Genomic DNA, 144,179 nt, shown 5'->3' with positions numbered 1-144,179 from the left:
TCAGACAAGCATGTAATAGTCAAGTGTTCCCCAATAAAACACTGCTGCCAAATCAGCACTTTTTAAATTGGCATTAGAAAATGAAGGAGATAACACTCAGTTAACTATTAGGCCTGATTGTTTACATACACAGCGCAATGAGGGCGAGGACATGGGGTTTCCCGGTGATCATGACATAATAAGCTTGTTTTCTTCAGTTAACAAAATTATAATTTCTTAATCACTACTCGCTTCAGGAACTGGATATAATGCCTGAATGCGTTGATGTGATCTCAGCTAATTACTTTCTGATCACAGCAATTAATTGTTTTATACATTGAGAGTACAAAATAATTATTTTATAATAATGAGAAACCTGATCCACAACTACCTGCAAGTCCTCAAGTTATGCATTTTGGCATTAAGTCTTGGCTTTGCAGCAAAATGTTAAGTGATTTAATACCATATTTCAAATTTGAAAGCGCTGACTGACACTACTAGCCCAGATTTGACTAAATTTGAATGGAAGTTATAACAATACATACATTAGTTTGAAGAGGTTGCTATGGTCAAATGTCACTACTACAAAGTACTGTTTGACAGAACTAACTTGGCAAATGTTCCTACAGGAAGTGTATACAACAAGACAGAGAGTAGCACACGCTATACTGTTTGTGATGTTAATAATGTTCATCCTTTATGATGTGGGGCACAAAGGAACTATGCACATTGTTTGGCTCCAAATAAATAGATTATTTCTCTTTTTCTCTTCTTTTCAAGGCAATATTTTTGGCTAGCCTAAGGAAGATCTTGTAGATCAAAAGATTGCCTTGAAAAGAAAAGATAATCTCTTCAGAGCCTAAAAATGGGCAGACCTAATTTTTGTAAGTATTTATTTTTATGTGTGCACACTTGTTCCCTCGTCCATAACTTAAGTGAGTCAGAGGTCACTTGGAGGCAGTAGGACAAGCTGTCAACATTTACATAATAGCACCATAAAGTTGATATGGCAACGCGACATTAGCATTTAGTCGGAATCGTGTTTTTCGGTGACCTGACAAATTGCTCCCTTCAGCTCTGTTTTGGCCTCCACCGACTCCTGAGGGACCAATCTGTCTCTTTAGCTGGTAAATGCTCCTCAATGTTCAGCAGCTAGTCACTAAATGGGTGAGTCTGCAGGCAGTGTATAGTCTTGCTGAAAACAGCTGTTTAAAACCAAAAACAATGATCTGAAAGATGCCACAACGCTCTGCAGAGTTGAGGGGGAACTGCAGATCTGCGGGTTCGTCAGTACCAGTGACTCCTTTTGCACATAGTCATTTGATCCATTATTAATATAAAAATGTTAGTTAGTACAGCTTTAAGCTAAATTTTCTTCCCAGTACAGTCTAGTGCAACTCTCCAAACAGCAACCAATAAAATACCATTGGGTTGCTTTAACACCTTTCTTAGTGTCAATATAGATTATATTAGCCTAATGAGACCACTTTGATTAAAATATTGATGTGGATACAGCAGTTTAAGGGATGAGGTGTCCCAGTGTATCCTGAGGGCAGAGAGCCCTGTCATAATGCTGGAGCACAACTCTGCACAGCCAGAGTTTAGCAGGATTTTATCTTCTCTTAACTCCTCTGACATTTACCCTCATTTCGCAAGTTTGCAGACAAACTCCATGAGGGCCTGTATTGTGCTGTTTGTTAAAATGTCCTATTTTCCTTGTCTGCCTTTGTGACTTCTCTGAGTGGGTGGATATGAGTGTGATGGAGCAAGAAGTTGCAGTGGCTGCCATGGGCAAAGAGACACAGGACAGAGTTTATCCCCCAGGAATAAATAGACTGCATATTATATCTGCAGAACAACTGACTGCCCTGCTTGCCCCACTCAATCTCAACAAGTTATAAGTCTCTGATCAGACATCCATCACTAAGTGCACTTGATTCTCAGACAAGTATTCTCCCTATGAGCACTTCAAAAATGACAAAGTATTCATCTAAATGTTGTAGCAACTTACAGTGATAGAGAGCTGCCCTATTAATAGAAATTCTGTTTACAGAGCAGACTCTTGTGTCTTCTTTAATACAGTAACCATACAGTAACAGTAAAGATGTGTCTCAACAACACCAAGAGTTGGATGGACAAAAACAAACTCTTCAATCCAACGATTTAACCAGGGAAGAGTCTACAGCTATGTTAGCAGCTCTGTGAGGCTTTTACACAGCAGTGTTTCAAGCTAGATGCTAACATCAACATATTAACATGCTAACATCGACAACGCTACCACGTCGACGTATCATAAGACTTGGATGCCGGACTCAAAGAGGTGCGCAGATAAAAGGAAAATGTAAACATCATGAAAAGTGGACATCTTCATTTGCTGAGGAATGTCTTCTGATGTCCACTCAGCGTCTTCTGATATCCACTCAGCTATACCTTTTGATGAGATGGTTTTTGTAAAAAAAGAAAAACTGCCACTGAATCTGGGCCAAACTCTTGGTAAACAAGCGCATATAGTGACCAGAGCTTCGCTTTCATTCTTCAAAGAGAAATTGTGGAGGCATGTCAAGGGCAGCAAAAGTGTCAGTGCTGATTTGAAGTCTCTGCCACAGCAGAGTCAGAGGCGGGAAGTGTTTGGGAGGAGTGTGCAGGGGGATGCCAGTTTGATAAAAAGAGTTGTGTGGGGAGGCCCCCAAATCCCTTTTATACCAGCAGCTCACAAGATAAAGTAGCACACAAGCTGGGGGGGGTGGGGGGGCTGTGGAGATCAAAGCGAGATGGAAATCTAAACAGAAATCCATGCAAGCTTATGAAAAAGACAAATACTGCAGAGAGACATCACCCTTTTTTTCCCGAAGCAGCTGAGTCAGTTTATATGATCTTGCTTGTCGTGGGGAAGACTGTGCCACTGCGTGACAACTGGAGCACAAAGGATTTCAAGCTGCCATAGACATGTGGACAAACACAGCTGCTGTGTTTCCCTGCTATGACTGGGTGAGCTGGATGCACTTGTGTGCATTGCAGCTCTGCATTTGTGTAACTGAGCGGAGAAGGTGGAAGAGCCAATAAAGCTCTTATGACAGGTCTACAGTAAATATAGTTCTGACAGGTTTCCTGCTCATGTGGATCCAATTCTCCCTGTGCAGCCGTGCACAGCCATTAGTTTTCCTTATCGCTCTCCTTGCCACAGTTTTCAATTAAAAGGACGTGCTGGAGGTATCACAGTGTACACATGTGTGTGTTTGTGTGTTGAGGGCAAGGTCAGAGATAGACAGCAGCTGTCAGCTCAAATGACTACCTTGAGTGTCTTCATTTGCCTGTTCACCCGTTCACACTCACTCAGTCACTCACTCACTGATGGCCACAGCTCCTCTGTGGCCATCAGTGAGGGATGGGCAGAGGGGTTGGCGGGTGTTGGGGCCATCAGGCATGCAGTGCACCACTCCGTTGGCCCTCTGGGTGCCCTACGAGGGACACTTGCTCTTTTCTGACCTATCGCAAGAGTAAATGTTAAATGAGGGGCAGCAGACGGTGCTTCTCATTGACATTCCTGTTGGTTTTTGAATGGAAATGTGGTAAAAAAAGACTGCACCCATGGGTGCTGTCCTATAGCCAGGGATGAGTGCGTCGTTCCTGGCAGACGAGTCAGATGTCGCCCATGTTGCCAAAGTCCCTCACAGCCAAAATGTAACACATGACTGGAAAAAAACAAAAATGTTAATCTGTGATTCTGTATTTAAGCCAGTGGAAGGACAGCAGCCAACAGGGATGGCAGCTCCAGTCCTTTTTATATCCAGACTGTCAGTTATGATATGATTATTTAACAAACACAGTACACATCAATACTAACCATTCTCCAACTTATTTGTCTTGAATGCAGCTTTATCAGGGCATTGGGTCACACATTTGATCCATATTTAGATTCCCATATCTACTAAATAATAATTGCCTCAAGAGCTAATTACTATGCATTTATGTTCTATTTGCAAGGCTTCATGTGAGCTTGGCAACGTTAATTTGAAATCGATTGATACATGTTTTGCAAGTATTTGGAGGACACCATGGCTGCAACCAAATGGACGCAAAGGTCAGGGAAACCATTGAATGCTGCATAGATCACCCACCTATAGTCGACACCACAGTTCCAACAAAATAGAAAGCCCCTGTAAAATCCCATCGTGGCCTCAGAGCATCAGCCCGGATCCCGGCGGCGATGGCAGCCTCGTACTCCCGCAGGAAGGAGTTGAGGTCCTGCAGGCTGATGTTGAAGGTCTCACTGAAGTTGAGGAGCGTCCCGTTCCAGAGGCTGTGAGCCCGCAGCTCCGAGGGCCTCTCTATGGCCGAGAAGACCGCAGCGCCGCACAGCAGATACAGTATGATGAGGACGGCGAGCAGCGCGAAGCGGCCGTTGTCCTCGTTGAGGTGCAGGGAGCGGCAGCCTTGCAGTCGCTGGCCAGGCATCATCCAAATTTCAGCACCACGCGCGCGTCGGACAGCGACAAGCTCCACATCGGAGACGGCATTCACTCGTCTGCGGGTGTCCTCTGGAAGTCACTGCCCTGCACTCTGACTGCACTTCTATAGGCAACATTTCCTTCACTTAGCCCACCACGTTGCCCCATTGTAGTTGTGAAGTGATTTACTGTGTAGCTGAAAGGCAGGAAAACGCTCCACTTGTGGATGGGAGTCTTGAGATCCACAAAAGAGTTCACAAGCGCGTTGTTTCATGGTGGATACATTTTCTCTTACAATGCAGTTGGTTGTGAAGTGGACTGCAGCTTAAATCCAACCGGACGCGCTGAACGCTTTCTTTTCAAATGCAAGCAGCAGTAGTAATCATCTGGGTCCCCTGCACCAAAATGTTCCTCTACAAAAAAAAAATAATAAGAAGAAAAAGACCACGATGGCGCTCGAAATCCCGCAAGTTACAGATTTATGTGCCGCAGGAAAAGCCCCTTAACGCTCCCAAATAAAGTAATCTATCCTCAGGCTTGCTTGCTCTGGAGAAGTGTGGAGCCGCAGCTTTCATGCGGACGGTACAGTGGCACATTACACCCTATCAGTGCATATGGTGAGATCACTCTTCGCTACAAACTACATCCCACCGCTGCAGAAGGAGGATCACAAATTAAACGAGACATTACGTTGTTCAGTTGGCTGAGTGAAGAGAGTATCCCCGTGCGTCCTAATTAAGGGGGACCTGAAATAACAGAGGATTTACATTTACATTTCCACTTGAGTGCAGCCGTGTTGTGCCATGCGCACTGAGGATACTCCACTCACAAACAAACTGTTACTCGCATTCTGCACCGTGGGCACTAATGCAGAAACAAAGGGTGCACTCCTGAAACTAAGCAGTTTTAAAAGTTTAGAAAAACTGCAACCCGAAGCCAAAGACAGTGGAAATTACTCCATTATAGAAAAACACCGCAATTATCAATTTATACCATATGTTGGAATTATATTTGAATTAATTTTATATTTGACTGTCACTGCAGTAAAGGTGAAGAAGTAACGTTGTAGCTTGCAAGCTGAAAACCCTAAAGATAATTCATTTACAGGGATATACAACAGTTGAGAAGTTAACCAGATAATATTAAGTTGAAAAATGTCTAAAATGAATTGATTATTAAACTAGTTTCACATTGCTCTCCAATCATATGTTAAGTGATCATATTTAAAGGTCCCGCATGATTTTTATTTTCAGGTTCATATTTGTATTTTGGGTTTCTACAAGAACATGTATAGCCTACATGCTTTAATGTTTAAAAAAACAAAATGTTCTCATACTGTGTCTGAATTTAACTGTATTCACTTCTGGCTGAAATACCACTCTGGCTGTTGTCTCTTTAAGCTCCCCTCCCAAAAAAGCCTGGTCCGCTTTGATTGGTCCGTGATTCCAGGTCTTCCATATCCACATAGCTGGAGAGCCCCTGTTTTAGACGTACACGCACACTAATGCATAACAAATTGAGTTATTGACTCTTTTGACAAAACAGCATTTTCACCTTAGAGAACACTGGACTTGCTGGTCTGCTGCTCCATCGGTTAGTTTGTTTGTGTTTGTAACGAAGAGGACTTTGTTCCCTGGAGCTTGAGCTTGGGTTGGAGTAATATTGCACAATGCACTTTAACCAGGATACATGCACTTGAATAATTGCACAGGCACTTTTGTAAAGCAGTTGCACTTTATTGGATTTGCACAGTTTACAAATTGCATATTTGCACACTTGAATATAGTTTCATATGTATTGATTGTTGATATACAGTATTTATTGTCCTTTCAAATCTTATTTGCTTCATGATGTGGAGAGTGCTTGCCAGGTTACTGAAGATAAAACAATAAAGACTCCTCTGTGACACTCGACAATCCTGCCTGGGTATTCTTTCACTGTACTGTCCAGCCGTAATTGTGGTCTTGCTAACGGTGTTATTGCGTGACTTTGGTAAATGCTAGCTGCGAGTGTAGGCTAACAGCTACGTTCCATAGCAACCGTCTCTGTATGTACAGCCTAGTGAGGCTTATTTTATAGTCAACATTTAAAGTGGAATGTGTCTATTACTTTCATATTGCCAAACTTGATCACCACTTTTCATTGGACTAAACAACAACCCGTAGCTATGATATGACAACGTACCATGGTCTGTCATGAGCTATTGATTTATCAGATAACATGTTTGCATTGCAAGACATCATATATTCAAATTTAAGATTATTTAAAGACTTTTAAGACCTAAAATGAATAAATTACAATGAAAACGGGGGTTCTGGGACTCGCACATGTGTACATCTAAAACGGGTTGTCCACATCTGTACTCGCGGCATCTCGGATCACCGGCGATCAATCACAACCGGGTTTACTGTCCTTAAGAGGCTGTAGGTTGTTTTTTTTAAGTGAAGATGTTGTAATCATATGAAACTAGACACTTATTCTAGCTTGTTGGGAAGGGGGTTAAATAATGATCCAGTGTTACTCAACATAAGCATACAGTTTCTATTCTTTTTTAATTTTTACAATATTGGACCTTTGAAAGCTCAATCTGCAAAGTAAATGTACCTGAAAAGTATGATATTTCTCTCTGAAATGTAGGAGAGTATGAGTGTAACCTACAAGTAGAAGGAAATGATCAAACTACCTCAAAATTGTACTTAGGTGCAGTACTTGAAAACGTGTTACTGTCCACCACTAGATTTAATAAGAAAAAACCTGGGCACAGCAAAACTATCTGTCTGCAACATTTATATGTGCCTGTTGCACATGTGGTACTCCAGATACATTCAGCCGGAGACAGACATGATCTCACCCTGCTGTCAGTGTTTCACTTGATTTAAACTAATAACAACCCACTGTGCATGCTTTTAAGACCCAAGCAAATACTCGCTGGTGAGATGGATAGTTTTGCAATGCACTCATAGTAGTGCGCCTGTGCCAAAATGCACACAAAAAAGAGAACAGGACCCATTGTGTTGCTGCTCACATTTGCAACAGGTCAATATTTCCTATTGATAGTCTTTAGAACTATTAGGACATGCTTGAGTGAATTTTACAAGGCACAGAAGGCTTAAATCACCGTTCAGGGAAAAAAAAAACCCAATACCCCTTTGGGTTGTTGGAGACACAGTTGAGTTTCTAACAAAATCTATTTCGACCTGGAGCTGTTGATCCATGAAAAATACCTATAAAACATTGACTGGTGCTTTAAAAGACATCCTTTCCTCTGTCTGACTTTTTGGTGGAGATGAACTGTCGCTGTAGAGCTCAGAATAGGATTTTGAGCTGATATACAATAGACTGTCTGAACATAATAGCGGGCCTTTAGAAGAGAAGACATGAGAGTCCAAAATTGTGGTTTGAATCCACATCACTGTGACAGGCACTAGTTATTTGTCTAATGAGAATGAGAAGACAGTAGTAGGGTTGCACAAAGTGGCTATATTGATTATGCTTTCTAATCTAGCTAATTGGCTTACAAATATCAAGGCAGAATGCATAATAAGGGCCATCTCGGTACAGTCGTCTCAGCTGCCCACAGTCTGTCCTTGCCAATTCTAATCATGACCTCAAAATGAAAGAAAGCACTGGACAGAGATGTAAGAAGACATCAATAAAACCTTGTATCTCTGGCCTTGACAGGAAGCCTGTTCATTTACTGAACTGTAGCGTGTTCTCTTTGTGTTTGAAAATATGTGTATACACCGTGTCTGAATGTACAGAAATACATAAGCAATGTCCAGCCTATCAGATGCAACATACATTGGTGGCAACATGTGGACAATACTTCTCCGTGGAAATAAAGTGAAATACAATATGTTCCCTTTTTCAGTCATTTATATTCTCCGCCTACTAATTTCTTCTCAGGGTCGTGGAGGGCGGCTGACTATCCCAGCATGCACTGGGTGGAAGACAGGGAAGTCATTACAGGCTTTCAGACATCTAGTACAGCTCAGACATTCATTCATACCTCCGGGCAATTTAGAGTTTCCAGTCCACCTGACTGGGGGAGGAAACCAGCACAGCTGAAGCAGAAACTGATCCTGGGTCTATTTGTTTTCAGGCAACAATAATATAAACCACTTAGACACTATATCCAGTGTTTTTAAACACAAGTATATCACAGTACAGTAATGTAATTGTAAAAGTATAACAGTGTGTTTGACAGCTATTTTAAATCCTCCTGTGAAGAATCCATAACCCATTTACACTGTTCACCTATATTCATGATGAGCATTTTAAAGAGTATATCATTGTTTGATAGCACACTTTAACATAGCAGTAATCATATCATATATGTAATCATATATGATAAGTTATTGCAGTGCAACTACAAAGTGTTTTATAACTGTTAATACACATGAAGAAATCCTACACAGGTGTGTTTACATCATGTGTTATATTATAATGGAGGAGTTATATTTATTGACATAAATGCGCACCGCTACAATATGGTGACTTACAATGTGTCATAACATCTTTATTAACTGTTTATAAACTACTTATAAATGCAAAATAGTGAAAAACGTTTTAAAAAATGAAGCCAACGGGTCAAAGATCTTTCAAGAGCTCTCATATTGTGCTCATTTTGAGGTCCATACTTGTTTACATGCTTTAATATTCAAAACACATTATTTTTCTAAACTCTCTGTCTAAATACAGTATACATGAATCCACGCTCTGTTTTGGCTCCTGTCTCTTTAAGCATCCCTCTGAAAAAGCCCAGTCTGCTCTGATTAGTCAGCGTTTCCTTCAGCATTCGCTCTCTTGACGTCTCTGCACCGTAATTACAGCCTGGGAATGACAGTTACAACACTTTCTAACTATGTATAGTGTAGTTGTGACATCACAACCGTACATAAGTCCTGTCAGCTGGTCTAAGGGCACAATTTCTGAATATTGGCTTTGTGTTTCTCTGTGGATTGAGCCTTTTTATACATTCACAGTATTTATATACTGTAGCACCTCTACCTGCTTTTTAATACAAAAGACGTGCATTTCTTTTTATTTCTTTTACAAAATAAGGCCTTTAAAGTTTTTTTTAAAGTGTGTTTTGACACTTGTAGCCACTGTTGCCAAATAGTAACAATTGAAGGACAATGGTTTGTGTGAAAAGTAGAGGGGAGTCATTCATTAACTGAATCAATAAAGTCTGTTACACAGCAATATCTAGCAATATCTGAGTTTTCTAACATTTGCTATAAGCCATCATAAGCTATTGGTCATAACAGACCAAGTGACGCAGAGGCAGGAAAACTCCTGGGTGTATTAAATTAAGCATGGGTGTGTTTTATACAAAGTCATGTTGCAATAGGCTAAGTGTTAAATGGTAAAAGCACCCCCAGCCAAAGGTCGCCAAAAACCTTAACAGGCCTCCTGCAGGAGATACAGAGGACATGTGGGCACAATAGAGGAGAGACAATCCTTCAGAGTGCAGCAGCGGGGCCTCCTGCAGTGAATAAAGATGAGGAGACAAGGGAGGACACACATCCGTTTACAGTGAGAAATGAATTGGCCGATGGAGTGAAGGAGGGATTTCGTATCACCCTGCTGCGCAAGATCCCAATGATGGAGAACATACGGTGAAATCAATCACCCTGTCATCTTTAAAAACACGTCGCACACTGCGCTTTAATGGGTAGATGTGATCTGATGTGGCCCACATGCTGTAGCGTGTAAGGTTGACGTGACAGGTGAAAAAAGCAGGCACGGTAGTGTTGCAAGGGCCGAGGACGTATTGATTTAGCTCTGGCTTGACAAGACCAATTTGCCAAACGCGGTCCTCTGAGATTTGAGAGGAACCCCTCCGAAACATCATTTGTTGTTGGCACTTAAGAGGGATTGACTAGCAACAACTGCAAACCATGTCAAAGGTCAGTGAGGTTAAATTAGTGTCCATTATAATTTTGCTTTACAGAACTTATTCAAATCAAGAAAAGAAGTCGAACAAATAAAACAATTAAAAAACCAGCCAAGAAGGTAGAAGTCCCATCTTCAGCCACTAGCTCTGTCCATAGTGCTGATCTCATTATATGCTGAATTGTGGTGGTTCTTCAGCGTGTCTGCAGCTTTAAAAGTACTTTGTGAATAAGAAGTTTGAATTTATCTTTATGATAAAAAAAATAGTTTAGCATAGTTTAAGCTGCATATTTGTCACTCTCCCCCGTAATATCTGACAAGAGCACTGACATAAGTGCAAGTCAATCAATACGCCTGCCCCACAAGTTTAATACACTTCTTTTGTGCTTGTGTGATTTTGCGTGTGTGTATGTGAAAACCATTTCCCTGCACCCGTCCCGCCAGGGAGGATTTGCCATCAAGAATCCAATTAGATTTAAATTCCAACAACAATAGCTCTCCTGGAGGGAGCATTATTCGGGGGGAGGTAAGTTTAAGGGGATTTATTCAGTTGTGCAACCTGCATTTAATTTTTATCAAAGAAATAGATCCACTTGGCCACTCGGCTTCTCAGCAGATTGATGTGAACCCTGTCCAACAATGTGTGATTTTCTCCTCTACAGGTTTCTTGCTGCCTACACGCCTTTATGAAAATATAAAGCTGTTTTGGCTGATAACTCAGTGGAAAGATAATCAATTTTTGTTATCTTTAGATGAGAGGAATAACATCACATTTATTTACAAAATTACAAAATGCTAAAAAAAAAAAAAAGTAAGAAGTTTTGCTTGTGTTCTGCTTTCCTGTTAAGAAATGGCTGGGGTTTTGTTTGTCTCACCTTTTCCTGGCCCTGCTACTCTTCAAACTACTTTACTTCTTTATGTAACACATTCATTTTAGCCATTCTCCAAAGTGAGACAATGTTTCTGTATGTCCTCTAAATCTCAGCCTTTTGAGAGGATCCTCTTGTGTAGAGCATTTTTCTCTTGGTTAAAACAGTCCTGTCAAAACCACAGTAAGAGCTCTAGATTCTTGTAGTTCGCTGCACTCATCGTACCTTTAAAATCCCCTCACCTTTTCAAAAGCTTGCCGCTCTCAAGGGCAGGCCGTTCGAGGTGTGGAATTACAAACTAACATATCATAACTTTCCGACAGGCAAAATGGTACAAGGAGAAAAGGAGAAGAAAAGCAGAATTTTAAGTGTCCCAGGGGTATTTCAGCCCGCACATTGCCAGATATTTTACCGCCATAACCTTTAAACACATTTGAGAATGGAAAGCTAATAGGCCGAAAGAGTGTCTGATAGTGGTTAAGCCTGTTTTGGATGCTTAACATCCTGAAACATGGTCATGTAAGCAATTACTGGCTATAACAGCTTATCATTGTGGGATATGGGAAAAAAAATCTTCTGGCTTGTTTGTATTTCTTTAAACCAATCACAATCGTCTTGGGTGGAGCTAAGCAGATGTTGCTCTTGTAAAACAGATAGCGGAAGGATGTCAGGCTTTATCCCAGCACTGCACATCCAGTGAGCCAGAGTAACTGCTCTAATGCTAATGCTAATGTTTTTTATATTCAAAATATATGCATTGTCATGTTTATGAATGAGATCAAAATAATCAGAATAAGTGAATGTCTAACAGCATGAGACATCGCAGTGTTTTTCTTTTCACTCTCTCTCTTTATTCCTTAAAGACGACAAAACACAGAAGTCAGACTTGCAAAAAACTGATGATGTACTGAGGGTCTGTTAATGATTGTGGATAGGCTGATTGGGCAGCTTCACATCCCGACAGGCTGCATCTCTGTTTGCTGCAAGTCCCTTGAAGCAGCAAATGTCACGGTCTGGTAGTTTTGCTGTAAACCCAGAGCTCTGGGCTGATATCCAGTATCTCAGAAAAAGCGACACTTGTGTTTATTTAACTACAAATGCCTGTTCTCGACATCCATCCATTAGAAATGAGTTATGGATACAGCAAAAACACCCATTTTATTAATAATCATGATGCACCGCCCCCAACAGAAAGAAAAGAAACAATTGATCCCATGATAATATATAGATTACAGTTCCTTTAAACCTGAATCATGTTTGGCCCGTTGAGACTTTAAACTGAACAGTGAAGGAATTCTGACTCTCCCTGTGACTCATTCATCATGGTGACAGACAGTCTATACGTTCTCCTTCTCCATAGGCTCTATCGCCCTTTTCCACCACTTGACACCAACTTTTTTAATTTAGATGTGCAGAGATGATAGCATTGCAGCACGATACACATGAGATAAGCTACACTGTGTCACAAACCTGCATATAAACACACACACACACACACACACACACACACACACACACACACACACACACACACACACACACACACACACACACACACACACACACACACACCGACACACACAGCACTACGCAGAAATGTTATATTACACTGGAGACAATTTGATAGAGTGATGTTTGCAGTCACTGCCCTGACAATTCAGACTCAAAGCTACTAATCAGCTAATAAAAAGAAAGTGTTTATTTTATTTCATATAAGGGACATTTATCATGGATTACTCCATATGGATTTTCAGTGCTACATTTTCAGTGCAGAGACTGAGAGCAGAAAAAGTCATGTCGCAGTATATAAGAAGTGATTAAATAAGGTGTGCCGCATTCCTAGCAAGCATCTTAGTCAGCGGATTGTGAAAGCTCGATGTAGCCCCACAGTGCTGTTTATAGAAAAAAGGTTTTGAAGCCTCTCTTTCAGACAGTGGGATGATTTTATTACACTACACACACTAAGTGTTGATGTTATAGATCCAGCCTCCTATAGGTTGTGGCCTAGTGATGTGTGAATATTTCCTGCCCACACATATCAAAATAAATGTTTCTTCCACAGTTCCTGAGCCAGGAAATAAATTCCAGAATGATTGTGTTATCATATACTGTAATGGCATGAACCAGATCACTGCTCATACAGAAAATACTGACCCAGCTCTCATGGAGTTCATGTTGATGCTGCTGAAATTGTGCTTGAATGCCAAAACTGATCATAAGAAATGAAACATAAAGCACATTATTGCTCTTCTGGTCTGTTTTAACTTCAACCTGCTTCCTCTATGGCTATACTGTGACTGCTGGATTAAACTAGTGCTCATAGCAATGTGATATATAGGATGCTTTAGTGATATGATTATTTCTAAAGTTTATTCCCATATCATAGGAAAAACTAGAAGGAACTTTTTAGAAAATAAATCAATTAATTTTGTGTGCAAAATGTGACCAAAATAACGTTTTGCTTATAGGGTCATCATCAGCACAACTTCCATATTAGGAGAGCCTCCTCTAGTATATTTCCTACTGTTTCTCTTGGCTATGCATCTGGCTATGCACCAGGATTTAAGAGCACATTTCGCAATTGTTTACCATCACCTTTTATCCATTTACAAAGCAGGAAATAGTTTTAACAAAACCATATCGATGCCCTTAATTAAAATGGAGAAGAAAGTAGAATAGTCACCCCGCTGTTCATTTACAGTTTTTTTTATTGCTTTGACACAGTAGTCGACTCAAAATCCACATTTTTCAAAACTGTTAACGCAAAAGCCTAAACAGTGGCACCCATGGTCAAAATGACTAATTTTGCCTGCAAAAGGCTCTACCTCCACCAAAACATTTAAAATATGGACCAAAAGCAAATTTTGCCCTCAAACAACACAACTTGCACACAAGTGCATAAGCGCTTCCAATCAGTCATTAGACAAGGGGCATCAAAATACAAAATTCAGCTCTCAATGTGAATCAGTGCTGCATTACTGGTCAGCAGCTTACATATCAGTGCCAATTTGCTTTCTTGCAAAAAATAGATCCAGAATCATATACAATGATTTTTCAAATTTGATTGAATGCAGTATTCATTCTTTTTTTTGAGATTGTGGCTAAGAAATGAAATATTCCAACGGAAACCACATATATAGTATGAAAGAAAAAATACAGTAAAATAAAAATTTAAATAAAAATAAAAATTCTGTACAATAAAGAAAAAAATCTCTTCTAGTCAATTCTCTCTTGACGAATGGGCCAAATGGCCTCATCTACATCACACTCAATATTTCTCTTGTGATGCACCTAGGGAAAAATCTTCTTGCATGCCTGATCCAGCCTTGGCATGCATCTGCATCTATATCTTGGGCAGCAGTGGTCATTGCATCGATCAAGGGCATCTGGTCATAGGGGCGATGATCGTAAACCTTCCATCTCCATGCACTGAAGAATTCCTCTACAGGATTTAAAAATGGAGAGTATGGAGGAAGCCTGCAGACTGATTGCAAATTGAAAAGTTGTGTGAAGCAGTGTCAAACAGGTGCTTCAGTGATTTCATACTAGTCAAGAAGTTTCTAAGAGATGGGAACATATATTTCCTGTTTGGTTACCACAGCTAAAGCAGTGGAGTTTGGACTGCTTGAATGACATCTGCGTTAACTGAATTGCAAAAGGGTGCGGGAAGTGTGTCAAAACAATGACAATGGGTTAACTCATTTGCAAGAGGTGTCTTTTTCTCTGCTGAGAGAGTGATGATGAAGAATGAGAGGTTACCAGTTTCTTCAACCAAGTCAAAGCAATAAAAAAAAAAAACTGTAATCAGAAACCAGGCATTTCTTTTGTTAAATACACTGACTTTGTTTCATAAATACTTGAAAAATTGATCTGGTAGTGGTGAAGAGCTGTTAATAGGGTTTACTCTTCCAAAATCTATACTTAGAAATTGTATTGTCAAACGTGGCTTTAGAGCAAATTGAGACCATATTAGATATACCTAAATATACAGCCTAGTTTATTAGTGACTTTGTCTGTTTTTTGGCATTCATCCTGCATGCAATTCACTTTAAGAGCATACTCCTGTAGCCACACCATGTGTTTTCCTGCAGGTAGGGTGAGTAAAGACGTAATCATGATGATACAGACGCCAGAATACGACCAGAAATGCACAGATGTCATCTGATGTAAACACAGAACGAACAGGAAATTTATGTTTGCTCCGAGGCAGAAGGTTGACATTATGGCATAGTTGACTGATGCAGCATCTGCGCCTATAGGACATGATCAGATTACTGCCTCTTTCTTCTCTAATGGCTTCTCCGTGTCAGCCCCACCTCCAGGAGCTCAGAGGGGGAGGAATCAAAGATATCACTAGGGTTGCTTTTATCCTCCACAAAGCCACAAAGCAGCATTCTATTTCCAGTGGCATGGTGATGACAGGGCAGTTAGATCTCCCCCTTTTGCCAGGAACCCAAAAGAAGCTTCCCTCTGCCTGTGCATTCAGAGACCAGACCTGCAGCTGTTGTCCCCCTCTCTCTTGGATTTATCCAACACTATTCAAGGTTTCGCCGTGATAATGGTGGCCTCAGTAACAACGCACTGGAGACATTTTAATAGGCTAGAGTGATGTTTGTCTGATCACTGTCAGCAACAGATGAGACTCTATCTGGGGTGCCAGATGCCTTGTGGTATTACAAAGACATAAAAGTGTATCTAATTAGACACATTCATATCAGTACATAGGCTAATTGGAACTCACTTGATGGGATTCATAAGATAAGTGACAAGTTTTAGCTCATCGTTTATTCTGCAACACTGCTTCTTCCCGTCTGATATCCACACACAGCAGTGTCCTATTATGTCTCCATAATAATGTTGTAAAACAGTCTGGGTCGTAGCCAGGATTTGAGTCCTGAGTCCATGCCCCCACAACGCACAGGCCCCCTGCATGCTCAATATGTTCAGGGTAAAAGCAGTAGCAGTCAGAAATTTCCAGTGAATGCAGCAGAGTTGAAATCCAATAGTAATGTTGGATTAAATTCACGCATGTGCCTGTGAACCCCTCGAGCATTCGAAGGTAATTTCATTCTGTTGCAAGAATGGCGGTCTCTGCCACTGGCAATAAAAATATAATGTATAAAGAGGCAATTACAGGGTGAATTCAGGTTTACTGGAACGTCAGGTAAATTGGAACAGCATAAGAAAACAGCATTGTACCTCTGCCGTGAAAAGTGTAAGTCATTAGGGGCTAAAGGGAAGGGCTTAGACTAATGAAACTGTGTGTCCCACATTACAGTCTGGTTTAACATATGTACAGTGCTGGGATAAAGCTGGAAATTCGGCACAGCTCTCAAGCGCTGGATGTCATGCAACTTCCACTATCTTTTTTGTGCAATAACTAAATCCATTACTTAAGTGCAATAATTTAATCTTACTACTCCTTTCTGTCATATACAGTCATACATAATTTATTTCATACATTTCCTCTACACTCAACTTATCTGATTTCTTCTTCCATGAATTTTATTTTACCTGTGTTCTACCTCTACCTCATATATATTTGACTAAGAGTTTATTGTTTTTTAATTTATTTTTTATACTTTCTGTATTTATTTAGCTAAGAGTTTATTGGTACCTTTATTATACCTCCCTTGTGTTTTTGTAAGCTGCTGGAAATTCAATTTCCTTGCAGTCATCCCAAAGGGATCAATAAAGAGAAGTCTAAGTCTAAGTCTAAGTCTAAGTCTAAGTCTATCTATTTTGCAAGTGCACCGTCGCTGCATCCGTGGCGATCGCTGCCCAAGACGATTGCTACTGGTTTAAAGAAATACAAACAAGGCAGAGCGGGGTTTTTTGTATTTTTTCTCTTATACCAGAATAACTATTCAGTGCAGCCAGACACGACTCTAGCACTGACAGCACCGTCTCAGCACCGTGGAGACAGGTTTGACAAAGTGAGACTACAAATTAAAAACATGATGTGCCAATTAACAAAACATGTCACTGAATAATAAACAACAAAATGGTGAGCCACACTTGCTTCTCCACACTGCTGGGACTAGATATCTAGTGGGAAAATATTTATTTTTGGTAACCTAAAGGTAGTGAGTTTTTTCTCAGTCCAGAGATACTGAAATCATCCTATAAATACCAAACAGGAGTTTATCTTAAATATAGAATGTAAACTTTAGCTGGGTCCTCAAACCTCCAAATTACTAGAAAAAGTACTGACGGCGTTACCCTTTACTGCAAATTATTAGAAGTAAGCACTAAAGAGATTTGTAGAAAAGACTGGGAGGAATATGTTGTTTATGCACCATGTTGTTGATGCCATCTGGAAATACCAGTGGCCCTGACCACAGAGACGAACGGAAATCCAATTGCTCAATAATAATAATGGGACCAGTACAGCCGTCCGGAAAGATATCCATATTAAATAAAACATGCTCATCCAGGTGTAACCTCCTCCCCTCAAGATGCTGAATCTTTAAACAGTGGGGCTGAGGTCCTTGTAATGAATCATTCTAATCAGACAAACGCGGCCGTCCCCGAGTGAAATCGCACAGAAGGCGAAACAGTTTCCAGTGCATGTTTCATCATATTATTTTTTATTTATTTATTCAATATATGTCATACTTGTACGGAAGCAAAACAAACAGCAGCAGTGAAATCAATACGTCCAAAGAGCAAGATTAATCTTTTCTCTCTTCCCACAGCAATTATAAAGAAACTTATATAAGAGAGTGTGTATTTCTGAGTGAACCCCCGACCGTGGGGAGTGTCTTGTAATAGCTTGTATTTCTGAGGAAGACTGCAATTTAACTGCTTGACATTCAATTTTAGGACTAGTATTCATGACCACGAGAGACTGCTTGTTCCCTATGAACCTACTTACACATGAGGTGAAAAAATGTGTGGAAAGTTATAGGGTGGGAAAACCCCATAACTTACCTAACACGTGAAACATGCAAGGGTGTTTCTTTGGCATGTTTATCACATTCTTCAAAGATCCCACATATCTTTTTATTAACCTGCGCTGGCAGAAAATAACATTTAGATATATGTTGGTGTAGTCACTGTTCATGGAAAAATAAATTGAACTGCATAAATAAACAAGCCACTGTTCTTTAATTCCTCCAAGGTAGTCCTGAAAAGTCATTAGAATGTGAGTACCCATCACACTGAAGGCATTCATTTGCCTTGATGTAATACTTGAACAAGATAATCTGTCATGTGTCAGTGAATTCCCCACTCACATGGTCAATGGCTCATCTAAAGAATGGTTCAAGCCTAGGAAGATGGCCACCATAATGACATCCAATCATTACCTTTTTGTGTCTTTTGCTGTGTTGTCACTCTGCAAGTCATTAAAGGGAGACAGTGCATAATTTGCTCAACAGTAGCCAATGTAGATAAAAGTGACGACATGGGATAATACTCAACTTAGTCTAGTGGAGAAGAATCATAAAGTCAGCAAACCAACTCAGTGCAAAGTATTGATGATGTCTTACAAAAACTTATGCGCAACAATTTTTATGAAATCTTACAAAATATGATGTTTTAATAACATTCTGTGTTTTGGGACCCATCCCCTAACCAAACACAACTCCTAATGAGGATACATCATTTCTACAATAACGATTGGTGCATTACTTTTTGTAGGTATATCTATGAACAGTGAATGAAGACAGCCTGCCTAGTGACGTCGGTCACAACGACAGATCCAAATCCTTAGTGTGTTCTGCTCTCAACTCCCTAATTAGCTCACCGGTATTTATATCTACCCTTTAGCCACGCAGTAGTCCTCCAGAATCTCTATGTTGCCATCCTGACTTCCTGATTATGCCCCTTTGGACATTACTGCCTGTTCGGACTAACTAATCGTTTTAAACAGTAAGGCTAGTTCTGACTATTTACAACTTGGGTTCATTGATATCCACAGAAGTCCCACAGGGTCAAGATAAGAGCTGCCAGATCAGACAGGCTGTGAACAAGATAACCACTGTTCTTTGTCCAAAAAGTTAGGAGTTTGTTGAAAGAAATATTTAAATCTCAATTAGGACTTTTAGCTGGTTAAATAAAGGGAAATAAATTGAAGAATGCAGTTGCAGTTAAAAAAAAAAAAAAGAAAACCCTGGTATTTTGCTTGTTGAGCAACTGTAGCACTGTCTTACTGGGATATAGATAGAACAGACCCATTGTTAATGTTATTAGGAACACCTGTGCTTTTCCTATAATAACCGGTCAAAATGTCAGTTGCTGCACTGTCATGGCTTATTGGCTGAGTAATGTGGGTGTGATGTGATGCAGGAGTAGCGCCATCTAGTGGACTCATTATACATTAAACCACACCACAACATGCAGCAACCAAACAAATACCATAGAGATCATTGTTTCACACCCCTTATACTGTAGATCCCCATAGCAAATTACACCCCTCAACACACAAAATGTCAGTTTCAGTCACTGTTCAAAAAACTTCCAATGTCCTTTTGATTTTTCTTTGACTTTGTAGTGCTAACTTTGATCACTGCATCACCAATTCAACCAGCTAACAGCTAACTAAATGCTCATTAAAAGGCTGCATGAAAAGATTTGCAGATCCTTATGTACTGCTGTTTTGGACAGGGCATGAACCAGAGATGATGGCTGTGCAATGTTTTCTCCCATGCCAGTGACAAAGACACGTGCCCAGGAGCTGCTTCTGAAACAGGCTGTTCAAGCTGGCAAGGCCTCACTGTGACAGGAGGTACGGGCACAAAATAACCAGATGATGACACCATGGGAGGTGGGACAGGGGGCAAGAGACGGTCAGAGTGCCTGCCTTTAACATCAATCAGTGTCCAAAATAGCTCTTACATCAACACATTTTCTTCTTGGTGTTTTGAACTCACACACACACACACACACACACACACACACACACACACACACACACACACACACACACACACACACACACACACACACACACACACACACACACACACACACACACACACACACACACACACACACACACACACACACACACACTGCCGTGTGGATGGATGGTAATCTTGATGCCTAACTTGCATCGCTCCCCCGTTGCCATGACAAAAGTGATGGATTCAGCTGCCCAGCGAGTGACGAGTCAGCTGGATGGCTGTGAAAACTGCTTAAATAAAGCTCATGGATCATCAAACATCAATCTAAAAAAACATGAGCAAGTCAATTTCTAAATTGTGTCGGCCCCTTTTACTTTGGCTGTTTTTAAGGAAACTGTAGACATGTCAGCTGATTTTTGGTAGTAGGGATACCAATGATAATAATTCAGATCGTGGATTTTACAACTATTAAGCTCTTTATTGCCTGCTTAAACCCCAGAGGAAGGCAGTGGTTTCCTATAATGTTCTGCTTATGATATATATAAATGATGTGGAGACATTAAAAAAGCAGCAGAGAATGAGAGGCCTCTGATGACCACCTAAGATAAAGAAGTCAGCCTGGTTTGCATTGAGGTGAGGTTTTTGGAGAGGAAGGAGGTGAGAAAAAGCGATGACAAGCAGCGTCACGTCAGGAAGTGTATCAATATTTAATCAGTTTGGCTCATTCTCTCAGGAAGGAGCCTCCAGAGAGACAATTAGGTGTAAAGCATCCAGGAGATACGGCATGAGGCAAGATTTGGGCCTATGCCTCTACTCCGGCTGCTGGTAATGGTGGAAAAAAAACAACAAGCTGTGTACACGTGACATCTATTTAGTTTTAAGGTCCTACTGGAGATATGTGTTTGATTGGGCATCAATCATTTCCACAAGGGATATATAGCTTTCTTCTTATTGATTTGGTGTCTGAAGCCATATTGTGTTGCCGGTTGTGAATTTAAGGCGAACAGTACTCTCCAGGAGTTCATATGTTGGCCCTGAGTCTTAAGTGAATGTGATGGGTGCTCTCTCTCTCTCTCTCTCTCTCTCTCTCTCTCTCTCTCTCTCTCTCTCTCTCTCTCTCTCTCTCTCTCTCTATCTCTCTCTCTCTCTGTCTGTCTCTCTCTCTCTCTCTCTCTCTCTCTCTCATACTGTCACTACTATATTTCAGAGGGAAATATTAAACCTTTCTCTCCATTTATAAGAAAGCTTTATTTACTAATTACTTTCCATATTAAGACTTTCCATAAAAAACACAATGAACTTATAAAACACAGTACATTGTTAAAAATGATAGAAATGGTTCCCTTCATTACAAAAAAACGCATATTCTAGTTTAGTTTATATAACTGTTCAAGATCCAAAGACGCCAAACTATCCAATATTTCATAAATTCATACATAGTGAATTATGAAACTAAGTTGCTATCCAAAACAAAACTGGTATACAGAAGCAGAGATGTAGTAGAAGATTTGACTTATGCCGCAGGGTTACTTTCGCATGGTATAGGAGAGCTCCATCACTCTGCCATTAACCACCCATCGTTCATTCTCACTCTTCCAGGCACCCATCATACATCAAAAACCCTGCTGTGTCACAAGCATTAGAGCCAGAATGGTGGAAAAATGCAAATAACATCTTTCTTTTAGCCTTCTTTTAAATGGATTTGAGGCCCAGAATGGCATGGTTTGGATTCTTTCTCCACCAGACAACACAGTCTGACTGAGAAACGTTTTTATTTCAGATATTTGCACATGGACAGATCCCAAAGGAAGGGAAATATCACATATCTAAACCATGACTCACTCACAGTGTGATCTTTTCTCTCAAATTTTGTCTGTTACATTTTCACTGTATTACCCAGGGACATCATGACTCAGATGAAGAGCAAACATACACGCATATTTTTTCAAAATATCACCAAAATAAAATGTGTGTATTACACCAGAGTGCTGGGAGTCCACCACAATTTACTACATAAGCAACAAACAAGACCATATTGATCTGTTTGTGGTGTGTGTGTGTGTGTGTGTGTGTGTGTGTGTGTGTGTGTGTGTGTGTGTGTGTGTGTGTGTGTGTGTGTGTGTGTGAATCAAACAAATTATGATTTACAATATTTGTAAATGTGGCTTAGTAAGGGATTATGTAAAACAAATGCCCAAGTTGAGCACAGAGGATACATATTTGTGTTGGCTCTCACATAATGGGTTGTTGAAAATAAACGAGCTGCTAAATTGGCAACACGGTGTAACACTGCAGCTTTTCCCTATGATGTTCCTTTTAGAGATGCTGCCAAATAAAAGAGAGAAAGCTGTGAAGTTTTGAAAACTTGACAGAAACCTTATGTAAGTCGAGTAGTTTTGCTTCGACCTGGCCTGAAGGAAAAAATCTTAGTAAAACGCATAAACAGTGCCCTCATCTGTTCAAGCAGTGTCCCTGTAGTACCTCCTAATATTTTATCTGTATTTATTTTGTCTGTACTCTTATACACTTTTTTCGAAGTCTTGCACTTGTCTTGGTCTTGTTCCTCATCGCACTTGAACTTGGACTCGGCTATTGAGAACTGGATACGTTTTTTTCCGGGCTTCTGATTCATTTCAGTTTTACTGAACGTTTCCTCTATGCATTGATTACTTTGATGTTACTTTGCTCAGTATTGTTTATAGATCCATCCTATCACCCTAATCAATACATTAGCATTGGAAAAACATTGTTGCCTATGAGGGTCTTGAATAAAACTCAGTTTGCTCTGGACTTGGTCTTGAGTCGGACCCTCCTGGACCTGGTCTTGGACTTGACTTGGCTACAGCCCTGATAGTTGGTGCATGAGAGTGTTTTAAAGTTTAAAGACTTGCAGGTCGGTATAAAACAAATCCAGTGAAGATGATTAAAGGGATAAGAAAGAGAGAGAATAAACACATGAAATGTATGTTTTCATGGCCATCACAATAGCATCAGGTAAAAATGAACGTAATAGAATTAGTTTTCAATACACCATCATACAGAACTGGATCTTTCTCATGCCACTGCATTGAAAACTCTATTTCAGCTAAACATACGCAAGTCTACATGTGTAGCCTTCTTTAAAAGAAAGTAATAAAAACATAACTTTATTTTCATATCTAATATTCCCATGACCAGTAAAGTCGACTTGTAGCCTATTCTAAGTTCCCCCATATAAAGTTCTGTATTATAAAAGGTTCAATAACATATTTCTGATAAAGGCATGCTCTCGATATTGACGTGCAACAATATTTTTCAGGCTCACTTCTGATATCAAGCATCTCAAGGAGCTGCTTTGCCTTCTGTAAGTAAACTATGGGATTCCGACATCATTTCCAAAGTCAAATTCAAGCACTTTTCAAGCATTTCAAGGTGCATTTTCATGCTTTCCTGGCACCTTAAAGCTGTGGTAAACTGCATATTTGTATACACAATACTCAGTATTCAGTATACTTATCAATGCACTTGTTCATCAAAATAAGTGATAAACAACCAACATGATGTTTTGAGGCAGCTTTCGACTGAAGGATGACAAATGAAAGTAAAACTAACAGAAATATAACCACCAACTATTTTGATAATCTATTAATCATCAAAAATATCTGAAAATGCTGTTGCCGTCATTCAGATCTTCTTTTCTCTGTGTCGTATCATTTATGCCATCCCATACAGATTTAGACTCAGACTTAGACTTATCTTGATTGATCCCTTTGGGCTGACTCCCGCAGGGGTATTGAATTTCCAGCAGCTTACAAACAGTTGTGTAGAAAAAAATTATAAATATGTATATAAATACAGTACAAGATAAACACAAATAAATACATTAAATAGCTTGATATAGAAATATGGAAAGTAAACAATAAACTCATAGATAAATAAAGAAAGTAAACACTAGACAGTAAAACAATGAAATCTTATCTTAATATACCCAATTTCCTCCAGCCAGACTATTTTTTAAATTTTTTTATTTACTACAGTGGGGGAAAAAACTTGGCTCCTATTGGGGCCCTTATAAACATTAAAATAATTAATTTACTGATTGGATTGATATGTGACACATTGTGCCATCGTGTGGTCGGGTTCTTAAGGTCAGTTTTGTGGTCAAATGATACATCACTTACTGAAAGGGAATGTGATATTGGAGCACGAAAAAAATAAATCACAACGACTGAAAGAACAGCGGGATCTACTAAAGAAAATTCTTAAATTGACAGGATTTTTCAAGGTTGCAGGCTCTGCTTCTGTTGGCCCAAACAAGCAGCAGCCTCTGGGCCCATGACCACCTTAACCCACCACTGCATGAGGGACAAATGAGTTCTTGAGTCTGTTGGTCCTTCACTTGGAAAGGAGAAGCCTTCCACTGAACAGGCTCCTCTGTTTGCTGATGTTATGCTTGGAATGTAGTAGAGCAGTTTCAAGCACTTTATTCAAAATCCAAGCACTTTTCAAGGACTTCCAGCACCCGTACGAACCCAGAAACTACCAGCGTGCTGCAGATACCGTATATATGACATTCAGCAGCAATGGTAATACCCATAGACATATATACATGTTTATATGTCTGAGCCTGAAAAATCACAGGAGTACGTGTCCTCTCCAAGAGTGGCGCTGTAGCGTGTGTACTGGCCCTTTAACTCTGACGTTTCAGTTTTCCTCCACGTTGGCCGCACATGCGCAGAGAGCGCGGTCACCTGCTGGATATCAGAAGCGAACAAGGAAGTCTCGTCCTGAGGAGGACTGGATGTCAGGCTAAACTAAATTAATTTTCACTGCACAGTAATCGTCTGCCCGCCAGGCCTTAGCCACGTCGGCGTGACAAGATGTTTAAAAAACTTAAGCAGCGGATAAACGAGGAGCAGTCCCCGCAGAGGAATGCGCAGTCACCACAGCAGCAGGCCCAGGTCGGTTGTTGTGTTGCTGGGAGCTAACTAAAGCTATCTGTTTACATTGCTGAGCTGTCAGCTAAGGACGATAGCTGACATATCTCCTTGAAATCGCCTAATGCTGTCTACTTTTGTTTACATGTTCTCTCAGTTGGCCCTGTTGTTTTCTTCTCAACGTTAGCACAATGCTAAGTCAGTTAACCTAGTTTCTGCGAGTAAGAGTAAGGTGCGTTCAAGAAAGCTTGTAACTACTATATCTCGCCGTACCAGGTATAAAAAAACAGCATCGAACCGTGAATATGACACTATCCATGAATCTTATAATCGAAACCGAGACGGTTTGGGCGTGTCTGTCTGATGTTGCTGGCATTTTCTGTAAGTGGGTGTCAGCTGGCAGCTTTAATAAATCCTGTCTGTGACGAACGCTCCATTACAAACCCAGCTTCAAAGCTGCTTCATCTCGGGGTTAACGGTAGTGTGCAGTGTGCTGATTGGGTTCACGATCCTGCTGGTCAGGTTCAACCTGTCCTTATTTACCACTGCAGTCTGTCAATGTTTTGCATATGTTGACTTTACTTTATATTATGCAAATGTTCAGGTTCATACATGTGTTTTGGAGTTCAACTAGAGTATCTTTACATGCTTTAATGTTCAAAAACATGATTTTTTCTTCTCTTTCATAAGTTCTGTCAGAATAAACCTGTATTATGTCTAAAACAGGTGTCTCAAACTGATCCAGTAAAGGGCCCCTCTGGCTGCAGTTTTAGCAAGAACACACCTGACTAGACTTATTCAACCAACTTCAAAGTTTGATTTGTTGGATCAGGTGTGTTCTTGCTTGGTTGGAATGAAAACCTGCAGCCACAGCTGCCCTTTCCTGCAGCAGTTTGAGACACCTGGTCTAAAACACAACGCTTTAACGCCTGTCTCTTTAAGCCCCCGCAAAAGTCCAGTCTGCTCTGATTGGTTAGCATTACTTGGACCTTTGCAATTGAACCCCTCGGCATCTCTGCAGTGTCATTGCAGACAAGGAATCACTATAACCAATCTTTTGTGATTGTGTCAATTTGCTTTTGATGTAAAAAAATAAAAATAAAATAAAATAAAATCTATCTATCCAGTTATAATGTATATATCCTTAAAGCGACTTGGCCCTTGTGTGGAGCAACTTCGGTTTGTTACTTAGTGATTGTTTGTGTTTGCTGTTCATCACACCCGTTGTCTTGCTGTAAAACCAAAAACTGATTGGAATCAAAGGTGAAGATTGACAAACAGTGGGGTGTAATGACTAGAAAAGTTAGATTAGATTGTATGTCAGGGAACAAAAAGACTTAACAAGAGCATTGTTTGTGTTTAACTTAGAGAGAGGGATGCTGTGTTTTTGATGCAACCGCTATTTTCTGTATTTTAACAGATGGGCAGTGGAGACCGGCGCAGCAGTCACACACCCCCGTTGCATCATGATGGGTCGCCCGTCCCCAGTGACAGAGAGGTGAGCGTGGGGTCAGCCTCTGATAGATATATGTGTAATACCTCAAACTGCAGCCTGCGGAAGTGTCATGTTCTCTCCCCAGCTTATATCCTAATTTTCAATATAGAGTAATGTTTCTGTCAGTCATGTGTTTTGTTACGCTTAATGTCCCCTCAATAACAAACCAGTCCCTTTTTTGACTGCTGTGCCAAGTAAAAGCAAATCAGTGACCGAGTAGTGCTTTCAGTTTTCAAAGAGAGGAGGCTACACATTTTCAATACCCATCATCTACTCAAATAATCTTGTACCAGGTGGATCATAATTTGTCAATATGATAAAAGATGAATATTACTACTCTTATTCCCTAAGTATGTTTCCTGAATCGAAGCTCTTTGAATTATTTCATGCAACAGATGGCAGTCTGTCACCACAGGGTCCGTCTGATCTTAAGAGAACACACGATCCAGGATGATAGTGTGATAACTGATGTTGTTTATTATCATTTACGGGTATGATCTGTTAAGTTTATCCTCCATTTAACCGTCAAGTCGATATTTAGATAAAATTCAACGCATTTGCTTATCTTTAAGAGCACTTGGCCAATTATTTGAATGTGGTCTTTTGTCAAAAAGCTTTATAACATAAATTGAATCTCATACATACATACATACATACATACAATAGCTAATGACACAACATCAGTATTTTTCCTTTTAAAAGATATGCTCATTTAGAGACATTAGTGGTGGAGAGCAGACCATATTTCATCATGAGTATGAATAATTGATGCATCCTCCTCTCAGTGGTTTTCTTTCTCTGATGATTTGTTGCAATGTTTCCCCTCAGTGGATATGGGCAAGTTTAGGCAAGATGCCTTTGATTCATTAAACACAGGTAGACCATCAAAAGACGTACTGACCATGACTTTAAGACTGATGATGATGATGCAACACCTGGCCAATACGTCTATCTTTGAGGTTAGGTATGGATGTTTACGGTTTTGGCTGTTTGATCTTTAGATTTAACGAAGATGGGCTCAATTACTCATTCATTACGAGTTTTCTACATTTCAACACTGCAGACTCCAAAACTGGAATAATGAGAGTGCCCCTTTTGCTCAGGTTTTTAGTCCTCTACTTTCTAACTTATCCTTTTGGAGGCACATATGTGTTGTAGTAACTCGGGCCCATGTGCACTCAACGTAGAAGCTTCTGATCATTGCAGCATCTTTTTTTTCCACCTCACAAATCTTTTAACACTTTGACATCTCTGAAAGTGTTTATTTGCTAATTGGCGGCGGTTTTAGCCAATTTTTTGACAACATTGTAATTTTAAGACTACATGCAGAGATGTCAAACTGTCATTCATAACATTAATGCGTGTTGATTGAGTGTTTCACTTTCCCACTTTACTTATTTTTCTTCCTATTCTGTGTAGTCTCTCTCTCTCTCTCTCTCTCTCTCTCTCTCTCTCTCTCTCTCTCTCTCTCTCTCTCTCTCTCTCTCTCTCTCTCTCTCTCTTCTCTTTCTCTCTCTTTCTCTCTCTCTCTCTCTCTCTCTCTCTCTCTCTCTCTCTCTCTCTCTCTCTCTCTCTCTCTCTCTCTCTCTTTCTCTCCATCCATCTCAGCCTCTCGTGACCAGCCTTGTTTGGGCAGTCTGGCTAGACACCCCCTTCAACGCTATTTCACACTCATGGTGTTGTTTTTCTCATTGCTCTCTGTGTTCCTCTCCTTTCCCCCACCTTTCGTCCCGTTACTGCACTGACGGGGTCAGATGCTGGCCGGGATGATAGCAGAGCCCGCTTTTCTCTCTGAGTATACTATCTTTGCTCTGGACCATTCAAAACGACCCCAAACGGCCCAGGTAGCCAGTGTGGTGAGTTTGTCCTCACTTCCTGTCTCTTCCTCCTCATCTTTCTCCTCCTCCTCCTCCTGCTCTTGCCCTGTTCCTTCCTCCCGTTTCCGTGCCTTTGGGGAATCGGTAGAGTACTGTGGCCCAAGTAGGGACAGCTTGTTCCCTGCTCTCTGTCTCCTGTTTCCTTTGGATTTAGATACAAGAAGGCATCTCATTTGTAGGCTAACCTGCATCTAATGGGAGTTATGGTTTACACTGGGATAGAAGCTTGTGTGCTTTCCGCCGTATGTTGTTTTTTATTGTCCTACCTTTCAGTTCTTCTTCTGTCACAGAATTGAATATTGTCTTTAGGTATCCTTTAGTTGTTTGCCCTACAGACCCTCAACACCCTGTTATGTTGCCTGATGGCCTTTGTCCCTTCTCCCCACTAGTCTGTTTATTTGGAGAGTTGCCATTTTCATTTCACAAACATGGGCAAGGCTCTTTTAGCAGTTAAAACTTATAATTGTTTGTAACTTTTCCAAATAAACAAACAGACCAGAGCACTTTTTGTAGATGCGCCCGTGGAGCTAAAAAACTAGATGATGTGTGTTCATATGTGGAGGCAGTAAAAACAGTAGAGGAAAACGATATGTGAAATGCACACCGTAAAATCATTTTGCTAACATTTTGTATCTCTGTTTAAATGTCTAAGATAAATGTGATGTTATGTGAAATGTTTGTCTGATTAAAAATGGATATTTGTGTTTTGACTATTACCTAACTACATGTTTAAAGGGAGTTTATTCTTGTAATGTACATCTATTTCAAAACTCTACTTTCAAATGCTGATTTAGGTGGTTTATATTTAGCACTGTTATTTCTGTCCAATGATATGAGTATTTTATATTAGCATTATAAAATTTATTCTGATTATGAGCAACTTCTGTTGGGGACAGTGGTAACAACCTCACCAGAAAGTGCATACCTGTTTAAATGGGTAAACTAATGTTTGAGTCTTTTAAATCTTTATTGTATCTAGGCTAAGTATACTAAAAGGTTAGCTTAGCAGTTTTTCCTCTGTTGTTCCTTTGTTGTACTTTGTCAGTAATAGACTTTAGAGATCAGTTAATTATTGCCCTACAGTCTAGAGAACTTTAATATGTTGCGGCTACATTGTCGTTTCTCACCACAAATATCTTAAACCCAGCCATTCTATCTTTGTAACTTTCCATTTACATCTCATTCAGATGTGATCAAAATGTCCTCACAAAATAATAATTGCTCAGTCCAGTGACTGTAGTCCCATCAAACTATCTCATCGTTGGTGTTTGCATTTTATTTCGAGGGGAACAAACTTGTTTTGCCAGCTGCGTTTGTCGTTTGACGAGAGCTGTATCCAAGGAATCTTTCTGTCTCTTGGAATTATGTTTGTGTGGTATCAGATCATAGGTCGAAGTCTTATTTCTACTGTGAGTGACATTTTGGACTTTGAATCAAGTCAGTCATTTGTTTTCTGTGAGAATTGGAAATTGGAAGTGTTTCGATGTGCAGTTAAGAAACACAGTAGAGGCATTCAAGTCTTGGTTTGTGACAAGCATCTGTATGGGATGTCACCCATGGTAAAGTAGTAAAATAAGGCATTAAGTATTGTATATAGGTTTTTTAAATGCTGTCCTTTATTCCAGTCAGAATGAAGTCAGCAATAAAGTATTGGCTTGTTTAAAAAATGAATAAATAAATATCAATATAAGTTTACCCTTCTAGATAGATGGCATCACTGAATGAAACAACTGTCCCTATACACAGCAAAACGTAAACCCATGTAATCATTTGGTTTCAAACCTCACCATCCCCCATTTAAAAACTGAAGAAAACTGCAATGACCATTCCTGCATAGTAAGCTAAAATAGATCCTTGAAGTGACCACCATCTCATTAATTATTTTCCCATAAAAGAGAACAGAACATAAATGTTGAATGGTTTGCACTGTAATCAAGAGGAAGGAGTAGCCTGGAGCTGAACAAGGGAGGAGAACCTGCTTCTAACAAGTCAACTAAACCAACTAAGCTGCTTAATGTTCGCTTACTTCAATATGACTCTCTTGTGCTCTTTTAATACAGCTGCACACGGCACTGCAAAGCATCTTTAATTCAAATACCAGCTCTCTGTTTCGACTTTTAACTGTTTGTTCTGACCTCATGGCTGTTTTGTAGTCTAGTTTTAACCCTTTTTCTTTAAATTGTACAGTAGAGATGCCTTCTTTTATGTATTTAACCCCTCTGTTTTTTCCAAGTTGCATGAGGGTACCCATTGCCCCTGCATTGCTCCCAGCAATACTAATATTGCTCCCTCCAGAGTAATCAGGGAGAGCCACGATGGGTGTGGATGACTAACTGATCCAGGTCCACTGGCACACGTTTCCTTTTGCTCATAATGTCTTTTTACCTGCAGAGCACCCCTAAAGGGCCGACAAGATCTCCCAGAGGTAGCATCAATGGGGATGGAAGTGCTTCTCCTCATGTGCGTTTATTCTCCTACCTCCTCTTTGATCTTGGTAAATGCTGTAATGCTGCTGCCCAGCTTTTTTATGCAAATGTGTTAATCCTCCCAACAGAGAGAGGAGACGCAGTCATTTGCCCAGAAATTGCAGTTAAAAGTTCCCTCAATGGAGTCGTTGATTCGTGGTGGTGCCAGTCGGGCAGAAAACTTGTTCCGCTCTCCCTCTAAAGAAAATCTGGTCCGAAGCTCATCGCGGGACTCCCTGACAGCTTTGGGAGAAAATGAGGGCGCTCCTACATATGATCCCTCTTCAGATATTGAGAGTGAGGCAGAGGAGCCCCCAGGAAGCGCAGAGACCCTTTCTAAAGAGCAGTTGTTGCACCGACTGCTTCGAGTAGAGAGGAGCCTGGGGACGTACAGGGGGAAGTACTCAGAGGTGAGAGTCACACAGAGATTGGGTCCCAGAAAATACAAATGTGTGTGAGTTGAGTGTATCGACATAGAAGTGTATAATCATAGTTACTTGACGTATCCTCGTTCATGATTTTCTCCTTCATTCTTTCCGTTTCTTCCCTTTTGACTTATCTCATCTTAAACATACAGCTGGTTACTGCGTACCGTACAGTGCAACGAGATAAAGAAAAAACACAGGTAATTTCTTCTAACTGCCTGCTATATTTTTTTAAGGGTTTCCTCAACAGATGTAGAAAATATGTAGAATCCTGAACTAATAATTTTTGGTCTCCTTGCCCTTAGGTCATCCTCAGTCAGAGTCAAGACAAAGCTCTCCGCAGGATAGGGGAGCTGCGGGAGGTATGGTGGTGTTGAATGAATGTTGTCTTGTCTCTCTAGTATCTGTCTTCCTTTTTGATTAAATATTTACACGTTAGTGAACATATTGAATGATCTCTAGGAGCTTCAAATGGACCAACAGGCCAAGAAACACCTACAGGATGAGTTTGATGCCGCGCTGGAAGAGAAAGACCAGATGATCACTGTACTCCAAACACAGGTGAGTGTTTGTGGATATGTTTTTTTTTCACGTGAGGTAAAGTTTGCAGTTTAAGATTTACAAACAAGTAAAGAATGCCTCAAAGAAGGGCAGAATTTTAGTTGTACAATACTTAAAAAAGGTCAAATTTGACTTTGAAAAAGTAAAACAACCATAATTACAAAACTATTTTGATTTGTGTGTGGAATCAAACCAATGATACAATTTTTGATTGTCACTGGATCAACAAATGGTCATGTGCTCATAAACAGTAGACATGATTAGACTTTTTTCTCCTTCTAACAGGTTGCTCTGTTGAAGAAACGAGCCAAGGGGGTCTCTGGTGGCGCAGTGCCACCTGAGGGTGACGTCCCTCAATCAGAAGGTGCAGATTCAGACTTAACCTCTTTCACACAGAGTCCTTTGAAGGAGAAAGGAGGAGAGCCTGAAATCACTGAGGGTAAACAAAGTCTTCATGTGCGGTTGTGTTTTGGTCAAAGCGAAAAATAAATAAAAGAAAAAGTTAATGTATGAGAAGGATTTCTATTAAGGTGTAATGTTTAACCAGTGCATTTTATTTTCTGGGCAGGAGAGGGCAACAGTGATCCTACCAAACTCATGGAGGCTTTGCAGAAGAGAGTGACGAGACAGGAAAACCTGCTGCAGAAGTGCAAAGAAGTGATGCGAACACACAAGGAGCGCAGCGCCCAGCTGGGCAGTGAGAATGAAACTTTGCAGGAGCAACTGCAGGAGAGACTGCAGGAGCTGGAGAAGATGAAGGTGGCTAACTCGTGTTTAACGGCAATGATACTGGAGTGTCAACCATGGCCATTCTTTAATAACAGGCCATTTTTCCATCAAACTGGTTGATACTGTTGTAGATAATATCAGCTTGACAGCCACTCACTAGATACTGATGTAGCGGTAAACTGTAATCATGAAGAGGTTTGATTAAAATGAGGCTGGGCTGAGTTCCTGCAAATGACTGAACAGTGTGTTTAGGGTAATTAATTTTATGCTGCAAAATGCCCGCTCCGGTCTTCACGGTCTACTGATAATGCAACTCAATCATCTCAGCGACAAAATTCTCTGGCAGAGCTCCAGGACAAAGGGTTCATGTCATGTCAGCGTGACACGACATGAACCGCTGTTTTTCACCGATTTCCAAACATTATGCTTCATCGGTATGATCGGCTTGTTTAGCTTGTCCACAGTCGTTTTGATGTTTCACAGCTTCCGATAACAAACGCGTGTTGATACAAAGACACTGTGATAATAGACAGCGTGTCATTTTTTGCCCATAACTTTTGTGTTGAATCTACAGTCTGTTTTGGGAATAGGGCCTTTCCTGTGTCAGGAAAAGCATAGGTTAACAGGCGTTTAGCCCTCTTAAGCAGCTTGAAGGCATCCTGGAACTGCCGGGCTGCACTGTGCTCATCCCCTGCTACAGACAAACATCCCATAAAACAAACCATCTGTCTACGATTCCAGACCTTGTTATATTTACAGTCTGGGCGACACTGTATTTGCACGCTGTATTGTCTTTTTTTGTTCTAAAGTTTGCTCTATGATTTTTTTGGACACCAAGATACTGTTAACCCAAAGCATGTGTAGACATTAATGATTTGATGAAACAACAGAGAATTACAGTCAGCCCAGCATTTCCTGTTTAGTAACCACTGGTTACACAGCGGTGCCACAGAGACACAGCTACTACATGCCGCTGCTTCCAAACTGGGCTGTAATTTGGGTTGACTTGTTGGTTTAGCTGGGCTTGTGTACACTCTCTGCTTGTTTTGCTTGTGGGTGAGGCATCCTCGGGGGGGCAGAAAACCTCTCGTTTTGAAGTTATCTGACCGAAGCATATGCAGAATATGAGTCCAAAAATCTGAAAAATGTCCCTGTGTAAAGTATACGGATTCCTCATTGGTCCTTCTGTCAACTGTTTTTGTGTTTACAGGAACTGCACACAACAGAAAAGACTAAGTTGATCACTCAGCTGCGCGACGCCAAGAACCTCATTGAACAGCTGGAGCAGGACAAGGTGACTGAGGAGGGTTTTTTTTCTAGGCTTTAGTGACATCGTGATTGACGGTTAGAGATTCAGACGTGACATGTTTTTTTTTTTTTTTACTCTGCCATGGAGTAAAGAGGTCAGACACCTTGAAGTCCCATATTGTTTCTCTTAACCTTTGACCCCAGCTCTGCAGGATGGACAGCAGCTCATAAGTGTGAGGAATGCTGAATGCCCTTAAAGTCAAAAACAATTATAGATACTTGAGCTTGAGTTAGGGGGTAAAATAAAGATAGTACTGCTCAAATAAACATCAATTTTAGTGTCACTTCATATGCCCAGACCATACATTTCAGTGATTTCCTTTTACGGGTTGCTGGCTTTCAGGGAATGGTCATTGCAGAGACAAAGCGCCAGATGCACGAGACACTGGAAATGAAAGAAGAGGAGGTCGCACAGCTACGCTCCAGGCTCCAGCAGGCTACTGCCCAGAAAGAAGAAATGCAGGAACAAAAAGAAAAGGCCGAGAGATCAGGTGAGTGTAATGCACTCCTGTGTATGTGTAAAAGTATTTTCTAGATATGTTAACGATGTGTTTTTTTTTGTTTTTTTCCAAGCATTTGAAGAACTGGAACGAGCGCTGGCTGTAGCTCAGAGGACGGAGGAGGCCCGGAAACAGCTGCAGGTTCAGCTGGAGGAGCAGGTGAAAGACATTGAGAGGGCCAGTGAGGAAGAGAGGAAGAGTCTGCAGCAGCAGCTCACACGAGTCAAACAGGAGGTCGTCACCATCATGAAGGTCAGGAAGTGACGTCCGCTGCACACACACACACTGTGCATTTGTTTTCATTTTGAAGAAGTCATTAGTAAATTAATATTACTTACATTGCCCTATGAGTTGGCAAATTTGGTTGTGTTTCTTTGAATGTGACACATGAAAATGACATGTTATAATCCCTTGAAAAGTGAAAAAGTAGTAACATTGACTCACTGATTAGTGTTCACATTAGAAAAAGAATAGGGAACAGCAACTAGCTTTTATAACTAGCAATAATGCCAAGTTTAAATATTCCACTACTACAGATATTAGGTTATTATTCACTTTTAATTCACTTTGTTGTCTTGTTGAGTGTCAATGACAGCGCAACAAACACTATACAAATACTATCTGTAAAACATTTATTCTCATTAACATCATCAGAAATCCTCAGAGGAAACGGTGGCCAATATGGAAAAACTCCACAGTGAAGCTTTGGCTGCTAAAGAAGAAGAGATGAGTGCCAGAATCAACAAAGCGGTGGTATGCGCCAAAGGTTTTTCATTCGATTATGCGCAGCAGGTTTTTGATCCGATTAATTTCACAACATAAACAAGTTAGATAAAATGGAAAAACGATCACTTTTCAGTTTTGACGTGACATGCTTTGTTGCTTGTGTATTTAGGAGCAATGCAAAGAGGAGTTTGCCCAGTTAGGCAATGAGCGGGAACAGCAATCCTCTCTGGCTCTGGAGGATGTAGAGTTACAGAAGACAGCTCTGAGGACTGAAGCTGATAACAAGGTTAAAGAGATACAGTTGGAGCTGGAAGCTGCAAGAACTGTGAGTTTTTCTGTTTGTTTTTCCAGCTGTTTTTTGAAAGAATGTAGTTACTGGTACTTGGTTATAAAGTATTTAGAAGTATTTAAAAAAACATGTAACAATTTAAAAACAAAACAAGAATAACAATAAAATGATCATGACACATATAACAAACTCTCAATATACAAATTCACATAAACAACAATATATTCCAGTTAATATTGGACCTGACTGAAATCTTTGATGAAATCTTTGATGAAATCTGCGTTCATTTCCATATTTATTTATGAACAAAAAATGTATTTATACTATCTGATTCATGTATTTAGTTATTTGACAAACTCTAGGCAAAACAGAGACACACAATGCAAACTAACATACAAACACGTGTACTACAAAGCTTAATACATTTGGTTACATTGTACAATGTGTTGCAAAATATAATTTTAATATATCAATAAATTGACAAAAAAATGATTTAATCTGAAACAGGATGTTTTACAGAAATACACACATACGGACGCTACCCTTCCTTGCCCATAAAGCTTTGAATATTTATAAAAACTGTACTGATTCAGTGCCACTGATAAAATATATATATATATATATATATATATATATATATATATATATATATATCTTAATTATTAGTTGTTTGTTTTTATAGTTGTCTCAGAAACAATTTACTACAGTTACTTTACAGAGTAATCTAAAAACCGTCATGTATGTGATTGCAGAGAGTATTGGAGCTGGAGAGCTCTCTGGAGAAGATCTCACAAGATGGATCAAGTCTGTCCCATGAACTTTCTCGTAAGTTGGAGGAGCTGAAGGAGAAACACAGAGAGCAGATCTCCGCATTAGAGGAAAAGCACCAGGAGCAGCTGGAAAAGCACAAGGGCACCCTAACCCAGAAGAATGATGATGCTACTCTCGAGGAGCTCAAGGAAAAACACAGAGCTGAAGTGGAGACCCTTCTGAAAGATAAAGAATTGCAGTTCCAAGCACACGTTGAAGACATGAACCAGAAAACTTTGGAGAAACTGGATGCAAAGCAGGCAGAGCTAGAGGCCGTTTCCGCTGAACTTTCTGAGGCTCTGAAGAGTAAACAGCTTCTGGAGGAGAAGGTGGTGGCAGCTGCAGATGCTCATGGTTTAGCTCTACAGGAACACGAGGAGAGGTTTCAAGATCACGTGGAAAAGCACAATGTAGAGCTCGCAAATATCAAACAGGAGCACGAGCAGTCACTTGGAGGAATAGAGAAATCTCTGAAGGAGGAACTTAATGGGTTAAGGATTATTCTGGAGGAAAAGGAAAAGGAGATTAAAGAACACATCCTGAGAGAAAAAACACTTCAAGAGGAATCACATTCCACTGTACAAGAACTAAATGTCAAGGTTAAGGAATTGGACGAGCTGCAGCAATGTTTATCCCAATCCCAGCTGGAAAGCGGGAGCCTAAAGGAATCTAATGCGCAGTTAAAAAAGATGTCAAAGGAGCTTAATAAGTGTAAGAAGGATTTGACAGATTTGGAGCATCAGTTGGAAGTGGCTAAGAATGATTTGCATCAAAAAGAGAAGTCGCTCCAAGAACTAGAGCACCAATTACAACAGACCAAAAAAGAGCTCTCAGAGCAGGAGAAGTCATTCACTGCAGAACTGAACGCTAAGCAGGAAGAACACACTCGTCTCAAGAAACAGCTGGATGAGGAAAAAGCTGCCCATGAGAAGAAGTTGAAAAACACTATAGCTGAGATGGAAGCTAAGCTGAAAACACAGGAAACAAAAATGGAAAAGTTTAAAAACAAGGCCAAAGAAATGCACGAGAGTTATAAGAAAAAGCTTCAGCAGAATGAAGAAAGCATGAAGAAGGAGCTCGCAAAAAAGGAGAAAGAGCTTCAACAGACAGAGCAGCAAGTTCAAGAGAAGATTGTTGAGATATCCCAAAAAAGTTCCCAAGGCCTGAGCAGCGCAATGTCAGAGCTGCAGGCCAACCATAAGGAAGAATTGGAGAAGCTACATGACACCTATAAGCATGAGACTGAGGAGCTGGAGCATCGTTGGCAGGAGAAGTTAAAACAGCAGGAGGAAGAATTAACAGAGAAACAGTCACACATGCTACAGGAGAAGGCTCAGGAGCTGGAGGAAATGTCTCAGCAACTCGGCCGAGGCAAAGAGGAGAACGAGCAAGCGTTGTGCGAAATAAAGGATTTAAAGGAGGACCTGGCGATCCGAGAAACCACTGTGCAGAAGCTGCAAGAAGAGCTTAACGAAGCAGCGGTTAAGCTTGAAAGTTTGTCTCAGAGTGAAACGTTGCTCAAAGAGCAAATGGAGTCGGTGGAGAGGAACCTTAACCAGGCACTGAATGAGAGGAACTCCCTCCAAGACAAGCTTAACACGACCAATGAAGAGCACAGAGAGAAGTTAAAGAACTTGTCAGGAAAACTGAAGGAAAAGGAGAAGCAGCGTAAAGCACTGGAAGGTTCCAGATGTAAGGAAAGTGAGGAAACTGCCACTCAGTTACAAGCCAAGGAAGCAGAGTTCCAGCAGCAGTTAATTGTGATCAGAAACCAAATGGAGCATTACTATAAGGAGGTTCAGGCTAAAGTGGAGTGTGGATCTAATGAACTCTGTCAAAGAGTTGAATGTAGGTTGAAAGAGCTGAAAGACAGACTGCTCTGTAGTCAGAAAAAGGTAGTGAATCTCAAAAACACTATCCTCACTAAAGCAGATCGAATTTGCACTTTAGAGGAGAGTCTCCGCCAGCAGACGGAGGAGAACAAGAATCTATGCATTTCCTTAGAACAGATGTCTGCTCAGGTAAATGCTCATACAGAGCACATCGAAGCCTTAACACATGAGAAGGAGAATCATTGTCAGTCTATTAGTGAGAAAGCTCTGAAAACTGAGGAGCTGAGCGAAGCAAACAGACTCCTATCAGAAAGTATGAAAGCAAACGAGTTGCGCGTTAGTAACTTGGAAAGCATCATCAGTGACTTGAAAAATCAGCTGATAAGTAGCGTAACAGAGAAGGATGAAGCCATAAGTCAACTGAACCAGCAGTATAAAGAGGAGAGACAGCAGGCTGCTGCTCAAACAGAGGAGACCATTGAGAGATTAGAGCAGGAGAGAAAGTCTGCTTTAGATCAGACAGATGCACTCAGGAACAGTCTGTCTGAGTATGAGAAGAAGACAGGGACACAGTTCACCCAGAACGCCAACACTATTGCATCTCTGCAGACCAGGCTCGATGAGCTGGAGCGAGAAATCTATGAAAAGAACGAAGCCCTGCAAAGGCTGACGGCAAGTATCGACAATCAGTCCATCAGCAAGTCTGAGATGGACCAGGCTTTGAGCGAGAAGGAGCAGAAGGTCAGCGGACTGACTTCCGAGCTGGAGAGTTGCATTAGTCGATTCGGCGAGCTCCAGGAGCAGTTAGCCTTAAAGACAAACGAGTGCGAACAGCTCACAGCCGAACTCAAGCAGCAACACAGCGTCCGCGAGAATGAAAAGAGGGAGTTGGTGGAGCAGCTGGAGCAGACCCAGATGCAGTGCACTCAGAATGGTAATTTGGAGCAGGAGATGGCCGAAAAACTTGACTCCCTCGAGGGAGACATACAAAAGTATAAACACAAGCTTGAAAGTCAAAGGGAGGAATTTGAAAGGATGAAAGACGAGATTATCAAGAGCAAAGAGGAGAGTCTGAAGGCGGCCGAAGAGAAGTTATCCGCGGAGAGCTCTCGGAAAGTGTCGGAACTGAAGAAGAAAGCCGAGCAGAAAATCGGTCAGATTAAAAAACAGCTTACCTTGCAGCTCGAGGAAAAAGAGCAGGCGATAAAGGCTCTTCAGATAAAACTGGAGGAAGTCAAGAGCAGTGAAACGTCCGGCAAACACCACACGGAAACTTTAGAGGAGAAAACAAAAACACTTGAGGAAGCTCTCGTCAGGCTTAAGGAAGAGCAGGAGCAACAACTCGAGCAGATTGTGTGTAACGAGAGGCTCGAGAAAGAAAAGTCTTTAGAGGAATTGAAAAGCTTGTACGAAGAGAAGCTATCGTCATTTCAGAGAGATGCAGCGCAGCAAGGGGAGCTCAAAGAAACTGAATCAGCGCTACGCGAAGTGGAGGCAAAGCTAAAAGAAGTGGAAGAGCAGAATGGAAACCTTCTTGCAGAAATAAATTGCCTGAAAGAAGAAATGTGCGAGAAGGATGCCCGGCTTGATGAACAGCAGGCAACTATTAAGCAAGTTCAAAATCCATTAGGACCTGAGGCTGGGACAAAGGTGGAATGTAGCATCGTACAGCAAACCAAGAGCGCGATGCAAACCGAGATGGAAAACCATTCTCCGATGCAAGGAGTGGACGGCGATTCTCTGGAGTCTCTCAGGAGCAGTCTGAGTCGGGTGAAGAACGAGAAAGAGAAAATCCACAAAGACTTTGCCAGGCTACAGAAGGACTTCCGTATACTGAGGAAGGAGCACGAACAGGACCTAGAATACATGAAGAAAGACTTGGTAGACGAGAACGAGAAAAAGCTGAAGTAAGTGGATAATGGTAATTTTTTTAAAAATGAAAATGAAACGAATCTCCATTTACAGATAAGAGGATGCAACAGATTTCTTATCTTTAAATATTTAAACACATGCTCGTGATGTCCATAGTATCTAATTACATTTCCTTTACTATCTGTTTCCGATAGAGCTGAGTTGGAAGATGTGGAGATGAAGCACAATTCTGCAATCAAGCAGTTAATGCGGGAGTTCAACACGCAGATGGCTTTGAAAGAGAGGGAGCTCGAAGCAGCAGTGAAAGAGGCCATCGGTGAGGCGGGAGAAAATGATTCATGAAGTTAAACTGATTTACAGCTGGGTTGTGAAGCATGGGAAAGTCGGAGATAGAGATTATTCTTTCTTGTAGTGGTGAAATCATCTGTTGGGCCATCAATAACTGCTTTAAAATGGAAAAGTGAATATGATCGACATGTACAGCAGTAGGGTGGAATAACTACATGGGAACAGGAAGCGTCTTGACACTGGGTGGAACACAATTAAGGGATCATTAAATTTGGAAACCGTGCGTTCTGAATGGCCATTTCCATGTTTCCTCTATAGTTAAATCATGTAAGATTGGATGTTGACTGAGCGTTTCGTAATATTGGTTATTTTTTCTTCTTACGCTTTACCTCAACACAGGGAAGGCCCAAGAAGTAGAGACGGAGCTCATCACTAGTCATCGTGAAGAAGCCGGTCAGCTGAGGAAAGTGATTGGCCAGAAGGAGGACGATTTGCACAGAACTGTTAAGAAATATGAAGAGGTTTTACAGGTACTCTAAAAAAAAACTTTTTTCCTAAAGTAGGGTTTACCATGGAAAGGAAATTAACCCCACCCACCATTTGGAAGCTATCACTGCACTAGATGGTAGCTGCCTCCCCTCAGTCTAAAGCAGTGGCACAGACCGAGGGGTGTTTTTATGTTTTTTTATAAGTTTAGCTTAAAGTTTCTATATTGTAAACAGTGACATTTCTATGTCTTTCTTTTATTATAAAGCAGGTGGAGGTGATATAGAAATACTATGAGAGAATGCTCAATCCAAAGAGAAATCAATAGTACCATAAAATGTCACAACTGTACTATACATATAGGTAGAATGTGCCACTACAGTGCCGCTGCAATAAAGGTGCAGAGGGTACAGATGTAGAAAACGAGGACCAATCAGAGCAGACTAGGCTATTTCAGTAGGGGGACTGAAAGAGACAGGAGTGAATGTAGTTATGGGTAGGGGAGGTTGTAGGCTTGTGAGAAAGGGAAGGTTTTTAGACGGGATTTAAATGTTGTGAGTGATGGAGAGTCGCGGATGGGCTGGGGGAGAGAGTTCCACAACATGTGGATGTACACTCACCGGCCACTTTATTAGGTGCACCTGTCCAACTGCTTAACGCAAATTTCTAATCAGCCAATCACATGGCAGAAGCTCAATGCATTTAGGCATGTAGACATGGTCAAGACGATTTGCTGCAGTTCAAACTGAGCATCGGAAGAAAGGTGATTTAAGTGACTTTGAACGTGGCATGGTTGTTGATGCCAGAGGTGATTTAAGTGACTTTGAACGTGGCATGGTTGTTGATGCCAGACGGGCTGGTCTGAGTATTTCAGAAACTGCTGATCTACTGGGATTTTCACACACAACCATCTCTAGGGTTTACAGAGAATGCTCCCAAAAAGAGAAAAGATCCAGTGAGCGACAGTTCTGTGGGCGCAAATGCCTTGTTGATGCCAGAGGTCAGAGGAGAATGGTTACCTGGTTGGAGCTGATAGAAACTCAAATATCCACTGGTTACAACAGAGGAATGCAGGAGAGCATCTGTGAACACACATCACCACCTACTTTCTAGCAGATAGGTAACAGCAGCAGAAGACCACACTGACACTTTATTAAGCACCAGGTGCACCTAATAAAGTGGCCAGTGAGTGTATATTTTTAGATCAAATCACAACGTACCCCTCCCCCCTCCCTGGATGAACCACTGGTCTCTTACAAGGTGAATTAATCATCAATGGACGCCTGCCGAATTATATATATATATTTGGAAACCTGTCAAGTGATCACTTAATAACAGTCTGGTTAAAGAAATTCTCCTTCACTGTCTCCAGACATAATTAAGGGTGGGATGTCTGAAATAAGGCAGTGACTGATTTGACCAACATAGTTTAGTTCTGATTCTGAGAGGAAACGTAAGAAATGACTCAGTCACTCACTTTTTTTCTCCCTGTCAGAGTCGAGAGGAGGAGATGGGAGACCGAGTGTGGCAGGTTCAGAAAGAACTGGAAGAGTTGCAAGCAAAGGTCCATGACACTACTGAGGTACAAACATTTCTGACCTACTGTACATATTCAACAGGTCAAACATCTGCGATTTGTGTCGCAACTGGTTGATGTATTGGGAACATTTCTTCAGTTTACACAGATGTAGAAAATCCTACCTGCAGCCATTCAAATCCATTATATATGTGAGTGGAGGTTTAGATCAAATTCATACAGTGATTCTGTTGAAACCATCAGCCAGTATGAAGTCACTTCACAATGGCTGTGTGCAATAACAATGGGATCCTCTGGGTAAACGCCGTCTGATGGAAGCATTACTAGTTTTGAAGGACAACCTAAACCAGACACATTTCTGTGTCCATACCATGAGACTTTATTATCTGAAAGTTCATGTCTAGGTTAACAGCCTTTACAGTTATGGGTTATCTTTTCCGTTGTCTTTTTTGTAATTGAAGGATTCCGCCAAAGAGCTCAGGGACAATTTGCTCACATACTTTGCTCTGATCAGTCTCTCGCTGCAGTCGTGTGGCTGGTCTCCAAAGTGTGCCGGATGCTGTGAAGCTCGTTTGAATCACTCAGGAATGTTCCCCTCGGAAAACAGAGATTGCGAGGCAGCAGCCAGCCTCAATCCCTGTTCTCAATTATCATCATACGAGGTGATTCTAGGCCTTAGATTTATACTACAGCAATACTCACAGGCAAGATGTGCACACTGGAAAGGGGCCAGATTGGACAAAAGTGCTCCAGGGAGAAGTTTTACCCAGGTGTTGAGGTGCCATGAGACCCCCGCGCGGATTCTTCTACCTTTACACCGTGTCCAGATGCACACAAACATAAAAAGAATTATGCTGCTCTCTCTACTGCATTTTTCCCTGGTGAGGTAATAACTTTATGGGTGGATTGTATGGGCTCATGCTCAGGGAGGCCTTTCCTTACTACGGGCCTCACAAACCATTCTTCACTTAGACAGTGGGTCAACGTGTCTCTCCATAGAGACAGCAGCAACACTCTTTCACAAGTCCGGTTTAGACTTTCTGTAAAAAGACTTAAAGTTATAATCCGTAAGATTTTCATCTAATTAATTGTTAAGTTACTATCTATCAAAGAGTGAGTTAAAACAATGGTGATTGATCATAAGACCAACTAATGAAAACGCTTGTATTTGTTGCTCTTCCCAGAAATACATTCAAGTGTATGTGGTGTCATTTCTGCGCAAAATTGAAATGCAGCGCTCTGTTAGTGACGCTTTTTACGTCAGGCAGCAGAAGTGTATACTGAAGTGTTTAAAATCGGGAACTTCCAACTTCTGAGTCAGGCTCGCTCTAATGTGTCTGACCGGCGCAGGTCCAATTTTTATTAGGGCTGACTCACAATGGACAAACAGACTAGAGAAAGAAGACCGTTCAATTCAAAAGAAAAAGAAACAAAAACTAATCGCTAAAGTGAAGAAGGGCAAATAATCAAGAAGCATAGCGGCCGCAAACGTGACAAGATAGAGGGCTCTGAAAGAGACAAAAGAGGCTGAGGAAAGGAACTCTGGGAGATGAGGACCGATAGAGGGTCGCCTGTAATTACATCTTACCGCCAAAGAGGCCACCAGAAACAACGTATCTCAGATCTTACGGATTATAGCTTTAACTGGCCGTGAAAAGTCCTTTAATTGCACTGTGCAATTGAAAGAGAAGGCATAAGGTTATTCTGTATTTTTATTGTCAGTTTTTGTATACCACAACTATATGTGAGTTATGGTATATGAGATATGAGTAATGTATATATTAGTATCTTTATTGTTACTACACATGTATCTCCTTCATTCTATTTTAATATGCAGTATCTTCCCCTTTTTTTCTTTGTGTGTGCACAGATGAGCTCAGAAGAACTACAGGTATGTTTGCTGGCTCCACTATCACTGGTTTTACTGTTCCTAGGATATCATTCCAGCCCATTTCCACTGTAAAAACATTATTTGATCAAGAAAACATGCATAATTGATAGACACATACTGTGCATTTGCATTACTTGTTCCATCATACACCTTCCAATTCTCACTGACTTTTACGGCCCTGTCCTCCTCCACCTCAGGCTCACCTGGCTGAGAAGACGACTCTGCTGAGCGAGGCTCGGTTGAAGGAGCAGGGCTTTGTGGAGAGAGTGAGTGTTGGGGCCTGTGTGTGCTCTTCGCAGGGACAAGTGAACTGCAGATCCCATGCAGCGTATTCCCAGGATTCTGTGGCCTCCAGCAAGAGAAGCTACTGCTCTCCTGCTGCATCAACTTTATTACAAAGCGCATCTGTTTACATTTGGTTTAACCCTATAAACAATCACAGCAACGCCTCCCACAGTTTTCTCCCACACATCGTCATTCTCACAAACTCAAAATGCTGTGCTTATGTTTCATGCAACAATTAGGCTAATGTATAGAATTAACCCTACTGGGGTCAAACAGCTTTTTTTTTAAAGTTATTAATCTGTGCATGCGTGTGTGTTTCTCCACGGCAGATTCACTCGCTTGAGGACAAGATTAAATGTTTCCACCGAACCACAGTTGTGACTCATCTCGGGAGCACATTCAAAGGTAATATTAACACCAGGAATCACTTAGTTCTGCTTCTTGAGCCAGTTTCCCTTTAACAAAGATGCCATGCAATATGCTTAAACACAGTGCAATACCATGGGAAACATACACACACACACACACACACACACACCTTTAGGGACTCATTACAGAACAATATTCTGACTGCTTGTCCTATCTAAAGTTTTAAAGATATGTTCTTGTATTACAGAAGCAAATCCTAAAACCATGGCTGTGTCCTATTATATCTCACACTTATCTTAACTCTATCCAAGGTTCTCTCATGTCGCTAGCTAGCTGGCTAATCCTACAAACAACAGCTTGTACCTGCAGGAAAGCGTTATAGAGTGCCAACAGCAAATATAAATGTTTTAAAGAAATCCTTTGGCAAACAGTATATAAAAGCTTAGTGGAGGTTGTCCTAACCTTCAACATGACCATGTGGTATGGAAACCTCAACATCCAAAGGAAGAACAACCTACAGAGGATAGGAAACATGGCTTCACAAATTATAGGGAGGCCACCAAGACACCTACACAGTGTGAGGAACAAAGTAGAAATAAAGATGTTAAAATCATTAGAACTTCTACCGTTATAGAGTGCCAACAGCAAATAGAAATGTTTAAAAGAAATCCTTTGGCCCTAATGCTGGGACACTATTAAATGGCACTAAATTCACAGGACACAATAATAATAATGATATAGAGCAGTGGTTCTCAAATTTTGTACATTACGTACCAACTCAGCAAATATCAGGCTCTCTCAGTACCACCACTAAGACCAATGTTAAAATTCAGTAGCGTAGGCCGACACTATTCAGCTACAGACAGGAAGGTTTATTCCTGATCAGAAGATCATTTATTGCGGACCTTTCTGCAGCCACAGCCACGCTGTATGAAAGGGCAGCATCAAACCTGAGATGTCAGTGTTTTCAAACCGATCATTTTACCTCTGCTCACTATATTGCCATCACGGTTTCGCTCGTAACTCATGAGCATAACTACGTAGCAGGCTGATATTGAAACAAAAATATCACAGGAAATACCCAACATATTTAAAATTACCATGGATCTAAGTTAAGTATTTTCTTAGTATTATATTAATTTAGTAATTAATGTTTCCTTTTTTATTTTGGAGAGTCCTTCAAGTACCACCAGAGAGGGCTTGAGTACCACCAGTGGTGCAAGTACCACAGTTTGAGAACCAGTGATATAGAGGGATGCACGTTCTTTTTGGGACAGCAAGCACACCTTCTTTTTTATTTATTTATTTTAAGTCATTTATTTATGTCCTTCTATATGAAATGTTGTGTCCAAACTGTTTGTTTTATGTGTGAATATTGTGTTTTTAATGTCTGGTCTATTTTTGTATTCTTGTGGCGGAACTGAAGGCAAATTTTCACACTGTGGAAAATAAAGTATTCGTATTCGTAACCCTAACCCGGACGAAGAACGTCGATCAGATTCAAATTCAAAATTCATTTGGACAGTTGATATTTCCCTATTAATCCATGTTCTGGGAAATTTAAAGCTTCATCATACGGTTTGAGTAGCCTTTCGATCATTATATTTTACATGTGTTCATGTTCTCTCTTCACTGATGAAATGCAGATTCTGAGTAGTGTGTGTGGGTGTGTTGTCTGGTTTGCTTGTGAGGGCATTTTAGCCAACTAAGCATGATTTTAGGCTTATTGGTTAAGACGAGAACTGCGGTTATAATTAGGGTATGGTTAAGGTTAGAGTAAGGGTTAGGGTTAGACATATAATCTTTGTGGTAAGGTTAGGGAAAGCCTCTGGGTGCTGACTGTATGTCAATGCAGTAACCCCAAGTGCATCATAAACTTAACATTGTGTGCGTGTGCGTGCATCTGTGTGCGCGTGCGTGCGAGAGAGATGGGGGAGATTAAGTGAATTTGACCCTCTTCTTAGAGCTTCCCTGCTGGTTTAATAAAGAGAATCTGCTGTCAGAAGGGGGGGCGGCGGTGAGGAAGCCATCGTTGGATTTAATGGGTTTAGCAGATTTTGGTCTTGACGTTTCCCACACAGGACCCTGCAGCACAAACACCTACAATACACATACTTTATCCAACCTGTACCTACTCAGTACTATAACAGTACTTATTAGTGAAAGCGTCTTCCATGTATTATGAATTTGTCGTGACTGCTTCAATCCCAGAGCTTTAGTTTCAGATAAAAGGGTCGATCGGAGGGCTGTTTATATATGGTTTCACGTGGAATGGGATGGTCAGCTCCGCTGGGGCAACACAAGGTCAGGAGGACAAAGGCTGAAGGATTTATTGGTGACCCATTACTTCACACAAGAGATCAAAGAGTTGTTTGGACTTCTCTATCACCTTTTCCTGTCCTCTTAATTGCACGGCCTTCCTTGGTGCATGCAGGGACATTTAGCCTCGTCGGAATGATTATTCCAGATAAGCTGAGCAAGTGGGTGTTGTTCCATATTAGAGACCTGATGGGGATTTTTCAGTGGTAGAAGCAGAAGTCTTAAGTGTAACCAGCTCTATCCGTGCTATATGGTTCCCCTCTTCATAGTTATAGCTTTGGGCTTAGATGTAAAACGTTCGTCCTCCGACTCTTGTGGTATTAATGTGCTCATGCTGAGCCATGCCATTTTTGTTTTCTTGTGCTTATAGTCAGTGCTTAATTTAAAGCCATACCTGTGTAGAAAGTGGCTCTGTTTATGGTTACTAACAAACATGATGCAAGAAACATTTATAATGTTTTAAGAAGGGCATCCAGGTTTAGAACTCATAGCAATGTTTTATTTATTTTACTGTTTTCAAGCAGAAAGCAGTCTCTTGAGATATATTACTTCTTTTGCCAGATAATCCTGGTCCCATTAAAAACAGCATTCACACATAGCAAAGTAATAGAAGCTGAGGGGCATAAATTGCTGTTATTGCTTTTTTTCCCCCCACAGAACCTGTATATAACAGCAGCGAACCTACTGAGATGGAGTACCTGAGGAAGGTGTTGTTTGAATACATGATGGGACGGGAAACAAAAGTATGCTTTTTATGTTATTATAGTATTATTATTTAGAAACATTGCTCATATGCTTACATTTTCTATTGTTTTAGTTCCTATTTTCTAATATTTCTGAATGTGAGATATCTAATACCTGTCTATCTTGATAAATGGTTGGTTGACACTGGCAGAAGTGAGCCCACGGGCCCTTTTGTATTGCTCGTGGTGATTTAATAAATGCACTCTCAGCCAGTCACAATCACTGCTCTTATAGCTCTGAAACTGTGCCAATTACAGTTGTTGCATGGATGGCGCCGAGTGATACGATGTGAACAATGTGTTCATTCGTCCACTTATGATAGAATTAAATCATCAAAAAAAAGTTTGATGAAGCTGTTCATTAGATCATAATTCTACTGTTTTAAAATGGTTAGATCATATTTTAGAATGTGACCGCAGGTTTGCAATGCATTTCATTTTTATTTATTAATTATTTTTTTTCTAATGATACTGGAGAATCAGAGAGTCCATCCCGTTTTTTTCTTTTAGCGGGATTCCCACTGACATCCGTCCGCCACAGAAAACACGGCATCGTTAAGGATGCCATGTAAAAGTCAAGTTGCGTTCAGTCTTCTTAGGTAAAATTAACAGTGATGTCCGTAATTAACCGTGCTGTTGACATGGTCCTAAAGTCAGCGGGATTTTCCCAGCTGCTCAGCAAACAGTTAGTCTTTATGGCAACATGGCAGACCTCCCCAGTGTGGAGGATGTCCCCCAGGCTGCCTGCTAGCACATGCATCTTGCATGACGCAGATTTGCCATTTAAGACATACTGGCCTTTTTTAGTGTTATTCGAGCGGTTTGGTTTCCTACACAGCAGCCCTGTTTCTGATTATCCTTGGGTTTATGGGGAAATGCATGCACCCTAGCAGATAGGCCTGCATTTAAAAAAAAAAAAAATGTTGTCGTCTTTTTAGGCTTGAACAAGCTCAATTTGTTTGGGTTGTGCTGTTTGTGAAAGTGATATTGAAAATGTGTACTAGCAACATAGATATAAAAACATTTTTTTATAAGAAAAAAGCTGTTTCATAAGGTTTTTTTATATCTATTTATTTGCTGTCCATCCACAGACGATGGCCAAAGTGATTACTTCCATGCTGAAGTTTTCTCCAGACCAAGCGCAAAAGGTTTTGGATAAAGAAGACTCAAAAGCAGTTGTAAGCATCTACAGATGTTACCTGTTGAGGACACTTTCACAAGCTCATATACATGTTACATATGACATATGACAATTCTTCATTGTCGATTGCACAATTAATTGACTTCATTTCATATTTGTCCCTCCACAGCCCTGGTTACGATGAGCGTGTGAATGATTCAGGTATTTATGGATGAAAATCTGCTGCTGCTGCTGAAGGGGAAGACTACCATGGATTTGATAAAGCCCTTTTCTCTGCATTTGTCATTTAATGTGTGTGTGTGTGCGTGTTTGAGAACACACTTGGGAAGAAGTATGTGCGTGTGTGTGTTTCTGTGTGTGTGCAGAATGCGTGAATAAATCAGTAATATACGGTATGAGGGAATTAATTATTATGCCAGAAACACAAATCTTCCATAAATCTAGTTTTACTCCCAAGTGAAGTTTGTTAATTTATGTTTTAGATAAAGTAAAATGTTTCCTTTTTATTTTAGAATGTGTTCATACAGATTGGCTTTGTGCAATAAATGATATCATTATCACGTACTGATGCTGACAGGTCAGTTGATTTATGGGTTTCTGTGTCGTGCTGTTGTCTGAATCACTTCCTCTGTAAAACTGTAAACAACCCTTTTAACTGTGCACTTGCACCACATAAAGATATACTGGCCTCTGGACCTTGTTTGTTTAACACAGCTTTTGTATGCTTTATATTTTGTCACTACACTGATATAGAGACACACAAACACAGACTGTAAATTGTACTATGATAATTAAAACTAGAGGGCACTATATGACTTGCTATACATTTTCAGACTAAAATAAAATTGTATTTACAGAACACCTTTTGTCTAGTTTTTTTCCTTTTAATTATACAGTATCTTGAATCCAATAGCTTATCTTGTTACCTGCTTCTACATTGTTCCGCCTGTTTAGCAGAGGATAAAGTATGATAACATCCTGTTGAAAGAGACGTGTGCAATGCAGACATCCCAAGAAATCTGGACTTTAACGATCCTGTATGTAAAAGGTCACATAGTTGAGCTAGGTTAACCTTTGACCTTTATTGCTTTCCTCCTCAACAAATAGGAGTTTCCCATATAAAGTACACAAACGCATGTATTAGACCAAACATCATTTAATAGGAATCGGAATAAACTTTTTTTGGTCAAGTATGCTCACACGAGGAATTCAACTTGAAACGTAAACATTTCGCTCGCCTGTCAAATTATTAATTATAAATATAAGGCCTTAAAAGTCATTTAGTATATTTACATTTTAATTTGTGACGCCTTAATTGCCTCAAACTCTAATTTCATTTATCCATCTTTAAATTTCTAATAATGTTGAACCTACCTCTGCGTGGGACCACATTTGTCTGCAGTTGTTGAATAGGGATGAGTATTTTTGTCAAAAAAATATCTGTCTAATATTTGGTTACAAATGATCTTGAAAAAAGATCAAAGAGGTGGAGAACAAACTGCTGTACACAGGTCCGAATATTATGATATACTTGGAAAGGAAGACATCATCCACACAATATTCAGACTCCTTTAAGGCTCCTCTCTTTTAAATTTGTAAATCGACCCATGTTTTGTCAGGACTCTAAAAGGTATTCAGACTGAACCTTGGAATTAACATGTCGTCGGTTGACTGCTGGTCGACATTGCTTTGTTTTATTTTTATAATACTATTTTTTCCCAGAAACCATATCAGAGAGAGCCCTTGAGTGGGTTCTTTTTTGTGCTAATATCATTGTCTAATTGTGCTTTTTCAAACATGCTGACGAGAAACGTTAGATGGCAGCAGTGCGCCCTCAGCTCTCACTGTAGGTGAATGGAGCCCCAAAGCCCACGGGTGAAATGTGATGCTTTGCGCCTCAAAACCATCCGCGTCTCTCCATGACCGCGGTACCAGTGTCAGTGTAACGGCATGGAAACACTCTTTCCGGTTATACCTTTCAGATTAAAACTCCTCACTGCCCGTCAAGGCTTGTAAACGCGGTTGAGCCAGCAGCGAGGCTTTTATTTTTGAGTAAAACCTTTTTTATATTCGGTCTTATCCCGCTCACCTCTCTTTAACTTGACACCAGTGGCCGCATTTATCTCCACGACAGGGAGCCTGCGAGCAACAACTTTCTCAGATTGACACAGAATGGAGAGAAGCTGACGCACCGTTATTTACCGGACCGTTAACTTTCCTCCTCAAGCTTTTCCCCATGTCATCACCGCGTACATGCTGCGCTAGATCAGGAAAAAACGACTGAAAGATAGTTTTGTAACAGCTTTGACCACTGAAGAGTTGGCAATTTCTCTTTCTTGTTTCTTTTCCCTTTTTTCTTCTTTTTTGGACACTTTCGCCGCGTTATTACGCATGATGCGCAAAGGGATGGCTCCACTTCGGAGACACAAAACGGGAATACAACATGTTTTTTATGTCTATCTCTCTATTTCAGTGGCTCATTCTTACAATATAGACTTAGAACATCCTTTGGTGTTCCGCGGACCAAATTCTAGTTTTTTTGGCTATTCTGTGCTGGAGCATTATCATGACAACACACGCTGGTGAGTTCCATGTACTGTTCCTGGAAAAGCTCTTATTTTCTGCCACTGATGCAATGAATTTGTACTTTTCAAGCAAATGTTTGTGTTTCTAGAGCGCAGGCTGCATCCACACCCAGTGAATAACAACTCTTATTATGACTCATTAAAAACCATTTACAGTATACAGTATGTGTACTGTACATGTTTTTTTGTTGCTGGCAATATATATATTTTTAATTTATTTAAAAGTTTCAGTGGTACAGACTAAACATACTGTAGAGTGTTGGTCCCATCCTCTCTCCTCATGTCTGCAGGGTAATAGTTGGGGCTCCAAAGGCAAACTCAACCTACAGTAGCTCTGTGCACGCTCCTGGAGCAGTTTATAAGTGTCGAGTTCACAGCAACCCAGAACGCCGCTGCACAGAGATGGATCTGGGAAGAGGTCAGTCACCCCTACCTGCAGCATAAATATGAGAGCATGTAATGACACACACTAACTGGACCCTTATGGCAACACACACACACACACACTAACACACACACACACACACACACACACACACACACACACACACACACACACACACAAACTGCTCAGTTCAGAAATTAATAGTCATGTCACAGATCCAGGTCACTATCCGGACACGCAGCTTTCCTGCAGCTTTTCCTTGTCCCCTCTTTGCCTACACTCCCCCCCAAGCATCTGTTTTGTTTTATCAGAATAATGCAGCCTTATACTACTCTTAACAGTGCTGCAGTTGTTTTTTTTTAGTTTAAACCTGCTGCAGAACACAAGAAGGTTCTGTGTGCAGAGGTCCATAAATATTTTTTGATAAACATGATTTATGCTTCTGCTAATATTTTCCAAGCACGTGAGCCAAAAAAGTTGAGCTCTCCAGACTGGGCCCTTTTCTTGTGGTCAAGAAAGCCGGTGCACCAGGCATGGCTTTAACATTAACCCTGTGCTCAGTCAATGTGTCACCAGCAAAAACAACACACATGATTACTGTGAGTGTGTGCTGCCTGGTGCTCAGTGAGCCACATAGACCAGCGGAGCTGGACTCTAACGGGCCTCTGGGAGCTCCCAACACACAGAGAGACACTCACAGCTACTTACATGCCTTTGTGCTGAATCAATTGTCTGCAGGGAGAAAGAGAATCAAATTCGGGAAAGGGAAGATTTGGACTCTGACAAAGAAAAGTTGTAGTGGTGTCTAAGATCTTTCTCTTTTTTTGTCTTTATTCTCATAATTGTGCACATTTCTGTTCATTTTACTTTCACTGCATTTATGTTCTTAATCATTTTTATGATGTATGGTCTTCATAAAGTGCTCCAGGTTCAAAGTCATTACAAAGTAATATACAATGTACATTGTTTAGCCTTTTAGATTTGTATGTGCACTTTTGAAATTTGATGACATTTCCTTGGGCTGAAGGGAAATTGTGAAGGACATTTTTCATCGTTTTCATCTGTTTTATCGACCAAACAGTTCATCGATTCAGATTACTCAACCATGAAAACAATCATTACTTTCAGCCCTAAAGAAATCCATATAAAAACATATTAATATGCTAGACTATGTGTATGGAAATGAAAATGTAGAGGGAACGGCTTGCTCTTTATTACCCTGCTTATTACCCAGCTACTTACTAAGGAAAACCATAATTTAACACGAAATATTGATCTAAAAATGGTCTTTTATCAGAAGTGTATCTATAGCAGAAATAACAGACTGTAGAATGCCGTAATCGACCAATCGGAATTGAGTATTCAACAAAGCTGTGTAACAAGTTAATGTTTATAATGAAATGTCAGCCTTTATATTGTTAGATTAATAGTCAATTATTAATATTTATATCAACGTCAAATCAGAGTGATTGGGCTGTCCTAAATGGGATGATGACACTGTTTTTCTTTGAGTCAAGGTGACTTAAACTATGACTGTATCAGCTGCACACCCTTTTTTGAGGTTTGATCTACAGCATTTGAAACGCTCGTAAACATCCCACGCACATTCAGCAGAAACAAAGACTAAAACCCAGAACTCAAAAAGCTGACGAGTTAAAAAAAAAAACGACTTGCTCCAAGACATCCTCCATCCTGGTGACAAAACGTCTGCCGAAACTGCTTTCATTGTCTTTCAGGAAACAGGCCGAGAGAGTCTTGTGGGAAGACATGCCAAGGAGACAGGGACGATGAGTGGATGGGGGTCAGCCTGGCCCGCCAGGACAAAGCCAGCGGCAAAATACTGGTGAGTTCGGGGACGCAACACCGCAGTCCCGTCACTAAATTGTTTAATGTGACACATGTACACTTGTAAAAAAAACAAAAAACAAAAAACAGACCTGATTATACGGACATCATTGTTAGTAATGTCAACCCATGAACCGCACTGTAAAACCACAGCTGGTCTCAACATCACATCCCTCTTTTACTGGAGCAAATAGGCCTTTCCTTCCCTCCTATGTTTCATGCTCACAAGCATGACTCTCACAAGTCAAATATTGAACTTCAATTTCTTTTTTTGCTGGCGTAACAACTAAAGTCAGACAGATTTGGAAACTGCTGTGTGGTTACATAATACCGCGAAACATCTAGCTTGTGTTTGGAGCTTGAAGAGTGAGTGGAACAAAGTTTGTCAAAAGTAGAATGATGTTTATAAAAAAAAAAAGATCCTGAGAGAGGGATTTAGAGAAACTAGAAGACTAACTAGTGGTGCTAATCCCAGAGGTGCTTGGCTGGGTGTTTGCACAGAGATCATAGGGCACCTGGCAGAGTTTGTTTAAACTTCAGCTCCCTCTGCGGTGGTCCCATCCGAGGGCAGTCCTTCATTACACGTTAACCCCCGTCTCCTGCGGTGGGTGGCGAAGTAGGAACCAGCAGTAGCTCAGTACGGTTTGAAGATGACTGGTGGATTTGACAGCTATTGAAACACTCAGGACAGGTGTGTGTTTGAATACCTGTTGCTGATTGACCTTCTCCTATGGGAGTCAAGAATTCTTCCTCATACACACGTCCAGATAACTGGCCCTCTCAAACCTCTGTCCCTTTCAATATGTTTGTCTTTGGAAGATTTATTTTTTTTTATACCTCAGTGGAATGTATTGGTTTGACTTTCAAACCATGACCAAAAAATTTGATGAGTTCTTGGACTTGTCAGTCTTGGGAACTTGAGTGTAGAGTTGTATAACAACATGCTTTTAGCTGCACGCTCTTATGATTTGATAAAAGAAAGGTTGTAACTTTCCAGTGCACATGCGCCTTTTTTTCTAATCTCATCTGAATTAACTCACGTTTTTCTCTGTGCACCGGGAGGGAAACGGCTGCCTGGCAGATGTGTACAGTGGTGATTTCATCTGCGCTTTCAGTAAAAAGCTCTTGTTTGTGACCACCAGCGAGGGCTTTCAACTGAACGGGAACAGCACAACAGTGCAGACACAGAAAAAGCATTATCTGCTGCTTCGGCAAAACTTGTCAGCTGCGTTTTACTGTGTTTATGTCAGCTGATTTTTCAAAGAATCTGCTTCTACTCAAGAGGTTGGGTTTATGCTTGTATGGCTACTGCTGTTGCCCAAGCCTTCCTTTGAAGCACAAGTGTTTCTTAACACACTGTCTTGGTTCCAGACAGACATCTGACGCTCTCTGTTGCGCCCACACCCTGCCGAACTCTTATATTCATTTAGATTGGCTACATGTGAGCGTGCTTGGGGAGGTGGGCCTGGGGAGTTAAACAGTGCAAGGGGAAATGAAGTGAACTTTGTCTGCGCAGAGGCGTCCAGATCTGTCCCCAGAGCCGCAGGAGCTCCACCACCATCCCCCCGGGGTACTAAACCATTACCACATTTACACATTTATGTGGCCTTATTTGTGCAGAGTTTGAAATTGAGTCTATACTATCCTGTTTACTTATCGATCTGTGGAATGTTCTATTTTGAAAAACACAGCGGCAAAATATTGTTTTGAGAATTACTGGCTGTCAGTTTTAGAAATATACCTCCTGTTTCAATAGCAGCATAATAAAGTAGGAGTTTGTTCTCTGTCTTTTGACCCCTGTCTGAACTTTGGGCTTCTCCATCTGCCCCGTAAGGCCCGCAGGAGCTGCTCTGAAACTTTTAAAACACAAATGTTGATGGGAAGATTTTCTCGCTGCACATTAAATGCTGCTAAGGGAACACAGATCCCACGCTGTAGCTGAGATATTCACACCACAGACCATGGCTGTTATGGCCGGGGGTTGTGGATGGGCTTTATTTCCCCCTCTCATTGACAATCATTTGACAGCCACAGAGACGCTCTGACTCCAGTACAGTGAGGAAGGGGCTTAAACAATCAGCATGGTGGAGGAACGCCTGGCTGCAGTCTGAGGTGTTTGTGTTTACAACATGACCATGTGTCTGAATCTGTTTTTTCCTTCCTGCTTTTCTCTCGCAGGCCTGTGCTCACCGCTGGAAAAACGTCTACTACGAGCACATCCTTCCACACGGGTATTGCTCTATTATTCCTCCCAGTCTTCAGGGCACAACCAAGCCGCTCATCCCTTGTTATGAAGGTACAGTGAGGCACAAATTATCAGGATCTTTCATTTTAACCCATATTTACTTTACCGCTTACAAGTCCCATTATATGCTCATTTTCAGGTTCAAACTTGTATTTTGGGTTTCTACTAGAACAGGTTTTAATGTTCAAGAACACATTATTTTTCTTATACTGTCTGTCTGAATATACTTGTATACACCGCTCCGTTTTAGAACCTGTCTCTTTAAGATCCCTTCCAGAAAAACCCCAGTCTGCTCTGATTGGTCTGCATTTCCGGGTCTTCCACATCTGCGTTCTCGGCGTCTCTGCACTGTCAATGCAGCCGGGGAATGACTGTAATGGCACTGTAGTAGCCATTTCACATCACATTAATTTAGATGAAGCTTTTATCCAAAGTGACTTACAATAAGTGCATTAAGCCATGTGTAGTATGTCTAGTATAGTTGTGACATCAAAACTTTACGGAAATCCTGGCGGCTCATTTAAGGGCACAGTTTTTGGATACGTGTGCATTTCTCTGTGGATTAAGGATTTGAATACTTTCACAGTATTTATATAGCACCTCGACCTGCTTTAAAATGAAAGAACGACATGGAAATCTCCATTTTACAATATGGGACCTTTAAATCCAAACAAAGACCCAGGTTATAGCCTGAGTGTGGACATGAGTTGTGAGCAGCTGAAGGGTAATCTTTCTTCTCAGATTGATGATTAAAAGCCTGAAGATTTATTTCATAAGAAAAAAAAGGAAGAAATCAGTCTGTTTATCCTCTTCTGCGGTTACATTTTTATCATGATACGTGATCTCTGTAGCCAGCACCATCATGTGCTTCTGGCCTCTGATTAGTGCTCTGGCACTGAAGACTAGTAGCAGGAGAGCCTTGAAGTGTGATCTCTTCTCCTCAGTCCAACACATCCGAGTACCTTGGCATTTAAGGGTTTGTTAAAACCGAATATATGAGCATTTGTCCAATGCGCGGAGAGTTTGTATTCCCTGTGCACCTTTTTTGCAAAAGAAAAACATTTTCACTGAGGTGTAATTATGCTGACTTTTTTTCAAAGCACAGATTTAGGCTTTTGTTTTTAACAGAAATCAGGTGCTTTTCAAGAAAGATTTGCAAGGTAGAGAAATCCGATTTTTGTTATGATTGTAGTAAATCAAATCCGTTTGCGCACAATCTACAAAACTAAAAAATCAAGTTCCTTTAAAAAAAAGAATGCGCTGTATAAAAAAGGTCACTCGTGCAAAATGTGTTCCTCATATGTTTTGGTATGTGACTCAGAGCTATTTATCAAAGCCCGTTTTAAACCTTAATTGTGCTCTCAGGTCAGGATTTCACTTCCTTCCGTAACTCTTGTTGCCAACAGTTGAGGAGAAGCCAGACAGACTTTGCATGGGACCGTACTTACAGAGCATTCTACAGGATCCAACCTTAATATTTTTGTAACCCGAGAGCATTGTGTCCCCCCCTCCAAGTAAAGAGGTCTTCTTGTTGAATGTGGTGTTGTACCCCTTCTCCCAGTCTGCTTTTCTGGCTCCAGACTCCTCGTGGATGGGACTGGGACTTTGACTAGCTCCATATGGAATGCAGGAAAAACTCCAGTAAACGCTGGCTCGAGCACACAGTGAAATAATTTGTGGTTTGTTTTTTCTTACAGACTATAAGCAGAAGTATGGAGAAGAGCATGGCTCGTGCCAAGCCGGGATAGCGGGAGTTTTTACGGAGGTCAGTAACAGTGCTTGTTCATCTTCTTAATCCATGTCATGCTCTCCTTCTGTTAGTCTAACATAGAGATAGTTGTCTTGACACTCGCGAAGCTTCATCAGTTAATTCACTGTTTGGTAAACAGAGCATATTTTCAAATGTAATAGCAATTTGCATTCTTTCCATGTAACATAGTAACAGAAACATTTAGTTATCGTCCACTGTCTTCCTCTTTTTTTGTTTTGTTTTTTTTGGCGGCGGATGTGGTACAGCGGGTCATTCATCAATCACAAGGTTGGCGGATCAATCCAAGACCCAAGTTGATCCCAATGGGCGGGCAGGCCTTCACTTTGCATGGCATTTTCACAACCATTGGTGTGTGTCTGTGTGTCTGTGTGTCTGTGTGTGTGTGTGTGTGTGTGTGTGTGTGTGTGTGTGTGTGTGTGTGTGTGTGTGTGTGTGCGCGCGCGCGCGCGCGCGCGTGTATGTGAGTATGTTTGAATGTGTGAATGGGTCAAGTGAGAGGCAAACTGTAAAGCATTGCCCAGTGAGGTAGACAGGGGCTATGTAAATGTCCTTTTTTATCTTTTCAGGGGACTAATTTTCTCATTTAATGTCAGATTTCCGTTAACACAACCACATGCCTCTTTTCTTCCTCACTCTGTGTTTACTTTGACTCTCTGGTAGATAGTTAGCAGAGACGTTATATATATTGGGCTGAGGGGAATGTTCCCCCCGAGTTGTTTAAAATGTCAAATGATGTGGAAAATTGAGTCAGATATACATGAGTATTTGTATCAAAGCAGCTGCTGATAGCTGTTAGCTTATGTTTCCATAGGAAGATAGTGGAGGAAAGGGTTCAGTGGCCTCACTTGACCCGGTGTGGTTCCACAAGATAAAACCTTTTAGAAAACACAAGTTTCCTTTTCTCTGTAGCATAGACGCGCTACTGTTTTTGTCTTCCTTGGTTGCACAGTACCTTTTGTATCTTACAAATATCTTTTGGTCCATCACATTTATCTGTAAAAAAGGAAATGTGACTCTGGTGCAAATAGATTGAACGTATAAGTGCATTTGAGCAAAAATGTAGTTTAACAGGAAAAAATGTGCACATGGGAATTCATTTTCATTTGAAAATGTATATTTGACTAGTTAGGTTGGACATTTAGTTTTCTTTACATAAGGAAATATAATTCTTTCCTGATGTTGCCCGTGAGCAGCATGTCCTGCAAAGGCCCTTTTCAAGTCTTGAATTACAGTTACGCTCAATTTGGGACATACAGTAAAGTACAGTGGACTGTATGTGACTTAAAATGTGTCCTTGGAGCACAGCTGTGCCCTCAGGGGTGAAACCATTCTCATTGGTGAGAAAGAGTCTGTTGAAAAGATCATGTAATATGAGTAGTATTTATTTTACCTCTGCTAAATAGCATTATTTTATATTTCTAGTTGGCCTGGTGAGAATCTCAAGATGCAAACCTCTGTTAACCAATCAACAGAAAAATAATAGACAGCTGTTGTGAGTAAAAGGAATGTTGAATGTGGCAAGTAGTATAAAAGCGCTTTGAGTGACTGGAACACTAGAAAGGTGCCCATTTTACCATTCTCCAATGTGATGATTTGTTGCTTTACTCTGTTTTTTATCAGAGTAAACTGAATATGTTCAGGTTTTGTACTGTTGGTCTGACAAAAAAAGACCTTTGAGACATCCTCTCTCATTTTTCACTATATTCTGAGAAGAATAAATGAGAGATTAATGGATAAAGAACAAAATCATTAAAATCAGCCTTACTCTACAATTACATACTTACATTAATAAAGACGCATGCTCATACAGCATGCACACACATGGCTGTGCTTTAAAAAATGTTTTTTTCCTTTCACAGATACTAAAATGAGGTCATTTCACATGATCTGCCTGCTAACTTTTAGAACATTGCCTTTGAAAATGTTGTTCATGGCTGTGATGAACACTTAAAGCATTGTATGGCATCATGTTTTTCATTATGTAACGCACCCCAGAATGAAAACACACATCATAAGCTAGAAAGAACTTTGCAGGTGAGGAGCGTGTAAGTGGAATTTTTAGTCTGCATCATGTGGAAGCTGTAAATAACAACAAGAAGACTTTTGGCTTCAGGAAAGAAACTATCCCACAATGGACCTACTGTTTTAAATTCAAAGACAAATGAATCCAACTTTTGTTTTTCCACAGGCTGAGGATGTCATTGTTGATCTGTCAAAGCATTTCAACTACCCCCCCACCCCCCATTGAAAGAATGTGAAAAATTTAAAGGAAAGATGTCCAACTGTTCAACCTTATCCTTGTGTGAACCAGATGTGCTCCGTTGTTTGACACCACAGCACAGCAGATATATACTGCAGAGTGAGGTCCTGATTGTGTGGTTCAGTCTGATTGATTTGGATGCATTTACATCATCTTAGATCGTGTCCCATTTGGCTAAAATCAGTAGTGAAAATCAGGAATCTGAGCTCTTACACAATTATTTTAGTGCAGCTGAGCAGAGCATCCTAATCATCATGTTCTGGTCCCTTAAATAGCTGCAGAGCGTCACAAGAAAAAGCTGCGAAACAACTTATTTTACAGCTGTCAGTTTTCTTTTGCTTGGGCTCTGAAGTCCTCATCAAAGGAGGCAGCTTCAGCTGGCATGCCATCTGGCTTTGTGGTTGAGAGCAGATAGCACAAACCAGTCTGTGGCTGCTGGTTAACCAGACGTTTACCCAGCAGCATTTTCTCTTTTTTCCCCCTCTTCTTCAGCAGGCTATAGCTGAGCAGATAGTTTGGTGTATCACAGTCATCTGAATGAATGTGTGTGTTTTCATTCAGGAGCTGGTGGTGATGGGGGCACCGGGGTCATACTACTGGACTGGGACGATCAAGGTGTACAACCTGACTTCTGACACCTTCTACAGCCCGAATAAAGAAGACATCGACTCCCACAGATACAGCTACCTTGGTGAGTGTCTGTTAATGACAATGAGTGTGTTGAATGGTAAAAAAATGAGAAAAAATTAGTTGACTGTCATCTGTGTCTTCAGGCTATGCTGTGACTGCAGGGCACTTCTCCTCTCCTGATGTGATAGACATAGCCGCAGGGGCACCTCAGCACAGCGGCAGTGGAAAAGTAGTTTTTTTGTCTTATTTACAGCTGTTGAATTGAAATCCTCTCGTGTTGCTCGCTATACTGATTTGTTTTTCACCCACGCAGGTTTACATTTTCAAAATCGACGGTGTGTCTTTGGTGAAGAGCTTTCAAGCCTCAGGGAAAATGGTATGAGCTCCGATGTGGTCTTATACTTTTCCAGAGGTTACAATCATTATACAGAACATATTTTGCGTAGAGACTGTTGTACAATACAACCATATTTTATTTGAATCTAATCCACCTCAGGGATCATGCTGTTTGTGATGCATTGCAGACACGCTACTCTGATTGCTTTTTTCAGAACTGCATATTTTATATCATTTTATAGACGGCAACAGCGATTTAAAGAAGTAACACACTTGCCAGAAACCAAAGTTCGGGAGGTAGCTAATGCTTTCCATTTAGAGTAAATGAAAGGAAGTCAAGGGTGGCTTTAAGACCCAAGCAGTAAAAATATTCCTTTAATGTTGGTATAGATATATATAAGGGGAAGTAAATCCAGTCAGAGCGTGAATCACATGTCAATGCTATGAACTGAAGAAGAAGAAGTATTTGTGATCTGACCCATTGCTCTGTGGCTCGGCTTGGTTCCAGATGGGCTCTTACTTTGGCTCCTCATTGTGTGCAGTTGATCTGAACCAGGACGGCCTGTCGGACCTGCTGGTGGGGGCACCCATGCACAGCCAGCTCCGGGATGAGGGCCAGGTGTCTGTGTACATCAGCAAGGGCAATGTGAGTGGGATCGGTGTGTCAGTGGGGGAACATGAGAACATAACTTGCAGATTTATTTGACTACAGCATGCCCGTTTCTGTAATGTTATCATTGCCTGCAGTTTTGATTTTTAAGCTTTGCCCATGTTTGATTTCTTTCTGACCATGTTTGTTATCATGATATTAGAATAAAACAGTGGAGCATTGTGAGACTCGGCTGTGAAATTATTTAAGCGGCCATGACTAGAGCTTCTGTTTGTACATTGTATTTATGAGTTATTGTGAGGAAGTTGACTGTCTGTTTGGTTGTCAAATGATTTGGATAAAAGCCAACTAACTACAGTCGTGGCTAAAGGATTTTATCTGAGAGCTGCAATAATCCCACTGCAGCAGCGTGCTGTAGGACCGTCCTTATTTCTTCTGTCAGCTCACTATAACAACTGTTATCTTCCCGGCTTCTGTTGTCAGGGGGTGATGGAGGAGGGAGGTGTTTTGAGCGGTGACAATGCTTTCAATGCACACTTTGGAGAATGCATTGCCGCAATTGGAGATATAGATGACGATGGATACCAAGGTCAGTACAAAGCATTGTAATAATTAAATAATAAATTTTTATGTGTTGACTAAGCAGCACGTGTACTAACTTACTTGCCATTTTTAAGCTCTTATATCACATGGTCTTTTTCAGCAGATGAGATTTGCTCTGTTCTAACGCTGCATTATTCTGAGCACATTCAGGACTTCTCGTCAACGTTGGCATAAAAGTTTTTATAAGTTATATTATTATATTATTTTTCTCAGTAATTTATTGTTGACAGTCCAAGGCACACCTGTGCATTAATCATGATGTCAGATCAGCATCTGGATGTGGCACACCTGTGAGGTGGGATGGATTATCTCAGCAAAGCAGAAGTGCTTACTATCACACATTTAGACAGATTTGTGAACAATGTTTGAGAGAAATGGTAATATTGTGTATCTGGTATGAATTTTAGATCTTTAAGTCCATCTCGTGAAAAATTGGAGCAAAAACAAAAGTGTTGCGTTTATATTTTTGTTGAGTGTAGTATAGTTGTGACATTACAACTGTACAGAAATCCTGACGGCTCCTTTAAAGGCACAATTTCCGAATACTGTGTGCATTTCTCCGTGGATTGAACATTTTGATACTTTCACAGTGTCTATACAGGACTTAGACCTGCTTTATAATCAATAAAGACATGGAATTATCTATTTTTGCAATACTTTTTACAAATCAGTTATGCTGCACAGTTGTGTTAACCATTTCTACATCCATGCCACAATGTCCTTATTTGCATGCAGCCACTGTTTTTAATTGAATTCACTGTGATGTGAAACTTGCTGCAACTTAAAAACTGCTTGACACAGTTACAATAATATGGTTAAAAACATATTATGTTTTGTTGTTATTGTTGAAGCTGAATCATTGATGTGTAGTGATAGATTGAGAGCAGCAAGTCTTTTAAAATGCTCCTTGTGAATCGGATTCTGCAGTACCAATCAAAACAAAACCTATGCATTTCCTCCTCTGCCTCAGAAACAAGAGAGTCCTTAAATTCAAAACCAGTGGTATTGTCCTTAAACCACTAAACTATCTCTGGGCATGTAAACTGTTTGCAACACTGGATCCACTGCTGAAAGGTCCTAACTTAAATGGAGGTTGTGTTTTTATATAAATATAAATCTTGTAATGGTCCTCCAGTGGTCTATGAATCTATAATCCAGGCAATAGCAAACACTTTTCATTAAGTTGGTGCTATTAGTGTGACATTCTGCTGTAGTCATGCAACAAAGCTATTTCCTCTGTCATCTGGCGAGTAATAAAGTCACGCAGTTTATATTCCCCACAAGCAAGTGTTGGCTGGTCGAGATTCTCAGTAGGTGCAACAAAACCCGTCATTTTCACAGACATTTTGTTTGGATTACCCTGCAAGGAAGGAGATCTTAGAAACGATCGCCTTCTTTCACCCTCGTGTGCACACAGTCATCCACACACAAACCAAATCATCCACACAGACATACATTTTATGCTGTCTGTTTTCCTGGCACTCGCAACCGCTTGGCTCTAATGGCTCAACTCGGCGTCCGTCTCACACTCTAGGCTGGAAGCTGCTTCCCGGTTTCATCTCCTTGTGAGAGACGCCTCACAGCTTGCAGCATGGCACAAAGTGCGCGTGTGTGCGGAGAAAGATGGCAGCTGGGAAGCATAACTCATCCTGTAACTCGTCACTCTCGCAGGGTCAAGAGCCAGACTTGCTCTGACTGACAGTGTATTATTTACAACCACACGACTACAGTACTTAATTTGAGAGAACTACTGTAAAAATTAAAATGCACATTTGGTTTCACTGAGAACAAATTACTTGTTTAACTCTACTTCTACATAATGAGTTCATTGTTGTGTGAAATTTACTGAAAAAAGTGCCACTCTATCGTTTCTGCTTTGGTATGCTGCATCACATGGCATGGAAGTGTTTTGGTTTATAAAAAGAAAGTTTATATATGGCCTTTCTGTGGAAATGGGATAAGGAGACATTGTTTCAGTGCTCTTGCCAGCGCTTTATAGTCTTGTTTCCACTCTCTCAGAGGTCGCACAAGTTTTAATGGCCACTAACAACATTTAATTATCTATTAAGACTATTATTGTAACAACTTGTTTCTCAGGGTTAATAAACGCTTTTGTGCACATTCACAAACGTGCACACTCATTCACATACTTGTTCATTTCTATGCCAATCTTTTAGCAAGACAGTTTATTTCTACTCTATTTGCCTCTCCAGATGTAGCCATAGGCGCACCTAAAGAAGATGATTATGGAGGAGCAGTTTATATCTACCATGGGGATGCCACAGGGATAATCAGGAAATACTCCATGGTAAGAACTCTCTTTTTTTTCCATGGTAGGCTAAGTATGTAATATCCTATGTGATTCCCTTTTCCCTCATTTATAGATGTAGCTTCCCCAACAGTCACTGAGTAATGTGTAAAAGTCGCAGGTGGTAGCCTCGGAAATACATGGAAAACCCATGTAGCTCTCAATGAGGAGCAAGCAGTTTTGTATGGTCCTCAATTTAGTTACTGCTTTAGTTTAAAGTATTTCAATGTTAAAAATTACAATTTTATAGCAATACTTTGCTGATTTCACACCAGCTCTGTGTCGTGGCAGTGTGTACAGATGAACAAACAGCGGACCAGTGGCAGAGAGCTGGATTTAAATCAGCAAAATATCTCTTTACCACCACATGCAGTAGACATCATCAGCATCAGTCTTAGGGGCTTCCTCTATTAAATTTACTTCTAATATAGTATATTAAAGGAACTGTTTGATGTTTTGGGAAAATCTAGAGGAAAAGAGCCATACCTCTGTAACGTCGGCAAAACAGCCAACTCTGGCCAAAGCTAAAACAATCCCCCAGCACTTCTAAAGCTCACTAATTAAAAACCTTTATCATGTTTGTTTCATACATGCAAAAACTTAAATGTAATAGCGACAAGTTTTGGTTCTACAAGGAGTTATGTGCTTTAACTATTTATTTATTGCTGTGACCTTAATATGCCTGGCCACTTTTAGTCAAGGAATACTTGAGCATGAACCTCCTTTTTACACTAAACATTTGTTTACAAAAAATATATTTTGGAACTCTTGAGAACTAGTCTAGCTCTTTTCTCCTGTTTACAGTCTTAATGCTAAGCCACCAAATGTATTATTTACTATAACATCATTTGTCTACGAAAAACAAACAAAGAGCAAAAACAAATCATATGATGTGCTCTTTTTTCCATGTTGGCTCACATGTTATTTGAAGGATTGTATCATCTGTTACAGAAACTGTCTGGGCGCAATGTAAACCCTGGTCTGCAGATGTTTGGCCAGTCAATCTCAGGCAATGTGGACATGGATGGCAATGGATACGCAGGTAAGATCAAACCAGACTAGGGAAAAACTTAACCACATCAAGAGAATAAGATGAAAACATTAAAATAGGATTAGATTATGAATTCTTTTCACCCTAAATGTTTTGGACTTTCATTCTCTGCAGTAGCAGTGCAAAGACTCGTGATAGAGGCATCTTGTTTACTGCATTCCACAGCTGACATTCAGACTTAGCAGCATAAAGACATTTAAAGAAAGTTAAAGACCTCTGAGCATTGTTTTGGATTTGCAGGTGTAATGAGTGCTGTCAGCAGATGTTGCATTAATGTTATATCCTCGTTATGGCTTTCCAAATCAATCATGTTTATGTTTTTGTTGCAGATGTCACTATTGGAGCTTTCATGTCAGATAATGTGGTGTTGCTGAGGTGAGTAACCAGATCGTTCTCTGTGACTGGAGTAGCTTATTTGTTTTTTCTACTTCGGAGTGGTTTTAATGTCCAGTCCTTCTTTTATAATGTGCTCCTGTGGTTGTAGGACTAGGCCTGTCATTACGGTGGATGTCTCCATCTTTCTGCCCGTCTCCATCAACATCTCGGTGCCGCAGTGCCACGAGGGCCACCAGAACCTGAACTGCTTCAACGTCACCGTCTGCATGCGCTTCTGGGGTAGACAGCTGCCTGGACAGATAGGTGAGGACAAATGCCCACAAGAGAACCGTCACAAAAGTTTTAAGACCACACTGGAAAAGGACATTCAACCACCTGCGACAAGGGGTGTAGCACAAAATCCTGGAACCTGTGCACAGGAATTCTCTATGGTCCATACCCATATCCATCGCTATTCATTATAGTGTCTTTGTGTTCCCCGTATACTTAGTCCCCTTTTGTCCCCCAGTCTGACTGATATTACTTGCACACACAGAAAAACATATTTCCACAATACAAAAGAGTGAGATAACTAAATAGAGAATATATTAAAAATAATACGACTGAGTTTATACGCCTTGTAGAATGTAGAATACTTGAACATAATTTAGTTTTTATAGCTTAACAGGATAGTTTGATACGTCCATGCTTATGAACTTTCTTGCAGAGAGATACAATATTGATCATCTCTATATGCAGATATTTGCATATGTATGCCGATGGGTTCCAAGACTGCAAGATTGACCACTTGTGTCTGTGTACTAAGTACAGAGTGAAGGCCAGGAGGTGATTAGCTTAACTTAGCTTAGTATAAAGACTTGAAGCAAGGGAAGCAGCTAGCCTGTCCCTCTTCAAAGTTAAAAAACAAAACACTTACCCACACCTCTTAAACTTAGTAATTCATATGTTGTGTATCCTATTTGTACAACGAGAAACGTAAGAACGACAACTGTACTGTACCTTTTGGCGTAGGCCTACAGCATATTGATAGACCATGAACTTTTGTTGCTTATTTGAATGGGGAAAATGTGTAAACATGATCATGCTGAACAATTCTCCCCACGCTTTGAGGCGGTCGTTGTGGTTAGTCTTCGGCCTGTCAGTGCGTTTGGCCAAGGGTTTACCCTTCAGCCTTTATTTGTCAACTGACTGTTGGGTGCGGTGCCTGTTGAGTGCTGAGGTGTAGTCCTGTTCCAGTGTTTGGGTGTGGTCCTCCACCCCCCCAGGGGAACAGGAGCTATGTCGTTACATAATGACTATGTCCTGGCTCGCAATAATAAAGCCTCTCTGTTTAGCTGTCTGGCGAACATCATGGAAAGTGTAGCACTCCGTGTTTGGTGACTCCCGTAATGAAACCTTCCTTTGCCTCCTCTAGAGTGAGCTCATGGCGTTCCCTCTGTTGAAAGGAGAAAACAGTAGGCTTTGGTCCAACTGGGGTGTGTTTGCCACCCTTCCCACTGTTTTACCAGTGTGACACCCTCTTGAAGCAATTACTAGACTGAGGCTGATTCATTCAGACGAATGGATTTTAAACGGTCAGAGGCCCTTATATGGTTTTCTCGGAAATATTGGTAATGCTTGCTTCATGCTTTTTATTTCTCAATTGAAGATAGATTTGAAGTTGTTCTGTGTCTGATGTCACTAAGGCCAGGGGTGGAACCAGCAGGAAAGTTATTATTGAAATGTTTCCTTTCACGGTAATACTACCTCTGCCCCACCAGATGGGAAATTACTTCCTTTTTTCGTTAAAGGTCACATATTGTAAAGATGGAGATTTTCATGTGTTTTTTTATTATAATGTAGTTTGAGGTGCCAAATAAACAAATGTGAAAGTATTAGGGTTGGACCTAAATATTTAACAATTCAGATATTCATTCTTGGGTAGGTATTCAGTTTTCAATTTTGGGATTTAGATATTTGTTTTTTCAAACTTTAATATTATAGAATTCTTAGAAAAAAATGCCTGTAAGTGTAGTAGTTAGTGTAAACTAAAAGCCATGTGTTGCAGCTCAGTGTGTCCATTTCAGCACAGTGTGAGAGTCTTTTTTTGCTGTCATTTATAGTTGCTTTTCTCTCCTTCTCTTCACTGCTATGTTCTGAGCAAAGGAAGTCCGATAGCTGCTAATTTATTAATTCCACTAAAACACTGCAGCACTGAGCTGTCTGTCTCAGCTAAGAACAAGGACATGTGGCTGAGGCACGTCATAACCAAGCAGTCTGATGTGTGTAGAGGTCTGTGTGATTACTACTGTAGCAGCCTGGTGTCGTTTTTAGGCAATTTTAATCAAGATAAACACAGTTTATAATATATATTACGGTGTGTTATGCCGTTAGTGCATGGAGCTGGCTGGCCCCTTCACAATTCATGCTGCTCACTGCATCGCCCCACCGGAAATACAAGTATGAAATCCCTTAAAACGAGCATTTTAACGAAGCTTTAATATTTTAATGCTGCTCACTGAAGCTATGAAAATATCGGCACAAAAAGGCTGTTTATATGAATTCAGCCTGAGCATGAATAAATAACATCTTTGTTAGCTAGATGAAAGATGTGTGAAAAAAATAATTTGAATTTTTTTGCGTCTAGATGAAATTTAAAAGTCAGTGTTTATAATATAATATAATTTATAATAGCAAACCAAGTAGCAAGTCAACGACTATAAACCTACTGAAATTAGCACTGTTTCCATTACACAACATGGGACAAAGGGCTCTTGTCAACTTAAAGTAATATCAGATGATTTGACCAGGAAATGTCAAACATGTCAGAGGGACGATGGGAATCTTCTGACTCACATTCATTTCACTGCAATAACCGATAATTCATTTTTAACCATGTTTTTATGACCAAGAAAAACCAAACCCTGCATACTTTAAGTTCCCCTCCAGATTATCTTTACCCAAAGAACCGCCGCTGTCAGTTGATGTAATGCGTAACAGTGTTTCTGTGTCTTCTCAGAGTTGCTGTATAACTTGACAGCTGATGTGGATAAGCGGCAGAAGAACCAGCCTTCCCGGGTCTACTTCACTCAAAGCGGATCTCAGATCAGCCAGATGAGCCAGCAGCTCAGCTTGGAAATCAACAGGGAGGAGTGCCAACGCTACACTGCCTACGTTAAGGTAGGGTTGGATTCTCTGGTCTGTGTTTGTGTTAGGTTGTCTGTGTGCTGCTCATGTCCTCAGCTGATCTCTCTGCTGCTTTCTCATAACCTTGAGCACTCTTGCCCTGCAGTGTTGATGTGTGATATGAGTTATTTGCTCATGTGGTTTGTTTTTCTTTCTTATCTGTTTATGTGGCTTTTGGATGGAGCATCAAAGTCCGTACATTTCCTGCTAAAATGTTTAAACAGATCAAAACACGAGGAAAATTAAAAATGTCAGGCTAAATTAAAGGCCATCACATGTATAGGGATATAGTGGTGCGGGGGCTGCCTGTTGCAGCTGAAGGCTACAGATGAGCAGGCATCTGCTGGGAAGCTCTTTATGTCGCCCTGCTGAGTTAGGTTAAAGGTAACAGTCATTCGCTTGATGATTCGTGAAACCATGCTGCTCAAGTGTGCATCTGCAGAAATTGACAGAAACAGGAAACAGAGTCTTCTTTGTCATCACATAGTCTCTCTATTGTGTTCCTCTGGTGATTTAAGCGTGTAGTCTCAGAGAGGGACCAAGTCCTGAGGGCACCATCCATGTTTCACCTCCTCTAATGTGGAGGCCCACTGCAGGCCTGTGAATTTCACTGGCATTCAAAACTGTGCTCTCCAGGCACTTTCACTGTGGGAGGCTGAGCTGCTGACTGAGGGGGGCTGTCATTACGACGCCTGCCTCCCTTCCTTCAACCGCTCAGACTGTAAGAGTCTGAGCGGTTGACACAGAGCAGTTGCAGAACATACCCATCACATTTATCAAGATATATTCAGTGACGTCTGGTGCGTCTGTTTATCCAGGCTCTTCAGCAAACCTGGACAGAAGAATCTAACGTTTCAAATCTAAGTTTCACTTCTCTTTGTCTTAATTTCAACAAACAGAACATCAACAGGAGGTTAAGTCATGTAAGGCAGTGTTTCTGCCCAAAGCAAATGGGACATTTCAACACTTGAATCAAACATCTTTCGGTTTGTGGGTGGGCGAACGATTATCACTCCATCTTAGCTCGTAGCTGCCACATATCTGTGGCATCTCTCTAGCTGTGAGATAAACACACTTATACTTTAAGTGCCATCCATCAGGCCAGATGCGACTTCAGGAGGTAGCTGTATGTCGCAGCTTAAGGCACTAATGTTGCTGGATGAAATAAGGAATAGTTCTTTTTGGGGAAATTTTAGGAAACGTTGTAGATTTACGAGGGGTTATGTACCGAAGTCTTTTCTCAGTCTTTGCAGTAACTTCCTGAAAGTAAAAAGCTAATATTAGGCTCTAAATTTACCACAGTACACCACGGTTGCATGAGTTCAACGTCACCACCACTAGCTTCCGACTGATTTCACGTGTTTGGCGTGGTAACGTTTGTAGCATTGAGCCACGTGTTAGCAACCATCTTTTTTAAGACACGTACATGCTCCAGAATTCATGGGTGGGATATTTACTGATGTATTTTATGTTGTGAAACCAAACATGAAAATCTCTTAAGCTTGTGTTAAGCACAGACATTATTTCAGGCATCTTACCAGAAAACCATTCAAAAAACCCATTGGCAGGAAACTGCAAAAAATGCTAACACATTTCCAGGTTTTCGGACTAATTCCTGCAGCCTTCTTTAAGTGGCCTTTAAAGGTGCTGAATGGGGGTTTTCTTTTTGCCTTCGAACAAAGCCAGTTGTTTCCCTCTGTTTCCAGTGTTTATGCCAAGCTAAGTTTACTGTCTCCTGGCTCCAGCTTATTAAAGGATATGAGAATGGTATCGGTTTTCTCATCTAATTCTCTGCCAAATAAAAGTGAAGTGTGAAGTTTGTTTTTGAAAATGTGGAACTATTCCTTTAACTCTAAATGTAAGTATTTCAGTTTACAGATGGCATGGATAACATTACGTCTTTCGTCAGTGGGAGTATTTGGATTGGCTTGGCTGAGGTGTTAAATGCAAGCATGGTTGCCACTCCAGCTGTGTGAATTATTATATTTATTCTATATGTGGCCGCAAATTCCACCTGCTCTGCTGCTAAAAGAAGAGGTGAGATTCCCAAAGTTACGAAAATCTGAACAAAGGACGGTAATATGAGTCCAAATTACAACTTTACCAAACTATTTACAGGCTCAATGGCCTCAAATATGTATGAAAAGTTAAAGGGACAAAGATTATGACCTTCGAGCTGCTATGAGTCTTCATCATCATGTTTGAACTGTTGAGAAGAGCTAAAGAATCACCATAATCAGAGGTGATCTGACTCCGCTCTGAAATGGGTCTAGTCTGCTTGACCAATCGCAACATTTATCTTCCTCATGTGTCTGCCCACATGAGCCTGTCCTCCCATTCCCCAGAAGAGGTATGCTAATGGAAACCAGCTGGTTGCTCGGCTGCATCCTCAAGGGTGGAGGGGGATTGTGCGCCCCTGCCCCACCCTTCTCTCAGCTAACAGTACTGAGGCTTGCGTCACAGCAGGGGGCTGCTGGGCTGCTGTTGTGTCAACTGGAGCTGCATGCTCGCTGGCGCTGCTGATGGAAAACCCTCACGTCAGGCTCGATTGCTCAAGCCCCAATGCATGAGGGCCAGTGGAAGCAGGCCGTGAGCTATTCTGAGACACTCTCACGTTTCTAACTACGCTGACCATCTGTCGACCCCATTTGTTGACTTTCTAAATGATATAAACACTTTTAAAGGGCCTCAGTTAACTAAACTAAGCTAAACTAAACAGGGCGCTTTTAAAGTTGTGCTTGTTTTATATAATCTACTGTACAAGCAGCAACAGGACTGAAAGAGGCATGTTGAATTTTCACCATCTGAAACGAAATCAAGCAAAAAACTGGACGGGCCACTCAGTAAATCATGTACCGTTGAAAATACTAGGACTTAGTTATAGGACAGAAGGACAGAAGCTAATAGTTCAAACTCTTATCAAGAGTAATTCCTTCTGAAATAATGCAAGTCTTTCATGTTGATCATTTTAAACATGTTTTCATTGGCATGGAAAAACAGCATACCAGCCCTCCAGATGGTCTGTGTTTGGTTATTGTTGGCTAAATAAACTCTATGCAGGCTTTTACTTGAGTTGTACCTCATATTAAGGAAGGAAAAACAGTTCCTCGCAGTGATGACTGATGAACGCTTAGGGTCCAGATGACTAGGGGTGCTGTGTGCGTGAGATGACAGTGAGTCATTTAACAAGAGAACAACCGACTTTGAGGAGGAATCCTTTAGTTTCTTGTGTTGCATTAAGTCAATTTGCAAAACTGCCATGTTATCCTTCTGTGGTATGGTAGTGTCGCAAGTTGTAGTGAAATAGCTTAAAGGTTTTGAGTATTATTCATGTTCAACAAGGCACCTCTGCAATTAAACTGTGGAGCAGTGCAAATATTTATAAAACAGGTCACTTTTTACCTGACTTTTTTACGCATATGCTATACTTAATTACTGTATGCTACTTATCTTATTTAGGCTGGATTTGATAAGGAGTACACCATGAATGTCTGTGCAAAATTTAAAGGTAATCCATCCAAAATCTGTTGATATATTTAAATCTGGACCAGAGTGGAGGGATGACCGATTATTCAGATCATGTTATGTACTTTGTTTATGTATGTATGTATGTATGTATGTATGTATGTATGTATGTATGTATGTATGTATGTATGTATGTATGTATGTTTGTATGTATGTATGTATGTATGTATGTAATATGTTCAGTGAAGGACATCAGTGTCTGTGGAAATGCAGCAGGTGCAATGTCATACTATAAACTATAAGGGTCTGTACACATGCTGCATATTTTACTGCCTGGGAAACATAAGGCGCTACTACGCTCCAAAAGTTTAAGTGATGGAGGCCAGATCCTACTCCTCACTTGGCTTTGATTTGTTGCTTGTCTAGTCTTGGTAAACACATTTTAAGTACCACTGCTCCTTTGTTTTATGCTTTATTTGCACATATTTTAAAAGAAAAAGTCAGAGGAAAAAGTAGATAGAAAATACAATGCATGTGCAAGTGAGGTAGAAATCCACTACTAGCTTATTTAAAAACCTCACTGATTCAATGATTTATATATATATTTATATATATATATATATATATATATATATATATATATATATATAAAATATATATATATATATATATAAATCATTTGTATGTATAAATAAATAAAATAAATACTAATAATATTAGTTGTCCTGCACTTCTTCTGGCATGTTTACATGTCACATGTGTTTTTACTCCAGCAGTCCCATCACAGTGCAGTGCACGTGAGCCTTGAAATCATGCCAAGAGCCAATTCCATTTGTGGTCACAGGAGGTATTGTATAGCTCTGTAGAAGCAGTGCAGTCTCCAAGGAGGAGCTAAAATAGACATTTAAAGCCCTGCCTGTAACAGTTGTCTGTTTAATTTAGCTCATAAAGTATCCTGCTCACTTTCCTCTGGCCTATATTCCACTGAGTATGTGTCCTATATCTCATGTCCCCCTAACATTTGCTCGGCACCACCAGAGTATTTAAAGGTCCACCAAACTGTATTCTGATGACTGCTGCTGTTAGTGGTGCATGTGCAGGGTGAACATTTATCTGTCAAAGCTAAATGCACTGATTCTCTCATGACTGAATGGAAAAACTAGAGACATGTTGGATTTGAGCAATACAATTCATGAGATTTTCAGACTCAGATGGACTGATGATGGTTCTCTGTATCATTACCTCTGCAAATTCAATTGAAAGGAGCTAATGTTTTAACCTGCCTGTGTGTCTGCTTGTTAGCATCATGATGTAACTCATTCACATCTTGTTCAGCTAAATTTGGTTTACAGATCCATTGTTTACTATATATTTCTAGACAACAACAACAAACATAAACCTCAGCTTCACAAGTTAAAGAATGAGTCCATGTTTGTGTTCTGGCTCATCTTATCTGGTTCATATATGTAATGATGGCTCTACTTGTATGCAGTTAGATGTTTTTTTCCACTAATGCCTGACTTATGAAATGAGGCTCAAGCGAGTGGTAAAGTCAAAATATCGAGAGCTGAGCTGAAACGATAGAAGTAGATAGTTCATAGAAGTAGTTAGTCCACAACAATTTTGATAATCAATTAAACGTTTAAGTTAATAACAATTTAAGACATTTGCATGTCTTCTCAGACCTAGTCCACACGTGTGGGTAATTTTTTTAATGTAGTATTTTCTGTACATTTTGGCCTTTCGTCCATATGCAAACTGCTTTTCAGGCCACTGAAAACGTCTCTTTGGGAAAATGCATTCCAAGTGTTTTAGAATTTTGATTTTCAGTATAGTTGTGTCGACAGTTTGACCAACATGGCTTTAGGGTTCAGGTGATATTGCTGCCTATTGGTTTGGCATTCTTTTGACAGCGCTTCAAGGCAAGGCAAGGCAACTTTATTTGTACAGCACTTTTCATACACAAGGCAGATTCGAAGTGCTTCACAGCACAACATGTCCTAAATTAAGATGCATTACAGAAAGACAAAGAGAACAAAAACATAGACAATAATAAAAACAGTGTGTTCTTGCGTTATCATTTGGACATTATTGTTCAAAAACTGGTCTACTATGATAGTAAACAGAAAATATTCGGCTACTAGACTGTTGGTCATTCAAAAGAAGTGATATTGAATATGTCAACTTAGGCTTTGGAAAAATGTAAAGAGCCTTTTTATAATTGTTTGACATTTTGTTTGATGATTAATTGATTAATGGAGAAAAACACACCAAATCTTACAAGACTTTGTTACTTTACCTTAATGGATATAGTGCAAGACAGAAGTGTGGTTCTCGAAACATGATTTTGTGTTCTGCAAACGTAAGTCAGTGTACTACACTTTTCTGTGATTGACAACTTACCTGGCAGTATTTGTACTGTGCAGTGAAATCGAGTAATCTGTTCCTCCAAGGAAGTCAAAACAAATGTGACAAATCATTTTCACTTATTGTTTGAGCTAAGTCTGCTCTCCACAAACAGGAAACCCTGGAAAATAAAGCAGAGCAGGAGTTCCTGTCTCAGCATCCCAAAGACAAAGTCCCCCCAACACTGTGTGGCACATGGACAGCCATAGCGGGGCCGCCACACTGCCTGCTTTGTTTGCCTTTTTACAGTTCAACAGAAATGTGCAATTCCCTTGATGCCGTTCCCCCGGTTTCATTTACCTCAGGCCAAGAGAGCTGATACAATGAAAGTATATAGCAGGAAGGTAATCATGTCCAGCTGGCTTCTATTACACACAGCAGCAGGTCTATTTATAAAGAATATAATGAAAAAAAAAGCAAAATATACGAGCAGTGCACTGCAATAATAAATCGGGTGGAAAATGTCATAGACGCTGTCATATTCATAAGTTCAGCTGAATGCTTTGTCTGAAAGTGTAAGTGTTAATTCCATTTACTGGATACTAAAGAAGAGCTATTCGGGTTAATTTTAGCTCAGGGTAATATTTTGGTCAGGATTTCCCTACATGGTCGTGCCAGAGTGAACCTTAAACAGTTCTTCTCCAGGCTTATTTAGGGAGTGCAAGGCCAACAGACTTTTCTTACAGTAAAACAAGTCAAATTTCTCATGAAGTTCCTCTCATGCATGTGCCTTGAAGATTTAAGTGCGGTATTATTTTTGGTATGGCTGCTCATTAGACCTGCTCTGTGTTGTTGCCATAGTAAATACATTGTTGTTACTCATATCGGGACAGACCAAAGGTTGAGCAGATTCAACGATTTGTTGATTTTGGCTACTAAGCATGCTGGGCAAAATGTTTCCGCAGTCTTCTGGCCGCGTTACTACCGCAAGATGCCACCACAAGGCAACGTAATGGGTGGCCAAGTCTGTCCACAAAGAAAGAGTTTCTCTTGCCATGTTTCCCACTTCCACTACAGAGGAAACATGTATGTGTATGTGCGTTCAGTGTGTGCATGTTGGATAAGAATGTCATAATGGGGGCCTGTGCTTCACACGACCAGGATAAGACAAAAGGCTTTGATTACTCAAATGGCTTGGCATCGTCATGACGCTTCCTTAACAATCCGTTATCATTTCCCACTACTTGACCCATTTGTTAATATTAGTGTATATTCCTGATGTGGTGGTGTCAACAGAAAATTCAACTTCCTGTATAAACAGGCACGATCCGTCACAAAGGAAGTGGAACAAATACTATACATAGACAAGATAATTGTTTATGTCCGGCGGAGACTTTAACCTGCCTTCGTCAGGTGGTTTTGTCACATATGTGTTGGCATGCTGCAGTTTTATCAGGGCTTTGTCTACAAGCAATGGCTCCAGCACTAACAGTTAAATAAAAGTGCCCCAGATTGTGTGCACAGTGACAAAATCAGCTGCAGGAAGCATCTGGAGACCTCCTCTATCACCAGGATGGAACAGACTCAAACACACACACACACACACACACACACACACACACACACACACACACACACACACACACACACACACACACACACACACACACACACACACACACACACACTGATCTCCATTTGAAAATGGCACATTTTGAGCTGCTCCTCCCTGCTGGTATCTCATCTATCTTAAATTTCTCTTCAGTTTGAAATAGCAATTTTCAACAAAAGCGTGCAATTGCTGTACAAATAGTACGGTGGAAACTGTCACGATGCAAAAATCAGGTTGTGCAAAGTTTTAAAGAATCTCCTTTTTTCCAATCGATTGCATAAGAGTGTAGATAATGAACTTCCTGTTTATGCACAAAGAAGGTTTATCAGGATGTTGAGGGGAGTTAATCTCTCAAACAGAGGAAGTCTTCAGATGCTTGTTGTTGTTTCTAAACAGCAACAAAATTCAGAAATACAACTAGTTCAATGAGTTCATAAGTTAAATCCAATAAAAAACTGCCCATGTGTGGACTCACTCCCTATTTGCTACCTAGAGCATTTCATCTACCTTCTGCCATTTACTGAGTGAACAAGGAAGTCATTTGGACACGGATATTATCTAAAATGTCTAGAAGCATTTTTTTTGTTTTCTTCTTTTTTTCTCCTTTTTTATTATTATTATTATTATTATTATTATTATTATTATTATTATTATTATTATTATTATTATTATTATAAGTAGTGTTACCATTATTCCCATTATTGCCTAAAGCCTAATACAGACTTAAGTGGGGACTAAAGCCACCTTGTTTCCATTTGATTTCCAGCTCAAGAGCCAAAGCTGCTTCCTTAAAAGGATCTCATCTGGATTCTTCTTTTTTTCAGCGCTGGGTTTGTTTTGCTCCTTAGGAGAGCTGTGCGTGTGTCCCTGCGGTGACTTCATACCCGTCAGTTGGGTTACAATAGAGATCAGCAAGAGGTTAAAGGTAGATAGTCATAATGATAACAGAAGCCCCGGGTGGAGAAGTTGGGGTATGAAGAGGTTATAATGCAGAACCTGTTAGGCTAATTCCCCATCAGTTGTGCTCTTGTTGCTGCGGAATTTCCAGAGCTAATCTTTACAACTTTGGAGTCATTTTAAGAGTGAAAAGCCTTGTAATGCCCTCAAATGAGATGTAGTAATGATACTGAAAATAGCACAGGAGCAAATAATATGTTGACAACAGCACAATGTGGCAGCAGAGTGAGGAGGAATTGAGATATGAGGGAACACATCTGTTTGTTTATAGGATGCTGGCTGGATTTCAGATCCAGATATTACACTAAAACAGCTATAGTTAGCACTGGCGTTAATTCACGTTGTTGTTGATGGAATGTAGTAAAAATAACACGCTGATGTACAGGTATTTGGTATGTTTGAGCAGTAAACTTATTCCATCTGCCGATTTCCACCAGGGAAATGAGGCACCTTTCTCTCCTCCTTTATAAATCCCAGCTGTGGCTTTAACTGTCCAAGGGTCAAATGTTGAATGCCTTCTTCATGATGCATACGAGACCATAAAAGTTTCCTGTAATTTGTGTTTACGTGAACGTTGTTTTAAAAAGCAATAAATTCAATACACTCGGATTCTCCAAGGCAACATAAGAGATGTATATCTCCTTATCTGCACCCTTGGGATCTTTATTAAGGGGAATCATTTTACTGAGAGTCTGAAGCAGAGAGGTGCGTGTTTTTGTTTGTGTGTTTCAGAAGAAAAGTCGGGCGAGTGAGACAAGGATTATGAATAGTATGTACTTTAGTATGTACTGGATGTTCCTGCGCGCATGCTGTGTTAACAGCAACATTAATTGGTGTTTATTCATGATGTGGTCTAATGCATGACACTACAGATGGTATACGTTTCCTGTCAGTTAAGTGATGGCCCTCCTCTTTTTTAGCCAGGAGGAAATATGTGTTTGCTCAAGGGAGACATTTCAAAACGCCGCCGTATCTAGCAGCACTCAGTCTTGCTAAAAGTTGGAATTTGGTTGATTTATGTTTCCACTGAAAGAGCAGGCCAAAATTGTACTCAAGATCTAGTGTTCTGTTTTTGAACACACATATTTCTCTATAACTTTAGTGGTTGGTGAAGGTATAAGTTGGGTGGAAATTAAAGGGAATTCTTAATGGACTATTCTGATCAGACAACAGCAATGATGATCCTCCCAATTGTATCATCAAACTGGACCTAAATCCCCAGTGAAGTGAAAGCATGAGACAGTAGGGTACGATAATACCAACAGAGTACTTCATTTGAATCTTTTTTCTGCTTAATTTGAAACCCATCGTGTGAATTGAAGCATCACTGCACGCCGAACTGCCAACTCCTTCAAACACACCACAGACTGTATGGGTTGTAGCTTCTGTGGTAGTGGGCCAATATTATGTCGTATTAAATTGAAGAACATTTGGCTACAAGCATTGTTTATAAGTTTTGGCACAAAAAGGATCATACGCAGGTATCTTTTGACTGGAGAAGTTTCAATAATGCTTTCGGTCAATACACTAAAGGAATCGAGTACCAATACCCAGCCCTAAGATTATGATTTTAATGGAGGGAGGGACTGCAGAGTGGAGGGAAAAAATTCAAAATGAAGGGGAAAATATAATAATATGACTCCATGTTATTGTGACAGACTCACACTTTCACTGTACTAACAATTCTGATGTGAAAATACACTCCTGTCTTAATTTTTCCTGTCTGAGTGGCAGTAACCAGTGAAATGTCACTCAGAAGGGGTTCGGATTTCTTTGTGATAAAGTTAATCCATTCCACTGTTTACTGAATATTAAATGCTGATTATTCACTCCTAATTATCATGAGTGTACAACCGTGTAAATCCAAGCCTTTGTTTTCATTTCTAACTTAATTAGCTCAATGCTTAACCCTATCCCCAGAGTAGCTCAGTAATAATAACATGTTTGCTTTTATACTAGACACAGTGTACTCTGAACCTTGACGTTCCCTCTTTTGAAATGCTTTGTCAGTTCCATTTGTTTCTAGGCTCAGTGCGTTTTGATGCACAACAGGTTGTGAAGTTGCAGTGTGGGATTTATCAGGTTGGTGCCTGAAGCTGGACAGACATCTGAGAATCACTACCCCTACTACTAACATCTGAAATATTTTCCAGTGGTTGGTGTAAACATGGCTCTTGTTGAATGAGAACAGTTGTCAAAGGCAGACTGCATACATTTGGTATGACTGGTAGTCTGGCCTTTTCAGATTATTCAGAATAATTTGGTTTTGGACAGGATGAAGGTATTAAAACCCAAGTGCATTTTTTGTTGACTCATAACATTTCCCGACCAGATCGGTAATTAGGAACATGGTTAACTCCACGGATTTGTGTCATTTTTTCAGTCAAGACATCTTGCTGCACTAATCTATATTTTTAAGGGCCTAACCAATATGGAATTTTTGAGGCTGATACTGATTATAAGGGGAGGAAGTTCATAGATTCATGGTATAGCAGCATGGATTTTTTAAGCAGGGATGGCTGGTGTTATATATATATATACATACACATATTGGAAAACATATACGCCAATACCAATATGTGTGTGATAGGCCAATATCAGATGTGTTCAAACGATAAGTCCGTCAATATTTTTATACTAACAGCGGATAAGACAATTGATTCTAACATCACCCTACTTGCTTTGCTTTACTTAACTTGCATCTATCGCTCCTTTTTTATGGAGCATAGGCTGTTGACCACAGTTTGCCAGAGTCTACTGTCCTGGGCTTTTCTTTCCAGCTGTTTCCATGTCACCCCGCTCTGCTTGATGTCAGTCTCCAGGTCCCTTCACCAGGTGTTATTGGGCCAGCTTCTCTTTCTTGTGCCTTGGGGGTCCTATTACCCTTCTCTACAGGTTTGGTATTGTTTTAACATCATTGAGCTTATTATTTGGATTTTATATCCTGCAACTTTAGTTTTTTAGTTCACCGTCACTGCTCTCTAGAGTCGCTTTCGGCCGCCGCAGCAGCTGTTTTCAGCTTAAAAGCTTGAAACAGCGGACAGACACAGTTAGTGACAAGCTAGTGAAAATAGTGGGACACTTTAGCTGCTCAAAAGCCAGACATTTTCTTCAGGAATGGGTAGACACCAAAAACAGAGCTAAAAGAGAGCACATATCTGACTTTGATTCACCAGGTGGCCAGTAACCCAACTCCAAATGAATGATAATATTGCTCTATAACTGCTGGGTGTGTAAATAAGCAACTGTTTGCTAACACGTTTACAGCCCATAACTTTAGTGCTTCGGTTCACTCTCACTGACCTCATCAATGTCGTTTTCAGCAGCAGCAGGAAGCTGTTTTCAGTGAAAAAAGCGGAGAAACCGACTGTCCGCCACATGCAGCACCATGCAAACAGCAGGGACATTTAGCAGGTAAACAGACAGATATTTTCCTCAGGAGATAAAAACAGAGTGAATAGGGGATTTACAATGAGCAGATGGCCTGTCTGCTGGATGTCTAAATAAGAAGCTAATACAATTTAACTTTAGCAGGTGATAATGCGTTAGTGTTGGGTGTTTTGGTATGTTTTTAATATTTAAAAAAAAATAATACAAAAATTAGACAAGAAAAATGACAAAAACGACAAAATAAATAAAACGAGAATAGCTACTTTATTAAAAATAAATAAAAAAAACACTTAATGAGGCAGAAAAAACACCTCATTTAAAATGATGCTGACTGAACAATCAAGGGACGGCTTAAGAAAACACATACAGGAAAAGCATACACAGTAAAAAAGAAAAACATATGTTAAAAATCCCCAGGTTTAGAGGCAGCTGCACTCATTCTCACTTAGAAGTCCTTGACAATGTCCTTGAAGAAAATCCTGTCTCTAGCAATAGCAGTCTGAACGGAAGAGTTGCTCCTTGGGGGATTTTAGCAGGAAGTAAAGGGTGGTTGTAAGATATTAGTGAAGTAGATACTGTAAATCAAGTAAGAGGGGCTCAAACCAATAATAATTCTGTTAAAATATGAGTATGACCCACGGGATTTGTTAATGGGTTGTGGTTTAAGAAGAGAGATTGCAGTTTGTAATGTAAAGAAGCTAGAGTGTCAAAGCAGGTACACACGCTGAGCTGTCTGCCATGACACGTGTGACCAGAAAGATTAAGATTGAGGAGCGCTGGATCATTTTCGCAGATAGAATAAAGCTGTTTTCATATCTCCAAAATGATTTCTAGCTAAAACAATTGGAAGACACTCACTTCCTACTCCTCCACAATTCCTCTTTCTAGGCTTCTCAACATCTGCTAACCTATTCTAAGCGGAGCAGCTGCTGTAGTTTGACCTGTACAGTCAATCTGGCAGAGAGTAACGCACATTTTTTTTTTTTAGCGATTGTCTCACTTCTGGACTTTTTTCAAGGAAGATAAGCTGCCTGAGTGTGTGTGTCGGCCATATGCTGCAGACGTTAATGTAAATGCTTTCAATTTCAAGTCATCTCCCTGTGTCTCAATGCACATGCATAACCCCAACCTTTGACAGGCTGAATCCATTCATTACTTAACTAAAAAGCTTTTTCCATTCAAACCAAGATTCCCTGGCGTTTAGCCCTTGAATGAAATGGCCTCAACCTGCAAGTCATCCAAACATCCATTGTCCTAAAAAGGAGTGCTGTGTGCGGCTTTCACTCATAAGTTAATAAAGACTTCCCATGACCAGGCTTAAGCTGTACGCTTCTGAGGGGAATGGTTTGGCTGAGAGAGGAGCTCTTATGCATTTCAGCCAAGCTTGAGGCGTTTAAAACTGGGGATCAGAGCCTTTTGCAGCCTGACGTCATCCTCCCCGCACCCACCACGGTGGAGCTGCTGCTCTACGAGCATGCAGGGGCAGCTTGCCATCTTGTTGATCAGATTAACATGTGAGAATCTCCAGTTTGCAACAAAGTGGAGTACAACTCGTGGTTAAATCTATAAAATATGTTCAACTAAGTGGGATTAATTCATACAGCAGCAGTGGTTATGTTCCTAAAAACATGCAAGCATAAAGCATGGATGTGTGATACGGGAAATGAAGGGGAAATAATGGATGGTAAGGCGGGAGTTATGCTCTGCAGGACCAAATAAATGGGTCCTGAGTGTGAGGATAAACACTGAGATAGTATATTGGCAGAAACCTTGTTCCACAGAGAGGAGGTGTTGTAGGTGAAGGTTTGAATCCCAAATATTATCTTTGAAAACATACAGAGCAGCAAGCTGTCCTCCATCCTGTGAGTTGACTAAATGAATATGCACACAGGGACACAGACTTTGTATCAAGTGTGTCATAAAAGATTGCAACTGCTGTAACATGCAGATTTTTTGGTCCTATAGTTGAGAATTTACAGTTTTCCATAATGTGGTGGGAGCTGCTGGAAAAAAGTTGCTTCCTGCTGAGTTTGCTGGCATCTCTTCTGCAGTATGACTGGAACCATTAATATGTCATTTTGTCCATGGGATGATGAGAAGGTTCAGACTATTTTTAAGTGACCATGCAGGAAATTTACCTTTTTTATTGGCAGTATTTCCCTCACCAAGAATACTGTAAAAAAATCCTTAATCCTGTATAAAGCCACTATGTGTATGATTTGAAACTTCCGGTTTAGTGCTCTACTTACTTGAATGGGGGATTACATGATTTAATGGTACGGCTCTTCATTTTTGAGGTTGTTGTGACCAGTGGTGTAGTAGTAGTTTTTTGAGGTGGATGTACAACATACTACTAGATAGAGGAATAAGTTACTAAGGATGAAATGTGTTTATCCTCCTATTCTTTTCCCTCCTGCTTTTTAGCCGATAATGATTTTGAGACCCATGGCATCACATGATGGACCCATTCCACTATTTGGCCACTATGTCAGAATGGTTTCAAAGCCTGGGGCACTTCCTGGGAGTTTGGTGTAGCTAAGCAACAAATACAAAGCTCTGATTTCTCTGGGCAGAAATTGCAATCAATGAGCACAACACTAGACCTATTTGAAACTTATGGTGGTGGACATTCAGAGGTCTATAACCACACACACAAACACACAGACACAGACACACACACACACACACACACACACACACACACACACACACACACACACACACACACACACACACACACACACACACACACACACACACACACACACACACACACAAATACAAAAACACAAACACTTATGCCATGAGAACAATTTGAAAGATGCCTCGATCACATACTCTATTAGTACAGTTTCTTCACATATCGGCTGAAGAGTGAGACTGTGAGCCAGTTGCCTTAAAGACGTCATCAGTAGAGACCCGACAAAAAGTAAATGGAGTAAATGGAATGGGACCCAAAGCATGAAACGATGAACATTATTACATCACATTATTGTTCAACTTTTAATTATAAGAGGATGAATGATTTATTTCTTCATTCAAATGTTATATATCACTTTAAAACTGGCAATAACCTGTTTTGTAATATGTCCACGTTCATTATAATGGTCTTTAAATAACACAAATCCCAGAGTAACTCTGTCTGATCTGAGATCAGGGACCCACCCTGTGGCCTCTTTATTTGAATGAGCATTAACACAGTGGAAGCCTTTGAGTAAAGAATGACCTGTCACAAGCTTCACCAGCATGTATGGAGCAGTTGTTGCGTTTCTTTCCATGAAATTATAGGTAGCAGGCAGTTAACACTAGCCGGTGTCCTTCTCAGCTGGAGCTCAGGAACTCCTCTGTTCCATAAATACAGGAATCAAAAGCACGATCAGGAGGGAGTAGGTGACTAGGCCGGGGGCTTGGACTTGGGTGGGGCAATTGGCAGCATTGATCAAGGGGTAATAAAAGCTTAGGCCAAGTGTTAGCGAATGGCCTCCGGCACTTCTAATGTGAGCTTGCTGTGAGTCTTGGGAGCTCTCTAGTTAGTTAGCAGTCTGTTGTCTTGTGTTTCAAGAAGAAAGTGATTCTGTATGTGCACAATAATAGATGCTCTGTTGAAAAAGAACGGAAATCCCTCCACAGCACACTAATTTAATGGGAAAATTACGCCTATTTACTTGAACATAAAAGTCACTCTTTAAGCATGAGATTGTTCAGAACCACATTTGATTTCAGGTCGTTATGTCCCCCAATGTTCCTGTGGCTTGAGAAAATGTGAGATAAGCGTTGGGAGTTTGGGGCAGTCAAATCTCAGGGGGTCAGTTCACTCAGAGGCCAGTGGACAGGGGCCATTTCAAGCATTCTGCTTTAATGGCTATTGACAAGGGCTTTGCCATTGACTCAAATAGTTTACCGCCACTTGTCCAGCACTGACTACAACATTGTGCCGTGTTACCTCCCAGCTGAGCCGACATACTACTAGAACAACAACGTCTCTATAAGTCTAATGAGGCATGAACTGCAGTCCAGTGATGGATGTGAGGTCAACCTCTTGCATCTGCGGTACTCAGCCCTACTTTTGACCAGTTCTACTGTGGAAATGGGTAATTTGTGTCATTTTCAATTAGAGCCCACACAATTGTGGATTAATCAATGGGTTGATTGACAGAAAATGATTTTGCAACTAGCTTGGGCTCTGAGAAATTCTGTAATTGAAACGATTAACTGATTACCATAGACTGTATAAAACATGGAGGTAGTCTCTGTGATGGAGGTTACTGAAAAGCCATTGTGAAACTTAAAGTGGGTGGCCCCCGCTGTCGCCATCTTGGCAACACCTGACTCCACCTAACTCTGGCTAATTCAAAACTGGGTAGAGAGTGGATGGAGTTGAGTAGGGCAACACAAAGCCTGCTGTCTATGCTCACCACCTGTGACAGCAACCACCTGTCACTGCAAGCAGCCATGCCCTTCATTATGCATAACTTTAAGCCCTAAACTTCAGACAGGTGAGTTATATAAAAATAAATCACAGTACAGTTGTCATACATCACCAGACTAATCGCAAATGGATAGAAGTCTGGCACCCTCTCAGTTCATTTGCAATTTTCAAGGGCCAGAGCAAAATACTTCTGGATGCAGTTGGATAGACCTACAAGCAATCACAGCAATAAACAACGGTGCTTGGTCCGTGAAAAACAATGGCGGCAAGGTCAGAAACTTTCTCAGATTACAACTAGCAGTGCGCCAGAATGTGTTTCTGAAAAAAAAAAATTGTGAGAAATAGGCAATACAGTAACATAATCTTGATTCATGTTTGATCAGCCCTGCCTAGTTTGACAGTTTGATCTGTGTTTCGTGAGCTTGAAAAACTGCATTGAATGCACCATCAGACTGGACGGTGACGCTGTCAGTCATCATCTCAAATCCGCCCCACATGAGATAAATGGTTGTGATTGGTTCGTACGATCTCAAGCTGCTGGAAATCTTTCTATGTGGGAGAGGGGCCAGGCATACTGTACCTGCCAGAGCAAATGAAACCTGTTTGTTTGAGTTTGGCAGATTCGTCTGGTACAGCAATTTTTAGGGTTTTTTTGAGGCTGTAAACATGTGGATACCTACTGTTAATTTCTGGTCAGTCATTTTAACATGGGGGTCAATGGGGATAGACTTACTTTTGAAGAAAGCCTCAAGTGGCCATTTGAGGTATTGAAGTTTTTGACACTTGTTGGCTCCATTTCTCATGTTCCCGCTTGATTATTAAAGACAAAAAATAATAGCCAGATTAACTGATAATGAAAATAGATGTGATTCACAACCCTGTTTCAAACTATCAGAGGTAGGGGCCAACCAAATAAAGACAGCATATCTAATATCTCTAAAACTGATTTTTTTTTTTTAGTCTATGCCTTTATCTGTGTGCAGCACTATTTCCCAAATGAGCCTCAAATCTTCTGTTTTTGTCTATTCATGCCCTGCACTAATGTTTGCTCTTTCCTGCTATAACTCTCTCACTGTTGATGAGTTGGGTGGGTTCTCCACTGGTGATGTGTTCAAAGCCCAAACTGGCTCTGTGCCTGCCCTGAGGAAAGAGGATGGGTGGGTGGATGCTGGAAAATGCTGTGATAATGGACAGGGGGGAGAAAGTGTAAAAGTCCGAGCACCCACCGGAAAACACAGGGAAGCCATTTGTGTTTACTTTGTGGGTTTGGCTTCATGTTGGTAGACATCAGTTGGGCACAGGGGCACAGGTTGCCTATGGAGCTTCTGTGTATGTTGTTTTTGCTGCTGCAACCTTTTAGACACTAAGACCAAAGCGAGACCCCACCAAGCCGCCTTCAAAGAGCTGAGTGTAACTGTAATGGACAGAAGAGATGAGAAAGCGACATCAGTATCTGCTTTCCCCATGTACGTCTTTCAGTGCTGTCATCTAATGAAGATATGGGATTGAATCACATTTAGCCCTCTGTTTTCATTCTGTCTGTATTGTTTCCAAACCTGATGCCAAATCAAACACTTCTTTTGTGGTCTTAGATGGAGCGGCCAGAAACGCAAAGATATGTCTCAGATGCAGTGCCAGCAAGTTAAAAAAAATGATCCTTGTGTTTCCTTTGCTGAGAGATTCGTGGTGATCCTGCTTTTATTACTTAGATAGTAATTGATGATAGAGTTGTGTCACTCAGCCATTTAAACCAATTCAGATCATTTTGTGGTTTATCAGTGTACTTATATCTGTGTTCAACCCTGTGGACTTTCAGCACACTGATTACAGTCATAGCATCATATCCAGACAGTATTGCCTTCCGATAACGCAGTGTAATCAGTCTTTGCGCCAGGCGAGAATTGGAGAAAGATGTTAAATTACCATAATGACCCAGGCTGTTACATGAAACAACTCTTTGGGGTTTGAAATGAATTTTAACAGTTTTGTGTCTATGGTGAGACAACTTCTTTGCAACAGTCTTTTTGTTTGATCCCTCCGCAGAAAGATGTGAAGGACGTGTTCACAGCCATCACGTTCGAGGTGGCTTACAGCCTGGGGAAGCATGTGCTGACTGGACACCAGGAGCGAGACTTGCCCGCACTCATGCCAGTGCTACGATGGAGGAAAGGAAACAAGATCGCAACGAGGAATGAGGTAAAACAGTAATGGAAGATGAAATGATGTGCTGTTTGGGATTTATGTTGTTTAAATATACAGCATGTTAGGAGACGTCTTTTACAGTACAAGTGTAAAAGGTATCAAGGTTTCTCAATGTCTGATTTTGTATGGAGAAAGTACCAGAAAAAAAGATGGTCTTAAGATCGGTCTTGACAAACACCACCTTAATAATAAATTGCGAAAGTGAATAGACAATGAATGAGACTGATTTTGTTTTCTTTTTTATACCTAAATGAGCTTAATTCTATTGTTGTGTTCTCGGTTGTAAAACAGAAAATGTACCCATATCCTCAGAATATTCCCCTGGGTACACTCAGTCATCTATAACTTTCTCATACATTGTCTTTGGAGCAGCTCCACACTTTATACATGATGACATCACAAATATGAGTTTTTTGGGATTTAGGAGAAAGTTGTTCATTTTTATGAATACGTCTTAGACTGTGGGCATAACGTAATGGGCGTAATTCTCGCTCAGGTAGTGTGTGTAAAATGTACCCTGGCCATTGCACATTTATTTTTCTGTGGTTGGACTTTGACTTTGATACAATTAATGATTAAAGCTGTTCAAGCCCTAAAATTAGGTTCATAGTGTGTTGGGCATGAAAATGAGCATCAGAGAGAATTTATTTTCATTTAAACCTCTTTCACGTATATATATATATATATATATATTACATGTATGAATTATTTAGATACCACACCATCCTGCACTTAAATATACAAATGCTTTAGTTCAGGCGTGCTATAACAGATGATCACTCTAACCGTTATTATCAACTAATTCTGATTCTCCTCGATTGATTATAAAGAACAAAGCCTCTGCATGGACCGCAGAAGGAATGAAGGAAATGCCTCAAATTGAGGTTATAATGATTTGGTGTGGGTTACCAGCTTATTATTGTCTGTGTTAGCTTTTCTTGAGTGGAATCCAAAAAGACTGATTCATTTATTTTCTTTGCAACCACCTCTAACCTGCCCCACATGTGTTTCCCCACTGTCTGCACTTCTTGAAAAACTGAGGGATTTACGTCTTTCAGCACCTACAGAATCCATTTATCTAAAGCTCATCAACGTAACATGGAACTTTACTGCTTGACTTAAGTTTCCTTTCATGATTTAGCCTTAAACCAAAGACCATCCTCTGCCTGATTAAAAGAGAGATCAGATAGAGTAAAGATTTGGGTCTTAATGGATAAAGGTCTACCGGAGAGCCCCAACAACAGCACAATACTGCCCCCTAGTCTGAATGTGGAGTCGATGTGTTGGGTGCATGGACAGCATGAGGTCATATGAACTGTGTACTTTACTGTTTCCTCTTCAGACTTGGTTCGAGAAGAACTGCCTGTCAGACGACTGTGCTGCAGACCTGAGGCTTCACGGGAAACTGTTGCTCTCTGGGTAAAAAAATCTTCAACCTTACAATTCTCTGTTTTGGCCTTTTCTACAGTACTGAGGAAGCAAGCAGACGTCATAGGCCATGTGGGTGTGGGGAGTGGAACCATGACGCATGCTTGGAGGATATCCATATGTTTTTCCATACTTAGGGAGTTCCCTTTTCTTTTTATTGTGTATCTTGTGCTCTTAGTGACAGCATACGTCTGTCATGGTAAACACTAGTCATCTTTTAATTTTTTTTTGTTGTACTCCAAAAACAAGCATTTTAAAGAGGAACACCACTTAAATTAAGAATTATCATAGGTTATTACCATACCTTAGGAAAGTTCCATCAATATCTAACGAAGTAAGTCTCAAATATGGAGCCGTTCCAGACTTTATAGTTGATGACATCACACATTTAAGTTTTAGCACCTCTAGTTTTTGGATTTAATAGAGAGTTGCTCATGTTCACTAATATGTTTGGACAGTCCATAGGAAAAGCATTTATTCATTTTGAAAGTGGCCACTCTTCTTTGTTTACTTTCACTTTAAAGGAAAAAAAATCAAAATAAAACAAACTTAGATACCTTGTAAATATGAATATTTGCTTCCTGTTCTTCCTCGAAAATCCCACGGTTGTCATGAGCAGTTTATTTATTCTCTGAAGTGCATTGTTTACTTTATGTTCCCATCAGGTTGAATAGCCAGCCCCATTTGGCCCTCGGAGGAGTGAAGAACATCTCTTTGAACCTGACCATCTCTAACGCTGGGGACGACGCCTATGACACCAACATCTACTTCAACTTCTCCAGAGAAGTTTTCTACATCAACTTCTGGCAGAAGGTCTGTTAAGTCTTGTTGAAATGTGTGCTGTTTATGTACTCTAGTGAGCATGTTTGCTTCTTAAATGTACTTGGTTGTTTGGCTGAAAAGATGCGGATAAAGCAGAGAGCCACGTTTTACACATACATATCAGCTGAATATTAAAAGTTTTCCACTGAGATATACATTTTCTAAAACACAGTTTGTTTAAAAAAGACTGTTTAAATGTCAGGAGAGCAGTCTAAACAGTGAAGAGTAAAAAAAAGACTGACCTGCGAGAGGACAGATTTTCCGGATCTGCAGATGAAAGGATGAAGGGCAGGAGAGCCCCAGCAGCAGCAGCAGCAGCTGTCCCATCTCACAGCTCCTCTGGCTGACCTGTCACACGCTTCTCTGACTCATTCAAGGCCGACACACATGTCAACAACATGTGCATGAGAACAAATCAGAACACACATACTTCATTTCCCACAAGCTTGACTTATTTGCCATTCAAATCGCATTATTCATCTCAAAAAAGGGCCATATTTAACGGGGAACACGCAGGTATGTGAAGAGAGGATTATGACCGACCTTCACGGAGATACCGATCAGGCCTGCTCCTAACACTCTTTCACCTCTGACAAAAAACGATTTCAGCATTCTGTCACTGTCCCTGTTAAAGAAATATCTACCCACTGCCGTCCCACATTAAACCTGAGAGAGATTTTCCGTAAGACCACACTACACTGGATGCGAATGGATTTCACAGTGGCTGGCCTCCTCCGCCTCTGCTCGCGTCTGCTTGCTCGCTTGTTGCAAAGAGGCCCGCAGGTCCTCTCGAAGCTTAAAAGAGACGCCACATCGGTCCAGAGCTCTGTCACGAGCTTGCACGGACTCAGCAGATGCTTGAGGGGACAACATCCATCATGAAGGCTTCCCCCCCTCATAATGGACCTCATGTTTATCCTCCAGCTGGGGTTTGAACCCCTGTGATGGATAAGATCATCTCTGGAAGGCGCACAATCTATGACGTGATTGAAAACACCCCCAACAAAGCTGAAATTGAATTTAAATAGAATAAATGCTGCAGGCAAATATTAGAAAAACAGTGTTTCAGTTTAAGTTTCATAGCTAATTTAATGAACTAATTAAGTATCAGGTTCCCAGCAACCACAGAGGCTCCTTTTGTTCGGGAACCTGATAAGTCAGGGTGGCCCGCTGCACAAAGGGAGCAGGATGTGAACAGTATGAAGAGATGACAAAGAGGCAAACAAGCAGATTTACTGCCATATGCTCTTTGAGACATTTCTAATTAGTCCTGTGGAAGTCTGAGGTGATGATGTGACCCCTTTTGGCAACATTAGGGTTAGCTCCCAATCCTCCCTGAGGCTTTTTCCACCAGTGACCTATGCATGTACTTGCACTCCCCCTCATATTAAAGAGTGGGATGTGTTATCTGTCTGTTTTTCTTGCAACACAAGCTGTCGGAGAGCTGTGGAGGTGAATTGGTTTCAGGAGCGGTGCCTTACCTCTCATGGGACTCAGAGACTGCTGTGCTGGCTTCTGTGTTTTCTTTTTTTATCTCTGAAAAGTGTGAGTTTCTCGGTCTAGCATTTTTTTGTGCCATTGAGTTTCTGCCAGAAGTTTGTACTTCTACTCTACTACATCAACCTAAAAATCCTAGTTACTTTGCAGATAAAGATTTTACAAACAAAACACACCAGCCTCTAAATGATCTTTGTTAGATTAAACCACACAGAAATCTATAAAGACTTAACAATATCAAAAAACTGTTTAAAAGTGAATGCATCAGTTGGGCTGGGTGATATTTGAAACCAACACCATAATATGTATGGGTTTTTTTCAATTATGATATACAGTATAGACTGTATACAGTATGGTATTACCGTACATAATCTAACAAATATATGCAAAATAACATGAGTACATAATAATATATATATTGAATGTAAATATATACCACTTAAAGGTCCAATATTATGCTCATTTTCAGGTCTATACTTGTATGATAGGTGTCTACTACAGCATGTTTACATGTTTCAAAAAGACACATTATTAATACTGTATTTCTGTATTCACCCTCTGAATCTATCTGTTTTAGAGCCTCTGATTGGTCAGCATTTCCAGGTCTTACACATCTGCGCTCACAGCATCTCTGCACCATCGTTGTAGCCGTCGAATGACTGTAACGACACTGTAGCAGCACTTTCTACCTAAACATAGTAAAGATGTGACATCACAACCGTATTGAAGTCCTGACGGCTCATTTAAAGACACAGTTTCTGAATACAGGCTGTGTGCATTTCTCTGTGGATTGAGAGTTTTCATACTTTCTCAGTATTTATATAGAAGCTCGCCCTCCTTTATAATAATACAAGACATGGAAATCTCCCTTTTTACAATATCGAACCTTTAAGTAAAGGATCAGAATACTTTCCTCCACCACTGACTTCTTGGGATTTAACAGTTGGAACAGTTGAACATGGTGGTGAAAAGCCCAGGATTTGGGAATGCAACTGAGAAATGTGTGAAGTTGTTAACGTCAGTGGACCTTCAAACTTAGAGTATACGAATCGCTGATTTTCTTGGCTGTGAAGTTCAGCTTTGCGTATGCTGTGAAAGGTAGATCTTAGTGTTCAGACCTAAGTGGGTTGAGTGAAGTGTAAAGTAGGCAATGACACTGACTTGGAAAAGGTAGACCGAAGTAATGCCAAATGTACAAATACCAAAGTGGATAGAGACATACAGAGGCATGCAGAAAATTGGTCTCCTGTGTGTTGTCATCCACACTGACGTACTACTTCAGTAGATGCTACAGCTGACACTAAAGCAGGGTACACAATCCAGGTGATACATAACAGACCTGCCATTTGTGAAAATCCCAGCGTGTGTTTGTTCCTGATGGAGAAAGAAAGAACGTGAAGAAGTGCTGAACAAACAGACTTTGTCACTCTTCTCCCCATGGAGGCACAACACGCCATATGTCCGAGTGCTCTGCTCTCTCTCAAGGGCTGTCAGGTGGATGATGGGTAAACAGGCTGACTTCCTCAATCCTGCCCAGCCCCATGGGACAGGAAGTATTTGCACAGCAGCACGAAGGAATACAGGAAATAGAGGAAATTCCATCATTGGACCTACATGGTTTGGCATAGTCTCCATGCAAAGGGCAGCTTTGCTTATTTAAGCTGACTTAATGAAGATGGAGGGAACAGCCACACCCTTAACGTAGACTGGGAATCTGCTGAATAAGGGGAATGGTAGTGCAGATGATACTGTGGATGGATTTCTACCTTTAAATATGTCAGTAGAGATAACCTTCACACCTCTTTTCTTTATCACTTTTGAAACCACATTATAAACACAGGCCCAAACTGGACAGCAGCTGATGCACACGGACGTTTTGTATGACTTACCTTAAGCCCCCTCGCTGAATGTTCCAGGAGCGCTAGTCTGTCTCTTTTTCCTTCTTTTTTTACTGTTGAAGTTGTGAAGTATCTCTGCCCTCTTTCATGCTCCCAGCACACAAGCTTAGCCAACAGCCTCTCAGTGAACTCTCGCTAAAAGAATTCTTACTCCTCGTAGGGTCAAGGCCCGAGTGTTTACACAGCTCAGCCGGTGAAGCTCCATAGTGTTTAGACAAGCTTCCAAACACACAGCCTGGAGGTTGTCCAATTACCCACCCGCTATGATGTGTATGTGGCATCACCGTAATGTACATTCTTCCTTTAACCTAATATAGAACTTCAATAAGATATTAAAACCTATTATTTTACATATATAGAAGTTTCTAACAATACATTTTGATCTTACTGTAAATGATGGCAGGTATGTGTGTTTTTAAAGCTGCAGCAGAGGTTCTACTGTTGCTTTTTTCAATGCATGTGTAGTAAGTTATCTGATATCTGCGTTTATATTACCACCCAAAGTCATTGCTGATGCTTTTTGCCTGGTTACTTATCAAAACTGATGGTTCCCTATCTACTTTGTTTTCCTCTTTGCGTCTTGCATCTCCGTGAGTTTCACCCAGTCTGCCTCCAGTCAGTCTGTCTTTATCGCCTCCTCTCACTGTCTATCTGTCTTTTTTTGCAGGAAGAGAAGGGTATTTCCTGTGGACTTGTTGATTTGGACTTCCTCAAATGCAGCGTGGGATTTCCCTTCATGAGAGCGCAGACTAAGGTAGCTCAAACGAAGATAATAATTGGAATTCTTTTTTTATAGATTTTGTAGAACCCTTGGTTTATTCCATCTTTTTCTCTCTACAGTATCATTTTGCAGTTATCTTTGACACAAGTCAGCTCCTTGGGGAAAATGACACATTGCGGTTCTTAGTTCAAGCAAAAAGGTAATTATTAAGAATCTCACATTCTACTCCATACTATAAGAATTGTATTTTTGTGTCATGTGCATTAAACTGATTTATCTCCATAAATGTGCCCAACTGTGTGTTCAGTAAAGTAAATGTGTTTTTGTGGGTGCTTGTAGAATTACACCCTGTATGCAGTACCTGAATTGATCCGAAATGACTGAATTTATTGTTGCTCGTTTGTTCCAGTGCCAATCCTGAGCACAAACTCTCCGACAACAGTCTGGATCTATCCATCCCTCTGGTTCATGAGACTGACACGACTATTACTGGGTAAGAGCAAAAAAAAACATAGCAGTGTAGTAACTATTATACAAACTTAAAGCTGAAACCAGCTTGAACTGGTTTCCCATCTGTTGGCTGTTGGGAGGAGAGGGAGTGTCTTAGTCGGTATGGAGCATGTCAACTTGAAAAGCCTTATCTCTGAAGGCTTTATCATAGCTCTGCTTCACAGAGAAAAAAAAGAGATGTAAAACAGCCCAAATCCACCAGGAGTCTGACATCTGATAAAGCTGCTGTGTGTGCTGCCTTTAATGTGGAGGGAGGCTTCAGAGCAAAGCTGAACATGTCTGACTCATACCTCCACTCTGCTGTCCAGCTAATAACATGACTGAAGCCAGATACTTTTTGGAAGCCTATTTTTTAATATGATTTCTATTGGAATTTAAATAAATGGTTAAATGCCTCATCTTATATCTCTCTCTTGTGGCTCTCTGAAGTGTGGTGACACCAAGCTCCTTTGTGTATGGAAGCTCCATCGATGCCTCCCGCTTCGTCCAGTTGGAAGACATGGAGTGCAACTTTCAGCCTCTCAATCTCACTTTCCAGGTACTGCTACCACGGACCATGAAGGGTTTTTTCAGTATTTTTACGTTTCTCTGTATATTCACTTCTCTTTTCCTTTGTCTCCATCTTTACCTGTCTCTGTGTGATGTGGTTCCAGGCCATAAACAAGGGGCCCAGCAGGCTCCCCGGCTCCACTGTGGACATCAGGATTCCCAACCGGCTGGCTGGCAGCGGAGCTGACATGTTCCATATCATTGAAACACAGGTGGATGCCAACAGCAATCTATCTACATTATGTATCCAGCCCGAATCATTATTTATTAGTTTATTCACCTGCAGGCAGCCTTATTTTTAACTCATTTATCCAGCCTATGCATGTCGGGTCTTGTTCTCTTCATGGCACAGCTGCCTTTATCCACCTCAGAGGTCACTTTTTTTTTGTCATGGCATGGTCAATTTGCTTCGTGTAAGGCACCACTGGGCCAGTGAAAATCCAAACAAAAGTGTTGATGTTGCTACTGAAGCTGGCCAACCATTTAGTTTCACAACATTTTGCATTTAGATAAAGAAACACAATACTCCCACTGGGTTTAAATGTTTTCTTAACCCTTGCATTGCTCCTTTCATATAGGTAGATCATGGGGGGGCTCAAGCTGTTAATTGTATTTTCTGTGAATGGGCAGATAGGGTTGACTGTATCCCACCCTCCTTGAGTCCATCTGGAATCACTTTCTGGGGATCAGACAGCTTGCACGAAATGGGAATGGGACACCTGCAGAGTTGGCTACTGCCGAGTACCATCCCCACGCTGGAAACACACATCATTAATGCTGTTAACACTGCGTCTAGGCTGCGGCACACCGGACAGTTGCGCGCTTATCTTTTATAGCCAGATATTTTTACTTTTTATACAGACCACCATTGTTCAGACATGATATACAAGTTCCTGGCTGTTGCTCCATATGTATCTTTTTTCTGCACAAAATCTTCATTATTTCATATGAAATTTCTGTTCTTGTGAGGCTTAAAGTTAGTGCAGCCTATGAATCTTCACACCAGCAAAGGCAGCAGAAACACAGGACATGAGAAAGCACTGCAATAAAAGTTCAGACATGCTGGGTGGCAACAGAGCGTACAATGAGGAAGGCCAGAGGAGATTTCCACCTCCAGAGCTTCAGGTCGGACTGAGAGGGGAAAGGGGAAGTGTTCCCTGGGGGCTGGGCAGTAAACCAGACACCTCTAAATCACTCCATATGGGAAGTCTGTCAGGGAGAGGTACCAGCTTCTTGTTTGGGAGAACTTCCTGTGAGCTCTGGAGGCTCATAACAATAATGGGATTGGGCCAGTTAAGGTGACACAAGTGTGTTTGTGTCTACATTTTTGCTGCCCAACCCTAAACCTTTGCACCATAAATATGACAAAACTCATAAAAACAATTTTAACTCTCCTCTGTTATACTCAAGACTTCATTTGTGTCCATTGGATTTGATTTTTCCTAAAATCATAGTCAACACAACTCAGTTTTTCTCTACCACTGTCATATTTCAGGTGGCCGACGGCCGGGGGAACTGCACCCCTCACAGGAACCCGACACCATGCACCATCCCCCAGGACAGAGAGAGCATCTTCTACTCCATATTTGCCTTCTTCACCAAATCAGGACGCAAAGTCTTGGTAAATATGCAGCCCTCATGTTGCACTTTGACATTTCAGAGGTCACGTTGACAGTCACCCCCTATGAGGGTTCCTGTTTTTGTTTTTGTTTTTTTAGTCAGCGCAACATCTGTGTATCACAAAACACTGTCTCCTGCTCCTTCCAACTCTCTGTTTCTTCTTGATCTCTGTCTTTTTTTTTAAAGGACTGTGACCGGCCCGGAAGAGCATGTATGACAATCTCCTGCAGCCTTGGCCCACAATTAAAAGAAGAAGCTCTGAGCATAGATATAAAACTTTTACTCAACACTGAAATTCTCAAGAGGGTAAGAAACACATCGCACAAGCTTGATGAATTAAGTCACAGGTTGTTGTGATTCTAATAGTAACTGTAATCTGCCCTCTTTCTACCCACAGGATAGTTCCTCTGTGATCCAGTTTGTAACAAGGGGCAGTGTGCAAGTAAATGACAAGGCAGTGGAGGTGCCAAATGGGCTGCCAGAGGACATTTCTGTGAGTACATCATGAACAAATGTTAATTCAACATTTACTACAGCACACAAAATAACAACATTGAACAATCACAATAGGGTGCTTGCAGCTTGCAGCTCAGAGGTTGGGTTTTATTGTTTAAAAACTACTTAAAGCTGCTCTAATCAATATTTTAATATCAACAATTGGTCAGATGACAATGTGTATGTGACAGTAGCCGCTTCTGATGACAAACCCACATAATTAACACCAGACTCTGCAGTTCCCCATAGCTCTTTTTAGCTTCTTTAGGTTGCGTTCAGGTGAGATCAGGCGCCGCAGCAAAAACACTAGTCCTCCTATTAATTTAAATGGCCGTAGTAGTATGTTGAGGCCGCAGGGGTGGGGTCCGCGGAGGGTGCCGAAAAAAACTGCTGCAGTCCTCCGCGAAAAGTTGAAACAGATTCAACTTCTGGAGAAATGCGACCGGATGTCAGACTGTGGTGGCAAATCATGTAACCGGTGATCAGACTTGTCTTTACAGTACACATACCTGCCTCTATCTCTGCTACGGACCATGGGCTTAAATCAGCTTCAGTACAATAAAGTTAAAAAAAAAATCTATGGCGGTAAAAAACAAAACACAAGCACTTAACCCCCAACTACCAAGGAGTTTCTGTAAGCTAAACTTCCTGCAACAAGCTCCAGCACAAAGCACTGTCCCTCCGTCTCTTCTTGTCTCACTGCTGTGAAATGAAGCTGCCTTCAAGTACGGTTAGAAATGTCGAGATCATAAGAATGCTAGGGACGATAAACAAAAATTGTGAAATATAAACCACTGCCAGTACCAAACACCAGATAAACAAAGTCAGCAACTAGCTTCGGGTTCACTTAATTTGGGTGAACCCACCAGTTAAACCCTGTTAGTGTGGGTTAACAGCCTTGATCCAGTTTCTCTTGCCATGATTCACACGCTAAATTACAGAACAGAACTGCAGCAGGCTGCTGTGTCTTGTTTAAAGGCACTGTGTCAAGGCAGATACTAATTGCGACTCACTGCATGGCTGTGCTGACAAAGAATATATCAATAAGTATATATATTTTTATCTTTAGATGTACCTTCACGCTGTCGTTAGACAATCCTCAAGCTGCTGACGTGAGCCCTGGGAACAGCTGGGAACTGTGGGTTTACTGTATAGTGGCACTTCTATCGACATCTTTTCGTGGTCCTCAGCTGTGCTCAAGGACAGACCCTCCCCCCTCACTATTGTTTGCTGAGTGATTGAACGGCCCACAAGATCAGATGTGATGATTATATTGAGCACTCTGCATGCTCGCAGCGGGATCTCTCAAGTGATTAGGGTGCTGACCGGGCTGCAGCCCTGCTGACCCTGAGCTTCATGCGTGCTTGGAAAAATCCAGACCCGCCATGAATATATCCATACCATGCAGCTCTTTCAGCACTTAGTGAGTGTGCTCATTCCAGGGACTGTTGCCCCTTTAGGTTTTAGTAAACACAGTTACCTTTTCCCTCAGGATCCGTGCTGACTAGAGTACACACTGGAAAGTATGATTTGTGGCCCCTGGTTGTACGGCTCACAGCAGGCATACCGGTTGTCAGCAGAGCAACAAGCTCACATTTTTATCTCCTGTGCCATGTACACAAACGGAAATAAATCCGTAAGATTCTTTTGTAAGTACGCAAGTCACAAATTTAGCATTGCAGGGCAGAGTTGAATGAACTTCACATTAAATTACACATTCCTAGAGTGAACTGATTGTGCAAGTTAAATTGGGAAAGTCAGAGAGCAACGACCAGTGGAGCTTTCATCTTTTCTGTACACGCAAGCGCCTTGGCATGCATAACAACAGTTAGATTCCAGAGCTCGGAGTAAGGGGGATGTGTTAATGTGAGAAACTATTCAACAGAGAGATTAATCTTCACTTAGTTTCGTCTTGGCTCACAGTTGGTGTCTCATGCCACATTTATGTTCAAAGCCCCGTGCAGCATTGCACGTTGCAGCAGTGAATTCCTCAGTCATTTCTGAAATTGCCCCACCATTGTTTGCAGTAACAAATAACACGAGACTATTTGACATTTGAGGGATTGCACATTACACATCATTTGCTTTTGTTTAAGATCGTTAGTAAATAAACCCATCTACTTCTTGATCCCATGAATGTGCTTGAACTCTGACATTAAAGCAGGCTTAGGTGTGATGCCGAATAATGCAATATTTGTTAATTCAGTGCAAATCACTTTAAGCAATCAAAGTAAATGTGTTGGAACTGACTCCTGTACAGAAATATCAAATAGCTTCAAAAGAACTTTTTGGTTAAGTGGTTTAAAAGAACAGCAGATACTGTTATTGGGTTAAGTGAACTGAGTTTGACGGATTGTGCAGCCAGTCAGTGTTAACTCGTGTCATGGGAAACTAAATAGCTCTTATTTATTGTGGAAGCAGGCTATTTATTAGGAGTTGCCAAGGTTGCTGAGATAACTCTCAGCCTCGTTCTGGGCTTCAAGGAATCAGTTTGAAGGCATGACGCTGTGAATTAAAAAACAGGGAGTGGAGGATATATTACTCTGAATTGCACTGACCTAATATGATGAATACTTGTTGGCATTACACACCGAGCAGTGGTCAAGCTTACTGACCGGTTACAGTGTGATGTTATTTATTCAAAAACAAAAGGCAACGTCTTATTAGACAACAAGACCAAGACTACAGCCATGGCAACAGCTCTGTGAGGCTGCACTTTGAGATAAAGGTAACATGCTCATTGAAAGTTAGTCTGGGGATCACAAAGTAAGTAGGAGCCATCCTTCATGAATATTTGCTACATTTTTTTTTCCGGTCTGGACAAAAGTGGGTGGACACCCCAACAATCTAAAAGTGATCACTTATTATGTGAAAGAAAATATGTTTTGCATATTTTGCACGACTGTTTGTTGCATTGGGAGCAGCGGTCACCTTAACCAACTTGTCCGACCCTGGGTGTGCATAAAACTCATGACGTTCTTTCAAATTTGGTCAAATAGATAAAATTCCGTTCCATTTTTGTATGTTTTGTTTGTATGACTGATTGATTAAATGTGTTCTTCTTCATAAAATAAAACCCCATGCTGTGTGGTGCTTTAGGTTTACACATACTGTAGCTCCTCTTGAATCAAATCAGGCTAAAGCGACCAAAACCAGATTCGCTTGGTTGTTATTGTTACACTACATTGCATCATTAGTAGAACATGACTTCATCATTACTCTGTGTCCCTCTGTGTTGCATTTGAGTGTGACTCAATGACTAATCAAAGTGTTGTTATGTTTCAGCTGGTGTTTGAGGCTCTCCACAGTCAGGAGCCGAGGGGTTACGTAGTCGGCTGGATCATTGCCATCAGTCTGCTGGTGGGAATCCTCATCTTTTTGCTGTTAGCTGTGCTTCTCTGGAAGGTAACCAACTCATGAACACAGATTGTGATTATTCAGCTTATAGCATTAGCCACAAAACTGCTTGCTTTTCTAGCAATATTTTTTGCAGGAGCAAAAATAGAAAAGAGGGGGTTGTCACAAACATATGTGTCAAGGTCAGGAGCGCTGTGTCTCAACGGCCGAACGGTATCCAGTTGTACAGAGACAGCTGGAGGTAGGGGAAGAGGTGGGGGTGAGAGCTCGCTTTTGGCCTTTAACAACCATGGAAAGGACAAATCACAGACTGGACAATAATTCACACCATACCACTCACATGAAAGAAAAATCTAAAAGGGAAATGGCAATTACACTGATGTCCAGAGGCCCTGTTAGGACAAAACTCCTTTTCTTTTTCACTGCTTCATTTTCCACCGGGAATACCGAAACGAAACCTAGGAATGTTGGTCCTGGGATACATCCCTAAACCCCCCCCCCCCCCCCCTCGATCCCCAGGTCCTCGGACCTTGCCAAAATAAACCCCACTTACAAGAGCAGCACATGTCCTGTATTGCTCTTTTCAGGAAATTCCTGAGGAGAGTACAGGTCTGTATCAATAAACATGAGTAGTCAGACGCAGAAACATTAATAGAGTCGTAGTGAGAGAGGCATCATCCCCTTGGGTCTGGTTTGTTTAGATACACACCAAGAATCTGCTGCTCTCTCCATCCTATCATATCTCCTTTATATTACACTTGGTAGGTAAATGTAAATTACAATACAATATTACTTTCCTAAAGACACAAGGCATTTCTACAAGGGAAATGCTTGATTTGCTTCAATCCATGACGGTGGTTATGTGTGGTTTAGCCTATTACCTTCGAATTGTGTATACTTTACTGTACTGCCGGCTATTTTTTACCAAGCCATGATGTTTTTGAATTGATTTTCTACCTCACAAACATCCATTCTTTGCCATTTGTTTCACTGCAGGGCAAATCTCAGCTTGAGTTATAGCTATTATTTAATTTAAATGAGGTTATTGTTGTAGTAATGTAGCTGAAAAAAGAGACTGGTTTAAATAAACTCTCTCACTGGTGGTACGTTCAGTGACACACCTGACACCCAGCTGCTGAATAAGAATGCATTAACACGCTATGTGAAATCAAATCCAGAAGACAAGCAAGAAAATGTTGAAATCCGTTTTATTGCTTTACAATACAATACTTAACCTAACAAATATTTTTGCCGTTCTGCAGCTGAATCTCATAAATATGTGGGAGCGTCCCTGAATGCACAAACAAGTAGTCCAAACTTGTAACTAATTCCCAAAGACTTGCAACACAAAACAAAAACTCTAAAGTGATACATGACAATACACATTTGTAAAAGAAATAAAGCTGACTGAATGTCCACAGCATTGTCTGACCAGTATGGAATTTAAAAAGCTGAAAAATCTGCTGACTGTCTTTTTAACATAAATGCATAATACTAGCAAACGTTTTGATAACGATCCATTGATTTGAGTTATAAAATAACCAAGATATGCACTGAGCAAGACATATTACAGTTGAAAAACACTAAATTATACTTAAAGGCTCCCTAAAGTCACTATGTAATGACACCACTGTTTCTAAATTATCACCAGATAACCATCAATAAATCTTCTTGATTTATGTATTGCAATGTTCTTATGTTACTTAAAGGAATATTTATTTACCAAGAAGTTACTGTGCCCAATTTAGAAACAGCCCAGCACGTAACACACTGTGTTATGATCAGCTAACTGGCTAACTGTAGCTTTGTATTTACCATACAGACATGAGTGGGGACTACCTTCTCATAACTCTCTGCAAGAGAGCTAATAAGCACATTTTCATGTTGAACTAAAGGCTGACATATTTGGTAATATGCTTTGCTGATATGCGGTTATAATATCAGCCAGTGGTCAGTCAGTAGATCATAGCTATGCATTACCTATCTCAGCTAAGCTTTTCGTTTTAATGACCAACTCATGAGAGGAAAATCTACCTTAAAAAGTTATGATATGCTTTGGAAAAATGGTCAGCAGTGATTCATGTGAGCTCAAATATGCAAAACCACAGGATTTTCATTCATGTATTCAGATCTGACCACAGATACACCTTACTGACATACTAACCACTCCAAATTTTGTTCCTCTTGTCCTTCGACAGATGGGATTCTTCCGTCGGCGTTACAGAGAGATCATTGAGGCTGAAAAGAACAGGAAGGACAGTGATGAAAGCTGGGACTGGATGGAAAAGAACCACTGATATTTGTAGTCGGGGTCTCACAGGAGCCAATGAGATTAGGGATTGGGTCGGGAAGGATCCAATAGCACGTGGTCTCGCAGCCCAGCCGCCCCAGTGGCACCAGGCCCTTCAGTCTTCCATATGTGGAAGAGAATATTCTCCATATTTTTTGGAGACTTGATATTTTTTTTTTGTGGATGGGGGTCCAGGAAACAGGCTTCTGAGGTGACAGTGTGGCTTGCCAGAGGACACTTGCTGTGGAACTCAGCTAATCTCAAAGGAGGTTACTCCCAGCCAGCAAGAGCGGAGCTGTTGATGGAGACCCACATCCGTAGTATGGGGATGTGGAGACAGCATGAATACTGGTGGACAACAAAACCCTCAGGGCTGTGTTACATAGCAAATTTATTTTTATACATACACTAAGCCATATTGTATAAAACTGGGCTTTGCGAAGAGAGGGGGTTTTGAAGGCCATTATAAACATACTGTTTCTACAGTATGTTTTCCTAAAAGCACTGATGTTTGATAAGAATGAATGCCTTGGCTCCATCGCTTTACTTTTTATGCCAAAGATATGTCCTGTATAGTATATGATTGGAGCCGTTTGTATATTCAGTTCTTCGGGGGAGTGAAAGATTGTATCTTTTCTGTACTATTTCCGGCTTATGAATATCTGTTTGACCCATCTGACTGCCCCTCCCTCACACAGATAATTAGTGTTTTAGACCCACACACACAATGATTAAAATGTTGTGTCCTCATGTCGTCACAGTGTTGTCAGAGTTACTGAGAGGCCCAGTAAAAGCGCTCTCTAAGGTCCCAGTTCAGGATGTGGTAATCAACCACGCCGCAGAGTCCTCTATCAACACTTTATCTGCCATGTTTCCTTTATTATTAGGCCCTAAATGTGGGGGTCGTGAATTATACCCTTCATATTTCGAGCTCTGTGACTTTTCCATAAGCATTCCATTCATTATGGTCTGGCTTTTGAGCGAATGTTTGTAGGTGATAAAAGTGCATGTAACAAAGTGATTTTGTCCAATATAAAATTGTAATCTTTACTCTCTGCAGTGCTTTGAATGTGCAGTACAGTGAATTATCTGAAGCTGCTTTTGCAAGGAACTGTTGCTCAGGTATGCAGCTGACTTTTTAGATTCGACCCCCAAAAAGTCTCCAGGTTTAAGTGAAGACTGTTAGATACTGAGTCACTTCATGACACAAGACCCGATTATGATTAATTTCCAAAAAACTTTCTAAACCTCACCTACGCAAACCATATTTAATTTTACTGTTATGTAATTAGGCATTGGGTTTTAGAGTGAAATATGAGATACACGGCCAGATGAAAGTCATCGATGGGTGTCCACCTACAGTCATTTAGAGGGGCCCATGGCATGAGTAATACCCTAAAAATAGGTGGGAATGTGCTTCACTCAATCACTATACATAAACGAGCTCTTTGGGGCTCATGGGAAAAGCTCATTTAAAGTCAACATGGAGGAATGTCAGCTCCCTGAAAATCTGCCACTATTAAAGTTCACAGTTCCTCAGTACTCAGTTTTACCCCACATGTTCTTAGGGGTCTTTTTTAAAGCTGGGTTTGATTGTAAATTCAAGTTTGCACAACACAGTGAATTCAATTTTATATCAAATGTCCCAAAAGAAGTAGGAATAGGAACTATTTGAACTATTTTCTAGAGATTTATTGCAAAATAAAATGAATTGAAAAAAAAAATGTAAATTATGCTCCAAAAGAGATGTTTTGATGTCAGTTTTGAAGAATTTGTAAATGACCATCGAGTAAAAATTTAATTATATTAAACCAAATATTTTGCAGTAGATGGGAGTCAGATTTAAACGTGCAATGCTACAGAGCAAAAACTATATTTCAATATGTTTCACACTTCATTGCTAAGACACTTTATGGCTTACTATGATTGCTTAACTCTCTTTTTTGTACTGTATGAATCTGTTATTGATCTGATAGACTTTACCATTTTTTTACCATTTAATTCCACTGGCATGACGGCATATACTGTACACATTCACGTCTTCTCTCTGCATCTGATAAACCGATGCTATATCTTTATGCAGAGAAACCGACACTTGACATTTTTTGGTAAATTCGAACTGTGATGGTTATATTTTGTTTGTATGTTTTGTTGTCACCGTTAATCACACCATTATTTGGGGTTTTTGTTCTGAGTATACTACTGTCACTGAATATCATTTCCATTATAGTGTGCTGTATGTTTGATGTTTTAAGTCATGTTGGAACTGTATATTTAACTGTTGATAAACTTTAGAGTGAAATGTCATGTCTCTGTGTGCAGTTTTTGTCAACATGCGTGCAGTGTGATGGCTGGTTGGTTGGTTCACTTCTTTTTTGATGGTGTGTAGTGCTCTCTGCTGGCTGCTTTGCTCAATGTACAGACACAGCTCACATATATGAACAATTACATATTCAAAGTTCTTTGAAAACTCTAGGAGGAATATGCAGAAATATTTTTTTATATAGCTTAATATCTTTCTTATATTCAGTGTATATGTACATCTTAGAGCTAAAATCATTAGTCAGTCATCAGAAAATTAGTCAGGTAAGGCACTTTAGAGATGTCATTTTGTGAAATCGGAAAAATTAGAAGTTGTGACAGGCATTTTCACTTTTATCTGACAGTTTACTGGAGGTTGGCAATAAATTGATTTTTAAAGTATTTTTAAAATACATTTTTAGTCAATTATGTTCCAGTCAACTGATCTGATCTGCTATCTTTATTTAAATACAATGTAATTCTGGCCACTTTCCCTAAAACACATACAACACAATAGTCTCTTTTTTTCAACCAATGACGACGTTACATATGTAGCAGTGACTATTGAATGTTTTGCAAGATTTCAGGATTTAAAAAAAAGTCTTTACAGGCAAAGTTTTAAGGTGCCACTAAACTCAGTCAAACTAATGATTGATATATTAATTGAAACTAATCTTTAGCTGCAGCATATAGTACATTCTGCTTGCAAGAGCAGTGTGACTGCAGGTCTACAATTTGTCAAGAAAGAAAGACGACTAATTCATCTTAAACCTGGTGAGGTCATGTGTGTTTGGTCAGGCTCCGCCAGTTGCTATGAAACGCTGATACCAAGCACAAGCCTCCTGTGTGGAGCACAGTGAATTATTAATACGGCCACCACAGAGAATACATCAGGAACTCCACAAATAATGCTCACTTTCTTTTAACCAGAGAAAATCGCTCTGCTAACTATGTCTTCTGCATTGGATCATGGGCTGATCAGGACTGTGGCGGTGGAGCAGGTGGTTGCACCAATCGCAAGTCATTTATGCCACTTGGTGCTGCTGTGTGACAGTGCAGAGGAACCTGAGCAGTTCAGCCAGCTGGAGGGTGCAGCTCAGGCTGTGGCTAAAGCTACTGAGAACATGGCAGCAGTGGCCTCCAGGTATGTACAGTCTGGAAAGAGAATGACATGTGTAACATAGTATCTGATTAACACCAGGCTCTTTATTTCTAGGCGAATAAGTGACACAGAGGATGACATTTTGCACATGGAGATGTCGTCCCTGTTGGAGTCGGTCACTGTGTCTGGACAACATGTGCTGCTGGCAGCCCAGAAACTCACCATCCAGCCAGGTTTGACTGAGCACAGAGAGGAACTCATCACTGCTACACAAAACGTCTTCCTCGCAACAGTCAAAGTGAAGTATTGCTTTTTTTTGTCCTGGTTTAGAAGATGGTTGCAAGCATGTTACTAAATATACCATTTAATGTAAGATATTACACCAGGAATGAACAGAGATGGAGATGAAGGAACAGCTGTATTTGTTTTTTTTTTTGTTTTTTTACTTTTCCTTAAATGGGAATACTATTTAACACATTATGAGGCAAAACCACTGGCTATTTAACACCTGAAATTTCTCCCTGTTCATCCGACCCTTTCCCTAAACTTCCCGTGTTTTTAGAAATAATATTTTTGGTTAATTTCAGGAAAGGGAATGTTAGCTGCTGGCTGATATCTATCTGTCAGTGTACAGACTCTCTGTAATTTATGAGGGGATTACATTAGGTAGTGCTTGTGCTCGCACTGCCCTCCACAGCTCCATGCCACTAACATGGCTAAAAAAGAAAAAGCATAAGAAACAAGCAGTAACAAAATACCCTATCTGTCTCTCCACTCTTAGGTCCTGTTATTGGACGACGATGCTACTGTCAGGAGAGTTGTAGCCGCTGCTGATCAAGTTTTGGAGTGCCTCTCCAAGCTTGGCTCCTCTCCAGACATCAAGTCTCTGCTCAAATCTTTCCAGGTGTTTTCTGAGGCTTTGCTTTTCCTCAAAAGTCTGACATTGGAGAGAGCAAATGCCTTACAGGACCCCAGACAAACAGAAGAACTTCTCGACGCCTTGGATACCCTGAGGAGGTGCATCTCAATGCTGCACACGGCCATGTGCACAACCATAAAACACCCTACAAGTGAGCAGGCACAGGCAGCCAAGAGGTACATTCTGGACAAGGTGAAGAGCACAGTGAATGGCATTATTACAACCCTGAAAAGTGAAGGCCACGGTGGATCACTGGGTCATTGTGGGTATTACACAGGGATGAGGAACGCTCTGTTGCAGCTACTTAATAGCTCCCCCACCTCCTCAATCCAAAGCAGTGGCTTTGACAGCATGGTGAGAGATGTTGTATTTCACTGTATGGTTGTGGCCAACTCTTCTCGTAGAGAGTTTCAACAAAGTGTGGTGGGTTATTGTCGTCACATCCTGCAGTTCTGGTCAGACATAAAAAGGATTTTAAAGTTCTCAGAGGATTATTCTGAGCAGAGTCTTGAGAATAAGTACACTTTGTTGGTGCAGCAAATACACATGCTTGACAAAGCTTTGATGACTACTGTTCTTTATCTTGTCTTGGACACATTTCTTTCAGCATCTTCTATGTTTGAGGAACTTTCAAGTGTGACGAGACAGATCCTGGTTGCACATTCTTCTACGGACATGGATCTGAACTTTATTCAGCCTCTAGTTGAGGACTTCATATCTTCCACTGATAGAATAAACCAAGTGGCAAATTTTGTCTCAGCTGTGTCCGTTGATGCAAAGAGTTTGGAGAACGTGGAGAACTCGCGAGTGTGCCTCACGAGACTCAGAGCTCGGATTGCTCCTCTGTCCCTGGAGCTGGCTGATAATTCGATGCAAACTGCTCAAAAGCTTCATGAGGTGTGTCAACAATGGGAGGAGGAGGTTAGTCAGCTTCAGGATGCTCTCAGTGATGTAATTGATGTGAAGGAGTTCACTAGTATTGCTATTGACGAGGTGATCAATGATCAGCATAGGTGTGACGCAGCGTACAGAGAGCAGAGCTATAAACTGTTTAATGAACATGCGGCGAACCTTATTTGTCACATGAAGATGGTGGTTCACTCGGTGAGGAGGCACTTGGACAGAAGCGATAACCCCATCTACAGGAACGGTCTACTGGTACTGCTGAAACAGGTCCAGACATCTCAAGCCAAAGTTGGTGAGTCAGTCAGAGACATGCTTTTAGGCTCCAGTCTAAATGTGGAGGTATATTCTACTTTTTCAGATAATGTTTCCACGGCTATTCAGCATTTTAAAGTGCTCAGAAAGGGACTGGACGGACAACAGCATCCGCATCTCCTGAGCCCTCTGCGGGAGGGGGCACGTCAGTCTGAAATCTCACGCCCGTGTGTACCAGTCAAAGACTTCTGTGAATTGAGCCTGGATCATATGATAAGAGGCTCTCCTGTTTTGGAGGTTATGGAGAGGGATTCCCAAACTGAACATGAGGAGGAGCACTCTGATGAGGAAACCATAGATGCAGAACAAGCTCATAAATATGACATTGAGGATTTAAAGGTCCCAGCTGTCTCCGATGAGCCCAAACTGATCCGCAAGCCTCCTGAATTTGACCTTTTACCCCTCTTGTATGAAGTTGTGACTGTGACTAAAGGGAAAGATGTGACAGCGCTCAACCGGGCCTGCACTGGTGTTCTTGAGCTGTCAAACTGTTACGCTCAAGCTGCAAAGGAAGCCTTGGCTGTCGTTGACGCGGTTGATCGTCAGACCTTGGAAAGTTTTAGAGCGGAGCTGGTGTCACTGACGCCACTGCTCGTCCAGACAGCTCAGGAGACAGCGATGAGCTCAGCGGTGAGCACGGAGAGCGTCTACAAACACAGCACGCAGTTTACCGACCTTATCAACAACACCCGAAAGGTTTTACTGCCAGTAGCTGGAACCTGGTATCATGCTGTTTACACTGAGCTACAAGGAAATCTGCCAACAATGGCGGCCACTGTTACGCAGCAACTAAATGAAGTGATGACTTTATGTGCTGATGTGGTCCAGCTCTTGACATCGTCTGATTTAACTTCACAAAGCGATGGCCAAGAAACATTCAGTGTTTTACACAACAAGCTGCACAAAGCCCAGAACAACACAAAGTATCTGGTAGAATTTTCCACCTTGTTGGAAGGACAGGTAGATCAACTAGAGGGACTCTGTATCCTCTGGGGCCTGTCTATTCAGATTTTGTTAAGTTCTCTTGATAAGATTTTGGGAACATTAACTGCAATGAACCAGTTGAGTCCTCAGAAACAGCTATCGGTGTTGTCGGAGAACTCGCTTCGAATCCAAGAGGCGGCGAGGATAACCAGCCTAAATTGTAAAAGCGCTTACAAATCCAAACAGTTAACAGTGTACCAGGATGAACTCAAAACCCTGACTGAAGCCTATCTTAGAACTGCCGAAGAGCTTGGCATAATGCCAAGTGTCATACAACTTGCAAAATCAGAATTATTGCAGAGACATCTTTTGATTAAAATGAGAGTGCTTTCTGGTCATTTAAGCAAAGCAAATAAGGATTATGACACAGCACTTCAAAATATTCTCAGCATTGCTTATTTTGCTGCTGGACACTTTAGGGAGAACAACACAGAAGACGAAGAGCAAAAATTTGACAATGCAGCTCAAGCACTTTTTGAAAATGTAAAACCTGCGATCAAAAGAGTCGAGGACTGCTTACACTACATCCGTGACCCGCGTGCCCGTTCTAACCTGAGGTCTATCAACGACCACCTTTCTTTTCAGATCTCAGATATAATCAGCAGGGCGAGACTCATGATAGAGACTCGCTACGTTTGTGACACACTCAGTCTGGATGTGCAGATACAGTGCTGGTCAGCCAAAGCTCACTATGTGGTGGAGGAGATCAGGAAGCAGGATGGGATTCACCAAGAGACTAAAGAGCAGATCAGGGCTGGTCTACAGGGCAGAACACCTGAGGATATCAAAGAAGTGTTGGCTACGGTCCCATCGAAAGTCAGAGAAGTGCAATTTTCCTCTGACATGACAATGACACCCTGGCAGAAAGGCAGCATAGAAAATGTAGATGCTACCAAACCAAATATGAACATGGCAGCTGTGATCAAATATGGATCTGGAAATACAGTAAATATGTATCTTATAATTACCACAATTTTAAAATTCATTGATATCTTTATGTTACAATACATTATGTCCTTGTTTTTCTCTGTAGGACAGTTTCAGGTCTGGAGCATACAAAGAGGCGTCTTCGCTGTCCTACACATCCCTTTTTCTAAAGCAAGAAAGTGACAGCTGGGATCCCAAGGACAACAGAATTGTCCAGGTGACCAGGAAGATGGCTGACACACTATGTTACATGACTCAGTACTTGAAGAAGAAAGGCCCAATACCGGTAATGACCACCAGAGAGCACTTCACTACTAGATCTTGATATTTGCAGGCACCCTCATACACAATCGTTCATTGTCTTTCAGAATAAAGAGGCATTTGTAACTGCAGCCAAAGATGTGATCTCCAACTGCCAATCAGTAACTCAGTTCATCAGAGTTATTGCCAACCACTGCCTGGATAAACAGTGTACGGTTGAACTCTCCCTGATAGTTGAGCAGATTCTCACCATCACCAACCAGCTTAACATCATCTCCAGGTCGAAAGAGTGTCGACATAAATCGCAGCCAAAAACTAAACTAGAATAACATTTTTAAAAGCCCTTTTTTTGCCTCATGTTTACTTAGTGTCAATGCTGTAACACCTGGATGCAAATCATCTGATGAGATCCTGGTGAAGAACACACAAAATCTACTCCAGACGGTTCTGCGTGGAGTCCACGCTGCAGAGACGGCCTGCATCACAGTAAATCTAACTTCAAAAAACAAATCTGTAATGATATGAAGTCCTCTCTGTGTATTATAGATAGATATGACACAGCAGTTATGTGTATTGTTTCCTGAGCCATTAAACCTGCACAATTTTTGTTACAGGGTTTGAAGGAGCCTGAGCCAAACTCGGATGGTGCAGAGGCTACAGCATTGTGCTTCCACTGGAGGAGGAAACTGGAGATCCATCGAGCCCAGCAGACCTTGAACCCGGAGACTGATGAGCTGGGTTTGAGGAAGACCTCGTCCCACCCTGTAGCACCCAGTCTTGCCCCGCAAGTTGGCTACAAGTGACCGCTAACATTTCAAAAAAAAAGTATTAAAGTCTCAAGAAATAAGGAACACAGATCACATTTTTGTTTTGTGTAATAATGTGAAACCAACTCAACCCTGAGAGGGAGCTTCAAGTGGTGGAAGCTAAAATTTGATATGAATGTTAAACATGTTACCAAATATATACACCTTACTAAGGTGAGACAATGCAATTTGATTGTGAGACTCTGAAATAAAATATCTTTATGTTTAATCTCTTTATTTCAGTTATTCATAATAAAATCACTGAAATGTGACGGGCATATGTGTTGTTAAAATGTCATACAGTATTATTATACAACCATAACCACCAAACTGACAGAAAAAAATAAAGCAATATTCATTAAAACACTCAAAACCAACTGTACATGTGATACAAAATAGGCATTTACAATGGGAATTCTAATAATGATTAAAAAAAAAGTACAAAGCTTAGTTTCAGTCCACCTTAAAAAGACACTGAACTGTCAAATAATAGAAACTGACGAGCATTAAGCTACCTTAAGCCCACAACACTCACCGTCTGTAGGACACACAAGAGTTATCTACAGTCAACGCCAACAAAATTCAACATGAAACGTAGTCATAAAAGTTATATTTATATAATATAACAGCATATCAATGCAATGTCACAAAGATAATATTTTCTCTTTTTTATCATACTTTTTAAAAATTATTATTCTGATGAAAACAAGTGAAATACAGTTTACCCGGTATTTACAAGCTTGTCAGTAGGGAGTGTTGTGAGGAATGACAAATCAAATTAAGTTACCAATATTAATTCACCCGATTAACTGTCATAACTGTGTCTTTTTGGTTATTTTGCATTCTGTAGTCGTTTGGGGTTAGAAAATTACCACAGTAAAGCATTTAGGCCACTTACAATGAAAAAGGTCCAGAAATGTTACAAAACACAAATTGAATGTCTGCAGTGTTGCAAAATTACACATTTCGTCGTAGCTAAGCAGGAACTGTCTCATATTGTAGGTCATTTATTTTCTTTTGATGCTCTGGCCTGATCATGTCAGAGGTTGACCAATCAAAAACCCTGTGGTAAAATATTAAAATATTCAAGGAAACATCTGTTGACTAATTGTGATAAAATCCCTTATCATAAAAGTGAGCATGAACATAAAGATCTCAGAATATAAAAGTGTCTTGAAATAATTAAGGATATACAAAAATTCGCAGGAGAATTCTTACAATTATTAATGAACATAGAGTGAGTGTATGAACTGTGTGTGTGTAATGCCTGGAATGAACCCAAATGGATGAGTCCTTAGTGAAAACTGTACATAATGACTTTTTTCTGATTGTTTAAAATGTCTGTGAAAATAACACAATGATAGAAAACCTTAACATACACACTTTCAAAACAAACATTTCAGCATTAATATGAGTATGTAAAAAGAAACTATACACTGTGTCTGTGCACATATTGAGCATCTCTATACTGACAAATGTGTGGTGCACTAGATAGGATGCGGTTCTATACAGGATCCTTTATATACATAAATAAATAGGTTCATGTAAAGCTACATAAAGATTAATAGACACGTCTCATCAAAATACAAATCTTCTGCGACTTTTATATATTTCCACACTGGAGTTGTTTACTGACAAAAAGGAGAAGCAGTGGGATCAAAAGTCTTGAACACATCTTTAAGTGTCCTGTCGTCTGCCTCCTGTGGGTCATCCTGTTTTGGTTCTTCTTCCATGGCTTCCTCCTGCTCCTTTTCCTCTACCTCTTCTTGTGCTCCTGTAAGGCCCTGTCCTCCTAGTTTGGCCTGCCTGGGGTCAGTGTACTGGGGTCGGATCAGCCCGGCCAGTGCCTGGATGGGCAGGTTATGAACTGCAGGGGGTTTGACGGGTGACGCATGGGACACTGTGGGAGAACTGGGAGGTGGAGGCTGATCTGAGGCAATGGCTGTGCTTTTTGCCTCTTCCAAAGAGCTGCTTCGCTGGGTTGGTGAGAGCGGCGGAGTTTTCTCCTTCTTAGCTTGGAGCTTCAGAATCGGCGTCTTTTTAGGAGGCTCAGTTTGCTCCTTCTGAACCTGCTCGGTTTGATTACGAGGATCGTACAGACTGATGCCACCGAGGATTGTCGTGGGACTCTCTAACCCTCCACCAGAGGAAGCCAAGCGAGGGGCATAAGGTGGCAGCTTCTCAGGCTCTGGCTTTGCTTGGACAACATGCGGAGAGGAGTTTGCACTGGCCTTCTGTAGCCTGGGGTCCACAACTCCTCCGCCAGAGGAGGACACTTTCTGAACCAGCAGCTTGGAGTCCAGGCTTACTGTACGCTTGAGTCTGGGGTCCAGAGCCTTCTGCTGACGCGGATCTATAGGTCTTTCAGTTGAGGATCGAGACTCTAAAGATCCAGAGGGTAATCGACTCATACGTTCCTTTAACCGTGCGGCCACCAGTCTGGGGTCAATTGCTGGAGGGCTGGAGACGGGGGGATGGTCGGGCAGGCTTGTTCGGTTCATCTGAGCATCTGCAATTAGGGGTGGAAGGGGCAGGTTGATGGAGTGTTCCTGTTTGGGCACCAGGGAAGGGATGAGGTCCTCAGGGGCCCACACCACTGCCTGAGCAAAGGCTGGCCGCTGGAGCAGGATGTCCACCCGAATGTGGCTAAACTGCTTTAACTGGCAACGAGGGTCCCGCAGCACAACACTGGGCATGGCATCTAGAGGGATGAGAACAGCTTTGTCCCTGAGTTCCCGCTCTCCTTCATCATCCTCATCACCCGTACGAGGTCTCTTAGGGACAGGCTGGCTCTGCTGGCGATAGGAACTCGGCTCCATTGGCCTCATCTTTCTGGGGTCTCTTGAGAACCGTGGGTCTGCAGCTCCGTCCGACTCCTTTTTCATATCTGGCGGTCGCTGTCGAGGATCTGTCTTCACACGGGGGTCACTGGGCGGGGCCCTCTCCTTCACAAGCCGAGGGTCACCCAGTGCTGGAGCCACTGGCGCAGCCTGGGGAGGCTTGGACTGAGACTGCTGCATCTCATTCTGCTTCTTGAGAGATTTAAGGATGGAGGCAACACAGCTCCCATCCTCCTCATCACTTGAGTACCAGTTTGTAGTTTCATCTGCAAAAAAAGACGATTTGGTAAAACTTCATATTAAGGTCCATGTAATAAGCATTGGCTAATAGATAATAATAAAGTAAAACTATGTATTAATAATAGCATCATAAAACCATTTATTGTTAGATTATAAACAATTATACAGTAAGCATTTATAAGAAACTCATTATGGACTTATTAGCAGTTAACTCTGCACTTAGTACAATTACAAACTGTTAGAGTGCATAATAAATGATTTATTAACCATAACAAGGCATTGTTCTTGCTTTAGATCTGGTAGTTGCAAAAAAGCATACTTAACTGTTAAGTGCAGTTAACTTCTAATAATGCATAATAATGCATTTATAAGCCGTGCTTATAATCGTTTTATAATCCAACAATAAACATATTTGATGCTATTACTAACACACATATATAGTGTGACTAACACATAACAAGCATCTTATAAGGACTTATAAAGCACATATTACCTATTAATGAATGCTTATTACAAGGACCTTAATATAAAGTGTTAAGGTTTTTTCTCTCAGAGTATATTGTAAATTGTCTGTGTAACTCATTGTACATTAGGCTTGTTTCAAACAGCAGGTTTACTGAGGATAATATCCCCGGGTAAGACAGGTCTTTTTACTTCAGTTTTTGCTCCATATCTGAAGGGGTTCTGGGCTTTACTGGGTTTTTTTATTTTATCTTAATTAATATAGCAAAGCTGCTTCTTGTCCCTGAGGCGCTTACCTCTGTTTGCATTATCATCCTGGCCCTTTGCTCTCTGTGGCTCATTTCCCTGTGACTCTTGATGTTGCTGCTGTGTCAGGTGTAAAAAGATGGCCTTCTGCACTGCTGGTGGTAAAGACTGCAACTGTGACTCTGCACCCATCTGCTGCTGAAGGTTCTGCATGAAGGCTAGACCAGGGTCTACAACATTGAAAATAAATCAAAGAAACACAAGTTTGCAATTTCAGTTATGGTTGAAAGATAATTAGCCCATGCATGGGCAATGATATTATTATAACACTGACCTCCTTGGGGAGCCACGGTCTGATTTTGGAGGAAGTTGCTGAAGAACTCTACTGGGTTCTGACCCAAAGATGGATAAGGGAAGAGACTTTGCAGCATCTGCAGGTCTGGTACAGGAGGGAATGGAGGCCTCTGCATATTAATCTGAGGGTTGATATTGGGTCGGATTCCATGGAAGGGTGGGGGTGGACCAGGGGGGATTGGTGGTGGCATTGGAAATCCGTGTGGTGGGTGCTGTCCTGGGGGGCTCTGCAGCATGGGTGGTCCAGTTGGGTGACCCATGGGAACAGGCGATCCAGGGTGAGGAATAGGAGGAGGCACCATACCTCCGCTCTGCGTGTCCTCTGAGCCTCCACTAAACTGATTGGTGCCTTCACCTTGATTCTGGGAAAAGTTGGATCCGCTGAAAAATAATGTGCACTATTAGGCTGAGATTCAACTTTTTAAAGAGTTTGATTTGAGTTTGATCTGGATTTTTATGTTACCTCAGACTAATTTTTTGTGCCAAATCTACAGTAGGCTGAACCTTGATTTCAAACAAGGAGGGGATCTTCTTCCCTGCTTGCCCAGAGGCTCCATCTGTAGGACTGCTCTGACCAGGAGTGGGCAGCAACCCCACCCCAGGAGGAGGCTTTGGAAGTGGAGCGATACCCTGCTTTCTCAGATCCTCCAGCTCCAACTCATCCTCGCGGGCGTTCTCCTCCTCAGTGTTTATTATCTGAGAAATGTGTCAGGAAGCAGAAATAATAATAATAAATAATTGTTCACCTGAGAATCTCTTGGCATAGAAGAGTAAAACAAACAAAAAAGATTCTTCCTACCTTATCAAGCAACCCTTTGGTCACATCATTCAAAGCCTCGTGGGAGAATTTGCAGTTGTCCCCTTGATAACATTTGGCTCCAGTATGAAAGAACTTGCACGGGTATTCATGTGCAATCACAGGTTAAGGAACGGTACTAATTCAAAGGTATAAATGACATTTACCTTAATAATGACTTGCAACTACAGAAATGTTTTAAAAACACTAGTGACTGGTGAAGGATATTGTGCATATAAATGCAAATATCTCCTTTACTGCAGTATCCTTGGAGGTAAAATTTACAAAGTTCCTTTTTCTTATCTGGCACGACAAGCTCGTGTTCGAACTTGCACTGTTCCCCCTGTATGAAAAACAAATAAATTCATCTTTCAGGTAGATAAGAGTTGAAGCTTTTTTAAAATAGTTCAGTGTACATTGTTAGAGCAAGTGAAAGAAAATTAGCGGCACCGTACCTTGATGCATCGACCCTCCAGGAAATACTTGCAGATGTATCTGCCGTTGTGTTCAACTGTGTGTTGACTGATGAACTCTTTGCTCATTATCGGCCGTTTCTTCTGAAAACCGGAAGAATTTTTTCCTTCCTGTGACAAATAATAAACAAATGTGTTAATGTACAATCAAATCTGTACAGTTCATAGCTGAACAGCACGGTCAAGTGCTGAAATACTGCACAAATAAAATAATTACCCCTTTTACTGTTGGTCAGTTAACATTCACATTACATTGTGATGCAGATATTAAAAATATATACAGTACTTCTCAAGCACTCCCAATGACATATGTTAAAATAATGTGAAAATAAGGGAGCAGGTGTGGCTCATGCAGTATTCTACTAAACTTATATCAGATACTAATACAACTGGATCCTTGCAGATACCATGTCTTCCATGCCCTGGTCTCCTCCTCGTCCTCGTCCACGTCCTCCCCAGGGTTTGCCCTTCAGCTTCTTGCCCCTGTTGAGCATTCCGCGTCCTCTTCCTGGTCCGCTCCCTCTGCCCCTTCCTCTCTGCCCAACTGAAAATTATGAAATTTTTTGGAAGAAGTCATCAAACATAAAACCCCAAAACAGTTATCAACAGTAAAACTAGATAAACGACTCCAGGAATGATCTGATATGAAACATGTTTGGATTTGAAAAGCATTCATACACTGCTGTTGTTTCATCCCCCTCATGCCTCCTCTCTTCATCTGCTCTTTAGCGTGGCGTCCCCTTCCCCGACCTTGGGAAACGGAATCTTTTGATTGTGGATACTCAGAATCATCTTCGTAATCCTCCTCTTCATCGTAGTCATACTTGTCATCACTGTAGTCGCTGTATTTGTCAAAATCGCCGCTCTTGGGCGGCGGGGACATCTGTGAGTTGCCGTGGCCTCCCTTTGAATCCCGTCCATGCTGGCAAGTCAACAGTCAAAGAGGAAAAAATATCACACAATAATGCCTTTATGAATATTAAGTGTATTCATCCCAATGGAGTTGAGCTCACCTGAGAGGACTGGCCATCAGACCCCTGGCTCTTCCGGTTTTTGGGCCTTTCTGCACGGTCGTAGTCAGAGTCATAACTGTCTGAGCTGGAGCTGCTGGAGGGGGAGTGGTGCTGATGAGAGGCCAGAGAGGAATTTTAAATTAGTCAGAGAAATTCACATTCATGCCTTCATTGCGGTAGCTGTGAGAGATATTCTAGCATCTTACCTTCTGTCTGTCACGCCTCCTCCTTTTGGACCTCCTTTTCTCTCTGGTCTTTTTGTATCTTTTCCTGGAGTGTCTGTGGGTCTTCTCTTCTTTCTCTTTAGCTTTTTCTTTTTCCTTCTCTTTGTCTTCCTTCACCTCTGTGGCCTCTTTGTTTTCCTCCTCAATGCCAATTCCTTCATCATCTATTTCTCCATCTTCCAGTTCGCCATCCTCTCTAAAAAAAAAAGAAAGAAGGAAAACAGTAAGTAAAGTTTAACTGTAAAGGTCTTTACGCTGCTCAGTCTCATGCATAATTATTTTCATTCACATCATAAGCAAAACATCAGACAAAAAAAGAATCCAGAATCACCTGCTGTAATAACTGAATAAGAAAATAATACATAAAATAAATTATACTAAAACTGCCATAATATATTTCCCTTCATTTGGAGCAAAGTACCAATTATTATGCCATACAGTTGCAAATACACCCTGAGTCTGTCCTGTACTAAAAACATCCTGTCAATAAGTCAAGGATACGTTTTGATTTCTTGTGAACCAGTGTGTAGTTATTTCATGAAAGACACATTCAATTCAACCTCTGGTTGGGTCAAATCCATTAAAACCTCTGATTTCCAGAAGCAAGGTAATTCAGTTATTTTATGAAATGACTGCCTGGAGTCAGAGATGAGCTAAGTATGACGTATGCACACATATAATCTTTATGACAAAGGCCCATTATGAAGGTTAAGTATAAGTAAACTGATCCTAATCAAATTTTGATGAAATTACAACAAAAATACAGTAAAGTTAATGTTTAAAGACAATGATGGTTACCGTTATGGTCAGTAAGCATAACTTTGGAATATTTTGGAGCTTTGTTCTCTTACTTTGCTGCAACACCCATAACCCCTGTATGTCTGCAGAGAAGCTGTTACTCAAACATGTCTGATTTGCTGACCAGGTGATTACTTCACACACTGCTATTATAATCTATGTTTCGGAGAGGGTGATAAGGGTACAATTAGTTGGTTACAACACCAGTTTGGCAGTTAATACCTGGTCCAAATTTCAAATTAGGCCTGTACTGTACTGATTCAATGGACTTAAAATCAACACATAATGTAACCATTCCAGTGGTAACTTATGAGGTTATTTTCATAACATGAAATATCAGCTTCTTTAAAAATGTAATGCAGGTAGGGGGCATTAAACAAAAACACCCTGACACGGGTCCACCCACTGATCCACAGACACCAGCTCCCTCTTCATCTGACACCAGTGCAGATCAGGCTTCAACCTGACACCCTCCACATCCAAAACCACCAAAATACTGTCCATACACTTCATTTTTATTCTAGTTAAAAAGAGCCATACACTTTAAGATTCAAGATGAAACATTTTCCAACTTGAATATGATGCATATGGTTGGGGAATACAGGCATAAAACGACAGATTCCTATTGTCAAAATTGGCTGCAATCAAGTACCTTACAAATCTAGAGAAATACTTTATTCATATAGAAAAAAACTACTTTCCAGTGATAGCCTACCATAACTATAGCTATATAGCTACTATGTGACTTTTCTGACGCATTTAAACAACTTAAAGCACTGGTCTATCCATGTTAGAGGAAAAGCAGAGTGAAGCATGGAAGTGTAGGCTACACACGAGCTTTTGGTCCAACCAAACACTGCACCAGCCGTGTCTTCTTAAGACAGTGAAATTACCTGGTGTAATCTCACACCAATAAACTCTTGCCCATTCTTTGTCCACATGGTCTGAGAGCCCTGTAGAGGATTAGAGACCAGTCACAAGGACAAAGACATGGCCTGTATCCAGCAGAAAGCACATAGTGTCAACCCTGCGTGAACCCTGTCTCAGCAGTACTGCCAGGTGCCCGGTAGGGGGAGTAATGCAGCACGAGGATGGGCGTGGCATTTACACCATAGTCATTTGCATAGTCTCCTGCAGATGGCAACAAAGAAGCCATGAATTCATCCCAGTACGACCACAACAACACAAACGATGAGGTCTGCCATCTAACATGGAAATGATCATGAATGAGTCTTATGGACACGGTGATGGACATCTAGGCCATTTGGACAGCGTTATTCAGTTGCACCAAAGAGGCATGCATAGATTTTTGAGGGGGAAACCGTGGACCCTATATAAAACCCTTCAATTCATGGTAAAAAAATAATAATAAAAACACAAGCATGTAGACCCACAGCACTGAAACGCACAGATGAGCGTATTAAGAATTGCATAAGAGTATTACTCGACCTTTCATCCCCTGCAAGCTCAGAGTCTGTCATGTTTTTGTCAAGAACAACAGGGGCTGGGGGACTGGAAACAAGGCTCACAGAAGCCATTGGAAAACGGATCTGCCTCCCTTCTCTCCGGTACAAGAGTGAGTTAACTCAAGTCACTCAAGGAGACGTTGGGTTGTGAGAGATGCTGCAAGATTTCAGACTGGAAAAAACTCACGGTGTTACATGTCTCGAACAGAGACAGTAAACAGACACTCTCCTCTTTCATATCAATGACGTTTTAACTCTGTGAGCACGTCTTGACACCCCGCTTTGCTAATGTCCCGTCGGTTGACAGCTGCCATGGTGAAATAGAGGACACGGAGGGAGAAACAGACAGAAATGTAACCATGTTCGTTGATTTCAGCATCTTCAGAGGCTTTCTCAACAGGGACATCATCTCAAAATGGCTTCTGAGGTCTGCAGCACAGCACATTCCTAAATCATGTATTCCTCCACGAATATATAGTCCCATCTGGATCTATCTAACGTGGTTACAGCGAATCCTCGTCAACCATTGGTGGAACAGCGCGCGAGTGAAGAGAGCTAAGCTTTTTATTGGTTCAAAGCATTGTCATTCATTTTTCAACATCTGCAACAAATGAAGTGTTTACGACGCACAGTTGTGTCCTTTGTCAGTGTTTTAATTTACGTGCGTGTATTACGCAGTTACAACCACCCGAGTTTATGGTATTTTTAAAAACAAAAAGACAGCTACAGTCAATTCGCTTCACCGCCTTATGAGCAATATTAGCTGCGTATCTCGTTCATTTTTTTGCGCGGACGTATAAAAAAAAGCGCACGATTTTCAGGCGCTTGTGCAAGTCCTGTCAGTGACCACCAGGTGTCGCTCCGACTCCACAAGCCAAGCCCCGGAGTCACTGTCTTGTGCACCGATAACATAATGCACGTAGTAGTGAGTAAAATGTAAAGTCAACTGACAAACAATATGCTCAAAATGAATCTTTCTAGTCTGCACAACAATGGCGGCAGTGACGGTTAACGTTGGCTATATCTCAGTTACCTGATGATACAGATAGAGAATTGGTCATTGTGTGTTTATACCTATGGTTTAAACGCGTTAGTCCATCAAAGACACGGCTTGACGACCTGTCTCATAAGGAGCATCATCATATTCTGAGGCAGCTCTTATTCTGTATGGATCCAGTCATTTCAGTTTGGGGAAAAAAAAGTAAACAAATACATGTTTACCCTTAATGGCGGAGTAAACAAACACAATTAAGGTCATATTACCATCGGGGTAGCTTCTAGTACATTTTCCTTGACAGCAACATAGAGATGCAAAGAGAAAAACCTAATGTTTTGGGAGTATGTCGGTGGGAGGGATTCTTGCTGCAGGAAACCTAAGTGGCGTGCAGAGCGCAGAGGCTGAACTTTCCGAGAGCGCAGATAAAGAGACGGGAGCGCATGTCTGTCTCAAACACCTGATGAGCATCCTCTAAACTCTTGGAACCAGGGGACGGAGCCTCACAAGAGATAGCCTAACTGTTTTTGGCGATTTTGTCGAAGAAACATAAAAACATAAACCTTCCAAATCTTGGAAAACACCAACAGGGAACAGCATTTCTCTGTTATTACTGAACTTTCAGCGATGGCACTGTCTTTTCGACGCAGGTGTTTGCTTTTGCTGTGTTTGACAGCTATCCAGAGTGGTCACGCTGCCGTACAGGTAAGAGCAATTAGGCTTGTTTATGCAACATTAGGGATCTGCCTCTAGGGCAAACTGGCTCAATAATGTGTCCATATGAAATCTCCAAATCTGAACAAACATTCATACATCTGAGCAAAGGTTATCCTTTTTAATATCTTAATCCTGTTATCCGTAAAATATTGTATTCTGGTCGTGCACTTTATCCTGCTTGCATCTATTATAACTGTGCCATTCTAAGTTCTGCAGGTTTGTGATCACAGTCTGTGTTTCCACTGGAGAAATGACTCAATACTTTTTTGCTTTTCCGAGAAACACCATTGTAGCATCCAGACATGAGTCCTCTCATAAGTTCTTGTCAGCTGGTGGCATTTCCCCTTTGCCTGGGGCAGGTAAAAGGAGCAGAGCACTGTCCAACCACCGCAAAGGTCTAAACTATGTGGATTTCAATGTATTGAAGCTAGTTGTTATTGTACAAAGCCCCTTGAAATGCCACTGCCAGTGCAGGAATTTAAGGTATGCTGCACAGAGAAATTGTTCCAATGAGCATGTGATTAATAAACCCTCCTGAAAGGATTAAAGGCACTTTCTTTGGGGAACTTTGCAATGGCTTGACAAGCTTTCTCCCTCAAGTAACTGCTAGTGGCCCCCATGCTATTTTGAGTCTGCCCAGTCAGGATTATCCAATGAGCATGTGGCTTTCTACCTCCATGCAAAATATACAGAGGAACAGAATTTTGGACTTAGGTCCCACTGACATCTGCCAGACAGCTTTTGTCCAGCTGTGTCTGCCACTAGAGTGTTGATAGTAAGTGGAAAGGGGTGAGGGAGAGAAGAAGAGAGAAGGTGGGCTTAGATAGAATATATTGCATGTGAGTGCAATAAGGTGTACTGGAAAATAGAAAATATTGTAAAGCAAATAAATTTAAAAATAATATATGATGCAAGCACTGTAAAAAAAACAGCCAGTCTTATTATAATATCAATGAAAACTCTTTGTGCCCACCAATAAGATGGCTTTAGTTTCAATTACATCATGGTCCGCAGCTGCACATTAATGTTTATTCACAGCTCATGTTATACATTTTATGACCCTTAAACTGAGAAAACCTATGTTGAAATGTTTTGCCAAGGCTCTTTCATAACTCTTAATTCTGCTCATAGTGCTCATGCTTTATCAACAGACATGCATGGATAAGCACCAGGTGGTCGGGGTGCTCCGTCAAATGGAGAAGTTTCTGAAAGGCCAGGAGATGCGATTTACAGAGGGCCTCAGGATAATGAAGTCAAAGCTGGCAACGCTTCAGAACTCTGTCTCCAAGTTACCTCAAGCGGACCAGTCAGCTGGTGAGTAACAAGCAGATAACGACGCACACCGCCATCCCTAGTCATCGCATTACTTATCATAATAATCGTCATTGTCATCTTTAAAGACCTTTTTCTCAGCAGACCTTTTAAGCCATGGTAGTGTGACAGTGAGCCAGCGTGCACATTACCAAGACCCCAAGACATTGAAGCATTTTTTATTGCTTTTGATTTACCATTTGGCATAAATGTAGGGATACATTTGAATGATTTGAGGTATTTAATATTCATGCAATTTGTGTGTTGTCTCAAAACGTGGCTGTGGTAGAAGTCTTCAAGTTTACATTTGAAATACAATTGCTCAAGTTGATTTAAATTTCCTAAAATGATGCCACTGTGATATTACTTTACGGTGAGTAACTGTATGAATCTGATTTTATAGTCATGTATGCTGTTAAGATCAAGATATAATGATGACAGGCTGCTAAAAACACAGAGTAATGTCCATATTTTCCAATTTTTTATAAATTGGATTTGGATTATTTTACACATTTATTTTCAGTGAAAGAGTTTACTGAATGAGTGGTCATTTAATTGACAATCCATAAAGTTTCACATGCATGCATGATATGAATTCAGTAATTCAGTGAAAAATTGTTCATCCAAAAGCAACAGAAGATTCCAAAGTATCAAATTTGCAATTTTGGGGGGGAATATTCTCTTGTTTGAAGTTGATCTTTAAACTGTTTTTGACAACACAGAGCCGACTTCTTTTACGATGGGATTTTATATTCATCCAATAGCGCAAGGCCATCTCAGTTACAGAGCTGGGTACTTGACAGGGGAAGTGGATTTGTGGAATTGTGTTGCTTGGCAGCAGACACTGAGGCCAATTTGTTAGTGATGGACCAGTACAGTCCATAACTCCAGAGAGCATTTGGCAAGACAGGAGGAAATTGATATTTTACATTTGCACCAATAAAGGGCTCAACAAAATGAAAAGACAAAAAATAAATTATTGCACCAACTTTAAATGCTCAGATCAGGAGGAAAATCCACCAAATCCACATTTAAATACAAATTTAACACAATTCTGATTCAGATTTAGTTACAACAAATTAATGAGTATAATATTATAAATTATAATTTGATTATTTGGATAATGTTATCCAAATAATGTTGTGCAGCATTCGCCATCTTTTCCAGTTCTTATTAACATTAAGCTTAGTTAGCTTATTCTATAGTATATGCTTCCCTACATCATGCTCAAAATTAAAGTAGTCAGAAAAGAACACAAAAGGGTTTCATTATACTCCAAACACAAGCTGGGCATGATGGAGGTCTCCCATGCCACTTGACTTATACAGTAGCCTATCTGAAAGGATCCATATTGTAAAAAGTGCGATTTCTATGTTTGTTTTTTTCATAATAAAGCAGGTCAAGGTGCTATAGAAATTCTGTACTTTTTGAACATTCAAGTATAAATGAAAGTACAAACCTGAAAATGAGCATGATATGGCACCTTTAAGTAACATTAACAGGGGTTTTCACATGAGGTTGAAAAAATAAGAAAATGTTCTCCTAGTTGGATGAAGCATAAATTGTCATAAAAGTAAAACATTTAATCCATTCACAATGTTATGTAATGTAATTACGTTATATATTATACAAATCCAAACTTTCCAGAGAATGCAACATAGCATAACATTTGGCAGCTGGTGAAATTTCGACTCATAAAATGGCCAGTGTTGTGCTGGTTGACTGTAAATGAGGCATTTAAATCGTCCTCTCCCATGAAGGCTCTGTGCTGTCCAGTGACACGTGTATATCCCAAGGGAGAGAATGCCAGAGGATGTCGGTAAGCTTACTCCACATGTGACTAGCCTTTCTCTCAAGCTCTCTTTCTCTCTACCACAGCTCCCACCTCCTGCCCCTCTCTGGAAGCCCCTGTTCACGGAACCAAGTTTGGCTCAAAGTATTTAGTTGGACATGAGGTCCATTTCACTTGTTCTCAGGGCTACCATCTTGTTGGTTCTGCCACACGTGTCTGCAGGGACAACGGCACCTGGACTGGCATCAGTGCCATCTGTAAAGGTGAGCAACATAGAGGAATTCCAGGCCTTTTACCCTGCCACATAGCCTCATTCTTTCAGTCTCACTTCAGCTGCAGTATGTTTTCATCACAGGATTAGAAGGTTTTCACCCCCATGACTTTCTCCACATAAAAACACACATCCACTACTTTTGGGATTTGGTGGAATGTTTTGGGTTAGGACCTGTGCATTATTATCAGTTGAACAGAAATCCCCACATCCAGTTAGGGCGAGCATTCAGTTTCAGCAGTGTCTGAATGCCAGGCTGAGGGAGACAGTAGCACAGAAACCGAACTTAGCTCCTCACGAACACACAGAGATAACAGGCAAAGAAAAGAGGCATTCTTTAGAGTGGCTGGAGCTCCTCAGCGTACTGAATGAAGCCCTCGTTAAAATGGCATTAAATGTCTCTGAACACAGAAAAACACCTGTACTGCATTCCACTGTGGGGTGCCTTACCCTCCAGGTTTTCTACTCCTTATGAATAACAGTGGTTGGGCTACTATAAGATAAACCTTACCTCTCTTGCTCATGTTTCCCTGGTTCTTTGACAGCAGTCCCACTGGACGGGGTTAGGTCCAGACATTATACCCACACCATGGTCTGATAGCACAGAAGAATGCTAAGCATGCTATTGATAGCCTCTTCGGCCCGTGCTGGTGGCACTCTTCCAAAAATTCCAAGTGGCGTACTCAGTTGAACATGTGCATACGTTTATTGACACTCATGGTTAAAACAACATGAGAAGGCTTGCCTCTGCACAGTATTATCCCTGTTCATGTTTTTCAGCCCAGCATAAGAGGTCTAAATTTAGTCATGCTTAAAAAGCAGTATTGACAGAGTGTGAAAACGTTAAAGTAAAGAAGAGTTTAAAAATATCTAGCACAGTCAAGTGTGCCTTTTCATGTTATGGTCCTGTGGTGGCCCCTGGGGAAGCCAAATAAACACTAAAGGGATTGGTTGCCATCCAGTATACTGTGGCCTCAGAGAGCAGAGGCTGCTTCAAAATGTAACATCTGCACAGCTCTTAAAACTGATTTCAGAAACAAAGATCATAAGGCATTATGTACTATTTCGCCTACCTTTTGTTGTCAACAGTTGGCATTTTGTAGTATTTCTGTATCAAGTGATAGTGCCTTCTTACAGGTTTATCATCTTCATAATTAAGTAATCTATATGCCACAAATAAAACAATAAGACCAATTTGCACATGTTCAGGCGGAGGCCATCAAAACACTTGTAGTGAGTAGAATTGCTGTAAACCTGAGACTTCACAACTGTTTATTTTTCATAAAGAAAAAAAAAAAAACTTCAAAGCAATAAAGGCATTTATGCCAAAACAGCTAACATCTGGGGGGTAAGGCGGTGTACACCCTGGACAGTATGTTAGTCTCCCACAGGGCACATAGAGAACATGCAAACACAGAAGAGCCCCAGCCCGGATTTGGACCGGGAACCAATCTTGCTATGAAGCAGCAGTGCTAACCACCACACCACCAGCCACCCACTTTAGTAGTCAACCCCATTAGATTTCATCGATATAACTACTACTTTGTCCCAAATGGAGCAAATAAAAGGGAGTTGCTGACCTACTGTTGCCCATAATGACAGTACCAGTTTGTCATTCTTAAGTATCAGTTATCAAAGTGGGTGGACAATCATTGCTGCTCCATGGATGGATGGTGGCCTTGAAAGGCTTACAGAGGCTCTTTAATTTGTTAGTTAAATGTATTTTTAATCTTTAATCTCCAATCTTACCATCACTTCCCCTCATGCTGTTTGATTAATTTAACTAATTTCAGCATGAGGTTCAGACGCTGCAAAAGTTTACCACAGTGATTTTTCTCTCCTACACCCACAGATATAAGTGAGTGTTCTAGTAATCCCTGCCAAAATGGAGGTACCTGTGTGGAAGGTGTTAACCAGTATAAATGCACCTGCCCACAGAACTGGAGTGGCTCTCACTGTCAGCACCAAACCCAGACAGGTCAGTACCCCAGATGGCTGAGTCTTGTATATCAGCCAAGACTGAGATCTGATACTGTAAATGTAAACATGTTTACTACTAGTGTTCAGCTCTAGAATGTCAGCATAGGTCTTCAACTTTCATATTTCTCCCTTAATGCAGCACCACCTGAGTGGAGTGTTATGAATGATCCAGCGTTCAGCCGGAGACCTCGCTGTGCCCAAGTGAACCGAGCCCAACACTGCAGCTGTGATGCAGGCTTCCACATGAGTGGCACCTCAGACAACACTATCTGTCAGGGTGAGCTGTGATTACTTAATTAATCCCTGTGGGGGAATTCTCATGTTGCTGCTCCTTCTCCCAGGGAAGCAAGGTCAGCTACAGAGCAGTTCCCCCGAGCTGGTGCCCTGCTCAACGACATCTCAGCAGGGCAAATAGCAGATGTTATAATATAGGGACTGCACCCCTAAAAAGACCCCTGAATACTTTTACTTCTCTAGTGATTAATGTGCTTACAAATGAGAGTAATCTGTGGAGCCATTCTGTGACAAACAAAATAATCCTCTCGAGAGGTCACAAGCTGATTAGCATCCGCGCGGTCACAGTTCAGTTGCTTTTAAGATGTAATTGGTTGGGTATCACTTTGAAATTAGTGTTTTCATGCAGTTGCCTCAAATGTGTTAATGTCCAAGATGCTCAAATTGCAAAACTAAGGGACCTAAATACTGACGACAACCTGAGAGACAGAAACAACATACATGAGTTCCCCAGAGTGTGTTGTAAACTGTATGACGTATGTCATTACCTAACATCTCCTCCCTCCTGGTTACTTTTTCATGCACAACGTGAAGCATGACGTGCATTCTTGTTTGTTGACAGATGTAAATGAGTGTGAAGTGTACCGGCTGGACCAGGGAGGAAAGCTGTGCGTCCATGAGTGTGTGAACGTCCCGGGCTCGTACCACTGCTCTTGCCCCAGCGGCTACAAGTTGCTCCCAGACGGGCGGAGTTGTGAGGGTGAGTGACAAGAGGGAACAAAGGCTCATTCACAGAGCCCTGGCAGGCTTCAGAACTGGCTGGGTACGTAGCTCCAGAGATGAATACCTGTGACTTAAAAAGATGAGGAGCCTTGAGCGGCAGAGCTTTTTTAAGTTTCTGCAGGGGTGTTTGTCGGCTCCAAACCCTGTTAGCACGTTCATTTGCACCCCTGAAGTGTACAACGCTTGCCAGTGGAATGAATTACCTCACCCTTTACCAGCAGAAGGGATCTTTAGGACATGAGACGATTGTGGGAGACTAAACTACAAAACCAAATAAACACTCACAGCACAGCACCCCCTGCTCAGACTGTGGTAACCAGGAAGCAGAGAGTCAGTCTGGCAAGTCTCTCTCCCTACTTCTCATTCTTACATGCCTCTGCTGTTTTGTCTTCCAGATGTGGACGAATGTTTAAGCCAGCAGCACAATTGTAGCCGAGGGACAACTTGTATCAACACGGGAGGAAGCTTTCAGTGTGTCAACCCAGAGTGTCCCCGTTCTCATGGCAACATCAGCTACGTCAAGACATCTCCCTTGTAAGTGGAAACACCCGAATGTTTGCTTTGTTTGTCATTTGTTTTGCCAGTGAAATGCTGTAGAAAAAAAATAAACCAGGATCTTCAGGAAATTGTCATCAACTTTCAAATAAAGCAGACCCAACTGTGAGACTCTCATCGGCTCCTGGCGGACATTTGGAATTGGAAAAGCATGCAGAGCATAAATAAAACAGATTATTGCAGTGTTCAGGTGTGCCAGTAATCCATGCCAGTCAACCAGCATGTGCAATTAGAGGTTGAATACTTTTATCAACTGTGATTTAAGAGGTACAAGGTCAGCAAGGTGTTATGGCCTCATACAGAGCTCTCCAGCTGAACTACGTAAAGGGAAATTCAAGTTTCATACAACTTGAGACTTTTTTGGCCGTCATTGCTATTGGTAGAAATAACAGTAAACTTACCATGGTAACCGCTGAGATATGGCAACCCAGCAATATCACTGACTGCCAAGTAAACCAAATGTTTTTTTGGATGAGAAATCAAAGTCTACCAATGAAACCATTATTAAAAGTTATTATAAACTTCCATCACAGTCCTGGTTCTACTTTGACTTGGCTTCCTGTGCAATGATTGATGATTACAAACAACAAATAGGAATTATGAATCGTGGTTATGGCTGTATCACAGTGAAGCAAATCACTCCTGACAAAGAGTATGCATGGTCAGCAGAACTTCATAAGATGACATTTTTGCTTCTTCCATCTCCCTGTTCGCATGTCATCAGCAGGCCGTCTCGTTTAAGAGCATGAAACAAAGCTCTGTCTGCTTCTACTGAACCATCAATGTGGTGAAATACTGCTCCACCGCCAGCAAAGGGGATGAATAAATGTTTGGGATAACTCTTGTAACAAGGGAGAAAGCAGGGAATTGAGTCAGACAGTAGCCGTGTCACCATTTCATACTGCGTAATAATGGTTTTGGATCCTAGTGCACAGAGATGGAAGTTTGTAAGTAATGACCACAAAACAGGAAAAAAATCACTGCTTGCTATGATCCAAGACTTCAGGGTACATGACCTCATATGTACTGTATGTATGTGCTACAAAGAAACACGATCCCACAGGGCTAGATTAATTATGTAATCGTTTTCTCAGTGACAAAATGCCTGCATTACGTGGCGACTGCCAAACACACAGAATGGAAAACACTTAGCACTTTGTCCTGTAGTCCCCCTGTTTAAAGGGTACATATGCTTATTTTCAGGTCCGTACTTGTATTTTGGGTTTCTTCTAGAGCATATTTACATGCATTAATGTTAAAAAATATATATTTTCTAATATTTTTCTCATACTGTCTGTTTCAATATACCTATGTTCACCCTCTGTCTGAAATACTCTGTTTTAACACCTGTCTCTTTAAGGCCCCTCCCTCAGCACCGTCATTGTAATCTTGGAATGACTGTAATGGCACTGTAGCAGCACTTTCTACCCATATATATAGTAGAGTTGTGACATCACAACTGTATAACTCTTGACCACTTGTTTAAAGGCCCCATTTTTGGACTACGGGCTGTGTGCATTTCTCTGTGGATTTTTGATACCTTCACAGTATTTATAGCACCTCGACCTGCTTTAAAAAAGACACAGAAATCGCATTTTTTACAATATGGGGCTGTTAATAATTGCTGCATTTCTGTCCTGCAGTCAGTGTGAAAGGAACCCCTGCCCCATGGATAGCCGCTCCTGCCACCTGGCTCCTAAGACCCTGTCCTTCCACTACCTGTCTCTGACCTCCGGCCTACAGACTCCTGCAACGCTTTTCCGTATGGCGACCGCTGCCGCCCCAGGGCGCACCGGGCCGGACAGCCTGCGCTTTGGCATAGTGGGCGGAAACTCCCGAGGCATCTTCGTCATGCAGCGTTCAGACAGACAGACTGGCGAACTGATACTGGTCCAGCAGCTGCGCGGGCCGCAGGAGATCAGTGTTGATGTGGACATGTCTGAGTACAGTGACCGCACCTTTCAGGCCAAGCATGTGGCCAGGGTTAACGTTGTGGTTTCACCATACAACTTCTGAGAGTGACCTGGCGAAGGAGGAAGACAGGAGACAGAAAGGTGAAGAAGAACAAGGAAGAGTGTAAACGGCACTGAGTTACAGTTACTTAATCCCCTATCAGAAATGAATTTTGTCTGATTAGCCAGGCACAGGCCAACATTTGTTAAGTGGCCAAATTACCAAAAGAGTGAGAGAGTGTAACAATATATGACAAAAACACATTGTATAGATGCTTCTTTAAGTAGTGTCAGCATGAGCTACGACCGATGATGTTTGAGTGTGTTTGAATGCATGGAAACTAGCAAAACAAAAGCATGAATGGGTTGGAGGGGATGGAGGACTGTTTTTTTTTGTGTCCATCATAAATCACGTCTGTGTAGCTCAGGGTCCAGCCCCAGGGCTGATGCACTGCCCTCGCTTTATTGCTGATAAATCCCTATAAGACATTAGTGCTCCTGTGGCTCTAATTTATTGGAAATATTATTGCCTGTTTTTACATTGTAACATACTGTACGCCACATGTTTATCTTCATATCTTCATATGCTGTATATTTGTTTTGGATTTTTTGTACTAGCTTGCCTTATTTAAGGCACCATCCACCGTATACTAGGGGAGTTGTTTTTTTAACAGTGGATGCAGAACTGTACCTGGGCATATTTCCTCTATTACTCATATTCTGTATGTTACCAAGAATCATTATAACCTAAATCAAAGATGATTTGGCAAGCTTGCAAATGCACTACACAGTTTAACTGGTATTCTAATTCTGTCTGCATAACTGAAATAAAGTCAGTCTAACATTTCAGTATTTGTTAGAACTACCTCACTTGACGCTGAACAGTGTGCGATTAAATGTCCTTGTGGCAGTGCTTCTTTTCAGTCTACATCCATTATGAGTGAACTTTAATGAGCGAAATTCAAACCAACGCATAACTGATGAATGAACACTGGAGGGCTGTGTTTTATAATTTAACCACTGGGGCCGAAGTTCACAGACAATACAAACCAAAGCAGCCTTTCCCACATGTCTCGTAAACAAAAGGGTTTCACAGTATTTGACTCTAATACGAGGAACAGTAACTGTCACATTTTAAAAAACATATCTCAGTTAGAGAAAGAAGACACTAATGTTCACCACATGTGTTCTCTTAACTTCCTTCACTCTGTCCTCCTCTCACGACTCCATCCAGGGGTTTACTTTGCAATAAAAGGAGCCAGAAGAGCTGCATGCTTCCAGTTGAGAGTGGATGGTGAGAATCAAAACACATGCCCCGACAGTACACACTGCTCTGAAAATGACAATGTGCCTTAATGGCAGCAGGCGTAATTTCCTTCAGTTACCGTAGGAGGAGGGCTCACATTGCAGCCTTTGTTTCAGGCTTGTGCTCAGGCTGTTTGATGTTCACATGTTTCATCCATTCTGAGGCGGAAGGATCTATTGCCAGAGACGACTGGAGAGCGCTAAGCTACATAACACAAGCCATTTGTTGGAGAGTAATGATAAGGACCTTAAGGGAAAGCCAGCACAGAGTCACAGAAACATGGTCAATTTAGTGTACCACGCATAGGGAGTGGACAGAATAACAGAAACACTCATACAGTAGATACATACAAAGAGACAGGGTCTTACAGTACATATCAATTTGATTATTAGATATGTCCCCAAAGCAATTTCAGTCAAAAGCAACTGGACTTGTTTATTTGTCCAGGGAGACGTTTCACCTCTCATCCAAGAGGCTTCATCAGTACATGTACGCATCTGACCAGGCTGGGACTGGTCCAACTATCTGGTGTGGAGATCCAGGTATTTAACCTTTCACAAGGCCGATGATGTCACTGGAACCCTTTGTGCTCCAAGTGCCAACGATCGTCGTTGGAGTGACAGTTGTTGGTGGGAAGTAGGTTCCGACTTTGTTAGTGCTCTATTGAGTCTTAACGACAGTTGTTGGAGTCACAGGAGGCAGGTGGCACTTGGAGCACAAAGGATTACAAGGCCCCTACACATGATAAGCGGTAAAAAAAAAAAGAAGGGTGCTGGCCATTCCATTTATTTCCTATGGAGGAAGCAGTATCACCAAGCCTCCACCACAGCGACTCCCTGGTTGATCCAATAAGGAAGTGCCCAAAACTGCAGTTCTCTGATTGTCCACTAGAAGTAGTTTGCACAATAGAGCAGTTTCTCATTGACCCCCATGTTAAAGAGACTGTTTTCACAGCATAATTAAACCTATTTAAGGTCTGGTACAAAGAAAATATTCTAGTCTGTATGTTTAGGTCCTATCTCCATGACAACACTGAGTGGGGAGGGTTTTTTTTTCATTGGAGGTTAAAGTTTATGAATAATTAGAGGCGCAGCCTTTTGAGTAACAGCGAGCCGCTGGCTCTCCTCGGAGGTATACAAAGAAAATGTAACGCTTGGAGGTTCATAAGCAGTCACACCAGGTTTGTGAATAGGCAGTTAACAGTTGTTATAATACCAAGGCTGATTTAGCCGTTTATTGGCTCCCTGTGCCCAAGGTCTGGGCGGTAAGCCCAGCGCAAAAAGTGTGTCATGTGAAGGTCCCTTAAGTCTGACAGACCAACCGCTGTCAGCAGCCTCACTAACATGGCGGCTCATTTATATTGAGCTGGGAATGTCGCCACAGACATAATATTCCGCAAATGTAATAGTGCTTTCATTAGTCGGTCATATGATCAATCACTATTGTTTTAACTCACTCGTTGATAGATAGTAACTTAAAAGACAACTAAATAGATGCAGATCTTACGGAGTACATATTTAAATTCGGTGTCCTGTCTGTGTTGGTAAAGTTCTGTCCGCGACCACTGTTGCCTTCACCGATGCAACTTTCCAGTGCCTTGTTAATTGTCAATGCTAAACTGCTTGTACAAAGCTTATACAGTATCCTCCTAAAACATATTTTGACTTTCCTATATAGCCATGAAAGTCATTTTAAATGAAACAGCAGAAACACTAAATCTATGGATCACTGTCACAACAGAAAAGAGGCATGTGCGTTGCTGTTGGGTTAGTCCAGAACGAAAGTAATTGTAGAGAACTTTTGCTCTACTTTTATTATCCAGAAGAGGAGAGGTCATCTGTGGCTCATCATTCATGTGGGATAAATGTCTGGAAGAAATCTGGAAATATGCAAGGCTATAACATAGGAAAGTAGAATGAAGGTACTTTTGCTTTTGTATGAATTTTAAGTGGCCTATAATCTGTCAAAACATGCCATAAATAACACTTGTTTGTTTCAGTCTTGGTATAAAAAACAACCAAAAAATGCATATATAATGAATTGACAAGAAAACCTGTAAAAAATGAATTATCTAGCAGGTTGCTCAGATGGAGGGAGCAGGTTTCTCTGGCTCTGGGGCCCAAAGGGCTTTTCTCAGTATGAGGCCATGTTTTCCTGTTTGTCTCCACAGAGAGATCATGATGGTTTTATCTGTGATTTAATATTTGTAAAATTGCAGTAGAGGTATTTTGGTGCTTAATGTTTAGTATTTTAATCCCAAATACTTTGTCTTCTTTGATGGAAAAGGGTACAAATACAAGGGATGTCCATGCTGGATAATAGTATAACTTTAATTTTAAAGGTTTAACCAGTTTGATCTCCATAAAAAAACTTGTAATTTCATCATGGCAACAGGTTTTGTAGAGTCTGTTCTTTCTCTTGGTCTCATGCCCATTAAGGGCTAATGGCTTTACATTTTCAGCAACTGGGCTTCATTGAAACTCTCCCTCATCAGTATTTCAGTCTGGGTTTCATTATCATTCATCATCATTTTCCTCACAATAGCCCATTTATTCAACAGTTTCTTCTCCGATTCCCTCTTGAATCTAGTATTTACAAGACAGCTTTAAAAAGAAAGATTTTAACCGATTCAGCAAAAATCACAACCATAGTAAAATATGTATTTTTATTGCCAAATTAATACTGAAAATCATAGACCAGGAATCAAACATTCTCCTGTGTTCTGTTAATATTTAATCTGAGTGTACACACTTCCTGAGAAGGAAGAGAGACGAAAGTTGCTGGTGTGAAAAGTTCTTCGAGACACCCATGAAAAAAAATAAGAGTTGTCATATCCAGACACCTCTCCACCTGTGGAATTATGACATAACAGGAATAAGCCAAAACCCATCTGTACAAAAACTTGAGGTCCAGGTGTCTGTAGTTTTATATAACAGAAGGACAGCTTGCCATCATAAGCATAATTATTCCAGGTTTCCAACCAATAAAAAAACAAAACAGTGACGTTGTAAACCCAAGAGATCATCTTTTGCTTACGCAAAGCACATAACTTATCTCATGTGTTATAATATGGGATGGTCTAAACAGTCAAGTCCTGTTGGTACACTCAAGACAACACACAAAGACGACAACAACAGCGTTTCAACTCCAAAACTACACTAACAAAAACACAGGGGCAGCCATTTTCAGAAAAATAGAAAATAGTAAGACTTATTTTGACAGAACATGAATGTTACTACAATGTCTGTTAAACCACCCTAATGTTTCTTTTATCAGCAAAAAATGCAAAGCAATAAGAAACAAGTTGCAGTGTGCCTTTTGCCTAATTTGTTAGGGTTTGTGGGGTCCAATGAATTAAAATAAAAAGGAAGCACACATTGTAAACACACTTGAGACATAGGTGAAAACACTCTTTAACAACGTATAAGTACACTTGAAACAGAAATAAATAAAGAAATGATTCAACTCCATATTAACATACATACAGTATATTGCTGACTATGTCACAAGAGACAAAACCTTCCCAGCCACCCACACAAACAGTAGATGCAAAAGATGACAGCAGGCCTCCACTTCTACACTACTGAACCCACATGTAAATTCAAATTGTACAAATCACTCATTTGTGCTTCACCCTCCTCACACTCATTCACACACTGATACTGAGGCTGCCGGAGAGACAGGAACAACACTTTCTTACATATTGTTCTCAATCACCTGAACAGATTAGGCCTCATACAAGAAATACATGTAGGCACAGCTTTGATCTTCAAAGTGCATAAGAGCAAATGTTCTATTCAAAGTCAATGTGTCTGAATTTTCTATCAGATTTTAGTATTTGCGACAAAAAAAACACCATAGTTTACCAATCGCACAATTCTATCTTTATAAAGAAAGATCCTGTTCAAAATAATTCATAAACACATGTCTCCGTCTCTCTTCTGGCTGCTAAAAATTGCTCGATAAATTATTCTTGGTGCTTGTTACTAAGGAAAAAAGATGGCTTTTAATTATTCTCCCCTCATAAGAAAGCATCTTACTTTCAATTGACTCATAACATCTAGATACCCGCAAAAAAGACACTTAACTTATATTTAAGAGTATGTTCATGCATGAGGCCCATTGTTCTTAATTCTCTCATAAAATAAATTCACATGAACATGACATAAATACAGCACTTAATAGAAAATGAAACATTCTCTTTGGAAAGAAAGGCTCAAAACAGGGAAATAGTGAACCAGTTGGTCAGTGAAAAGACAGTTTTCCTCTGGTAGAGTCCTTCGCTCTTAAGAAGTTGAGGAAATGAGCGGAGATCCCTCTAAAATTGTGGCCTGCCACCACCCTGCGAAGTAGGCGCCGTACAGGAAGATCCCCTAAAAAACTAAATGGCACTCCACCACCACTCGACTGGAAATCCTGGACAAAACCCTGCTGCAGAGTCAGGGATAGCTGCTGTGTGTACTCCCTCCATGTCTGGAAATGTTTTACCTCACTCCAACTTTGACATCTCATATCTGGTCGTCATGATTTCCTGCAAAAATAATATGCAAATATAAACTAAACATTACTGTTTCATTTTCAGACAGAAATCCCCAACCGATGTTATTAGCTTTTCTTATTCAGGTGCTATGTACACTAAGCCTCACCCCCCTTAGTTACTGTTGCTACGACCCATTGGTAAAGGCATTCTGGCAGCACATAATAGTTCACAACGATAACGGTCGCTACTGTACCATCTGAAATTCTTAGTAATTGTTTAAAAGAAATGGGTCGTTAGTTTCAGACAGAGGAAGACAAAAGTGGTTTCTAATTTCTAGCCAGCCACCATTGTTTTATTGCCCATAGCACCAATCATAGGATGTGGAAAACCATGTTGTCTCCACAAAGTGGCAACCAGAAAAAGCAGTCCCTCCAATAGCCATAAGAAGGATTTAAAATGTCAACATTTACGGGAGAAATAAACACGTGTACAGCCTGGGACAAAAAAACACCTCTCAGTGTTCATGACAACTGTGCAGGGGTGGAGTGAAGCAAACAGTCCGTAAGCATCTGCTTGATTTCAATGTAGGTATGAACAAAAAATGTGCCCTAAAAAGTAACGGGCCCTTTCACTGTATCCTCAAGTCAGTCCCCATAAGGTCACTAAAACAGCATAATCAAGCAAGGCTTTCTTTCTTCTTGGATTACTCATCTCCACATATCTACACCAGCTGCCTCTGGTTAAAGATTTGAGGTGTGTGAATCCTGTTATTATATATATTTATAGATTCTAAAGTAATTCATACCTCATCTGAGTCGAGCAGGACTGGCAGAGCACTGCAGTGCAAACAGAAGCAAAGAGAGACTGTTAGAATCACACATGCCTTATATAATAACACCTTGCTGGATTAATAAATATAAATTTGATATTATGCTTACACATCAGAAAGAGCGCTAGGAATGTTATCCTCCACCCACTTCATGTCTTCCTCCTGGACAAGTGGAAAAAGAGGATGAAAAAAATGGAGGATGGAAAAAAAGTCAACACTGCCATCTGCTGAAATATGTGACGATTGTACAGCTGCATTTCCTAAACTTGGGACGGCTACTCTTATCATAGATACTTTTTTTAATAAAGCACCCTGAATTACACTAATCAATACAGCAATATTCCAAGTGTGCAGTTGTGTTACTGACTGGGTTTGTTTCTTGAGGCTTCACTGTGCCGTTCGTCTCACTTTTAGATGATCTCAACTTTATGCCGTCAGCTGTGAAGAAAATGAAACCCATAGGAAAGAAAAAATAAATATGACACTAGTAAACACTGCAAATGTTTAGTGTTCTGGGTAAAAAGTATCCAACGATGTTAACGTACCAATATTTGTAGAGGCGAACTCCTCAATCTCCTCATCGTCAGAGTCATCAATGAGAGGTGTGAACGCGTACCTGTGGACATGTGAAATGAAGTGATTGGTAAAGCAGAGAAAAAGAGTGCCCGATTCAGCTCAAGTTGCTGACCTCAGCGGTCCTGATGCACTACTTGCCTTTGGTTGTTTGCAGACGGTCTCCATAAAAACATTATGACAAATAGAATGACAGAGAACAAGAACCTCCAGAAAGCATCTTCCACCCACAGCTCAATCCAATCCTTTACACAAAAAAAAGGTACAATCATCAATAAAATGTATTGGAGGGACGGGGTTTCTACTGATGGATATGTCACACCATACTCACAGACTGGCATTCTGCAAGCCGGAATTTTTTTGCTGTCCAACCCATGAAAATGATGGAAGCTGCGGGAGAACAGGGCGACGTTTGAGACACAAGTCTAAATGTTTTATATTGATTGAAATACGAATAACTAGGAATAAGGAGACTGGCACAGAGAATAACATTATGACTGCAAGTGTAGTCGTACCACTTACCAAGGACAGCAAATATTAGTGTGTTTGTAAAGTGCCTGTAGAGAGACAACTTGACAGGGTTCCTCCTCAGCTTCAGAGTCTTGATGGTTTGTGCCAGACTGACAAAGATGTTAGTGGCAGTCAAGGTAAACACGTGGCAGACTTTATATAGAGACCATATTACAAATTCATCAATGGGCCCTTATAGCCTCTTCATGCAAGAATACAGTATCCTAACGCTTTCCTCCAAACGCTCTTTACTAACTCACTGTAACTATACAAATTAATGTGGAAAGAATTTGATTGAGGTCACTGACGGCACTCTGACTTTGTAAAAGTCTTTAACTTTACAATGAGGTGGAACAGAAAGATAACAGCACAGATGCTGCTATCCAAGTAGAGTTGTTAAATAATCTTCTTAATTAAAAAATATATATAAAGTTAATACATTGTATTCAGGGTGTATATGTGTATTAAACTAACAGAAGAAGAATTCACCTATATACCTGTGTAATGCCAGTCTTTGTCAAAGTGGTACCTCGGGTTGGGCGATATGACAATGTGGTGGTTGGGCATGCAAATTCATCGCTTCTAGACTAATCACTGATTTTCCCACACAAAATCGGCAGCCACAGAATCCAGATGATTCCTCCACAGATTTTATCACAAAAAAAAACAACCATAGAATGTTTACACAAAGCAAAAAAAATGCATTCTGCTAAATTCCACTGATTTTCATGCTAAATTGCCACATGAAAACGTAGAAGAAGCAGTGAGAGAAAGTTAAATCATCAACCAGAATAAAAAACAATTGATTAATGCTGAGCGCTTTCACTGCAAATGATCTAGGAAAGGAAGACGTTTCAGATAAACCTCTCCAGCGATAATTTGGGCTCATATGAAGAAGGTGAGGAGGAGCAAAGGGGAACCACACAGGGAAAGGTTGTGGGTGCACAAAAGGATATCCACCAACAGAGAGAGGAGTCAAGCAGAGCCAGGGGAATGTTGGCCAGCAGGGTCAAGTCAGAGTCTTTCGCCTAGAAGGGGAGGGGGGGGTAGAGCAGGACCCGAAGGCACACCGAAGAAGATAGGATGAGAAATTAAAAAAAGGCAGCATGGCCAGCAAAATATAGAACCATTCACCAAAGTGCAAAGAAGAAAATCAAATCGATCAAATCACCCAACCACAAAAGGCAAGAAAACTCAAAATCACATGGGCTCAATTAATTAACAAGTTGTTGTTAACTGTTGATAACTAGTGATTATTGGTGCTGCTGAGGAGAACACTGGAAGGATATGAACCAGATGGCGCAGGAGTCCAACACTGCCAGAACAATTGCTGTAATGAGAGCGGGGCCATTGTCTCGACCCTTGGTTTTTTGGCCCACCCAACAAATCAATAAAAAGTACAAATTTAGACAAATTGTTCTTTCAAAACACAATCTGACAACATAGAGCTTTAATACTGCTTCTAAACAATCCAGCCCTGGAGAAACAAAGACTTGACGTGTCGATCATCCCGTACTTCAAGTTCAGTTCTGATCATCAACTCGTCCTTTGTCGTTTGATTGTCGTTAAATTCTTTGGGGTTTTATGACTGCTGGTCAGATTATAAATATGCAGTTTGAAACCTAACTTCTGTGTGGCATCTATTACGGTTGACGTTGATGTTGTTATTTAAAAAAAAATAAACCACTCACCCCAGTTATCCTCAGGACCCCTTCAATGCTAGCAAAAGCAAAGTAGAGAATGCCGAGCCCCACAACTCTGTGCATGACTTGCCCCAGTCGAGGCCTAAAGCGAAAGAGAATTAAAAAAAAGTTTATTTGTTTGCAGATTAATTAAGGGGATTTCAATCGACAAGTAGCTGTGTGTTCAAATAAAGTTGGACATACTTTACAATGCCGTAGCCAAGGCTGACGATGATGACAAGCAAGCGGGCCAAAGTCCTTTTGAGGGCAGAGACCAGCTCGGCAAAGATCAACAAGCCTGGAGCTGAAGGCAACAGTGACAGGGGGGGGAAAAGACATTTAAAATCCAAAACATCTCACTATCTCACATGAAAAAGGTAATGGGGATCCGTAGAAACTCACAAGCGGAGCCGACAGCGTTGGTGTTTTCATATTCGGCACAGAAGACAGCCTTCTCCACCATCCCGAGAAATATGACCCCTGCAATCCAGAACTGGATCCTCAGCAGATCCTTCCAGTAGCACGCCGCCCAGATAAACCAGAGCAGGGCGTACAGGATGTACACTATGCACATCACCATGTAGAACTACAAAGAGAAAGTGACGGATTAGTCTAGAAACAGATATGGGAGCAGTTGGTCTTCATCAGCAGAAGACCCAAAAAAGAAAATGACAGAAAAATGTACAGTTCATCCAAAAACGCCTTGTTTCTCTTCAGAGTACAGGCTATTTGTACAGACTAGCTTCAGTCGATGTTCCTGTTGAGTTTATGAAATGTTATCCCCTTAATTCCCTGGAGTGGATTGTACTGTGCTGACCAGAGCTACGAAATCATCACAATACAGATTCCTCGAGTCATCTACTTACAATCATGAGAGGCCATTCAGTGATAGAAATGTAGCCATGGCTGCCTTTCATCACCACATTAACTGGAAACAAAAAAACAACAACATTATCATTTATTTCTGCTGGTGAAATCTGACACTTGCGTCAGGTGCTAAATAGCTTCCCATTAATGGGCCAGCTTCTGATTAGGAAAGTCATTTAATGTCCTCTATGCCAGTCGCGCTGGATATTAGTTGCTCATAATGTTATTATCTTTTGAAAAAGAATCTTACCCGTTAAATTCCAGTTGGCTTCCTGTTTACTAGACACAATCTTAACAACGAGCAGGTAAGGCCCGTCCTTCCACGTGGTGGCTATGACATTGTCTTGCATATTTACACTGCCGTTCTTGGCGGTGCTGCTGCTGTCATATTCCCCAGTCATCCATTTGGTGTCATTTTCATCCTGCAGCATTACAAACGTGATGCTGTATTTATCACTTTTAAAAATATATATTTAAATACTGTGCATGTGATGACGTGAAAAGCAGCATTCCAAACATTTTTTATCTGAACACCATACCCACATTGACATGACACAGACCAGGATTAAAACGAGTAAAGTATCCCTTTAAAGACACTGAATACTCAACGATTATGTTAATTCCTTATAATTTTCTGAAAGTCTTTTCTAACTTCAACTTCCACTATTCTATTAAAATCAAAGAGCATTTATATTTTCTTACAGGCACTTCACCCTCCACATGTGGACTGACTGGACGTGGATCTGCCTTTGCTTTCTGAAAAACACAGATGTTAAAAGATAGTAAATGCTATGAAGCCAAGTGTGTGACTGTGCTGAGGAGAGTAATGTAACAAACCTACTTTGAGCATTGGAAAGGAGCGCAGTCCATTGTTGCATGTTACAGGACTGTGTTTATGTTCGATGTACTCTCCTTGTCCGAGGGGGTTTGGATCCAGTCCCTCCCCACGATTTAAAGGTGTTCTCTCATACATTTCCTACAGACAATAACAGCGTTCAGAAACAATCAAATCTAAATAGAGTGCGCATTATGGTATTACATTAAGCTTCTGCACTTACTTCAATATTGTTGAATTCATTGTGACAGGGATAGTATTTTAAAAACCAGTGAATAGAGAAGATCATCTCCTCAGGACAGCCAAAAGACACCACTGAAAGATGAAGACACAAGCGATGAAAATAAACACAAGGGACAAGAAGGAATACATTTTGTTTCATTTTCCGTGTCTTACCTTTCAATTCAATGTTGGTGTCTTTATACATGGATTTCCTTAACAGCAGTGGCCTTGAGGTCTGACGGATAGAAGAAGAAGAAGAATTACTTTATTTATCCCGCACGGGGAAATTTAATATTTTCACTCTTATTATTATTATACATGTTACATACACAGGCCCGAAATACACACATGCACAAACAGGACCTATATATGCAATTAAGGAGAGATGTCGAGGGGGAGATGCGAGGGGGCTGCCAGTGACCAGCGCCCCGAGCAGTTGGGGGTTCGGTGCCTTGCTCAACAGCACCTTGGCAGTGCCCAGGAGATGAACTGGCACCTCTCCAGCTACCAGTCCACGCTCCATACATGGTCCACACAGGGACTTGAACCAGCGACCCTACGGTTCCCAGCCAAGTCACCTATGGACTGAGCTACTGCCGCCCAATAGATAAAGTATGAGTGCAACAAAAGATTATTATTTCTATTTGATCAATATATAATTAGTTTGAACTGATCATAATTTAGGATGGATGGAGGCTCAGTGGTTGATACTGTCCTGGGTTCAAACCCAGGCTGGGCCCCTTCTGTGTTTTGCGAAGGGAGAAAGACTGTACATCTGGAGAATCTGAAGCTTTAATATTGTCCATATAGGTGTGTGCATGTGTTGTGTATGTATGAGTGACCTCTCCAGGTTGTACCTTGCCTCTCAGCACACCAAATACTGCAACTAAAGACAACTACTGAGGGAATTTGAAACGTCTCAATACTTGAATTATTGATCAAGGCTTTCCAGTTCTTCTCGGATTGAGTCCCGATGATGTAAATCCACCTACAATGTGTGTTTTTCGTGAATATTACAAAAATGATATGTTAGAGTTTGGCGATAAAGTACCAAGGAGAAAGATACATCTATTAAGGTTAATAAGGTTTATCTCGGGAACTCAGCTTAATAGCAGAGTGTTTAAACAGCTGTCTAACTTAAACCAGTTAGCCTCCAGCTAACCTTAAAGTGCACACCAGCCCTTCTCCACAAGGCTAATGCTAATTAGCCAACAACATACCCAGCTGTTTCGGTACGAGGCACACTTTATCCTTATCTAGGAACGATAGCGAGTCACAGTGAAGAGTTGTTAACGCGATAATGCAGGACAGATGACACGGCTATCTCTCCCCGACACACTCACAGCTGATAGAGAGCGAGCATCAACACGGCTAATGTGGCTAACGTCAGCTAGCCGGTGCTGTGGTCCAGTGTTTCCGGTCACATACTCACATTTACAACTGCGATTTTCCAAAGTCCCGTCTCTGGTGCTGCAACAACCGCATTTATGGTGCTGAGTAAAAGTACAAAAAGGACTGTCCATGTGTAGCAAACTCCTGTGGTCGGACAGCTCCACGTCCTCATCCTGACTGCAGCAGCCATGTCGGTGTGGGAGTGAACACTTCCTGCAGGAGGCGCCGTGAACCGTCAACCGCCGGAGGAGGAGGAGGAGGAGGAGGAGGAGGAGATGGAGGAGGAGGAGGAGGAGGAGGAGGAGATGAAGGAGCAGGAACTCTCTCTGGAGCCGACATGCCTGCTTCATCCTCAGGTTTACTGTCAGCAATTGTTTCATAGTATCTGTTTTTTATTAGTTGTATGTTTATTTACTTATTTACTGTTTATTTATTTTGTATGTCATATAAACATGTTATGCAGTATTGAAGGGATCATATATTATAATATAAAATACTAATGAGTTGAAGTTGATTTCAGAGACAATAATACGATGTAGGACAAATGTGCTGAAATTCATTTATATCTTGTTATAAAGTAAAGATAAGTAGTGATTAATATGTTAGAAATTTTAAAATATAAAATATAAATATGATTATATACACTATAAATAATGTAATACTTTTAGTTATGGAAAGGGGGTTGGATTAAATAGGTTATGCTTCTTCCCACTCCTTTTTGAATATGTGAAAATATATATTTCTTTAAATTCAATTCTTTTGTATGCGTTTTTCTATTTTTTACGTTTTATTGTTTTTTTCCGCCTGCAATTGTTTTTTGCTTGATTATTATTTTGTTA

At 40.9% G+C, this 144,179-nt stretch overlaps 6 protein-coding genes across 7 annotated transcripts in view; 3 read left to right on the top strand and 3 right to left on the bottom strand.

Annotated features, from left to right (window-relative positions):
* The window catches only part of kcnk12 (potassium channel, subfamily K, member 12), a gene marked incomplete at both ends in the record, with an annotated part of 18,924 nt that extends 14,487 nt beyond the window's left edge, over positions 1-4,437 (bottom strand). Inside the window, one exon of the mRNA XM_083923479.1 lies at positions 4,098-4,437. Within this exon, the coding sequence (XP_083779605.1) occupies positions 4,098-4,437 (340 nt within the window). The remainder of the gene's footprint in view (positions 1-4,097) is intronic.
* A 20,344-nt stretch (positions 4,438-24,781) lies between these two features.
* Positions 24,782-49,733, top strand: golga4 (golgin A4). 2 transcript variants are annotated; one of them, XM_083922962.1, is made up of 25 exons: positions 24,782-24,983; positions 26,380-26,457; positions 28,209-28,310; positions 30,723-30,791; positions 30,886-31,206; positions 31,374-31,421; positions 31,527-31,583; positions 31,684-31,782; positions 32,068-32,221; positions 32,351-32,541; positions 33,722-33,805; positions 34,163-34,310; positions 34,393-34,571; positions 34,974-35,072; positions 35,215-35,370; positions 36,087-39,883; positions 40,043-40,164; positions 40,536-40,666; positions 42,118-42,204; positions 44,030-44,050; positions 44,248-44,316; positions 44,665-44,740; positions 47,681-47,766; positions 48,858-48,944; positions 49,077-49,733. In XM_083922962.1, the coding sequence occupies exons 1-25, from the start codon at positions 24,903-24,905 to the stop codon at positions 49,089-49,091; spliced, it is 6,357 nt and encodes a 2,118-aa protein (XP_083779088.1). In that variant the 5' UTR covers positions 24,782-24,902; the 3' UTR covers positions 49,092-49,733. The 2 variants fall into 2 exon arrangements, with proteins under 2 accessions (XP_083779088.1, XP_083779089.1); XM_083922963.1 differs by lacking the exon at positions 28,209-28,310.
* Positions 49,734-51,200: 1,467 nt separating this feature from the next.
* On the top strand, positions 51,201-104,857 carry itga9 (integrin, alpha 9). Its single transcript, XM_083923512.1, has 28 exons — positions 51,201-51,489; positions 51,783-51,910; positions 53,614-53,720; positions 55,901-56,018; positions 57,665-57,732; positions 60,560-60,689; positions 60,772-60,857; positions 60,942-61,004; positions 61,473-61,610; positions 62,058-62,163; positions 64,391-64,485; positions 65,437-65,527; positions 65,866-65,911; positions 66,021-66,175; positions 68,871-69,031; positions 87,280-87,432; positions 88,781-88,857; positions 89,532-89,679; positions 93,751-93,837; positions 93,924-94,003; positions 94,214-94,297; positions 94,744-94,852; positions 94,968-95,075; positions 96,359-96,484; positions 96,670-96,789; positions 96,881-96,976; positions 100,264-100,383; positions 102,534-104,857. Exons 1-28 carry the CDS (start codon positions 51,299-51,301, stop codon positions 102,630-102,632), a joined length of 3,090 nt encoding a protein of 1,029 aa, XP_083779638.1. The 5' UTR covers positions 51,201-51,298; the 3' UTR covers positions 102,633-104,857.
* Positions 104,858-111,422: 6,565 nt separating this feature from the next.
* On the bottom strand, positions 111,423-120,358 carry zc3h6 (zinc finger CCCH-type containing 6). The gene is made up of 12 exons (XM_083922856.1): positions 120,039-120,358; positions 117,774-117,987; positions 117,568-117,678; positions 117,233-117,476; positions 116,962-117,098; positions 116,537-116,665; positions 116,310-116,424; positions 116,085-116,194; positions 115,749-115,981; positions 115,266-115,666; positions 114,982-115,161; positions 111,423-114,249 (listed from the first exon to the last, which is right to left on the bottom strand). The coding sequence occupies exons 1-12, from the start codon at positions 120,125-120,127 to the stop codon at positions 112,772-112,774; spliced, it is 3,441 nt and encodes a 1,146-aa protein (XP_083778982.1). The 5' UTR covers positions 120,128-120,358; the 3' UTR covers positions 111,423-112,771.
* A 1,121-nt stretch (positions 120,359-121,479) lies between these two features.
* On the top strand, positions 121,480-131,453 carry fbln7 (fibulin 7). Its single transcript, XM_083922858.1, has 8 exons — positions 121,480-121,754; positions 122,918-123,080; positions 124,956-125,132; positions 126,993-127,118; positions 127,260-127,397; positions 127,977-128,114; positions 128,533-128,671; positions 130,336-131,453. Exons 1-8 carry the CDS (start codon positions 121,677-121,679, stop codon positions 130,706-130,708), a joined length of 1,332 nt encoding a protein of 443 aa, XP_083778984.1. The 5' UTR covers positions 121,480-121,676; the 3' UTR covers positions 130,709-131,453.
* A 3,147-nt stretch (positions 131,454-134,600) lies between these two features.
* tmem87b (transmembrane protein 87B) lies at positions 134,601-143,531 on the bottom strand. Its single transcript, XM_083922857.1, has 19 exons — positions 143,381-143,531; positions 142,123-142,183; positions 141,950-142,041; positions 141,733-141,867; positions 141,594-141,647; positions 141,142-141,313; positions 140,891-140,952; positions 140,427-140,610; positions 140,229-140,328; positions 140,034-140,127; positions 139,621-139,703; positions 138,355-138,452; positions 138,164-138,222; positions 137,974-138,077; positions 137,805-137,875; positions 137,627-137,697; positions 137,369-137,421; positions 137,236-137,266; positions 134,601-136,481 (listed from the first exon to the last, which is right to left on the bottom strand). The coding sequence occupies exons 1-19, from the start codon at positions 143,528-143,530 to the stop codon at positions 136,440-136,442; spliced, it is 1,716 nt and encodes a 571-aa protein (XP_083778983.1). The 5' UTR covers position 143,531; the 3' UTR covers positions 134,601-136,439.
* Positions 143,532-144,179: the final 648 nt, after the last annotated feature.

Source organism: Echiichthys vipera, assembly GCF_963691815.1.
Source record: "Echiichthys vipera genome assembly, chromosome: 11".
Lineage (NCBI taxonomy): Eukaryota > Metazoa > Chordata > Actinopteri > Perciformes > Trachinidae > Echiichthys > Echiichthys vipera.
This window is presented reverse-complemented; position numbering and strand designations above follow the sequence as displayed.

What these genes read in the sequence shown, in the direction of transcription:
- golga4 (XM_083922962.1), top strand. Translation starts at nt 24,903, where the DNA reads ATGTTTAAAAAACTTAAGCAGCGGATAAACGAGGAGCAGTCCCCGCAG. An exon ending in CGGCCCAGGTAGCCAGTGTG is followed by an intron (nt 28,311 to 30,722) that starts GTGAGTTTGTCC and finishes TTTTACCTGCAG; the next exon opens with AGCACCCCTAAAGGGCCGAC. An exon ending in AATATGAAGAGGTTTTACAG is followed by an intron (nt 40,667 to 42,117) that starts GTACTCTAAAAA and finishes TCTCCCTGTCAG; the next exon opens with AGTCGAGAGGAGGAGATGGG.
- itga9 (XM_083923512.1), top strand. Translation starts at nt 51,299, where the DNA reads ATGATGCGCAAAGGGATGGCTCCACTTCGGAGACACAAAACGGGAATA. An exon ending in AGATGACGATGGATACCAAG is followed by an intron (nt 62,164 to 64,390) that starts GTCAGTACAAAG and finishes TTGCCTCTCCAG; the next exon opens with ATGTAGCCATAGGCGCACCT. An exon ending in ACATCAACTTCTGGCAGAAG is followed by an intron (nt 89,680 to 93,750) that starts GTCTGTTAAGTC and finishes CTTTTTTTGCAG; the next exon opens with GAAGAGAAGGGTATTTCCTG.
- fbln7 (XM_083922858.1), top strand. Translation starts at nt 121,677, where the DNA reads ATGGCACTGTCTTTTCGACGCAGGTGTTTGCTTTTGCTGTGTTTGACA. An exon ending in TCAAGCGGACCAGTCAGCTG is followed by an intron (nt 123,081 to 124,955) that starts GTGAGTAACAAG and finishes TCTCTACCACAG; the next exon opens with CTCCCACCTCCTGCCCCTCT. An exon ending in AGACGGGCGGAGTTGTGAGG is followed by an intron (nt 128,115 to 128,532) that starts GTGAGTGACAAG and finishes TTTGTCTTCCAG; the next exon opens with ATGTGGACGAATGTTTAAGC.
- tmem87b (XM_083922857.1), bottom strand. Translation starts at nt 143,530, where the DNA reads ATGGCTGCTGCAGTCAGGATGAGGACGTGGAGCTGTCCGACCACAGGA. An exon ending in ATGAATTCAACAATATTGAA is followed by an intron (nt 141,868 to 141,949) that starts GTAAGTGCAGAA and finishes TATTGTCTGTAG; the next exon opens with GAAATGTATGAGAGAACACC. An exon ending in CTGAATGGCCTCTCATGATT is followed by an intron (nt 140,611 to 140,890) that starts GTAAGTAGATGA and finishes TTCTCTTTGTAG; the next exon opens with TTCTACATGGTGATGTGCAT.
- zc3h6 (XM_083922856.1), bottom strand. Translation starts at nt 120,127, where the DNA reads ATGGCTTCTGTGAGCCTTGTTTCCAGTCCCCCAGCCCCTGTTGTTCTT. An exon ending in ACCAGGGCATGGAAGACATG is followed by an intron (nt 116,666 to 116,961) that starts GTATCTGCAAGG and finishes TATTTGTCACAG; the next exon opens with GAAGGAAAAAATTCTTCCGG. An exon ending in TGGAGGGTCGATGCATCAAG is followed by an intron (nt 116,425 to 116,536) that starts GTACGGTGCCGC and finishes TTTTTCATACAG; the next exon opens with GGGGAACAGTGCAAGTTCGA.